Source organism: Galendromus occidentalis, unplaced genomic scaffold (assembly GCF_000255335.2).
Source record: "Galendromus occidentalis unplaced genomic scaffold, Mocc_1.1 scf7180000076381, whole genome shotgun sequence".
NCBI lineage: Eukaryota > Metazoa > Arthropoda > Arachnida > Mesostigmata > Phytoseiidae > Galendromus > Galendromus occidentalis.
This window is the reverse complement of record NW_003804370.1, coordinates 964,460-1,098,301: the sequence shown is the minus strand read 5'-3', so window position 1 is coordinate 1,098,301 and position 133,842 is coordinate 964,460. Positions and strand designations below refer to the sequence as shown.

At 51.8% G+C, this 133,842-nt stretch overlaps 7 protein-coding genes across 7 annotated transcripts; 4 read left to right on the top strand and 3 right to left on the bottom strand.

Moving 5' to 3' along the window:
• Nucleotides 1–13,178: 13,178 nt before the first annotated feature.
• On the top strand, nt 13,179–27,787 carry LOC100907835 (glutamate receptor ionotropic, kainate 2-like). The gene is made up of 18 exons (XM_029113181.1): nt 13,179–13,305; nt 13,583–13,741; nt 14,249–14,500; nt 15,237–15,416; nt 16,393–16,442; nt 16,660–16,746; nt 16,878–16,997; nt 20,869–21,054; nt 21,861–22,085; nt 22,328–22,531; nt 22,631–22,992; nt 23,252–23,450; nt 24,048–24,273; nt 25,531–25,619; nt 25,750–25,926; nt 26,700–26,779; nt 26,974–27,225; nt 27,691–27,787. Exons 1-18 carry the CDS (start codon nt 13,179–13,181, stop codon nt 27,785–27,787), a joined length of 3,072 nt encoding a protein of 1,023 aa, XP_028969014.1.
• Nucleotides 27,788–46,878: 19,091 nt separating this feature from the next.
• Nucleotides 46,879–49,123, top strand: LOC114828571 (cuticle protein 14-like). Its single transcript, XM_029113180.1, has 2 exons — nt 46,879–46,986; nt 48,695–49,123. The coding sequence occupies exons 1-2, from the start codon at nt 46,879–46,881 to the stop codon at nt 49,121–49,123; spliced, it is 537 nt and encodes a 178-aa protein (XP_028969013.1).
• A 3,820-nt stretch (nt 49,124–52,943) lies between these two features.
• On the bottom strand, nt 52,944–65,467 carry LOC100907696 (uncharacterized). The gene is made up of 6 exons (XM_003739035.1): nt 65,222–65,467; nt 55,176–55,305; nt 54,588–54,706; nt 53,641–53,818; nt 53,203–53,329; nt 52,944–53,066 (listed from the first exon to the last, which is right to left on the bottom strand). The coding sequence occupies exons 1-6, from the start codon at nt 65,274–65,276 to the stop codon at nt 52,944–52,946; spliced, it is 732 nt and encodes a 243-aa protein (XP_003739083.1). The 5' UTR covers nt 65,277–65,467.
• Nucleotides 65,468–68,049: 2,582 nt separating this feature from the next.
• On the bottom strand, nt 68,050–68,840 carry LOC100907550 (glycine-rich cell wall structural protein 1.8-like). The gene is made up of 2 exons (XM_003739034.1): nt 68,829–68,840; nt 68,050–68,736 (listed from the first exon to the last, which is right to left on the bottom strand). Exons 1-2 carry the CDS (start codon nt 68,838–68,840, stop codon nt 68,050–68,052), a joined length of 699 nt encoding a protein of 232 aa, XP_003739082.1.
• A 7,309-nt stretch (nt 68,841–76,149) lies between these two features.
• LOC100907407 (uncharacterized) lies at nt 76,150–85,236 on the top strand. The gene is made up of 3 exons (XM_003739033.2): nt 76,150–76,155; nt 76,499–76,792; nt 84,841–85,236. Exons 1-3 carry the CDS (start codon nt 76,150–76,152, stop codon nt 85,234–85,236), a joined length of 696 nt encoding a protein of 231 aa, XP_003739081.2.
• A 5,937-nt stretch (nt 85,237–91,173) lies between these two features.
• Nucleotides 91,174–91,918, top strand: LOC100907121 (cuticle protein 16.8-like). Its single transcript, XM_003739031.1, has 2 exons — nt 91,174–91,185; nt 91,529–91,918. The coding sequence occupies exons 1-2, from the start codon at nt 91,174–91,176 to the stop codon at nt 91,916–91,918; spliced, it is 402 nt and encodes a 133-aa protein (XP_003739079.1).
• Nucleotides 91,919–101,218: 9,300 nt separating this feature from the next.
• LOC100906975 (adenylate cyclase type 5) lies at nt 101,219–123,570 on the bottom strand. Its single transcript, XM_029113179.1, has 23 exons — nt 123,560–123,570; nt 121,529–121,706; nt 119,547–119,665; nt 119,082–119,247; nt 118,035–118,184; nt 117,367–117,488; nt 116,959–117,101; nt 116,372–116,468; nt 116,117–116,275; nt 114,441–114,649; nt 113,508–113,668; nt 113,272–113,408; nt 112,899–112,980; nt 112,616–112,753; nt 112,335–112,499; nt 110,195–110,332; nt 109,950–110,071; nt 109,547–109,688; nt 107,807–107,953; nt 106,880–107,088; nt 106,359–106,488; nt 105,872–105,997; nt 101,219–101,263 (listed from the first exon to the last, which is right to left on the bottom strand). The coding sequence occupies exons 2-23, from the start codon at nt 121,658–121,660 to the stop codon at nt 101,219–101,221; spliced, it is 3,039 nt and encodes a 1,012-aa protein (XP_028969012.1). The 5' UTR covers nt 121,661–121,706; nt 123,560–123,570.
• Nucleotides 123,571–133,842: the final 10,272 nt, after the last annotated feature.

Sequence of the window (133,842 nt, the reverse complement as noted above, 5' to 3'; positions counted from 1 at the left end):
AGTTTTTCAGTTATGAATCGTCAGATGGGCTCCGAGGGTCCCTTTGGAAGCGTGTGGATGATTAGATGGGTATACAGTCCCATTCCGATGAAATTATTTTACATAATATAGCGCCGACTGACCTGATTAGATCGATCAGCTGGTGTCGTCTCGATGCCCAAACAGAACTGTCAATACCCGAGGTAGACGCTCGATTGCCAGTAGCGGGTGAGCCGGGGGAATGCCTTCCAAAGGCATGAAAAAGTCTTCCCGGAGGGATCATCACGCCGGCGTCGTCGGGTGCCTCGCGCAGCCGGAAATCGAGAGATTTCCATATTTTTCTCTGCTTGAATCGATGATCACGCGGATTCGCGCCCGGTCCCTCTCGTAGACCGAGCAGTACCTCCACGAATTCCGCAGGAGCTGAAAGCATGGAACCCGTTCCGGAACCGGATACAGCTGCTATAGAATTCGATCTCACAATCGGCTGTCTTTGCTCCTTTATTGGGCCCAATAACAGCGGGGCTCTGTGGGGCTCTCGCTGGGCATTCATCAAGGGCGGTTCTAGGGCCGAGGGTTCCGGATTCGGGGATATGATGTCTCTCCATGCCGAGTAAGTGGCTGCGTGTCTACCTATAATGATTATATTCTCGGGCTCAACCTCACAGCCGGGAGTTGAGGTCCCGGGTATCTACGATGACTGTGTTTAGCCTGTTATCAGGGCACACTTCTTCCTTCATCGGGCAGCGCCACGGCGGCCTTTCACGGAGCGGGAAGCAGGTTCAAACCAGCAGTGCCTGGAACGCTAATCACTCGACTCCCTGTCGGCGGAAGAGCTCCTCCGAATAGAGAGAAGCGGATGAGGGCCCGACATTTTCCCAGGCCTGATGTTACCGTAAAGAGACCCGGCAGACCCAAGCTACCTCACTCGACAAGTCTCTTTCGCGCGGGCATTCAGGGCACTAACAAAATTATGAGAAAGTAGCCACCCCCCTGTGTCGCATAAAGAGTCTCGGGTATCACCGATCACTGCATTTCCTCGCTCTTGGAAGGTCCTCGGGATATTTCCACCGCGTCGCAGGCTCCGAGCTGTCCTCGGCACTCGATCGAGATGGCCGAACTTCTAGAGCGGGAGCAAAGCCTTAAGAAGCGCCTGAGACTCCAATTTCGTGGAGCGCCGGCCGCGGCATCCCGGAAGGTTTCTGGAGGAATTTTCATCCTATGACGAAGAGATCCCGCGTCAGATCCGTGACCAGAGTCGACTCCCGGTGACGGGCTGTGACCCAGCTTGATCAAGCTCGAAGAACATCGGTGTCATCAAGGAACGGATGGAGCACCGTGACGGAATACGAGTCGGACCCTCCGAATAGCTATCGAATTTAATAATCTGACAGAATTCGGGAGGCGCGGAATTGCGGGTGTACCCCGGGAATCAGGCGGAAGGATCGGAGGGAAGGCCAATAATTCAGAGATTTCTTGGTTGTCTCTTCGACGATTCAGATCAATTGTTATTTATGCGAGTGGAATATTGAGGCACAGCTGGAGCGCCCTCTGACTTTTCGGACTGATGGAGATGTTAGGGGGAACGAAAACCATCAAGAGGTAGTTGGAGGGTGTGTTATCGGAGCGTTGTATCCCGTCAGCAGCACCATGTGTCCTGATCGACCTCAATGCTCTTTCCTTCGCAGTCCTGGAGCACCCTCTCTCCGGACGTCTCTCCACGCACGTGGTACAGGCATGCCTCGTCGAAGTCAGAGGCCGGAAAGGAGCAGTTGAGCCACGAGTGCCTTCCTCGTCAGGACGTTCTCGGCCTTCGGTTTTGATTTGTCTGCTGCGCCTGAGTTTGCCCTTCTACGGAGCCCTGAAATTCGATGGTTGCCTCTTCAGTACCGGAATTCGAATCAGAGCCACTTCCTTCAGAAAAGTAGGCGCACCATAAATCGTCGCTTGTTTCGATGTGGAAGCTTCCAACTTCATCGGAAGCGGCCCCACGTTCTCTCGCAAACTCTACGGCTCTTACTTCGTACTGTTCATTTGTGATCTGAGCTTCCGACTTTGATCTGTAGCTTCATGTTTGAGCTCAACATCTTCTCAACTAGTCCCTGCAGAGCTCAGTGACCTTTGGGACCTTCCAGAAAGCCTAAGTCATCCGCAGTATAAAGTTTCGAAATAGTGATGCACGACATGACCGAGTCTTCAGATATAAGCTCAATGATGATGACACCAGTGTGAACCCACCCGTCTCCAAGTATCTACAACTCTCCTCTTAATTCCTCCGACACGTGCTCGATAAATTCGCCGAGGGAAAAACTAGGTGAGCAGAGAGCCTTCATCACATACGTAGCTCATCTTTAGTATGATTTCTCGATTCTCAGAGATGACAGGGTGCAGTGAAGTCTCGAACGAGGTCCATCCGCGGACCGCCGCCCCTATCTAACGGGGTTTCTGCGATCCTCGCAGTGGAGTGAATCTTTTTGGTCACAACTTTCGCAAGGCTGCACAAGATTCCTCCATTATTTTGTGCGAGCTATAGACCGATAGAGAGACGGGGAGCGGGCTTCTTCGGTGGAGCTCTCCTCCGGTTTTACGTGCAGGAGGAATCGTTACCCTGTTGAAAATCATTCTGCACGCTCCGACGGCATGGAGTCTTTTACGACAAACCTGTTCCTGAATTGAAGACGGGTCGTCGTAGAAACGGCATCCAACCCTCTCGCGAGTCGGTTTAGTGTTAAACGAATTTTATACATTTTCCTTTTTGCTTTCTTACTTAGTGATCCAACATTTATTGCAAAAGGAAATTGCTGTCTCTCGGCAAGCGCCAGCGAACTAGATACAGACGGCTGAGAGGGGCAGACGAGGAGAAACGAGAGAGTCTGTCACGAAACTACAAGAGGAGCCAACGCACTGAATAAGTGTCTCTCCGTTTTTCCTTTCTCGGTTCCGTGCCAAGGATCTCAGCTCTGGCCCTCCCCTTTTCCCCCGTAGTCTTGCCCCGTCCCTATCGAACGTCCCCGGCTTTGATTTTTTGATTCCGGTATTTTACGATTATTTCGTCGTCCTGTTCGGAGCAGACGGGAAAAAATCATGTTTTTACGATGAGCGAAAGACACGAAAAATCAAGTTATACAGCTCTGAGCTAAAAACTCGTAGATGACTCCACATAAGACGAGTGCCAGACGAGACAGCCAGTGGTAAGATGCCACGAAATTCCCCGCAAGCGGGCGGAGGGCCGGGAGCACTTTATGTTCTTCGGAAAGATTCTGAGCGAAACGTTTTTAAGAATCTTCCATTAATGAGAACAACAGTGTCAGCAGCGACGGCGGGATCGAGTGCTGCAGCGGTTTTCGGTGTAGAAGCCTCTGCGGATTTTACAGTCGAAGCTCCAGAGAACGCTGAATTCGTAGCCGTTGGCGCATTCTCGGAAATACTATCGGCCGCCACGTTCCGTCAGATGCCACGATTTTTCACGTTCCTCCCGCCGCGATCTCATTTTTTTCACGTTTGAGCGCTCCCGGTCGGATGTCTTTTACGTATTCTACGCTCCGATCGCTCCATGGTTGTCTTTTCCACCGCGGTTCTCGCGAACCGCTCGCGGACTTTCAAAATTTCGGGTTACGCACCGAGGATTTTCCCGTAGTTTTGAAGCACGCCCGGGCTCCCCATTCCGAGACGCGGTTTTGGAATCAAAACTTCCGAGAGATGAATGCGCTTCGAGCTCGATTGCGAAAGCATGCAATCCTCGGGTCAGCGGTGCTCCGAGCCCGGAGCTCGGATAGCAGATGTCTGTATCATGATGATGAAGCTTCAGATCCGCTGATAAGTCAATCTTATGGGAGTGCCGAAGAAAAAACATGAGACGTTTTTCCCAAACAGCGAAGTATTATGCCCCCCCGAGTCGGATGGCAACGGCTGGCAGGGCAGCGGGCCCCATAAGAACAACAACTGCGTCACCCCGCGACTCAAGCATTCCCCAATATCAACCGCACAGCCTATTTTTTCCCAGCGTTCTCTGACATCGCTCCCGTTCTGTTCCCTCTTCGTTTTCTTCCTACATCCCCGTGGGTGATCCGCACTGAGACAGGAACGGGCGGATTGAACCAGAGAGCATGCGGCTACTCGGCAATAGAACATTATGCGCTAAGGAGACGCGGGGGGCAGGAACGGGGAACGAGGAGTATACAAGGCAGAAGAGGTGAAAAATGTCCTTGGTCGACAGAAGAGAATATTCTCGAATATGTCGCGTGGACTTCGAACGCGACAACTCAGACGATGTCGTTTTCCGACGTAAATCACACGAGCAGCTCTGCCGTTCCACCCAGCAGCTGTCCTCAGTGATGGCGGAACCTGCCAAGAATTGTTGATAGTGGATTTGCAGTCCTTGGCGGCTCGGGTACGGTCGCTCCTGCTGAGGCAGCTCGCGCGGCTAGGATTACAGGCGCTGATCCGCGGGCTTTGCCGAACCTTTACTCCACGTCCCCGTTCTCCCGACCCACACGCAGGCGGGCAGTCAAGTCGAAATTGTTGACTACGCTAGTTGTCGCCTAAGACCGGGTCTCCTGGCGTGGCGCTTAAGTGAGGGGAAAATTCAGCGAGATCCCGCCGGCGGTCCCTCAACTTCGCTCTGAGAGTTCCCAAGAACCATTCGATATCTGCCGGGCCACTTGGCGACGATTCTGATGATGAGACTCGAGCATTGCTTGTTCAACGCGACCACATCGCTTCCTCATTGGCTGTTGGGGAACCCACCGGAATTCCGTGAATCGTGAACGCTCCCCCTCGTCCAGGTCAGACTTTCTACGGAAACATCAGACTCTGCCTTCGAATTGAATGCCTCCGCCGAAGCTTCAGAGTGGAATTCGCAAATCGCTCAATGAGGGACAATATCATCGAACTGGGACTTTCGGAAGCCCTCTATCCGAAACCGATGCATTCCAGCGCACAGCATACGAAGTCTCCCCGCCCCTAGATCTTTTCTGTTAGGCGAAGTAGCCAATGCGGCGAGTTGGGAGTGGGTCACGCTAATCGATCGTATGGGGAGCATAGGCGTCTTGAGTCCAGGAGCTCATGTGGACTAAGCGAGAGCGGGTTCGGTCTCCGCGATGGACTCGACCATCGCTCTAGGCCAGAAAATTCCCTTCGTCAATTATTCAAGTTTCTGCTCGGGAACGATGGAGCGGGCTCGGCGGTCCTCCATGTTCATGGAGGAGCTCTTTCAGCGAGTCAGCGAGAGAGCTGGGGACCGCTTCTCACTTCGGTCGGCTCACTGAAGATTTTCCGAAAATCTCTGATATCGCGTCGTTGAATTTTGATTGAATTCCTGATCGAAGCGGAAAAAACCTGCGACTTCACTTCTCATTCCTCATTCCATCTGCCCGCGAAGCCTCAATCGAGATTTCGAGGGAGGTGTGCGCTCTTTCTGAAGTTCTCACGAATATATATCATGTTCTTATTTGGTGGCATACACTCCAATCGATTGCATTCCGGGGTCGCTGCTTCGAGCGGCGCGTCGCTCAGATGCGAACCTCGATAGGAGCTCGATATCAACGGACCGGAATCTGCTTTACGATTGGATTCGTGTCTACATCTTCGTCATCGGAACGAGGAGCAGAAGAGGATTCGGGAATCTCAGGAGGGAGCGAGCTGTGTGGGGGCTGGAGAGGAGCGCCGTCCTGCCGGACGAGAGAGGGACGGCGTGAGAAGTCGAATGGAAATCGAGTCAGGTAAAACCGAACTAAGACTCACTCACTCAGAGGGCATCCCGCCACAGCGCGGACCGAGCGGGTACCGCGGGCCTGCCGGAGGGGATTGCGAGGAAGGACCAGGAGAGACCCGGAGGAGCTCTCGGAGAGCAGAGCCTCGAAGCGAAGTCGGAAAGATTCGGCCACGAGGGTCAAAGGAAAACCGAGTGGTGTTGATCGAGACAGGAGAGCGAGGCGCGGATGGAAACGAATTCGACAAAGGAATTGAAATCAAAAACGATCGAGCGAGAGGGATCGAATCGCAACCGCCGTCGTCAGGAAACCACGTGGCATTCCGCAAGGGCAGCCTACGATAATTGCAAGAGTCCGAAATTTCGCGTGAGTCTAGAGTCTAGACGGGAAGGCGGAGCAGACAATGCTGCTTAGCGACGGCTACCGTGTCTCACTGCCCCACTGGGCACAGCTAATTCACGCTGTATATTTTCCACGGCTCCTCTACACTTCTGCTGCACTGATGGGCTCTCAAGGGTCTCTTAGCGAGCGAGGAAAGCCTCGCGACCCATTCCGCTTGTCTCCGCCGTCTTTCCTCTCTATTGCTCTCAGTTTCACGTTGCCCTCACGGTCCTCTGCGGTCTCTCTGGGACGATAATCAGAACTCGCGACTTCGGTTTCTGGGAAAATCAGTATTCGTAGGGGAGGGCATCGCCTTCTCGCTTTATGATTTCTCTGTCCGCGCTCGAGCCGATCTGACCTCCCGAGGTATAATTTGTACGCATCGAAATGAAAGAGGTAGGCGTGCGCTGGAATTTCTCCACGGAGGAATTCTGCTGATCACACTCCGCTTGAGGATCTCAATTCGCGTTTGAAATCACATCCGGTAACAACGACAGTCCGAATAGGACGTGAAACGTTCGATGAGCGGAGTTCGCTACGCAGCTCAAGCTCATCGGTTGCAATGACGTTGCGAGTGAGGCGCAAACTACGAGCCATCTGAGTGAGTGAAGCAGGAAAGATAGCGGGAAAGTTGACGGACATGCCCAGGACTTGTGTTCAGGAGCTGAACTGAGTTCTGTCAGAGCCAGTCGAAGACTTCAAATCGTGGTCTCCTGTTCCGGCTTCCCTTGATTAGCTTTCGACTCGACGGAGCCAAGTCGCGTCGTCAACAGACGCGATGCAACTCACGAGACATTCTTACGATCCCGGCATAGCGGTCAAGTCTTGTCGACGGAACAGCTGTACACCACTGTACGTGAACCTTCGGCTCCGGAATGCATCTCTCGAACTACGACAAGAAACTTCCTCAATGTCGCTGCCGTGATGTTCGTTGATCGTGGGAGCTGAGGTTGACTGATCGAGGAGTTGTGAAGACTCGCCGGACTGGTCGCCATCACCGATGGAGCAAGCGAACTGAAACTCTCGAAATTATGCGGAGGCACTCAGAAGGTCGGAAAGTTCCGAAGCTATTGACGAGTTCCTAGGCGAGCGTTCCAACTGACCGCGCAGCCGGCTGAAGTCGTATGTTTTCTTCCCGAATTTCAAGGCGTTCCGGAGTGAAAGAGCTTTTGTCTTATTGTTAGACGAACAATCAGTGGTCCCTGGGCGAGCGTTTGTAAACGCGGGGACTGCGTACATTTGCATCCCATCCGGTTTTCGAACGAGTCCGACTCCCCTGGCGAGGGAGGAAACCCGTCGAATAAGCGTCGCAGGTCTGATACACAGGTCCGATACCTTGTGTTATTGACATTTCACGATCGACGCAGCGCCAAGCGTTTCGGATGCACAGTCCCACCAAGCGGCCGAATTCTCGGGAAACCCAATCCGATATCTGCCCGAGACATTGATGGGGATTACGGTGGACGAATTGAGGACCAGGTGACAGCCGTTGAGCTCAGAGAAACTCTATCTTGTCATCGGGGATCCACATGTTGACCCATGGATCTGCGTGACGAGAGCCATGGGTCGCTCGGCACCCTTCACCTTCCTCCCGTGAATCGTAGCTTTCCTCTGTGGCTGAAAACCGATCGGGACCTGGAAGTCTGAGTCAGACCCTCAAAGAAGCTAGCAAATGACTTCCCGGACGACTCGTCTCTCAGTGGGATGTCTGGGTTCCATTTAATTTAAGGATATATACATATGTGAATCTCTGGGGAGTAGATATCCACTTTCAGACGTTTTACGAAGTCGCGAGAAAACTCCAGGCTTTGACGAGGGCTGTCCTCATCGGACTGTCGCGGAGTGATCAAGGCCACATGAGGAATTCCCGCGTTGATTCAGAGTTTCGAACTCATTCGACACGGTTTGTGACATGTTGTTCTGACGCTATTGAGCTGCTACTCTTCCGGCTTCTTGTCAGCTTCATGGGTCCCTCCTCCGAGAGAGAGGGAACGAGAGGGAATGCACGCCGCGCCGTCGACTTAATGCGGAGAGCTGGTGGGAACAATGAGGGGGAGGAAGAGGAGCAGCAGCAGCCTGAGAGAATGACCTTCATGCTGAGAGCGTCCTCGCGTGTGGAAAGCCACGCGAACGTGCCTCCCGGCCACGCGTTCCTTGTTGGACGATATCTATCTCGGGACCTCAGATCGTTGCAACAAGCTTCGCTGAAATGCTTCGGAGCAGATGCTCGATGGACGGGCGAGAGCGTAGTTCCGCTAAGCGAGCAATGCCCAAATTGGAGTCTTGATCGAAAATATCATTTTTGCCTCTGCCGATTCGGAGCGGAAGGCACTCGGTCGCTCTCGCGGACACCTGGGATAATTTCCGTTGGAGATTGGTTTTTTTATGGTCTTCGGCGTTTTTTGGAGCGCTAACCCTTCGACCTTGGCATTAGGATACTCTATCCGGCCGAGTCGTCCATCCATTGACGTGGTGTCAGGCGATGTCTCCGACTGGTAATGCAATGTGCAGGCCGAGCCAATGATGCGGCGCTGCTCCCGAGGGGGGAGTCAGGAGGAGCTAGTACTCCCAGGGGGAGACCGGCAAAAGGATCGGGGCTTTTCCTCCGTGGGGCCCGAACGCTTCGAGCCCTCCCGAACGAGGTCCGACTCCGTCTCGCGTTGAAACGTGTCTTCGTCCAGAAACGGAGCGAGAACTCGATTGGATCCGTCCCAGTCAGATATATTATTGATGGGGGATCTGACTTCTTCCCGGGAATAATTGAAGGAAATTTTCCTCGCTTCAACGAAAGCCGGATGAGCTTTCTTGGTATTTGATTGCTGAGCGGCGAACGATGGTCAAGGGAAGCTCTCGTTTTCTCCGCTCTGGTTTCGTTGGACATCAAGAGTAAATGTAATAAGAATAAAGCCTGTGCAGTAGACGTCAACGTCAGTGTCCCGAGGTGGAGCTTACCCGCGTGATTCGGCCCGGCTATTGGATGCTATAAGCGTTGAGAGGTGGCAAGCAGCAGCACAGGGACGTAAGCGAGGCCGGACTGACACAAGAACGGACAGGAAGACCTATGCGTGTGGGTCTTGTCCGCCGGTCGCTCGCTCAGATGGTTTGTCCCGTGCTATCTCCGGGCAACAGTCACCGTTCCTCCCTCTTGCTCTTGGGCACGCGCGTCAAGAATAGTTGGTCACTGACCAATGAAAAATGCAATAATCATTTGGACAGCCGGAGAACAGCGTCGGAGAATGGAAGGTCCATTGCTCGCAGGGGATTCCCCAATGAGCAAATCGGAACAGAGATAAAGTATCGGCTGTCCCTCCACCACATCGGCAATCAAGTCGGGTCGGTCGCTCGCGGGAACCTTGCGGCGACCCCTCCCAATGGATTAGATCCACGGGAGAAGAGACGAATTCTATTCGAGGCTCCGGCATGTTCGATACTCGAATGTCGGCGCTGTGGTGGTCAGAGTACGGCAACTTCGAGGCCTTCCGACAACTTTGCGACAATGAGTTCCGAGGCAGCGAGAGGATCCGAAATCGATTGTCGAAGTATACCTGCGAAATCGGTTTCCGGAGTATATACGGAATCGACTTCCGGAGTGTACGCGAAATCAGTTTACGAAGTACGCTACATCTCAGTGTCTCGGATGCCGGAACGTCCACCTCTATAGTTTCGCTCGAAGCTCAATCTTCCGGATGCGAATCGGAATGATCGCGCTAGTGATTCGACTTTCAGCGAAATCCCCGAATTGGCGGAAAAATCTCGACAGCGTGAGTTCCGCCTACAGTTTCTAGCGGACGACGCTGCGCTGTCGGAAGAGGAACGGAAGCGCTTACTTTTCCCAGGAGCATGGACACGATACAATACAACGCAGAGCCTCGCTCACAGGAACTGAGGCAACGGACAGGAAAGAGAGAATCAGGAGAGGGGGAAAAAGTCACTTGAAAAAACATTTAAAGCTACTGTCCTAGCGACCATTGTGGCAGCTTCACAGAGGCAGCTGGCCAACACTGTGAGCTCGAAGAACGCTCCCTCGGAGGGAATCGAGTTGAACTCCCACCGAGTGTGGATTCCACAGCCGGAATCTTTCACGGCCCCAATCCCCGCCCTCGAAAAATGCTCGCGGGCCCGCCGAACATTTTTTTTTCTGAGGATGAAATGATTCTACCCTCCGACCTCAAGTCGTTCCTATTTGATTGGAGGTATGTCATCCCTGGATCATTGCATTCGCCATATACGGGGAATCCCGATGCCCCTCGGCATTTCACACTCTGCGTGAAACAGCTGCCCGGGCGCCCGGCGTGAGAGTCCCCTTGGCGATAAATTGTTCCGGCGGCGCGACGGGCCGACCAATTGAAGACGACGGTCACACCGGGCACTCCATAATGATAGCAGCAGTAAATATTTTCTCTGTACGTTGCTCACCGTCGCTCAAAGACGATATTGGATGTAATCTTCGCTATCTGCCGACTCCTTCCACTTCCGCAAGCGGCACTAGATGGAGTTCGGGTATCGCCGTTCGCCGATACTCGATGCCGACTTCCCCCGACCTGCCGGCTGTGGTCGACTCCAGTATTCCGTCGAAAGTAGACGTATCTCCGCTAGTGGGGTTTTGAGAAAAAAAAGTCATAGTGATTTCGCTCGAGTCTTTCCGGGAGCAATCTTGCGTGGACGCGGACAGAACGGCTCCGGGGTCCTGGCCGAGAGACTCACAAGGTCGCGCCCGCTTTCGCATACAAGACAGAGAATTACGGAGTACGAAGTTGGATCGCGACCCTCGCTGACAGGAGGGCGTGCTCCTCGCAAAGCGCAGCGACACAAACAGAAGAAACAGATCCTGTGTTCGCGGGGCCATCATCAAATATGTTCTCCCGTTCCTCCATTGCTCCAGGGCAGATGGACTTCGGCCGCTGGATGAGACAGCATGATCTTGTTAGCGAATCGCGCCAAAAGTCAATCGCCGCGCCGCGTGTATCGCTATGTTTCGCTCTCGTTTTCAGATATCCTGAGGGTACCATCAAGGACGACAGGATTCCAAGCGAAATTAATTTTTATTCGCCGAAATTTTCATCTGATCGTCCGATAGAACATCGCGCATGATTTCAGGCTCCCGATGTCGAGGGACTAGATCTGCTCGAGTCCCGGCGCCATATCTAGCGGACCCAATCGCGGGATATGTTCCGGCATTCGAAAATGAAGGACGACGGACACTGCGGCCACGTAACGAATCCGCCCTCGCGTGCCCAGCAGATGCCGCGAATAGTTTCCGGATGTGCTTCACATGCCATGAATGCGAGATTCGGAATCGACATCGGGAGGTGAACAGAATGCGGACGATCCGCTGATCGAATATTAGGAGCTCCCCCGACAGATGCGGGAATCAGAATTGGACGGCGTGTCTCGCCGAACAACTCGAGAACGGAATCCGCGAGTTTGGGCTACAGAACTCGACCGTGGCTCGATTCCAGAACGGGCGCCGGGAGATAGGGATGAGACCGGCGTTCGGAGTCGTGAGAGCCAAGTGGCACAGAGGGTGGGGACACGAGCAGACGAGACGGAGCGGTTCAGCGGTGCGGTCACGCAGACCACCTCAGGAGAAGGAGGAGCAGTGCTCCGGAGCGGAATGCGCCCGCGACCGAGCGCTCGTGTTTGCTGACATTGTACAGTTTAACATGTACTCCTCGAAGATTGGTTCCTGCATTCGTGGTCGTGTTTTGTCGCGGGCTCCAGAGTTGGCGGCGCTATCGTTCGATTATTATCAGAGTTGCTTGTTGCTTCAGCACTTATGCATGATGATGGAGCGAACGCGGAGATAATTGGAACGGGATATGGCATTCGTGTTCTCCTCAGCCAAAAAAATATAGACGCGTGACTAAACTAATGAAGGCAGTCACTTCTTTTTGTGTCTGTGACGAAATAATCACATTCCGGAAATTGCAATTCACGAGGAAACGAGCTCGAAAATTCATAGTCTCCGATCGGCTCGAGGAACAGCAGCAGCGATACAAGGGACCGAATCCAGCTCGGTATCAGCCTCAACGAGCCGGCAATCCGGCAGGCGAGGGTGGTCTTGTCGGCGGCGACTTTTCCCTGCAGTCGCAATTAATAACTGTATCAAGGATGTCTTCGGCCAGAGCGTTTTTAAGCGAGCTTTATCGTCGCAATTAGCGGGGATTTGGATGGCGCGCCGGGGCGACGTGACGGGGAGTATTTTCGAGTTCAGTGCAAACTCGGGAGGGGAATAGCACAATCGCCGCTGCCGTCGATTCGACGGGCTAACAGCAGCCAGTTTTTTTGCTCTCTGAAAATTCCTTATATATCTCCTCTGGATGACTGATGTCTTCAGAGAGTTCTTCTCCTGTTCTTGCAAGAGGGGCAGAGGGGAGAGGCCGGGGCGAAGTGAGCGGAGGTAGTTTTGGTGTGCCGGGCCGCCCCTCCGTTTCCTCAACTGCAGCAACGGCGCTTTGGCAGCGGCGGAAAGTGGGAGTTATTCGTCTCAAATGACTCGAGAAGCCGAGACGTCAGCTGGGAATCGAGTACAAGTCGAGACTCCGGCTGACGGCGCCATCGTATGAAATAAACCAAACAGAACGAACCTCAAATTGAGCCCCCAGGAATCACCGACGCTGCCGCCCTACTTCTTACTGACTCAACCTCTTGGCTCAAATATTTGCCCACAGAGCCGATCGAGCACGAATTCCGTGCTAGATAAGACGTTTGGAACTAGGTATTTTATATACTTACAGAGCTTTGCGTTTGTTCAAAACGGAAACGCTCCCTCAATTCCCACAACGTTCCTTCGAATATATCTTGGGCTGGTGGACTTGTACATCTCGGGAGCCTTCCGTTCCTCGAGAAGTCAAGTTAATGAAGTCCGATACTCGACGCGGGCAAGGCGGCAGCTGCGAGACGGAAACATATATATTATTTCCTCTGCTGTCGCTTCTGATTGATTCTCATTCCGACTGCTTCATTTGCGCCTCACATTCATCGAATCTTTCCAGATAATGACGAAACTTCGGGATACGATCTCCCGTCAAGAATCTGAACAACAAACTATGAATAATTGAGGAGACTCGTGGCAAAGATTGAGGAGAAGACGGCGAGTTTCGCGTCATGGCGGAATCTTGCGGAGCAGCCTCCGTAGCATCGACGACATTTCTTGTTCTGCTCGTTTCCGCCCTTCTGTTGAGCATCGCCGCAGCATACGCCGACGCGAAATCAGCTGACACAGTTACCATCGGTAAGTTAGGGGTATCGATTCCCCCCCTCCGGCTCTGGTGTTGATTGGCGCTGCTTCGGTTTCCCCGTCAGGCGCGAACGATGAGCAGAGACTTCATATATAATGAGCAGACGTATAAAGGAGAAACCTCTTCGGAACAGGTCTCGTTTCGTAAAATTAATCGCCGAGCTGCCGACGAAATGAACATGAGGAGAGAAAGATGTTTCGTCGTCGACCATTGAAGGATCGGAGACTCGAGATGGGAATATTGCCTAATGATGGAAAATTCCTTACCCAGGTGGAGTTTTCGACCAAGGCGAAGACAGCGGTCTGGACGTTCATTTGACGCAAGCCGTAGAACGGATAAATCAAGACGCGTCTATCTTACGTGGCCATCAGCTGAAAGCCCTTAGTTTCAAGACAAATCCTGGCGACAGTTTCGTTGCATCGAAATGCGGTGAGCCTCTCTGCGCAATACGTCGCCGCCGGAAGCAGAGCTCTGCTGCGGCGTTTGCTCGCTTGCTGGCGGCGGCGAATAACCGCGCTATTAATTTTTCGGAATTCCTAGCCCTTCTGAACGCCTGGCAGCCTCCAACCGATGCGTTCCTGGCACGCTGCGTGTGCCATCGACTTGAGGGATTCCTATCGAATTCGGATATTCGATTCGGAGGATTGTGGATTACTTTAGGGGAGACCGGACCTTTATCCCACGCCCGCTTATCTGCCCGGGGGAATTCAGAGCCACTCGAAATTCGAAGCTTCGGTCTCCGGCAAACCGCAACCGAATCGGATACCTCGGACAGTCGGACGCACGCGTCTCTCTCGACGCATGCGCAAGCTGTCACTGTCACGCCGGCGCCGGTTGGACCCATCCCAAGCAAGCGCTGCGACGACGATCGTATGCCAGCGCTGCGTTCCTGATTGCCTCCCCGGCGATGAATTAGGTTTTTCCTTTTTCCCACAGTGTGTGAGCTTGTCCGGCAGGCCATTGCGGCCCTCATAGGACCCACTTCTTGGCAAGTGCAATCCTACGTTCAATCGGCTTCATACCGGATGCAAATCCCGTATCTTCAAACATCGCCTGAATTCCGGGAGCGCCTTAGCCCGTTCACGTTATATCTGCATCCTTCAGTACAGCAGCTGAATCGCGCTTACCACGACCTCATTCAGAGCCGCAAGTGGAAGTCGTTCGCTGTTTTCTACGACAACGATAATGGTGAGGATCCCCGCTTTTGTCTTCGCGCACTCACTCGGAAGTCGAGCAGCTCCAGAGTTTCGAGTCCTTGTACAGCGGAACAGAAGGATGATCTCGAATGAATGCGATGCCATTAGCCTCGTCAGAATCGACCCCGCCATGGAGTGAGTAGCAAAGGCACTCCCCGCTCTTGGTTCCCGATGAGGGACATCATGGGATCAGACGCAGACCTTGATATGGTGTCAGGATCCCTAGCTCCGTGCTAATGGCCCCCGCCCCCTTCCCGCAAATGAACAACGATCGAAGTGAGACAAGGAGCTCCGAATGAGAACCTATTCGACGGAAGTCGCTTGCCGGTTGTTCTCAAGGATTGTCGCCGAGCTCGCTTCTTATCCTTGAGCAACCACCGATTTCCAGCTGCAGGATCGGCCGTAGCTGTTTCATTAGCTTGGAATGTTTCTGGTATCCGAGGCCCGTCGCGCTGCCGCTGCAACAACAGGGCAATCAATTCAGGGATAATGATTCGAACTGATGTAATTAGTGAGGTATTCAGGAAAAGGAACAACTCACGGAGAAGACTCACCGTAGCCAGTCAGTCAGTCAGGCTCTCACTCTTGACACTTATACCTCAGAGAGTCGTTGAGGGTCGGCTCTTCCGTGTTCCGTCGTTTCCTGCGCAACGCAGCCCCGGCGGAAGCGAAATAGTCAGCTTGGGAAATGCTTCAAGAAACCATTCGCTAATGTGTCTCACTTGCAGTATTCGTTGCGTTGAAAGACGTACTCAACGCATCCCTCAATCCTCCCAACGTCCTGATGTATCCTTACAACCCCGCGTTGTCCTTCAAAAAAATGCTCAAGGACATCGGCAGCAAGAATATCTACAACATTATCCTCCACCTCGAGCTAGCCAAACTCCCTCAACTGTTTCGAGAGGCAAGTAGTCGGCATTGCTGCTGAGTCTCCGCTGATTCCGCCACCGACGGCGGCGGCAGTGGCTCCTGCTCTCAACGCGTAGACGTAGACCTCGGGAGGAACGAATATTGTAGGCTCCAATCGAGAGCGTGCGCGAGAATCCACGTGAGACCGCGCTGAATAAACACATCATCGAGCGTCTGCATGATGGAAAAGATGGAACGTAGACAGCAGGGGATTACAGCGCGTACGAAGAAGAACGAGCTTGCTCACCAGGCAAACAAAGCTTCAAGAATGAGGAAAACGGTGAGACCTCCTCGGTCGACGAGATGCGACATTCACGGCCAAAACCCGAGACGCTTTTTCCGGGAGCCTCATCCGAGACGTTCACAAGTACGCCGCGCAGCTGGGCAAACACCTTCCGGTCGTTGTCGTTACGCGCCCGCCGAGCATGCTGAGGTGCTGGGAGAGCAAGGAAAATATTTGGGCTCTTCCGACAGCCAATGGCTGACGACTCACTCGGTCAGTTAGCTAGACGGGGAAATCGTTGATGAAAAGGTAGTCGCCCACGTTACTCCTCCCGCCCTTAGATGGCCGCCGCGGCGGTCTGTCGGCTACTTACTTCACCACATGTACTAATACAACGCTCACCGGTCGCTAGGTAGGAACGATCAATCATCGGCCGTCTCCGATAATCACCTCAGTGAGCATTACTCACCATTTCTCCAGATAGAGTCCATCAATTGTTATTTTCGATACTCGATATCGTCGTCCCTTTGCCGGCACCCTTCTCCGCCGACATATGTTCGCATTCTACGGTTTCGGGCCCCGGTTCCTGTCCTTATCGTTGATAGCGCGTTTGATGAAGTTACGTGGAGCCGGAGAAAAGAAGGGAACCAAACCAAAGAAATAGGGGACTTGTCGATTAGGGCGCGAGCGAATGGGTTGCCCAGAAGGTCTCCAAGGAAGCCTGAATTGACGCGCTTGTTCCTTACAGGCAGAGGAAGTTAATCAGACAACTTTATATCACGATTACATCGTGACAGGACTTGTAAGTGCCTCGTAGTTTTTTTCTTATAACATGGATGAGTGAGCCTGTCCTCACATATGCAATTCGGCTTTCCGTCGGGTTTGTCCCGATCGATTCCTCTTTCGAAAGTCCCGTCGTTCCAATGCATGTACGAGTTCGGGAGAATTGCGGGCGGATGTGCGTGGCGCCAGAGAACAGACGTCTGAGTGAGCTATTCTCCTTCTTTCGAACCCGATAGGATTTTCACACTTTGGACCTGCGTGAATTCTACTCACTGAAGGCCAACGTCTCCGCCTTCCGCATCATCGATCCGGACCGAAAAGAGGTAGGAGAGAAAAAAATGGGGAAAATTGATTGGACTGCAAACAAGAAAGGAAATCGAGACGGTGTAGAGTGGTCTCGGAAAGCACTGTCCGCAAACATTCAGCCGTTGCAGCAAACGCTTCCACTTTTCAGGTGCAAGTGGTGCGACGTGATTGGGCGCTTGCAACCGGTCTCGCCTCTCAGAATTACCAGTCTCCAACAGCTTCGGGAGCTCTGCGAAAAGACAAGTCGCCGAACCTCGATAGAATATCGGTGAGCTCGAACGGACTTTTTGCCTGTCACAATGAATAGGTTTCCCTCTTTCCGGGATAGCAGGGGTGGGGAGGGAGAATATTCCGCGGATTTCTAGCGGGTCAGAGATGTTTTCGAACTTCCGAGACGCATATGCGATTCCCGGATATGACCTTCAGTTATCTCGTCGTTCGAGTGCTCGTCATGTGCACCAATCCGACCGAGCCTCGATTTGGAAAGTCGGGTCCTAAGCCCGATGCCTCGGAATACGATCAGGATGACCACCTCTCACCTTTACCGATCGAGGACAATTCGACCGGGTGTAGAAGGGCAGGGAAGCCCCAACGGTACAAAGGCGAGAAAGCGTTCAACGCTTCCGTCTCAGATCCTCTCCTTCACTTGCGAGCTGATACCCGACTCCGCCGACTCTAGGCAAATTTGCGGTGTGCTTTCCGCATATTCCGTGCGTCGCCATCTCTCAGCCTGTCGGTCCTTCCAGCGTCAACGCGAGCTCAACGAACGGGGACTTGATGGTGATGCAAATGCATCACTGGGCCGCTCTACGCCTACCCCTGCGCTCTCTCTCGCTGGTTTCCCGGTCCGGGACCCTCTCGCCTTCTCCTGCCGTAGTTTCGGATTCTTCATTTTTTTTCCGGCTGTGTCTCGTCCCAATATGGTTTTTCCCCGACGCGGCGAAATTTCCTTCAGCTGCCCTGTCTATTCCCTCCCCCTTCTCTCGTGTGTCAGCGATGCGGACACCAGGACGGAACGCCGATGACAGCGGAAGCTTCTGGAGGACCTCAGCGGATCCCAACATGCCGAGGAGCTCAGAAAATTGCCGCTGTTATGCAAATCAGAGGAGCGACAAAACCAACTTGGCGAACGAATCACATACAGATAGTTCGCTGCAAGACCCGCAGAATCTCGAACCAACAACATGGCACGAATTTCGCGCCGGATACGCGAGGCTTTCCTCCCGACGACTCATGACGATATTCGAAAAATCAATGAATGCGTTCCGTTCGTGCGAAACGCCAGCGCACGGTCGAGCCAAACGAAGAGGTATCTGTATGGACGTGTGAGATCACGCTGACTTCCTGGTCGTGGACGTATGATTTCGGAGCTCGTCGCGCTGGGGCCTGTCTTGAACCGTTTGAGACCGGGGCAGATGGAGTTCTCCGAAGGTTCAAGTCAGAACTCTCGACGTGAAGAATGATGGGGGAATCATTCGACCTCCTTTCGGGGGTCTTGGTCGAGCAATGGCAGATGGACGTAGAATCTGAATGCGGACGTCAGGCTCGCCGACGGTCCAACCCGTACTCAGTGCCGACGTCCCTCCTTGATTTGCTGCTGTCCGAGCCGGCTTTCTCCGCGGGCTCGGTGGCCAGGCGGAGACCTAGTCCGGACTAATCGGTTGGAAGGAAACCGACGGGGAATCAATTACGAAATCTCTCTCCTCGGTCTCCCTCGATTCTTTCCATAGCAGTCGCATCGGGAAAGTCAGGTCGCTTCGATGGATATTCGCGAATGGACGCAGCGGCTGGTTGACCAGTACGTCCTGCTCCGTTGGGTTTTGGTTGCTTCAAAGCGGTCGCTCAATCATCGAGTTTCCGGCGGGCTTTGACGCCGAGCGAGTTGTGGCGAGCAGTCGTAGGCTCGACGGCTCAGAAAAAGCTTTCCATCCATACATTCGTTCGTTCGGCCGTTTGATCATCGGAGCGAGCTGCCACTGGATCGCGTGAATGATGTTGCCTCGAAAGGGCCGACGGTGTGAAGGGGGCAGGTCCAGCATTGACGGACGGACGACCGAGCAAGCCAACGAAATCCCCGTAGCACCGTAGAGAAAAGAGAAGCATTCTCGTAGAATAGACGCGAGAATTCCCTCGCTCCACTCCTCCCCGAGCCCGCGATTTGTTTCAAACATGAGCATCGTCGTCGGGTGCTTGACGCAGGGGCGAAGGAACACGCTCCGAGAGCATTTCACATGCTCTCGATGAGAGAGCGAGCGCCGGGGCCAGCTCTCTCGACATTCGGATCTCGATCCTGGGTCAGACGGCCTTACGTCATTTCGGTCGAGCAAAAATAAGTTTTTGAGCAGCTCTCCGAGGCTTTCGGCCACTCAGCAAAAAGTGTGGTCTCCTAAACACTTGGAATTCTTGAGCATACTCCCTCTCGCTTGATTGATTTCGAAATTCCCCGACAGGACCAACTCGGCGCTTTCGAGGAGTTTTTGAAAAGCCGTCCGAGAACTATGACGGAGAGCAGATTGCTCGAATACGCCGTAGTTCCCTGCGCCAGTTTTCCATTCTGCCTCTCATGGAAAGAAATATTTTCCGTGGAGACACCTCATTTTCTGAGGAGTGGAATCGAAGATGGAACAGAGAAGGATGGACGTGTTGACAATCGAGAAAGCGCCGGGAAGACTCGAGGAGCAGACGAGGCGAGACGGGACGAGAATGAAAATGGGCCGGTGGGAACAAATTCCTCGGTCGGATGTCCCCGTTCGGTCTGATTGATTGTCGCAAGGTATCACCCTGTGACTTCTCGCGAAGTCCTGATCAGAAGCCGACATGTTTCGACGTTGTGCTCTGTGATACTGCCCGTGTAGCACTCGAGCGACTATCTCCCTGCCGTCAAACTTTTTCCTGGGCCAGTCCGTAATTGCCTATTCCGGCAGAGCTCTCTCTCGTGTCCCGTAACTTATTTTCCGCTCGTTCCAGCTTTGAACTGCCGCAGGATTTCGCTGAATGATTCATACGGAATCGACCCATCAACCACTCGCGTACAGGGCTGTCACAGAGCGTGCTTATTGTCAGCTTAGGATTTTTTTCTGAACGCTACGCAATCGCTCACTCTTTCCGACATCCACTGACATCCGACAACCATGAAACGTCGGGTTGACGCTATTTTTTTCTCTATCTCATTGCCTTTCATTTGAACTCAGGAGGGCGTTGCGAGCGAGCAATGAGCGGGCGGAACAATCGAAAAAAAGAAGACTTCTCTCGTTTCGACTACAAAGAGCCGACGCTGAAGAAAAAACGCTTTTCTTCGCTTGACCCTGGGGAGAGAGAACAGGAGGTGCTCTTGGAAATTACTTCACTCGACTCCAGACGCGGCAGCGGAGGCTCTTTCCCTGTCCGTCCTTATGTTCGTCGCATGCTGGTTGGTGGATCTGTCCGTGTTCCTCTTTCCGCACGACCGTTCAAAACCCATCCCAGTAGGCGCATACTCACGCTTTTCGCGGCCGAGAGCGGAACGAAGCCGGTGCCGAAGTCGAGTCGAAGGGGGGCGGCTGCCGCGTGGACAGCGCTCGGTCTCTGAGTACAAAACTGTTTCCCACCCATTTGCTTCACTAATTGGGTTTGCTCTCTTCCCCGCATTCCACCGAATTCACTCGTTGGTTTCGGTCTGGAGTGCCACTTGTTTTTTGCGCCACATATACAGACACCGAGCCTTCGCGAAGTTTTTCCTCGCGTCAGTGCTCGGCATGGCCTCAGGATTCGCTTCATGAAACTTTTCCGAAACTGAGCCGGAAGCGGGACGAGTTCCTGGTTCGGACTCTTTCCGCGAGTTTTGCGTCAATGACAGCATACATCTAGGCCCAGGAAGGATGCAGAACGTTTGAACCTCATCGTACTGGATTCCTTAGATCCCACAATCGCTGGCGGAAAATTTTCAGAGCGCTCCCTGCCGCAGAGCGTTGAGAGGGCCCAAGAAGTTCGAGAGAGAAAAAAAGGATTGCAAGCGACCTTGTCTTGAATGTCGATGTTTTCTATCCTCATTCCCCGGTGGAATACCGACTCATATCCCAGGTCGTCTCCTGCATCGGGTCGACTGAGAATCGCAGTCGAGAATTTTTTCCTTCGTATAAAACTCCTCTTTCTTCTTTCAGACGACTGAAGCTCTTCTGTACGATGCGGTAGCTCTCGTGGCGGCTGGCATTGAGTCTCTGAAAGAAAAGGAATGGAAAGACAACAACAACTACAACAAGAACCCTCCGCCATTGTTCTCGCAGCTGGACTGTAACCGCAGCGTGCACTGGGAACAAGGCAAGGCGCTGCTTGAAGCAATCAAGGGGGTAAGTGACCGTCGGATCATCGATTGGCGATGGCTCGCGTTGAGCTGCGGTCACTAGACCTTCGAAATCTATTCGCCCAGTCTCTCCTCGAATCCTTCCCGGGGAGATCCTGACTTCGGTTCGCGATTCTGCGAGTAGTTTTGTGCGGGTAGTTTCCGACCGGCAGGTCAGTCGGGCCGTATCTTTGGAAGAAATGCTTTCATTCTCGGACAGAATGTCTCCATTATTGCCAATCTTTCTCACGAGACCCTGTCGCCGGGAGTTTCCGTCCTACACATTTCTCATTTCCTTCACAAGAGTCAACGACGTCGATGAAACTCCGCGGCAGAACATTAGAGTCCTCCAATGTCTTCGACGTCGTTTGCCGTGGCAGCACCCGTCTCCGGAACGACTTTCGGAGGCCACGTTTCGACAACGTTCACGTTAGTCACACACAGAACAGAAGTAAAGCTATTCGGAAACGTGTTCGAGGGCGCGCGATACGCACAATGTCAATCGTAGATGAATCATACCGCTATACATATGAATGTATCGCTGCATTCGTTTTCTGCGAACACACCCGTACGTTCTCTCCGTCTTCGTTACAACTTTCGGCCGTTCTGATGTGCTTTCCTGCCGGTTCTCGGACGGAATCGACTTCTTGCGAATTTGCCCCCCTTAAAGAAGGAATCCGCCGGCTTCTCGTCTCCAACCCGAGGAATCTGCTCAGGATGCTCCGAATGCTGTTATAGCTCGGAACGGGGACACCGCCTCCGGCGAAAATAGCATGTCCCACCACAACTATAGAAATTCATGATTCGTTCTAGGCAAGAGTCCGGGGGCTCAGCGGAGACTTACGTTTGAACCGTCGCTCTGGGACACGAGACGAATTCGCCTTAGATATTGTTGAACTCAAACACAGCGGTCTTCGAAAAACAGCCACCTGGACCACTCGAGAAGGCCTCAAATTCAGTGCTGCGAACCGAACAGAGCAGGACGCCGAATTGTCCAAGACCCTCGAGGGAATGACACTCCGAGTGGTCAGCGTTTTGGTAAGATTGACTCCAGGATTTACCACGGACGAATCGCGGATTCGGAGAAGTAGGGGAGAGAGACGCCGCGTGAAGTTTTCCTATACCCACCGCGATTGTTCACCGCTTCGAAGTCGTTTCGCTTCCCCTGATCGATATTTCTCTTATTTTTTTGTCTATCTCCTCTCATTTCCGAACGCCCGAGATTCCGGGTGAAGTCCTATTTCGATAGCTGTTCGCTCACATCGTCGCTGTCGTTTCAGAACGAACCATACACAATGCTCTATCCAGCCTCTGAGAACCGAACAGGGAACAATCGTTATTACGGCTACGCGATAGACCTAATTAAAGAACTAGCCGCGGTGTGCAAGTTCAATTATACTTTCTACATTTCACCAGACAGTAAATACGGAAGCAGACAACCCGACGGAAAGTGGAATGGCATGGTGGGAGAACTTATTCAGAGGGTGAGCGCTGGGCTCCTCCGCCTGTTTCCTCACGTTCAGCCACGATAATCCCCTTGTCTCAGCTCGCAATCGCTTGACGCGCTCCCACGTTCTCCACAGAAAGCCGACATCGCCGTGGTTGACCTCACCATCACTTACGATCGCGAGCAAGTTGTCGACTTCACGATACCCTTCATGAACACCGGAATCAGTATCCTCTTCAAGAAGCCCGAAAAATCAGAACCGGCCATATTCTCCTTCTTGTATCCATTTTCAATCGTAGTCTGGTTCTATACGCTTACGGTGTACACCTTTGTTTCAATTTTGGTGTACGTACTGGGGCGCTTCACTCCCTACGAGTGGGTTCCTTCGCATCCTTGCGATCCTCAATCCGAACCCGAGAACCAGTTCAGCTCTCTACAGAACGCGTTTTGGTTCACAATGGGAAGCATTATGCAACAAGGCTCTGATCTTGTTCCTAGGTGAGTGAATGCGGCGCGCCGTGCTGCCCAAGTCGGGCTGGAAGAAGCAGCAGCGTCCCGCTGTGCTGTAAGAGCCCGAGCCGCGTTCTCGTACGCCTCGGATTTTTTGTTGCACTCTTTTTTTCCCTTCCGTACCCGTCGACTCTTCTATCTTCCGAACGAACGGCTCTGAAGCAGAAGCCGGGAAAGACGAATTAGATGTAGACGTAGGAGACGAGTCGCGAGCAACGAATATTTTCTTGACATTTTCTTATTATAGGGCTATCTCAACTCGTGTCCTGGCATCGATTTGGTACTTCTTCACGTTGATCCTGATTTCTTCGTATACAGCGAATCTCGCGGCTTTCCTGACGGCCGCTCGGATGGGCGCCCCCATCGAAAACGCTAACGATCTTGCCAAGCAGACAAAGATCGCCTACGGATGCCTCGGAGGCGGTTCGACCTATGGATTTTTCAAGGTATGCCATACATTCATTCAATTGAGAGCAGACGAATATGTCGATACGTGGAGCTGCGTATGGGCTCCAATTCATCGATCCCGCGACGTTCGCCGGTATCCACGGCGGCGACGTGCGGGTCGATTGCGGGGCGGCATTCCGCTTGGCGAGGTTTGACGCCGCGAATAGTTGACAACACCTTGTCCGCCGTCTGCCGCAGGCGACACGACGTGAGCCTCGGAGGGAAAGTTCGCAATGTTTCATTGCCTCGATCCTCGCTCGAGAGCAAAGTTCGTCCTTTGATGCTTGTTCTCACTCGGTGTCCGTGTTCTCCAACGCGCAGACGTGTAGACATTCGGGGGAGAGATCAAACGAGGGATCGGAATAAAGCTGTCTGAGGCTCTGAGTTTGTGTTTTGAAATCCTGTGACTCGAGGAGGCCTTTTTTCATCGCTCGAATTGTCGAATCGAGCCACCGTGGAGGAGCTTCTGCTTCTTATTTCCTGGAGAGAGCCATCGAGGATTTAGGAGTTTTCTCCCCGTCGTCGGGAAGGAACTCGGAAGGAATCCGTCCTCTCCCGATGACGCAGAGATTCCCAACAGCGCTCTTTGATTTCAGAAACACAATGACCCGGTGATGAAGCGGATGTGGACCTACATGGAGGCGGAGAGGCCAACAGTGTTCACCACGTCCAACAAGGAGGGCATCGAAAGGGTCCTTCGAGGCGACTACGCCTACCTCATGGAGGCGCTCAGTATTGAGTACCTCGTAGAAAGGAACTGCAACCTTACCCAAATAGGAACATTACTAGACAGCAAAGGATACGGCATTGCCACACCTCTTAGTGAGTAAGCCGACGCAGGACGAGTGAAGTCAGCAGTCGACAGACGGAAGCAGGCCGGCCAGCGTCGAATTATGCTCTTCAACGGGCTCTCTCCTTTCCCCCACTGTGCAAACGGCCGACATTTCCGCCGAGGTGTAAACGCCATGAGACTTGTGCTCACAGACAGCCCAAATACCGTCGCTCTGAGGGGCTGCGAGAAGTACATAGCTCTCATCTACCAAGATGAATGCTGCGTTTTCAGCTCGAAAATTCAGGCGTGCGCCGGCCTTGCGTCCGCAGTCGACGGACGGACTCACTTAGTTAGTCAGTCCGATTCCTCTATAAATAAACTGTTCCGTGCGAAAGAAACAAGACCAATTGTGGAGGAAGAATTGCTGGAATCCCCACTCTGAAATGAGCGACGTTGAAATGGAGCGTGAAATTATTCAACTCTCAGAGCGCTCATCCCTCATTTCGTCTACCCGTGCGTCTCACGGCTAGAAATCCCTTTACCGGTCAGAACAGGATTTCATGCCCCCGATGAATTACCCAACGAGGCTCGCACTTACCCCCGGCGTAATTGTATCAAATGACGGAGGTCGCTGAGTACGGCCGACAGGGCAAACCAAGAACGACGGCGTGCAGTAGTCATTCGAAGGACAAACTTGCCATCTCTGCTCCCTACTCCCTCACCCCGTCGAGGACGAGGCAGCTCCGTCTAGCGGTCCCCCGGTGGCGAGCGGTCAGTTATCCGGCCAGCTAGGTCTCGTTTCCCCTCAATGGCACGCCATATTTCTCTCGCAGTCTGGCTCGTTTGCCTCGGGCTCGTAATTTGCGTCATGAAGCGTCATCATTCGCTGTGGACACGGCGGTTATGCGCGCAAGCGCTCAATGATTCCTCAGAGCACCTAATCTAACAAAATGGCGAGAAGCCAAACTCGGAATCGCGATCACAGTTATTTTTGCCGTTCCCATGCCCAATACGACCCCTGACGACCGGCGAGACACTGCAGGGGCGGGAGAACGATTCGATCAAGGAGAATCGCCAGCGCGAACAACTAACGGAGGTCAATGTGCGTGGGTCGAGCTGGGCTTGTCGCAGGTCGCCATGCTGCTACACACTGAGATCGAGCAGCAGAGTGTCTCGAATGAAGGCGGAACGGACTCGGAACGAACGATCTACCGCGAGAGAAGTGGAGCGTTCCGGGCTCAGACCTGAGCTACGGAGTTCATTATGGACCTCTGCCGGCATCTGAGTGAATAGGATTTATGTTGCAGAGTCTCCGCTCCGGAGCGCGCTCACATCTGCAATATTGATCCTCCAAGAGAAAGGGGTACTACACGCGCTGAAAATGAAATGGTGGAAGGTATTTCATTTTTTTGTCCATTCGTTCTGATTAACATTTTTCTCAGGCGCCTCCTGATTTTTTTCGCGGGAGATCAGTACGGAATCCCTCAACTTGTTGGCCTATTCAACGAATACGATCTCGATTACAGCAACAAGGCGGCCTGCTGAAGTGCGATGAAGACAAGGGATCTTCATCGACGAGTGAGATGGACATGGATTCCGTGGGCGGAGTATTTTTAACCCTGATTGTCGGATGTGCTGTCGGCGTTATAATAGTCATCTGCGAGTTCTGCTGGAAGAGAGCCAAGGTGCCTTACGGTGAACGGGTGAGTGAGTGACTGCCGGCGGCCTGCCTGGTAGGCTCGCAGGCTGACTGACTGCCGTAGGTACCTGTACACCGTCCGTCGTACACCGCACATAGACGCTCCAAATCGACTGATGATGTGGCGGTGGCGCCAATGCGCTTTCGATTCAGAAAAGCGGAGCTCGTCTAAAAAGCGTTGTGACATGGTCTCAAGCGCCGACGTGATTCTCTCAAGCGCCAAGTCGACGCTGGCCTCGTGTCTTGAAACAGCTACAACAGAAAGGCCGTCGTTGAAGATCTTGAACTATTAAAACGCCGTCGTCGTCTGGCCTCTGCTTCCAACTATCAATCAACTTAATAGAGTTATGAACAACGGGCTAGAAAAAGGAGACATGCCGCGATACGGCGAGCCATGCAATGATGTGGATACAGCGTAAAAATTTATGTACACAGAAGGATGTCCCCGACGAAAGTCGACGACTACGCTTCTGCTCTTTTTCGTCGCTCGTTCCGTAGCCGGGCAACGCTCGGCCGGCTACGCCTACTTTCAGCGGGCGTCGGTCGTCCGTTAGCGTACTCGAAATACCACTCAAGAAAGCTTACCCTCGCGAGAGAAGTGGCTCGGACGTCCCACCCTGCTTCTCGTTGTCCACTTGTTGTCGCATCCAGGGCAAACCCTCGGCGGGGTCACTGCAAACACGACCTGCGCGGAAAACCGTCCCGGTCACGATTCGAGACGTGGTCGGATGTTTATACCAACTTCACTCGATGACCCTTATTCTCTCTCTTCGTTAGGGACATTTGTTCTGCGAGTTTTTCAAAGAGATGAGACATGTGCTCGCTTGTCAGGGCTCTCGACCGAACCCTGATTCAAGGTAAGACCAAAGAAGTCGATCGAGACGACATCGCCGTCAAACACCGCATGCACTGCACGCAGCCACTCGACGGTCTCGGACTCACGATCTCAATGCACTTTGCTCTCTCTGCTCGTTCGTCTCCCTCGGAGCGCGAGTCCGGACCGACGCGACGCCGCGCCGTAATGCTCCCGATGACATCGCTCCATTTCCAGAGAGGACTTGGATGACGAGGATGCTGCTGGAGGCACCGCGGAACTTTCCGAAGATATCGACGTTGCTGGAATGGCGTTACACCTAAACAGCCTGAAGCTCGCTCGTACAGCCACGCTACAAGATATGCGTCTGCAAAATATGCAAGGCCAGCTTCAGAACTGCAAAACAAATCAATCTCACATAGGATCTGACACGTTCTCCCGACAAACCTCCGCCAGTCACCTCAGCAGGACCGCCACTCTACAGTCAAGGTAGGCTGGGCGAAAACAATTCGATTCATTAGCAGGGCCTGGAAGCTCCTGGTCGCAGCAACTCCCGGGAATAAGTTCACCGGGAGCGACGGCGCGGTCTACTCCTCCGTTCCATCCCCAAACCCCCGCTATGTTGGGACTGAGCGTGGTCCACGTGCCCCCATGGGTGCGAATGTGTTCCCCCCACAAAAGTTCCAGACTGACTCCGGTCGCTCAACGCTTGTAACAATCGACTCTCGTTCGGCCTGAAAATCAATCTGTCGTCCGAGACGGGAAAGAACGCTGAGTGAGCGCCAACTGTGAGCTGCTGCTGCCGCCACCACCGCCGCCGAGATCCTTTCAGATACTCCTGCCAAGCTGCCTTTTCCCGGAGTCAGCCAAAGTTTCCTTCGAAAGCCTCCTCGTGTGCTTCTGAATAGAGTCAAGCTAGAGAGCTGCTCATATCTTTGCACCATCTGTTTGCAGGCATTCAAACCATTCGGTGCGTACCTCGCACACCATGAACTCGGTTCATTCCATGCCATCGGTTCACTCAAACAATTGGGGCGTCTACGAAAACTGAGCATGGAACACTTCCGGAAACACGGCGCTCATACGTGCCACCGCTCAGCGACAACGACCATCTGCGATCCGGAGGTTCCGTCATCCACATCGAAGCCCCGGAAGAGTGTGCGTCGGAAAAATCCCCAAATATGAGCCAGTCTTCTGCTGCGAAACCATGGAGCCCTCCTCTCCAGCCAAGAACGATGTGGGCGACTAGTTCACCGACCGACTTGGCGAGATAGCGGACGGAGGAGCTCGCACCGATATTGCAGGAAAGAAAAGACGATTCACCAATTTCTCACCGATCATCGAGGAATGTGAGCGAAGCGGCCGGAACAAGCCGGCCACAAGCGAGCCAGTCTTCTTCGGCGTTCCGATCTCTCTCAATCTTTTGCGTAGTCCGTGACGTCCGCGATGTTCTGCTAGGCTGACGCAAATCTGTCCAATCCATGGAGCGGTTGAGCGAGCCTCCTGCTCGAGGAGATGCCACCGCTATCGTCAAGTAGCCGCTACTCTGTTTCTGGTTATATGGATCCGCATCTGCCGTGGTCCTACTATGCCGCTCTGATCCATCACTCCATGCCAAAAGATGATAGACTGGCAGAGTTTCCGAATTAGAGGAAGGAGGTGGAGGAGTAGTAGGAGACTCTACAGGCGAGCGGACAGCGGCCAGGAGTTGCGCGCGTTGCATGGCCTCGCATCGAAGTTCGAGACTTCACGTCGATAGCGTAGACTCCGAGTCGTCTGATCAATAGGAAGCGACAATCTGGGAGACTCTCTCAACGACTCGGAGTCAGGATCAAAATGATCGTGATGGGCATCAGAGGCCTTCTTACGTTCTGCGTGTGTGGCGGGACTGATTTCATTGTAGCCATTTATGAGAGGAAATTCTGTTTTCCTACCTGCTCCAAGCACAGTGAGAAGAATGTATAAGAATCGGTACGAAATGTTTCATAGGGAGCATTGGTTTCAACAACGAGTCCTGGTTAAGTACAGAGAAAAACGTAATCTCTAGATGCCGTTCAGAGTTTATAAGCGTCGGAAGTTATACGTCGTTAGGGGATTAAGGCAGCAACGACTGCAATTCCAATGGGTTTCGGCCTATTAGCTCCTTTCTATACTATTCCATTATATTTTACCGAAGACTTTTAGATAGATATTCGTGTATAGCTATGCTTCGAGTGAATGACAGAAACCGAAAGGAGGAAGGAGTTCCGAAAAAACGAGGCATACGATTCGGTCGGTTGGAAAGCCGACCAGGATGAAAAAATCTATAGACACAAAAACAACTCATGGAAAACCTAAGGGTGGAGACATGAAAAAATGGGTAAACCACCTCCAGTGCCAAAGCGACTTCTGTTGATATTATCTCAGCGTGGAGTCGTCACTTTTTCTTGAGTACGTCAACTTTCATTTGCGGGTCTACTGATACATGCTAGAGAGTACGTTCCGACTACCGAATTGTCCACAGTACTGCGAAGTCGCCTGGTTTCGCTTTCGAGCATCGTCATCATATCTCTTATCCGAGCTTCATTTTCTCGATCGCCGCCGATTTCTGTTATGGTATACTTTGAGCTTTGAGCTACTCCCCACTGTGTCATTCTCGGTGAAGTCCTCATGTAGTTTACGAAGCCAGCGCGGACAGATTGAAGAGCACGCTATCTATCGGCATCGACAGATCCCAAAACTTCGAAGAAACTATCTTGATCGGTCTCGCCTGCAAATCTAGGATGCAATTGTCTATATTTTTATTGCACGGAATAAAACGGAGTAACAATCATTTTCGCACAGATCCGTGCTATCGTTTTGTTTCAGATTATTGCCGTCGGTAGTCTGGCGCAATCGGCGCATGAATGAGGGACCGACAGGATGCTGCTGATTGATAAATGTTCCATGTGGGGGCGTATGAGGGTTTTTCCCGGGGTGTGGGGGGGGCATAATGATGATGATGATGATCCCCATTGATTCTATAATTCTCAAAAGGCTCATGTACATGATACCCACCAAAAAAACCTAAGGCTCTTTACCTGAAGGCAGAGAGCATAGTGTTGGATTTGAAGAAATTCGGATCATACGTTGGAGGGAAGACATGAGGGGAGAGGGCATTCCATAGACGGTATGCGCGGGGAAAAAATAGAGGCGAATCGAGCAGTACAACTTCTCTCCCCCGGGAAAAGTTGGACAGAGTAGGGATGCTGCTCAGTACACTTTCTGCTTACACGGGCGGGGACCAAAATAGGGGGAACGAGGGAAGAGATTTCATCTGAGCATTCTCTGGAAGTATCGATAGAATAGGCAGAGGTCGGTCACGTTACGACTTGAGGATAAAGATTCAAGAAAGGAAATGGTTGGAGGGGGCCATGGCCCCCTCGGCCCCCTCATAGACGATACTGGTTCCATGTTGTGTTTCTGTCTTCCATCGGACCCGGATTCGTGGAAAGCGAGCGAAAATGCCTAGCCGGAATGCCTGACAGTGATTCGCGCCGCAGCCGTCGACTGTCTTCTGTTGTCCTATGTACGTCCGAGGGCTGCTCGGGAGCAGGAGGCGGGCCCTCAATACTCGCCGAGGGTTTATCGTGTCAAGTTGTTTGCTTCCATTCGATCCATACGGGACGAGGGAATGTGCGCACTAGTCCATACGCAACTGTTGCAAACAGCCTTCTCGAGTGGACCCTCGACCACGTGCGGAGAACGGATCTGTCGACGGGACGACTATTCTCCCTCTCGTGTATGCGCGTTTGCTCGATAAGCGTTCGCCGCGCATATCCGAAAGAACGCCGATGGATCACATTTTTACGCTGCGAGTCGGTAATGTCGATTCCGATTAGACCTTTCATAATGTTTGTTATGCCTCGCGTGGCATTGATTCCTCTCTGGGAATCTGCTCTATTCGGAAAGCTTTCGCTTTGATGCTCGAAAGCCGCAAAACAAGCGCTTACAAAAATGTCCCCAGGATCCTAGGTCTCGAATTCGGAGAATATCATGCTTGAGATGGGGAACGAACCATGATATCTTCCTCGACGAGTTCACCGGAAACGGAAGGAAGCGTCCGTGACCTCTTCGATGCTGGATGATGGCAGTCGGTTCGCAAACTAGTAAAGATACCGTGGGCTTTATAGCCCGTGAGCCGTAGCCTTCGGAAAGATTTCCAGACCGAGATTGAGTTCCTGCGAGAGTTCGTGCAGGGGCTGCTTGGGAATTCTTCCGGCAGACTCAAAGTGGTCCACAAGCGCTGATGACAATCGGACAACCGACGAATCCGCTCCCCGTGGAGCTGGGCGTCATGGCTTCGAGCCCCGTGAGAGCATTACCAAATATCAGGTATTGAGAATAATACCGCTCGATCTCTCTCAGCTCAGATCCTCGGGAGGAGCTATTCCGGGAAAAATTATAATTCATCCCTTTCGGAATACGTCACACGACAATCAGCGAAAAGTGGCACACTCGACTCTGTTCCGATCGGATGCTTTCTCTCGGAACCCCGCTACAGACAGAAGACTCCGGCAGTGACTCCATTTCCGAAGTCCTCTCGACTTGCACCACGCATTGAATCATCGTCATCAGGCGGCTAGGCGTTGTAAGACATTATTGAAGAGCCCCCGGAGGACCTGAGAATGATAAGGACCTAAATAATAATAATATCCGCACTCGATTCACGGTGATCGAAACCTCTCACACATAGGACAGCTGAGGAAGTGCTGCTACTTGCTCGAGCAACTTCTGGTTCGCAGGGAATTGTTTTCTCCTGGATCTCCTGTACATACTTCAGACTTCACGAGGTGAAAAGCCCGCCTCCTCGAGACGTCGAATTCTATTGAGACTCCAGACGTCTTTACTTTTGTTTTGATTCGATTCGACGAGTGTGTGTTCCATTTATCGATCAACCGATAATTGAGAAGAAAAATCGATTCTCGAAGCCATGCTGACAAGGTCCGTAAGGTCCCGTGGGAACTTGACTCGCTGCCGCCGCAGCGAAGGCATTGAGGTCCGTTCGGGTGGAAAATGCTGTGGCTCCGCTTCCACTCGAATAAATCACAGCGTAAATGACGTCGACGACCGACCGACCGTCCATGCGACTACTCCGTTCGCCGATTCGCGAGTCGCGCAGACGTCGTGCACGACAGCCTGCTCCGTTACCATTCGTAGCTGGCGACCCATCCGTCGCGTTCTTGTGGCCGCCGCCACCGCTCAATTCCTTTCTCGATCCGAAGCAGACATCTCTGTGTTTTTCTGTCGCGCGACAAAGTCTTTCGCTGTCCACTTTGTCACAGACGACGGGGGCAGCATGGCCCATCCCGAAGTCCACGCGTCGGGCCACTTCAATTGATATAGGGAGCAATCCGCCCTACTCAAGCCAAGTCCGATGGGCCTGTACTGTCCTGGAACTGGAACCGTTCACACGTGTCCCATTATGATTGATCTCGCGGGACCTTTGGACTTTCAGTCAACCAATTCTTGGCAAGTGCCTGACTAATGGAAATCCCTTGGTAGCCCAGGGTAACTACCTCTGTCGACGGAGGCTGCGATCCCTTTAGAGGTCGACTTTCGCACTTCCACAAGCGAAGATTTCCCGGAAGTCCGCTGTAAATACCTCTGGAACGCCGAGGGAACGGGCGACCTGAACTTGCTAATGGAATGACGTGTTATCATCCCTTAGTCCTGATTCCTTCTTCTCCTTCTCCGGCCCCCTTCCGCAGTGAAAATGCGCGGCGGCTCCCTTTGTCCGACAATATGACCGACGCGAGCCACGCATCCGACGACACTAGGTGTCGTGGGAATAAACTCGAGCCTCGGCGCTCTTATCTCATGGAAGTTTCTTCTTTTTCGGTCGTCTTCCCCTCGCTCCTTCCTCCTCATCGACCTCTCAGAATTGAAGAAGGCGCCTCGAACGATGTCGAAGAGAGTGTCCTAGGTCCTAGAGGACAAGCTCGCAGCCCGACCTGGGATCACGTCTTGGTGGGGGAAATTAGAACATCTCCGGAATTCGCTTTGATCACTCGTGCCTCCCGAACGTCCAGAGCCGTCCAGCGCTCCTCGCTCCGGCAGTTGCTCTGGAGCTCTCTCTCGCCTCTCTGGAGACTCTCTAGACCTCATTCCCTTCTCAGTGCCGCTGACGAATTTTTCCAAACTCTCTCGGCGGCTCAATCAAAGTGTTGAGCACGGAAATTGGAAACAGGTACAGAATCCATGAAAGAGAATAATTCTACCCGCGATTGTTCATGATCCTCAGAAATACTCTGATAGTTCCGCAAGCCGAGCTCGTGTCCCGTCTGCATTGCCGGTCACGTCTCGCTGCGGGAGAGAGACGAAAAGCGACCATGTGCGCGAGGCTCGGGGGTGCTAGGCAAGCGACCGCTCCTCTGTTCGAGACTTCGTCCCAGTCGGTCGGTCGGTCGAGACTGATCCGACACATCAGATTGATTAGTCAAATTTCACGCGCGCCTTTCTTCTCCGGATCGGCTTCAGTTCCGTTCATAGTGATTCCTCAGATGAGCGAACGCGACGCCGACGCTCCGTATGTGATCTGCTCCTGAACTCACGGTCCGGGACGGGAGGAGTTTAGGAGCTCTCCCCCCGGACGCTCCGCCGATTAAAGCCATGATCCGCTCGAGGATCTGCAACGCGATCACGGAGCTCATATGTATCCTCACTGCGTTGTTTGCGATACAAACGAGCCTTCTCCGCCGTGCTCTCGGACTCGCTCGGCTTCACATACAGACGAGGAAATTTGATGATGATGATTATGTCGGCGGCAGCGAAAGCGGCGTCGGCTATGTTCGGCATCCCTTCGCCTGTTGTGGCACCGGTCATTCAAAAGCCATGAATGGGAGTCAAGCTGCAGCGACTGCTGGCGTCGTCTCCGCTTTCTCTTGGCCAGCAGCAGCAGCTGCTCTGAAACGTCGACGACAAGCTGAAGCGACGAGTGACATCGTCGTCGATGTCGTCGATGCGTTCTCTTCGAGAGACAACGATCCCGTCCCGCAGCGAGGGACAAAGCTGAGCCGTCATCTATCTCTGCAATGCCTCTTGCCGGCTTCCCCGTTTCCCCGGCAAGCCCCCCCCCGTCCGTCCGTCGCGCGTCGTCTGCATATCGCATCTATCTTCGACCGCGTCTCTGCTAGCGTCACGAATAGATTACCCGGATGTATTTATTGATTGGAACGTTCCTCAGACGTCTCACAGCCGCGCGAGCGCATCTCTTTTCTCCTCGTCGTCCAACGAATGCATCAATCCATCAATGTAAGTGATTAGACGGACGGACTTTTCTCCCGGTTCCATGCTCACTGCACTGGTTATATTCTTCTTCCCCTCCGGCTCTGGTATTATGACGGCAATGCTCCTCATGATATTCGTTCGACCTCAGTATTCCAAATTATTGTCCAATCGGAAACCGTGGTTCGAGTAGGACCGCTTGTGGAGTATACTCTAGCGACCGATCGCCTCCGGGTCGGCCCAGAGTGGGAGTCTCTCTCCGAGAACTTATATTCCAGCTGTATTCTTCTATGAACATCTATGTCGAGGCGAACTCTGCCTCTCGGACGTACTGTCGGGGGAGCTCTCAGAGAACAGGTCATGCGGTGTAAGTGCGACCCTGCACATGTATCCTTGCAAGATCATGCTTAATTCAGGGCTGTAGCGATCGCCGGCAGAGTTCTCTTACCGAACTCCTAGGAAGACTTTGTCTAAAGTGCCGTTATACATTGAGGAGTCGGCGAATCGAATCACAATTCGAGGCCTCATTGCCTACCCTAATTCCATGATGAACTTCCTTGGTCCCGAGTCGGGTCGGTTCGTTCACTCGAAATTGCTCTGCTTTCTGAGCGGATTCAGCGAGTTTCTCCTCCCGAAATTCGTTCTCCTTGAGCACGGTTCTGACTGCGAACGCTGCTGCGGGATTGATCGGAATCCGCTCATTGCGCTCGCGAGAGCTCAACATCGGAGGATTTTTCTTTGGCTTTGGTCCTCGCGGTTATCCTCACCAAACTGTTCTGGATTTCCTGCCAGCGGCCGCGCCAGTGAAAACGCGGGTGGAAACTCACGTCATAATCATGTATCTCGATTAGGGTGGTGATCACGACTTCTGTACCCTATCCGATTGCTCCGCAATCCTTTGCATTTGTGATGATTGGCAAGCTCGCGAAAAGCAACGCGTAGTCCGACGGCATATGCGTCCTCGACCAGCAATTACACGAGCTAGCGGTGAACCACTCGAGGGTGATCCTATTGGCTCGGATCAAGTTTGAGCTCCACGGCGTCTCGGCGGTGAATAACAGAATTTCGGAGCCGAGAGCGGACGGTTCCGAAAAGGGAGGTGATTCGAATACGCTTTTTCTGAGCTTTGAGAGGAATCGCCCCGGATCATATGAATCCCCGCAGCTCTCGTTTCTATCCGGAACGTAAGTGCAACATGTCGAAGCCGGGTGCAAGTCGCCGAGCGAGGACTGCGTTTAATTGAGTGCGTTCGCGTCGGGCTATGCTTGGCAGGCGGTCGTTTGTTTGTGTCGTGCACACGTGTCGCGGAACTTCATTCTCTTCCTTTTCACTCTCGGAGTTACATTGGGTTACGTCCCGCTTTCAGTTCACGACTCAGTAAACGCTCCCGTGAACAGTCAGCTGCGAAAAACGTGTCAACGTGACACTGCCTTAGACGGCGGAAGGGGAAAGGTGTTGAGAATTATTGAAATTACAGTCTTGAGCCTCCGTCGGAATATGTATGATTGCGTGCAGAAGCGATATATCCCGAAGGAGAATGGTGTATGAGGAATTAAGATGGCTGCAAACAAAGCATCGACAGACCCGTCGCGGATGATGTTCCATGCATACCTTGTGCTGTTTTAGCAGCAATCCCCTTAGATGGGTCGTGAAGTCCCGCGTAAAATTAGCCCTCTAGGCGACTAACTACCAAGGGTGAAAGAGAGAGTAGAAAACCCTCCTTGAGCTGAACATCAACGTTGTAGAGCTCAATCTAGGAGAGCTCGGAAATTGCAGAGACAACCTTGAAAGAAGCCGAGGGCTGAGCACAGGTCTGGATGATCGAACAAATGAGCTCAAGAATGGGCCATGAGAAAGCCAAGAGAAAATTCAACGGGCTACCGAAATCACGTCTGCTGGAACTCTGTCGAGAAGCCTACGCGAAGAGTAGGGCTTTAATTTTTCCGCGGAACGCGATTTTTCCGCGGTCTACCGCGGGTCGATCTTTTACGGAAAAACGATGTAGGTCGAGCCAGCTCGTGATCTCTGCGGCAAATTACCACGAGCAGTTCAAAGCCGTAGCGTTGAATGAGCCGGATCAAATCTGAGAATGTGGGGTAGATCATTGCTTGTTTATTGTATATCGGAGTCGATGAGAATAGAGTGCGATGCATCGTATCTGATCCCAACTCGATCAATATCTCGGTGAGGACTGGAGACAGGATTCGAGAAGCAAGTACTAGATTTGGGCGCACGATTCGGAGCACTTAGGAGAGGGCAAAATTTTTGAGGCACAGCCCTTCTTGGATATGTTACCTCGAGCTCGAATTGTGGAGAAGTAGGAAGGACTATCTCCATCGATAAGGAGTATGCACGGGAAGGACGAGTACAAGGAAATCGCCCTCCGAGACAAAATCAGGCAAAATCTCGTCAGGGAATGACCTCTAGCTAGGAATGCCGTGGCAGACTATGCTGTTATTCCTCGAATTGAGAAAGTCTCAAAAAGAGCCAACTGGTAACTCAACTCGGAAATCGCTATTGAGGACGACGAATATATGATTACTTCGCTCGATGGTTGAAGAATCTCTGAGCTAAAAGTTCCTGGACTCCTCTCAGGGGAGAGGGCTCGAGGAATCGAGCTTGAATGCGGATCGGGGAACCCATGATCAGGGATGTAAATTTTTGGCGGCGAAATATCGCTGGAACTGCGGCGTGTCGCGGTATGAAAACTCGAAATCGTGGATAATTACAAAACTCGCTCCGCGCTCGCGGCGTGAGCTGCTCCCGAAAACAGATAAGCTTCGCAAGTTCGATCTCGTGGCGAGTTTTGATGCGGCCGTGTCTCCGAGCTCGTGGCCAAGCTCAAGCAATAGCTGGGTCTCACCAAGCCTCTTTAGGATGGGAAATGAGTCTCGAAATTACTTTCGCGGGAATCGCTCAAAGCTGCCGGAAGGTGCGGTCGCCGCGGAAAACTTGCATCTCTACCGATGATCACTCGATAGCTTCAATACGGATTATTCCTACAGATCGCTCGCATTCTCTCATCAGAGAAAAATGACTTGTAGTGAGTCCGCACTGAATTTCAAGAGACGTGTCGGAGGTGCAAAGTCTTCTACGTGGCTCTCTGATGACTCATCAGTGATGAACAAGCAAAATATTTCGATACGGGGAGATGACTCTCGCTTCGGGAAAGGACAGCCGACACGGACCTCCCAGGAGTTCCAGAGGTGCGTCCGGGGCCCCCGGCCTCGGGGAAACAAGCTCGCCGGCTTCAGAAGGAAGTTCTGCGAAACTTTTTGATCTCGCTCCTGCGAAAGCATCGCTCTGTCTTAACTTCCCGCTCAGACACCCGAACTGGACTGCAAACTCTGCAATTGGAACAGCACATGTGCCACGGAATCCGAGATACAAATCTTTCCCCTTAGGTCTGTCGACAGGACCAGCATTGATAGTTCACTTTCTTCGTTAGTTCGTCAGATTCCTATTCCATCGGCGTCCGAGCGAGAGTCATCTTCTCCCGAAATGTGGGTCGCATAGCTTTTTTACATGACTTTGGTGAAATATAAATCTCTCGCCCTTCTCTGGACGGTGGCGAGAATCCCAGCTGCTCCCGACCTCGCGGGCTCGACCGGTCGGTGGCGCAACGTGACTGCCATACCACCGAGGGTATTTCTCTACCTCTCGAGAACATTTCGAGGAAAACACTTTTTTTTGTTCGGCCAGGGCGCTCCGAGCCGAAGAGTTCACATGCTTGACCCATGCCATCGCGCCTCCATTCTCACCAAGTGAAAGTCTAGGAGGAATCGGCGAGACGGCAGGCATTTGGAGCATCGTTCACACTTGATCCTCACACAGGATGCGCGGTCGGCATTCCTTCCGCCGCGAACAGGCACGCCACTCAGCGCTGAGATATGGCGGCACGTTCGGTATCAAAGCCGCGGAACGTGACACCATTCGCTGGTCGATTCCGGATCGCTTCAGTGCCGAATGACCGTTGACTAGCTCGCGAATCGCGCCGCAAAAGACGAGAGCTGCGGGCGAGCGACAAGGATCCGGCAGAGGGCCTCGATCTCGAATCGAGGACAAGATGATGTAGCTATTATATTCTGGAGAACAATGATGATGATTGTTGATGATGAGTAGTTTTCCGAGAGCAGGAGAAGTCGCCGATTTGGAAGTCGACGATCGAGGATTGCATCAGGGTGGAATCGAACTCACGGCGTCGTGAACATCTGCCTGAGCGACCCACGGATGACCCTCGGACGCTGTTCAGCCGCGGCGCTCCGAGTCTCGGGAAGGCTATGGCTGGCGAAGAGGAACTGTCGGGAGAACAATTCGACCCGGGACACACAATTAACCTTTGAATTTGAAAAGATTTTTGTCCTCCCCGGAGATTTCCGTGACACTCTGGTCCGGTGTCTACCGCGAGTACTCGCAGAACGGATGGCGCAGACGTCACACGGCACCAAACCGTACGGCCGCGCTTCTATCTGTGGCGAACCATATCGGGGCTCGGTCCGAAGGTTCAAAGAGGAAAAAGCGAAGTGGAATGACTTTGCGGTGAACGCTTCCGACGAAAGCAAAGTTTCTCGTCGAATGGCTGCGAAAATGAGTTGAAGGAGCGAAGCGATTTCAGATCCGGAAGAATTCCCCAAGTTGATCGAGCGGGCAAGGAGTCATCCCGACGGCTGTTCGCGGCTCAATCGCTTTCTCGGTTCTTTTTCTATCTTTCTGCGGCTTTCCCTGCCATCCGAGAAAGTTCCTGAGATTGGCTCGGTGTCTCTCTTGACGCATCCTCTATTTCGCTCGCACCGGGAAAGAGTTGCTCAGGAAGCCAATACTCGAGCTGCGCATCCTGTCTCCACACTGAGTGAGAGCGGGAGCTTAGATCTCCATCAGGGGGAGGAGGAGGGGGGGTAAATAAGGAGATGGGCACGAATGGGAACCGATCTCGGTTCATTTATACAGTGTTTGACCAATTCAAATTCAGTGTTTGACCGAAACGAATGCAGTGTTCGACCACTTCATGTTGGCAGTGAGTGCTGGATTGCAAGAATCTCGATGTTGAGGTCGAGCGCGCAGTTTTTGAACGTCATGAGAACGCCGTCCCGGCTCTAGTCATCTTCGTACCCAAGTTGACCTACCAGTTTCGGCCCGTCGGACCACTTCGAGAATAGTCTCGGTGCAAAGCTCTCGATGACGCTTTCGAGCATCGGGTTCCCCCGAATATTCTGCGAGGAAATTCTCATGGGGGATTGCAACCGGCCCGCTCGAAATTCATTCCCTAAAATACAAATACGCCAACGTTCACCAACCTCCTCGACCAGACATGGATCAGATCACTCTGAAAGCCCATGGGGGCTGTCTTGATACTTGCCCCGATAATACTCGATGTACCTACGTATGGAAGAGTTGGAGCTCGCGATGATGAGGAACACCGTTGGCGGGCCGTAGGAAAAATCTTTCCTCGACCAAAGCCGCTCCGTCATGTACCAACCATTGACGTGAGTCGAGGTCCAAACGTATGTTTTCATCACTGTGAAATACAAGAGCAAGAAGGGACTTCCTTGACAAAATCCGTACCTGATCGCCTTTCTTCTCGGGCGAGGGCAGTTTTCGGACATTACGCACGATGTACTTCCGCCTCTGTCGTCGACGCGGGGAATAGGAAGTCGATGGCGAGAATCAGGGGCTCGGTGCGGTGCAAAAACGTGAGGAGGCTTTGACCGAACAAGTGTGAACGAGACAAGTGATGGCCACGGTTCATTCATGGCGAGGTCTGGCTTAACAACGATATGATTTTATCTGCGAGGCTCGTATTGAGCGCAGCCCTCGGGCACGGATATCTCCGGTCCTGCAATCGTATCGCAAGCCAGAGTGAGCCGCGCAGTTATGGCATATGAAGGACATGATACAGCCCGTGCAAGGATCGCCTGCGGCAAGTCAAGATAGGTTTCGAGAGCCGCTTACTACCTGCAGATCGTCGACGGTCGGAACCGCGTCGAACAACCGGGCGATCTCGATAATGATGTTGATGGAAAAAGTGGAGGAGGGTGGGAGAAGCGCGATTGATAAGCAATTATGGTAAGCGTGTTATCTTTGGCATCCGGAGCTAACTTTCCAGACCCGGAAGACACCGAGCATTCGAGTGGAGTCATTCGGGATACCATCGAATACGGGGATCCTCCTCTGTCCTCTACGTCGCGCACGGAACTTACGGAAAGGCCATATCATGCTTTTCGGGCTCCGCGCTCCAGCAAGCGATTCCGCCCGAGGAAACGTCGAAACCTACGTGGGACGTGCCTCTCTCCCGAGAAGGGTGGAGACATCCCCGTATGCTTGATGCGGTTATTTTTGATCCAGGACCTTCATGGATATCGCCCGGAATGATGATCACCCATTAAGCATTACATTCTCGTTTGCGCTTGATGCCATTCGGTGCATCTGAATCTACCAATGAACTTCTCCGACGAGTAATCGGATTACGCGCTCCTGTATTCGAAGCAGACAATAAGTCCACTCGAATCATCTTTGGGATTCCGGACTTCGCATTAATCTTATTCAATAATAAGACCTCTTTTTTTTGTTGAGTATTTTGACCAGAACTCATTCGAATCTGGAAATTTCATTCTCCGAAAGCAAATCGAATTTTACTTTGTGATGCTAATAAATTGAGTACCATCGAGCACTCAGGACGAATTCTGCCCTCCCATCCTCCAAATGAGATCATCTAAAAAACAAAATGCCGCAGTCGGAGCGCATCCTTCTTGAGGCTCACCTCTATCCAGATTATCAATTATTGAGCGATTCTCTCGAGAGATAATGATCTCGTCGGCAGGGACTTGACAACACATCATGTACCTACATGCATTCCAGTGAAGCTCGCTTGTCGCCCCGCCGACCAGGCCAAGCATTGTTCTGTGGTCCGTCCGAGGCAACATTCTTTTTTCGACGAGAACGAGCGATGTTCTCGGAAGCGATTTATAAGCATAGATCGGGAGAGCCGTAAGACAGTTTATGAACCGTGATGGGGTCTGCATAGGAGGTATCTCTGGAAAATCGAGAGCTGACCCCTGGAAACATATTTTCGAGCGGTCGCTCCGAAGTTCATACCCATACATAGATATTTTCTGGCGGGTCAAAAATTAGTCCCGGCTTGTTCTAGGCGCGCCAACGAAATTCCCGCCTCGCAGCTGAGATTGCCTGAGATCCTCAACTCCTGGTGAGAAAAAAACGCCTTTGGACTCCAGGCTCGGGAATTCAACGACCAATATAGTGGATCGTGGCGATGTCTTCCACGAAGAAGCCGCTGACGCTGCGGAGGGGACTGCTGACAGCAGGGTTCGCGATCTTTTACGGGTCACATCAAATTTGTGCGCCTCCGCAGTCACCTCGCAACTTTTGAGGAACGTAGTCTCGAAATTCAAACGCAGTGTCGAGTGGAACCCAGAGAGGATGAGCAACCTCGGATGTTCTGAATCAGCGCGCGTAGGAGAAATATCCTACTCTGGAACAGAGCAGCAGTCATCGTGCATCGATTACAAGGGAGAAATTGGAAAAAAAAATACGGAGGCCGCCATGATCAGGAATACCGACTCGACCAGGCGCAAAGCCTCAACTCAGAGTTCTCGGACTGAAGTCTCCCTCGGAAGATATTACGCTCCGAGCTTGCGGGATTGAGATTATCCGAAAGAACAGACGAGCCTAGACTGCATCATTCGTGGACTCCTGCAACACATAAGTCATCACATGCCATGGACTGTACGGGAATACTGATCGAACGCGTCCCCTCTATTCTCGGTGCCGTCTCTCGACAACAACAGAGACTTGCCCGGTCAGCAAAGCGTGCGTGGGCTTCAGTTCGAGCCTCTCTCCTTGGCGACCGCATCTACGTTCTGCGAGCGGCAATCGATGATTAAGCGAATCGTTCGACTTGATTCGCAATCTACTCCGTTCGTAAGTCTCTCATAGCTTCGTGTCTTCTGCAGCTGGTGGTATGAGCATCCAGCTTCTTCGATCATACGCATAGAGAAGGAACCGCTGATCGAGAGACCTCCTGCTGAGGCTTTCACTTAGCTCTTGTATCCTCGATTCCGAGCTAATAAACACCCGTGCAAAGCGGAGCCGCAATCCAAGGACGCGGGTTTCGGAGATCGGACGCCTCCACATTGAGTCGGTTAGCCTATCGCGGGTCAGAGCAGCCGGTCTGCCGTCAGTCTGCTCATCGTCTGATCCTCGTCAGTCGCTTTCCGGATCATTAGCTCTCTCGGAACAGAGACAGAAAGCCCGTAGACACACATGTCCCAGTGGCCATGTCTCCGATTGATGGTCCGCCGCTCAGCTCCAGAGCCCTTAAAAAGTTTATCCGCTCTGAAGATTTCTGATCTAATCCTCCTAATGGTCAAAGAGAGAGAACACAGATCAGGAATTGGCCAATGCGATTCGCCTGCTGGATTCGATCAGTCAAAAGAGACCCCATCCCTCAGACTACGTGTGGACTCCTCCGATAGTCCTGACTTATTGCGTCGAGACCGCGAGACCGTCAAATCTCAGAAATCTCGGAGGATGTAGTTCAGCCTAAATGTACTTCGCGACATCGAGTCGTTGATCTTCCCTGTAGTCAAAGGCTCTCGATTTGGCGGATAGAAGCCCGTCTCTGACCCAAGATTCCTATCCCATGTCTCTCGATGATTGATTGACACCGAGCGGGGATATTGCAGCTTCCTCAAAAGCGGGGGCTTGCTTTCGGAAAAGGAACCTGCTGCGACCCACGGCCTGAAGGTTTTGAAGGCCCTCGCCTGGCACATATACTCCCGAACCCGAAAAGGCATGAACTGTTTTCGTCATCTCTTCAAAAGAGAATGATTCCATACAACTCAGCATGGCGTCAACAGCCTTGTTTATGCATCGATAATAATCACTTCGTTTGACCGACTCGATCGTGAATTTGCGCCAATCAAGCCGAATCGCGAAGATAGCGCGCGGAAAAAAGCGAACTACCCATCGTCGACTTCCAAGAAGGAATGGACACACGAACTTGGAATAAGCATCGATTCACTCGACAGAGCTCGAAAACTGATCTGAACTGTGGAAACGCAAATGCAATCGAATGAAAACACACGATGAACCTTCGAGAAAGGAAGCGTCTTGAATTTCACTCTGGATGTAAAATCGACGTCCTTCGGACAACGTAATTTGACGCGCTTTCTGGCACAATAGCTCGCTCTGTCCGGGACGGACCGGGAACTGAACACACCCGGTGGGAAGCCGATTCTATGGAACCAAAATAGAGGGAATCAGCGAAGAGCCGATTCCTAAGCCCTGCGAACAACTCGCGGCATGAGAGCGCCGCTCCGCTCACGCATTGCTCGATTCCGAACGGCTTTGCTTCGGGAGCATCTGAGTCACCAACCGTGGGAGACTCAACAGGGCAGGCACCATCTCACGTCCATATGATTGGAATATCAGTTGTCTCAAAGGCTGCCGCGTTTCCGGGCCTCATGTCCTCCTCCATAAAGGCAACGGGCAAAGGGATTGCGCGGCGGAAGTGACAAATTCTTCGGGCTTTTTAACAACTCACCGCCGACAGCGTTCGCGCCGCAAATTGATAAATTGAATAATTTCCTCGCTGTCTCAAGCAGCTGATCACCGTGAAACAGATACTACCTATCGCTCGAGACACCTTCTGTGCCTGTGACGTTGCTCTAAGTAAGCACAGTTTGGTTCTCCTTTCCATACAGCTCGGGGCGAGTGGAAACTCTCAGACTCTACAACGGACCGAATCCTCCGTGGAGGGACTTCTGTCGCCCATCGCTCCCGCATTTACTTGTGACCTCGAAATACATTTCGTGAGAAATTCTCTCCGGCAGGTGGGACTTGCGAAGCACGAGCAGAGCTAGACCCTCGGAGTTTTTTAGGAATTTCCGCGCGAATGTTTCCGATCCTCGACGGCAGCGTGCAGCTGTCCATCGATTGGCTCGGATCTCTCTCATTTCTGCTCTTCCCGATTCGACATTCTCTAAATTCCGAACATTCGCTCCCTCCGAAACGACCCCAGGTCCTGCGAGTGGCGAGACGACGCCGACGGCAGAACCGACCGGGACTCACAATGTTATTCTTTATTGCTGCTGGAGTTCATCCGGAGGCTGAATGGGATCATTCGATCGTGTACGGTTCACGTGCCAGAAGCCGACGTGTCAACTGTGACCCTGGATTGAGCTCGAAGCGAGTCGAAGTCCTCGATGGCGGCGGGAGTCGGATGCGCAGAAATGAGCTGATTCCGCTTCGAACTTATCGGCAAATTAGTTGAAATTCGTCGGGATGCTAGCCGAAGGGTGAGCATGACCATCCGTCGCTCGATCTCCGGAAAGCATTGCTTCCCGGCATCGGGCGTACATTATCATTTGTTCGGGGGCGGTCAATATCTTTCGCTAAGTCTGAGCGAGCAGAATTTGAGTTTCGAGCTCCGAAAGAGCAAGGTCATCAAGTCAGGAGCGGAGCACTGCCGCTGATCATTGTTCTTGCCTCTCCGGTGAATTTGTCCCTCCAACTTATTATTGGAGGGACATTATATTATTCTCTATATTCATCCATTCAAGAAAAATACCCCGGGAATCGTAAGTCGAGTCACTAATTAAGGCTTTATCCGTGCGAGGGGATCACAAGAGAAGCCAATTCTTACGCTTCCCAGCCACAGAATCTACGGAGAGTTTGTTTATGGTGTGGAATCCACAAGATCGACATTTACGCTACTCATCGAAACAATTATTTTCCATAAATGGCCCTGAACAGTACGGGGCAGTGTGAGCTATGGGTTATTCCCAGAGATGAAATGAATCCTTGATAAGCATGATATATTGCTCATGAATCCATTATATTATTTGTCGGATGAGTCTCGCCCCCACTCAACCTTGCCTCCGGAAATCGGGGATCATCTCACATCTCGTAGTTCCTTCAGCTTGATTCCCTGAGTCGACGAGCTGAGGATGTATAATCACCTGGATGCACACAGGCTTTCGGAAAACGAATTCACGGCGTCGGAGCGAGACAGATGGCCCGATCTTGTAGAAAGGAATCAGCTCCCGGATCGCCAGGAGGGTGAAGATGGTATACGTCTGGCCGCTTCATGACTATAGTCAAAGCCTGGTAGTGCCTTAAGGGTAATGCTGCTGTTCAGCTGAGGGATGCACAATGACTTCGTCACCTAGTCAAGTGGAAGACGATAGTCCTCAAGCGAGGAGCGACACCCACCTCGAAGTACTCTCCGTCGCGACACGCCTCACGGTGAGAAGTGTTTAATGAAGCAAGTCTGCGCAACGAACCCCATGATTTTTTCGAAGTCGGTTGATGACGTTCATTCTCAGCGGAGCTCATGGATTTCCTTGAACTCGAGGGGGAAAACGGAAAACCGGGGTCCGGCCGCTGGCACGATCGTTTGTCTTTTTTGAAGCGCGCGCATGTCGGTACGTCACCTCATCACTAGATGTTCCGCGGATCTTTCGAAACTCCCATCAAATTTTTAAGATACAACAGTATGTATCCGAAAAGAGTCCTCGGTCGTGGGAATAGGGCGGATCATATTGATATAAATCGATGTATCACAGGGAGAGCCGTCAAGACCATGGGTGAGGAACCGCGAATAGTCGAGAGCTTACTGTATTCCAGATTTCGGTTGCGCAATAGCATACGGTCATTGGAGTTATGCAGGAGAGATCTAGTATCGAAAATAGCAATCCCGCAGCGAGGCAGATTAAATCGCCATCAGATCCTGCGAATGAAGCGTTTAAGCAGGCTGAGAAGATGTGATTTCGACGGGTGGCACGCTGGGGCGAACGAGAATCCTGGAGGTCAAGAGAGTCGAACATGAATATGATCGGGGACGAAGCTCGGGGCGCATTGATATTGAGCATCTGAAGTTGGGATTCATGAGGATGATGAGCAGACTAGTCAATATCAGCGAAGTGGATCTCTGGCACTCATGGGGCAGGCCCTATCAACAAGGTCGAGCACGATTGCTGTTACTGGATCGCTACCCGCCGCTTGCAGACTATAACGATCCGTCTTCGCGAGTCGCTCCTCTAATTGATGAATTTTCAAGACTCGAAGTCAGGCTCCATTATGAAAGGTCGTACTACGAATCTTGCTTCGATGATTTCGTGAGCTCAGTGTCACATAGCCCATGGTATTTCCCGCGTGGAAACTTGGGCCCTAGAACTGCACACCCCCCGTACCATAAGGACTGTCAGGAGCCGAGACGGTGCCAGATAGCGAGCCGTTACGACGATGAACCGAGCATCATGATTTGGAATTCAGATTGAGCAGCGAATAATCAGCTGGGAGCTGCATTCCTCGCGGAAGGAGGGAAATTTCCATGAGCGACCCGCTGGGGCCTCGAGAAACGTCTCCGAAGCGGAAAAGGGTCAGAGATTGAACTGGCGTCGCATCCTGAGCTCAAGAGCTTCGACTGATGGTGGAGCTTTTGGGAAAAAGACTCGAAGTAAAAAGTGATTTTGTACCTCTGCGCCGCCGATTCCTAAGTGAATCGCATCCCAAGGACCCCAATCATCGATTATTATTAGTATCGAATGCTCCATGACCTTTGCCGTCCAATCCTGCGTCGAGAGATTCCAAATATTCTCAGAGATGAAGCGGACTCTCCGAGACTTTAAGTGCTTAACGAGTATAGTTTTCTCTCGAGACAGGAATATTTGACTGCGTCACCGTTCTATGGACTCTTGCCAATCAACCCACACCTAATCGGGAACTCCGAAGAACAGATCCTGTTTTTTTGCAGGGCGAAAACTCTATGATATGACCGGTGACCGCACAGTGATACAGTTGGCCGCGGGCCCAGTTGGTGGATTGAATGTTAACTTCGGTCATCCACGCTCAGTCGTCCTTTGTCTTCTAATCAAAGGGATGGATGTTCACACGGCAGCCGAGGCCTTGGTGGCTATCGGCGGGAAAGATACGAATTGTTATGAAATGAAGAGCAATAATACGTTACACCCCGACGAGCAGCAGTCGGTAGGAAGAAAATCATCGACAAAGGTCGTTCGGGTCAGCGCGAAGATCTGCTCGTTAATGGCAGGAGGAATGCGAACGGACGATTTTTGACGTTTTGATCATTTTTACTGAAACATTGCGTCAACATTCTTCACCTCACGAACAAGATAGCTTCCGAAGCGGAATCGCGGTCAGAAAAAGGCCGTCTGCCAATTTATCTGCAGGACATTATAACTAATTGCGAGAGAAATAGACAGGTAACTCGACCACCTGTGAGTGTATCCTATACATCATATGAACGATAGCGTGGTCGACCGAATGGTGTTACGTACCGCAGGTGACTATCAGATCCCTTGGAGCGAAACGGTGGAGGGCCGGAGCAAATTTTCGGAAAAAAATGATCGTTGATATGGTCGGGTAGGAATACGGTTGAATCGATCTCTTTGCCCGCGTCAGGAGAATCCGGAACCGAAGACGAGAGGGTGCTCTCTCCCCGACCGGAGTCCTCATGAGTCATGAGTAGGGATGTAAATTTTTCGCGGAAAATTCCCGCCAAATTCGCGGGAATTTGCGGCCTTCATTGAAACTCTATGGGGAGTAGCCGGAAATTTCCGCGAAAATTCGCGGAAAAATCGTGGTCCGCGAAAAATTTACACGCCTAGTCATGAGGAGGGCTCGACTTTCGTCGCGGTCGACCGCGATTTTTCGTTGCATTGCGGGGCGTTCCCCCATAGAAAGTGTATGGGAGCCTGAAACTGCCGCGAATTTCCGGCTAAAAAGCTTCGACGAAAGTCGAGCCCTACTCATGAGCGACGACCGTCTTGCTCACTTTATCGCCACATCCTTCTGGAAGGAGGACGGGGGCGAGGGCGACGGCCCGGCACTGAGAGCGACCAATCTTGTTCACCATATACCAGTGTGACGTATCGTGCCTCTTCCGGGAACACTCCACTCACCTACCGCACGATGAGCTCGTGGTTGATGGAATCAGAAATCGTCGACTACGCCTTCCCCCTCCCCCATCGAAGTCGGCGTTCAATACAATCTCATCACTGTCATTTTCTACAGCTCATGAGACTCCGCCCCGCGCATAAGGGACCCTCGGCTTCTCATGGACTGCATGTCAGAAGGAAACTGCTTTCCCATAGACTCCGATGGAAAGGCTCCTTATTTGATACGTCTCCGATATGGCTTTCTCCATCGACTCTGTAAGGCATGCACACTCGATGAGCCTCCGGAGGTATTCTCGCTGATTTTCAGAGCTCATCTGGCTTCCGTCAAAAATGCTAATATGGATAGAATCTGAGGGGAAATTCTGCGGCATGATTTCGCATGTCTGGCACTTCTTGAAGCGGCAGAGATTTGAAGGTGAAGTTCACACCAACGACTGATCGAAATCTTCAGAATCGATCACGACCCTCCGAATTCGGTGACGCAATCGCAATTTAGTTTCCGACAGGAAGGTTGTACAACAAACCGCGATCGGATTGGAAGTGAAAGTACTTTCACTTTCCGCCTCTCATCCCCACCGACCAGATTTATTTAAAGCGCCCTCCTGTTCTGCCGGCTATTAGTTAGAAGCCCGGGAAGCTATTGACTCTCTTGGAAATGGTTTGTACGCACGGAGCGTAATGGCTCCAACGACGGCTTTACCACAATCATGGTCGAAGGCTACAGAGTCTCTAAATAGAACAACTTTCCAGCTAAGTCTCCGATTCCCGAATTCCAGAGAAGCTTCGCGTTCGTCTGCTTGGTCTCCGCGGCTTGCACAGCCGTGCTGGCCAGTCCTCCCGGAGGCTACGGGGGACACGGTGGGGGCTACGGTGCCTCTGAAGAAAATTACGGTCCGCCGCAGCCTTATGAGTTCAGTTACTCAGCTGAGGACCACGATGGCTCGCATGGCCACAGTCAAACATCCGATGGACGAACTGTTCGAGGACATTATATGATCCAGATGGCCGACGGCACCAAGCGGAGAGTCGAATATCACGCCGACGAAAGCGGATTCCACGCCAAGATTGTCACAAACGAACTCGGAACCGAGTCCAAGAATCCCGCCGATGTGGTGTTCGAATCCTCGGCGGTCACTGGCGAACAGGCCGCTGCCCAGTACGGATCTCAGCACCGCAGCCGAGCTTCAAGTCATGGATGGAATTAGGATTACTCGTCAGTGAGCTAGAGGAAAATATTTTTTAGTTATTCCGGCCCACATTCGTATGCGTGCGTGCGAATATGTACATATATGTGTGTGCTTGTGAGGGAACTTCGCCCAAGTCCACCATCGTCTTCGATCTCTTCCTAGTCCCTGTTCTTCGTGCACTTCATAATGTTTGTCGTGGGTCGCTTGCTGCTGTTGTGTGTGGTTTTCTCCATGTGACTTTCCAGTAGCGTCATTGTGTGATCGACGCACCGTGTGTGTCTCCTGGTTCTTTTTGAAGAGAAATAAAGACCACGGGAGATAGAGAATTTACTCCGTTCCTCCTGGCTGTCACGCTCATATAGTTTGAATCTCCATTTTGCTCGCATGAATCAGATGCTAGAGAGACGGAAACATTCAGGGTTGTCACCGAAGACGGATTCTCTTCTGGATCTGGTCTTGCATAAGGCTGACGGACAATCGGAGAATGACACTTGCCCGCCTTCTCCCGGCAAGATCGACCGACAGAAAATCAAGGAGGAGTTTGCCCGAGAAGGCGACGCGTCGCCTCTCCCCTAGCCAGGATGATGCAACCAAAGGGATGAACTGATTGTTTGGTTGAAGATGCGAATTAACGCCCATGTGCAAGGTTTCTGCTGCTGATTCAGGGCTGTCGATTCGGTGAAGTCGCTCTGATGTTTTTCCCGGGGTTATCCTTAATTACCCAATGATTGATATTACTCCGGATCTCGCATAATTACGGATTCCATTAGTTGATGAGAATGAGGCTTTCAGTTAGACCATCATTTCGTACTGCGCATTCGTAACGAGCGCTCCGCAGCAAAGGGATTAATTCTGAGTTGGTGGTCGTGAGTCGCGCATCATGAATTCTCGGGCTCCGCTGATACCACTTCCGTCGTCTACTGCAGCATACGCCGTGAAGTCATTTCCAATGTGGAGCTACAGTGACACTGTGCTGATGCGATGATTCAGCGGGCAACGCTTCGCTCCCTCTATTCCAGTGCTCGCCAAGAGCGGGCAAGTGCCCCACCGGTGGGCACGGCGATTTTCCAGGGGGTCAAGGAACTTCCGCAGTACTCCGTACTACCGATTCAGGGCTCATAGCGAGATTCATCAAGTGCTGAATTTGTTCAGTGGAATCACCCTAGCCAATCATTTGCGGATAGACTGATGCTTTCAGACCTTATTTCTCGTCAGCGTCATCTTTCTTTCCCTGAGATGCCCGCTCTCTCCGGTATTCTGTTAGTGCTTGTGGGCCCTGGATAGCTTCCGTACTCCGAATGTGGACCACCGGAGGAAAACTCTTGGGAAACACTGCTCTACTGTCGTATGACAGGATAAGATGTGGTTTCCACTTTGGCTCCTGATCCCGATGACCTGCTTGGAGCGCGTTCTGGATAGAGCCTCAATGGTCAGCTGGCTCTCTGCCGTTCCCCGAGAGTTCCGGAACTAAAAATCGCCTAGTCTGCTTGACGACCGTCTCTGTGAGGCATCCGTCAGTGAAGACTTCAAGGGACGAATCGTCATCTCTGACCACACACACATGGGGAGACCGCGTGTGAGCGCTGACCCTTGCGATGGTTCGAATCGCGATGATTACCGTTCGGTATCAGCGGGAGCCGTGAGAACTCTTGGGGAGACGAGGTTCCCCAGCGAGTATTCTGAGACGGGCGATGAGAAGAGCCGCCAAATGGTCAAGCGATGTAGCAGGTGAAGATTGAATATGATGTACAACGCTCGGGTCCCCGACAGCCCCGCGATGATCTCCCAGACTTTCCAAGGCCTTCCTGAGACCGAGTACGATTCGTCCGGAATCTCCAAGTGGAATATGGTTTCCTAGGTTTATCGCTCGGATATATGTATTTCCTACTGGGCTCATCGTGCGCTCATTCGATCCTCCACATATCTGCCGTCTTGAATCGCATTGTCGAGGAGAACTCTGACGATGCGAGGCGCACTCAATTACTAATCACATGAGATCAATTGCATCAGCGACTCGACTAGAGGTCACCGGAGGAATGATCTTATTTCGACCATAAGAGTCGATTCGCTGAGATGGGCGAGCTCCAAAACATGACAAGGTATCGTTCCAGCACAGCTTAGCGCGAAGAAGCTCGAACATTTTCTCGAGCCCTCCTCATCATTGATTCCTTCCTCCGCTAATTCACCATCGAAGAATATCTCCGGATCTTCTCTAGAGTATAGCTTGGCCTACGCCACAGCGTTATTTTCCGAGTGGTATCCCCGATCGGGAGACGCGCGGTTTCTGTGGCTAAAGTGGCCCGGCGAGTTCCTACAAAATCCCCTTTCATTATTACAATCTTTCTCCATTTCTGGAATTATCGTCGGAGATGTGAAACCTCGCAAGGAAATCTCTCCGGTGCATGGGGATTCAGGAGAAGGCTCACCTCCTGGAGAAGCTGAGACGGGTCTCCCAATCAGCTATTAGAGAATCTTGGCTGTACTATGTACTACAAAGCTTGACTCTGATCTTAACGGCACAAAGGAAATTCGCAAAAGCTTATCATCATCATCATCATTTATATCTCAGAAAACTCCCTCAGAAGTTGGGTGGATTACATATAAAGAATCCCGATGAAATCATCGAACCGTGTATTATCCAGTCTCGGAATTTCTCGTCAATATTCTTGGGGCTCTGTGAAAGCGTACTCGGGAAAATTCAAGCATAATCATCGGGTTGAGCATGGTTCGCTGCATGCGAGGATGAGCGAGCGTTTGAAGATCAACATTTATCTTCCAGACACAGATTCTCGTCGCTCTATTTCGTCACAATTTATTAAGACTGATCCAATAATCATAATCTGCGGAGAGGGGTTCGATATTAATGAGTGAAGTTCCTTCTTTTGATCAACAATGTCATATATACAGATCTTTCTTAATGGACTTTCCGATCAACTCGATAAAAACAGACCCTATAAATGACTGCACTATAACACGTATGAAGAATAGGGTAAGTGATCAAAGTAAAATATTCCGACTCTTGTTCGAAACTTGTCCTCCTATAATCATGGTCCACAAGTCGAACATCAATGATCAACGGCTTGTTTTGTGCTTCGTCAGAGGCTAACATTCCTTGTTCCTATTCTTACATTATAGATTTTCTATTATTCGAGAAACACGTGGAACTCAATCTGAGTCTCGCAACAAATTGCATTCGATTCAAGACATCGATTCCGGGGAGCCGCGGCCTATCTATTCATCATCGGATTCGGAATCGGAGTTGGGGGCGAGCAGCGCAAATAATTTGCTTCGGATTGAGCAAAACCAGACCCCTTGCTATAGCTCTGCTCTGAATACTGACTGGGTCTCTCCGATATTTGTCGTCTTGGGATGCGAGTGGGAATATGTTGGGTTGAAATCTCCAAAGTTTGGATTCCGAGTCGATTGGGGTCATAGCTCGAAGATCCCCATGAGAATATTCACTCGAGATCGAGAGGTACACATACATACATATCTATCTGTCCGACTCCGATTGCGAGTCAGCCAGCCGGATATATTGAAATCTATTCAGAGTTCGAATTCGTTGGCCGATAGAGTCAACGCTAGTCCGCTGAGTGAAACCTGTTGAGAATCGTTGGCTTCCTCTCTCTCAAATCGACGATAGGTTTCCCTGTTCAACGAGTGTCTGTCTAGGTCTATTCTAATTCCTTTCCCGAAGACGGATGTCACAATCAGTTCGTCTCATTAGACGGGAGCACTGGAGATTCTCCCACAATTGCGTCCTTCCCGTGTAGATTGTGGAGGGGGGTGAATGCTCGCGAGATTTGTCCGTGGGGTGATGGCCTCCGAACCGAAAGGATTATATTCTGAGGATGAGGGTTCCCACACCTTGCACAGCCTTGACTATAGCGCGGAGTATGCTCTCTCCGCCGAGCGGTGAGGCGGCCGAAGTCACAACGTATCCCGCACACGATGGCTTCACCTTCAAGAGAATCGAGGAAAATAAGCTCTAAGTATTCAGATGATGCTCGACGGGAGGATGTCCAATGCTACCCGAGCGGGGCACTTAGAGATGCATACAGATCCTCCCAGATCCTAGATCATGGGTTTGAGCTCACCGTTGAACAGCTTTGCTCCATTCCTCCATTGAGTTTGTCTAGGGATCTAAGCGAGGTCTGGAGAGCTTCAGCGCCACAATCTCTCGCCGTATTTGCCATGTAGCACGCGTGGAGTGCGTGGTAAGCGCTGAGACAGCGTTTTGGTTAGTACACATCCGGATTAATACTCGGCATGAGCGGGAGAAACGTAAGGCGAATTTTCCGCCTGAGCCGTCCTGGTACAGAATCCCGAATAGCCCGAACCAGTAGAATTACCAGAATGAGGAGCTTCTCATTCGACTGTGTTATACGTTCATGACGTCGAATAATTATGATAATACCGTAGCGAGACATTACGCCCCTTTGGAATTCGGAGCACGTGACAGCAATCCGCGGCACGCAGTGATAGTCCATTCGATGACATTTGTACCGCGGTATGCGCGGAATTAAGGCACTTACCAACAAACATTCGCTATGACATGACGATGGAGAACTTGGTTGAGCTCGGGGTTGACATCGCCGCTTGGTTGTGATGGATTCAAGGCCACGGTCACATCCATTAGGTGAGAGTAAGCCACGTGACAGGATCCCCCTTCCATCAGCATCGCCCGGAAACAAGGTGCGTATTTCAAGTATTCTGCGAACAGGAAGACCCGATGATAGCAGTAAATTCGAGAAAGGAGTATAGGAGGAACTAACTGATGAGTTCTCATGGGGCGGATGCATGAGAGTGATCTCTATTTATCGAGTCTTAATCTCGTCGCGTGCACGTTCGATACCCTATGGGAAGTATTGGCCTCGTCACGCGGCTGGATAAAGGGTTATTCAATCGAGTGGCGTCGTTGCGGAGACAGCGGGGACCGACATTATTATCTGACGTCGACGTGAACTGGTCTCACTTTCTGGTATTGGCGGTGGAGCAGCTGGGAACTCAATAAATATCCTCCGCTCTAACAATACAAATATCTGTTGATCGTCGCCGGTAGCGAGAGCGAAGAGGCCGATTTACGATTCATATAAGGCAGCTAGTCTCGGATGCCCCCTCAGCCGTGCCAGTAGTTATCTGCCGCCAGGGCGACGGAGCCTATTCATGTTCTTCGCTCGCTCGCTTGCTCTAATCCTGTGCTCGAGCTGAGATTCATTCATAGCTGAACACGAGTCGAATTAATTATCAGCCTGCTGAGCTCGTGCGATGAGGTTCTATGCAAAGGCAGAAAAAGCCTGGGATTGTTTACGACTATGACTTTCACGACGACCTTCAGCGTAAACCCCGATGGAGTTTACACTCATCGGCCAACAATGGGAAGCGGGTTCCTCTCCGGGTGAACGGTCCAGAGCAGATCGTGGAATTGATTTCTCGCTGTGGCTACTCGTCGAGCTTGTTACCACGGAACGGCTGGGATTACCTTTCTGAGCATCGCCTGATTTGCAAACGTCCTCCATGACGAATTTTTCCGCGTTCATCGCACGTCTATAGGAATCTTTGAGTTGGCGCGGGCAGACATCGATCTCGATTTCGATGCATCTGAAAGGAAAGTGCTTTCTGTGATCCCCCGTCGCCGATGGAGCTCTCGGGACGCTCGCTCCGGCCAGACGATGGTGGCGGCGTATCAAAGAGAACGTCGACGGTCGACGCCGGATGAGAATGCAAATGTTCTGCGCTTTGCCGCATGCATGTATGCAATGACATATGCGTCGGGTTGTCTCCCACGACGACTGCGCGTCGCTGCTACTCTCATCGAGCGGAGACAGCAGCGTCCCTCCATATTATTCATCAGGTTATTTAATTCATAAGTGAGCTTAGTTTCTAGTCGACAGCACCGCCGCGTATGCATTGAGCGAGTAATTGAGTACAATCCACTCTGAGGTGTTTCTCGCGTAATGTCCGGCCCGTCGTGCGAAGACGCACACGCTTAAGCCTCAACCTTCCGAGAAGTCTCGCTCGAAGGAATGGCAGAACGCCATTAGATTGAAGCACCTTCGCCCCTCGCTACCTGTGAGCTCGTTCCATACGGTCGCAGTAGAGTTTGAGATCCTCGAGATTGGCCGCGAGACTCAGTCGCTCGTCTGACAATTCGTGCCGCACGGGCTGTGTGCATTTCGCAATGCGGTCATACTTGCAACCTGGAAATCGGAAAGGAGTTCGTCTCTCGTTAGTCAATGCTTAGTCGAATGGGACCGCTTGTCTCGTTGTGCGAAGAGCCTGTCGAGGGAATAGAGGAAACGGAGACCATATTTCCTCGCCCTCCCCCACCCGCCTTCCCTCGAAGTATACCCCCCAAGTACACCCCACAAGTAAACCCCCAAGTATACCCGAGTGAAACCTGGGACGGCCGCGGACATGTTATTTATGGGGACAGGACTCGGGGATATGTCCCGGCACATGTTCTTCGAGACGGAAGGAGATCGAGCTGCGAATAGAAACGCTTGAAGGGAGGAATATCGCTCGGGATGGACGGGATGTTGGGGAAAAAAGCCGTTCGGAAGGCTCCATCCCTCAACGCAGAGAAACAAGATTCGTTCTCGAGTCTACTATACGGAAATTCTCTCTCAACCAACTCATCGAAAAAGCCCACGGAGCAAACTGAGAAGTTGGCCGAAATCATTGGCTTCCCGGCCGTCGGCGATCCGCCTCCTTTGGTCTCGGGTCCGTGTTCTCCGGGAGCGGCACACGAGAAAGTATGAGCTTTCCTCTCTCTAGGAACAGACCCGAAGTCGGAATAAATCGGCCGGAAGTAGAACGCCAGAAGGATCTGTTTCGCTCCCTAGGCCGCCGATTTGCTTTCAGACGCGGAAACCTTGAATTTGTATCGAACGGTCCCCAACCGACCCGACTTGACGGGGAACTTCCCCGAAATCCTACAACGACACCGGTATCAGCAGTGTAGATTGACATTCGCCGATAAATTCTTCTCGATGAGGCCAGCCAGACGGACCGTTGAACTGGTCGGAAGTTATTAATATCGATGTCCCGAAAGGAATACACTGACCCGCGACTAGAGAAGCGGTTCCCTGAGGCGCTTGCAGCGGAGGAGCGAATGCAGCAGAAACAAGGAGAAGAGGTGGGCTCTCCGATGAGCACGAGATGACAGGACCAGTCGTCTTCCTTCTTAGGAGCAGAAGAATGATGAAGGCCATCTCGAGGCTTTCAAGAATTCCGCTGAAGGAATAGGTGCTGCTCGAGAGACGGATGGATTCGTATTCAGAGACGTCTCCGGGGGAGCGGAGCACTCGTTCTGGCCGGAGGCGCTTCGCCGAGTCGAGAGATATTTTATCAAAAAAAAATTCGGGCCGAAGATCACACCGGAGCATCCCTCCAGAGAGGGTTTAAATCATGAGCCAATCGGCTGCGGAGATCTCGCGAGAGCTCCCCCGGAAGAACTTGGGGGGGGTGGGAGCCGCGCCGAAGAGGAAACTTGATTCGATCGTTTCGCCGGGAAAAGTCGGTGATCACAGGGGGAAAATCGCCCTCTCGCACAGCGATGTTTCCCTATGTGTTGTGCGGCTGACAGGCTTGGTAGATTCCAGGAGCGGATGGTGACCCTCCTCGACTTGAATCAAGGCAGGACTCATCATCGGAGAGATGAAAAAAATGCAGCGGCGATATTGCTGCTTCAGCTGAGCGAATTGTCCGTCTCCCGAACATCAGGATCGAATGGGCTGATGAGACCCTCCTGCAGACCACCGGGTTCTTCCCTCACTCAGTGAGCGTCAATGGCCGTAATGATCGAAAGAAGAAGAGCTCCTGCTGCTGAGGTCCACGCCTCGCTCGCGCTCTGTCCGCAGACCTCCGGATGACGGATGCCCGGGGAGGAAGATGAGCTTTCGTTGTTCTCCTGAATAGCACATAAACTGCAGTGACCGAATAGCCGACCCGGGCTCTCCGGCTGAAAACGAGGAGACGCGTTATGCCATACCTCGGCAGGCAAGTGGCCCGATGGACAGCTCTGACCGACCGGTCAGGCTCGTGCTCGCTCACCCACTACACCGAGTTTGCATAGACAAGGCTTGCAAGCCGCAGGACTCCGACCCGGCAACTGTCGGCTTGTATAGAACAGGAGATGGTTTTGTTTACGCGTGGGATGCGACAAGTTCGTTTGCTCATCCTCCGCGTCCGCCGTTTGCTCGCCGCAGTTTCTTCGCTCCCACGGCTTCCCGTCGCTGATTGTCAAACAAGGAAAAGAAAATAACGCCAATTTCCGGCCTCGCCTCGATTCCCGGGCAAACTCCGATCGTCAAAGAGAGAAATCCCGCACCTCCAGCGCTGCCCATGTTGTTCCCGGCTCTGCGCTCCTCGAGACTTTCGCTCGCTGATTTCTCGCGAACAATCGCTTGAGGAGAAATTCTTGTCGAGCGCGAACTTTTCGCAAGCGGATCCCGAGGAGCAATCGATCCGTCATCGTCTCGATCCGTCAACGAGAAAGGGGTTCTCGAAGCGGCTTATTGTGCTGACCAAGAGTCCCCATCACAGAGGGCGTTGTTAAGTAAGCCGCTTCCCCCAAATTCACGGGTTATGCCGGGACTTTCTTCGCTGGAATCTCCGCGACAGAAAAGTCTCCTGCAGTTCATAGACCGATGGTAAGGAAAATACTGGGCTCGGAGGAGGGAGTCACGTTCGTTGGTCAAAAGTTTCTTCCGTCGCGCGCCTTTGTGCTTGCGGTTTCTGTTCATGCACGAAAATCTCGGCTCGGGCAGCCTCCTGCTCATGTCGTATGCAGCGAATATCGGCTGCGTTTTATGAAAAGCACGCGAGCCGTCACAGCTGCCACCGACGACGTTACATGGCGTCGGCGTCTCTCAAATCCACAGAGCTCCTTCACACTACGTCGCCGCCAATTTCGACACAGCCATAATAGGCAGGATGCCGAAGGCTCGGCGGTGGAACTGACGAAAGGGTTTTCCCATCTGATCTGACGAGAGGTGTGCTGCTGGTGTGAGAGCTGTGTGGTCTGAGGGCTTTGAGAGCTGTGCGGTCTGAGGGCTGTGAGAGCTGTACTGATCAGGAGTTCCACGGAGGCGCGAACCGAAGATTGTATTTCCGTGCCGAACATTCCTCAATCCATTACCACTTCTCGATCCTCAAAGCCTTCTAAAGGTCCACGGTGCTAAATTCTGTCGCGAGACCCACACCGAACATTTTCTTCCAAAGGGGAAGTTCAAGCTGGCGACAGCAGCAAGATCCGAAAGGGGACTGTGTGCGGTCTCCGAACACGCATGCGGCTTCGCCTAACGTGATAAGTTCAGCCACTTTCGTCGATCACTTCGAGTGTACGATATCGAACGCGTCACGCTACAGGCGGATTGTTCCCGTGTTTGGGAACGATGCAATCACCGAAACTCGCTTCGGCGCAGAGGGAGCTTTGCAATCATGATGCGAATAATCGCCGCCGTGCGACCACGCCACGGCCGCGCTGATTCTCCTCCGGGCTTCCTTGCCCTCGAGGACCTTGGAACCGTCCCCCTATCAACGCACTCGTAGATGCCACCCTGCCACTTGACTTTCACGACTTCCACGTTCTAGGTATTCTCGTACCGCACAAAACAGGATCGATTCTCTTAGGATGATGAGAAATGGTCGAATTTCCTTCGAGAAACCCTCAACGCCCTCCGGTCGAAGAAAGCCCTGGAACTCGACGGTTTCTCTTCGGGACGTTCTGCGCTACCGCGTCGTCCCTGACTTGCCTCCGCTATTCTAGACTATCTGAGAATTCAGGTCATGATTCATGGCTTTCAGGGAATTCACGAGAATACACTCCTTATAGTGTACCGGTGCCTCGACCGTGAGTAGTGATGTGGCTCGGAGAATGCGTGGAAGGCGCACAACGTCTCATCTAATTTCGGCAAACGACGACGGTCGCGTCTGTTTTACAGCCTCATATGCCTTGGGATACAATTCTGGCGGATCTATTTCCTCGGGAAAGAGTCCCTAAATCCCAGAAGTGCTCCGATGATCAATGTGACTTCTGCGACCGGAATTCCAGGAGGGAAACAGTCCTCTCGAGGTTTCATCTTGCTCGGAAGTGCTTGGTGATCGCTCTCGACGCATTAGCAGACAAGGACACAACCTTTCTCTACAGCTCGTTTCGGTTTCCATACGAAGGCGCGTATAATGTAATCCGTTCGTAGGATTTGTAACCTTCCGAATCCTCTGAGCTGAAGGAGATTAAGTCCTCGCCTCGGGACTAACAATCCAAAGCTCGGCGACAAGGAATTCCTCCAAGGCTTGGCATTCCACGAAAATACGCTCATTAAAAGACTCGTACCGGGCGTCGCGGCGTCGGGGGAACCGACCTTGCCGATAAAAGCAAGAGGAGCCAGAGGTGAGTGAAGAAATATTTTACGAAAGTAGCGACAGACCATAACAAAGGTCTCCATGGAGCAGGTAATGGAGGCTCTCCACGGAGGAGGATATACGATTTTCCCTTTTCGTCGGGAGAGAGGCCCGCTCGCCACTTCGGGGAATTGGAGGCTGAAGGAAAGCCAGAAGCCCACTTCGTCTTTGCTCGTAGAGGTTCTGTTTTCCTCCGAGCCATAAGTGTTTTCGCAACCCATGGAGTTTGGTCTTCTCCGATGGAATTTCCGTCCGATCGTACTGACGCACCCTGCTCCCGGGGAGCTCGCGAGAACTTACATAATGATCGGGTGGGTCCTGACTGGTGGAATTGAGGATCCACGACCATTGCTCCTTCAAGAGGAAATTTTCCCTCGGTAGCTCATCATAAAGTTCAAGGCGGGCTTTCTGCTGCAGCAAGCATGGGTTGTTGCGTCACGAGAAGACGAACTCCTCGATCGTGCCTCAGCTTGACAGAAATATCATCTGCGAGGACCTATCGAATCAATCGTCGGATCCACGGGTCGCGACAGATATATCCATGACGTGATGAGATTGATGCGATTTTGATAGACGAGGGAGACAACGAGGGCCGTGGCGGAAAAATCTCGACGCAAAAGTTTTATAAGGCATCTCCCCTGCGAGCACTGAGCTCTTGGGACGCTCGGGGAGCGGCATTGATAGTATCGAGGACTGGGCAAGCCTTCCAATGTGGAGAATCGGATACCTCTGAAGCCCAGAAAGCCTCCTTCAGTTTAGGTTTGGCATCAAACGTGGGGATCCACAAGTGAGGAATGGTGCTCCAAGAATCTCCCTCGCTCCATCCTCGGCGAGAACGGAAGCACCGACGCTCCTGCATAAATGGAGGAGGAGACGTTGCTGACGGGCTATTCGGACAGAGGAAGGCACTCGGGTTATCGAAGAGCGACCATTCCGCACCATGAGATATGCTAAGAAACTCCCTACGTCGGAACCCACTCTGTCCTCTAAGTGAGCGCACCGGAGAGAACGACGAGCTAGCTCCTCTTCTGTGGAAATATTCTCCGTCAGGATGCTCTAAGGACTGGACCGAGTTCCCGATCGATGAGACGTGCGGGACCATGTCAGGACCGTTCGACCCCGTTGAAAACACCGGAACCGGGGCTCTCGATGAGGAAATAGCGGCGAGAACTTCCATGCTTCGCACTTTTGCTTGACTCCTCCCCAGCATCTCAGGAAAATGTTTTGCTTTTTCGTTTTCCTCATCACAAGATTCCGGGAAATGAACGAGAAAGCAAAGTTAACGCTGGGGGAAAATCATCACGGGAGAAGTTTTCCAGCGACATTTATTTGGACGGACAATGACGTGGGCAGAGTTTTTCGCTAAGGGGGTTCCATGAGGGCTCTTATACATCGTCGCATCGTTCAAAGGATTCTGCAAGAACTCTCGGGACCATTTTTTCTTCTAATTCGTGGCAGCAACCGAGAGATGGAAGCGTGTTAAGGTCGCCGCAGCGCTTCTATCTGAAGTCCGGAGGTTCCCTCGCTCATCCGATTTTTTTTCTGAGAGAACTAATCCTATCGACCTCACAGCAGTTCCAGGAGATAGGCCGCATATTGATGCGTGGAGGGGGGGGGGGGGTGGCGAGGTCTTCCGACTCGAGCTTGGGAACTCTCAGGGCCGAGTGAGCGGGATCTGCAGGGAAATGCTTTTAGGAAACTTTCCTCTGAGTTTTCTCGAACGGGGCCGAGACGGAAATTGAGTCGTAGCTCTTTCTGGAAGCGCCACGTCGACCTCATCGCGAACTCCGCGCTCAAGCCCCACGTGCCCTCCGTACATCACGTACTTCCGAGTCGAGCCGCGTTTGCCGAATTGGTTCCTCAACTACCGGGGCGGAGTCAGAACTCTATCATCTCCATTTGATTCCGTTTCTGGCTTGGGTGAAAGAATGAATCCTACCGGTCTCGCGAAAATGCCGATGAATTCCCGCGCGAAATCTTGCCACCACGCTGAAGCCACGTCGAATCACCCTCTACGTACTACCTTCCCTACAAAGGATTCCATTCTCCATGGCTTGTCATCGAAGAAGATTCCGATGCTTGATACGATCAAAAAACTCCGTGTCGCTCACGGAGCCCGAATCGGTGCCACAAGCGCAATGGAGAGAATCTTCGAGGGCGAGGTTCGCCGGGAGAGCTGGACTGACCTCACGCTGAGCGCAGCGCATTGGGCCAAGTTCACCAGGCTTACACACTGACTGAGTCGATTTGTGGGTGTCTCTGTGGAAAACTCATACTGTCTTCCCCCTCACATGCTTCCGTCGGGCGGCCCCCACTACCTAGATGCTCCTGAACCTCCTCAAGAGCTGGCTCGCGATCTCCTCTGAGAATCGAGTGACTGCGAAATCGACTTCCACCCAGATATTCGACAAACCATATCCGAAACATCACAAATCGCAACCCTCGTTATCAGCAGGAATTCTATTGCCTCTGCACGTTCAGCACGTACTTTCATCGCGGACAGAACAGAGAACATCTGTCTGACTGAATCAAGCGGCTGTCTTTGAAGCGATCTCCGTGTCGACATAAAAAAGCCGATGGGGAATGATTCGATTCCGCTGAACGGATGCCGAACTCCTATTATTCGCTGGAACCCAACAAGGAGTATGTATGTACATCGAGCTCGAACGAGCGAGCAGACCAGCAGTCGATCGGAAAATCGCTCTCTAAATCGTTTCCTCGCTGACTACATGCCCCACCGAAGAGTGGCGACAATGTTTAGTGTTTTACAAGGTCAGTGCGCGGACGCTGTGTTCCCGAAGCCGGTCAATGGCATCAACGCCGAGTGCGAAGCCAACGAATCGTCGGACTCGACTCCATCGTATAAACAAACACCGTGAGCAGGTAAACAAAGCCGAAGAGGAACGCAACTCCCGAGATGGCATGTCGGACGGAGACAGGGGGGCTCAAAAAATTCGAATCTGCGAGAAGCTATTTTCAACCCCGGAATTCTGAGCATCCTGTCTGAAATTATTCCGAGGCCGCTATTGAATGCCGGAAGTCTCGACTCGTGGTTTTTCAAAGGTTTCAGGGGACGCCCCAGACTTTCCTATCAGCCGCTCCCCCAGAATCTGGCGTTGTCATCGCAAACAGCAGGTCATTGCGAACATTTGAAAGCGCTGATGATTGGGGTGTTTGCTGGAGCCTATTTTGGAGTTCAAGTTTCTAAAGGCTCCCAGCGTTTGTTTGTGGAGTTCAAGACGGGAGCAAACATTCGACAAAGACGTCAACCTTGAGGGAACGAGAATTAGCGCCTAAGCTGCGAGTTCGAGATCCACGAGAGCCAAACAGGGACAGTTTCCGCGATTTCGTAGGAATTCCTCTTCAACCACCATATCACGGCTGCAAAGCATTCCAGTATGTAGTTGTCATAGTCAATAGTTGCGCCAGCGATGATCGAACCCAATTTCGAGCGTCCGCAAGGCGACGATACACGGGACGGATTTCATACGCGCAAGCGCATTCATTCCAAAGTTCCGCTTGTTTTTCATCTCAGCCGGGACCCCCTCCTCTGAGAAAACATGGAATAGCGTTCGGCATAATTGTCTCGATAGTTTTCCAGAGTGTTCTCTGCATAATTGCTGAGAGCTCTCACTTAGCTGGATGACTGTCTCCCTCGCCTCCTGAATCTCGTTACAGAAATTAAAATTCAAGAAGCCGAGTTACGCCAACGCAGACCATCCCAAGAGAATACTTCGGAGCCATGAGCTCCCCTCCACTCCAAGAACTTTTGTTCGGAAGATTCTCGAGAGTCCGAATCGGAGTTTCCCAGCTGAGAGCCCCTGAAACTCACCAAGGTAGTAGACTCTACGCTCGCGTAACCTAGCAGTTCCGAGCCACGCAGACACATTAGACGGAGAGGGTTCTCGAAAGGATCTTCCGTGAGATCCTCGAGCCCGGGAGCGACCTCGGAGGATTTTTTCATCGTAAACAAGCCTCGGATGCCGATCGAAATCGTGTCTCGATGGGCCAGAGAGCTGCGGTGGATCAGCTCGAAATTAGTGTGAAGCAAGGCTTCTAATTTAATGACGTGATTCTGTCGTAAGTTGCTAGACGGGCAGAGAAGATTCAGCGTGTGACGGGGAGAGCCGGGTTCAAAGGAACCGTGCGGTCGAAGGCAACTCTCTAAAATGAAACTGTTTGCTTGATGAACTCTTTTTCCAGCCTGGAGGTCTCACGATGACCCCGTTTCGAAGTTTTTGTCCGACCATTACCAGCCTGTCAGCCACCACGTCATCTCGACAAACGTGGTTGCAGAACGATATCTCGGAAGGGATACTCCCAAGAAAACATTCCCGAGCAACTGGTACCTCCTGAAGTCACAAGACGAGTTCTTCAATACGATTGTCCGGGAAGGCCTCGCGGTGACCGATTCCAATTCCTGCACTCGATGCCGTCTGGCGCGCGACTTATGACAGTCGGAAGAGCGGCTCGAAAAACTCGTACACGAGCGAAGATCATGAAACATTCTCACTTTACCGGAAGTTTTAGAACAGCACCTATAAATAATACATTCCGGAAAATGTGCCAGCCTCTTGAGAAGCGGCATTCGAAACATCGATATGCGGACCGATCTTCTCTTCCATGGCTAGATTCCTCTGGGTCGTGAATCGCTGCGCGGTCAACCGCTTGGAATCTCCGAGCGGACTTGTTTTCCTCAGCAGATCTCGCCGCAGTGCCGCTGTGCGATCTTCGATATTGAATCACTCGAGTAGCGAAAGCGAAATGTAGGACCCTGTGTTCACCGCAGAAAGACACGAAGGTCCTGGGGGAGTGCGAAACTGAATTATCTGAGACATCGACGTACGAGTATGGATATCCGATACGGCACAGATCGATGAGCATCGAGACAAGGGCTTCGGGAAACAATTAATCTCCGACTGTAATAGAGAGACCTTTCTCGGAATTGATTTCCGACTCGTCCATTTCTCCCGTCGATGCACCTACTTCCAGGAGCCTCGAAGGACGGAGTGTCAATCGCGGTGGTCGGCGAAATCGCTCAAGATCTCCCGGAGAAGGATATGTTCAGCCCTCACGAGGTTCATTCGCCAGGATCGCGAGCTCCTTTCAGGACCGAATTCTGTTTGGACAAAAGGCTCCCCGAGAATCTCGTTCCAGCGGTGGACCACTAAGCTCCCTTCGCTTCCTCTGAAATTGTTCACGGGGAACGCATCCAATTCCGCTTCGACCGGATCAGGGTACGACTCTGCTGCAAACCGTCGCATCGTGAGGAGATTGCATCCTCGATTGCATCACGGACGAGCAGGACAAGGACCGCGAGAAGAGCACGAAACCGTTCCGCCTGGTACGCCTCTCCATCTGGACGCGATTACTTTCGGTTGTCGAGGATACCTTGGGGGAAATGGGCTAGAATCGTTTCGAATGTCTATATCGGCCCGACAAGAACGGGTGTTCCGATGCTGTGAGATCATCCTAGTCGAAGCGTTATTATCAACAGCTCATGTACATGTATCGGTAGAAGGTAATTCTCATGTTCGTGCTTCGTTTCCGTCCAGGTGTCACCCCGCAGCGAAAATTATCCGCTTTGTTTGAATAGTGACCAGAGAACTCGAACAGACCGAAGACCGCTAGACTCTGGACTAGACTCTCAAACAGATCGGGATATCTTCCTTCTTGGAACACACTCAAATCGAAATTAGAGTCCCTTACCGAACACTGTGAAGACGTTTGCTGCAGCCGTTAGAAGTACCGCAAAACGAGCCATTACGGGGAAGATTCCTCCGCAGCCGTCGCGCTCACGCCGCAATCATAAACGCGCTCTCCGATCCCCCGCGGGGCGGCAATTCCAGAGCTGTACACACGAAGTGGTTCTCGAAGCACAAATTGATGTAGCAGGCAGTGCGAGCTCCTAAGTTCACGAAGTTCCGAGCCACAGCCAAACCGCCGAGATCGCTCTCGGTCTGAAATCCGGGCTTGGGAGCCGCTTTTCAATGTTCCGAATCCTCCGGTCAATTCTTGGGATAGGATCACTTTTCCGACCGGCGTTCGATAGTGACAGTCGAACGCGCTCTGCGCTTGGTGCTCGAGTCGGAGGTTCGAAAGCGCTCCGTCGAGAGCACTCATTAGATTGTCAGGCTGAGACTTGGTTTTTCGGAGAGACCTCGCTCCGAGAGATTCGTCCGGGTGGAAAGTGCACACGGAGAAAGGGCGCCCGAGAGGAAGGGACACCCAAACATAACAAACGCGTGCTCTCTTCTCTGCTCAAACCCAGTTACGGAGTACCGATGAGAAAATTGCTCTCGGCTCTATGCGGTTGGCATGTTTCCTTATGTGTGAAGCCAACCACAGAATATACAATCCTGTCGGGAAAGCAGTCGACAACTCTGCGACATCTCATCCGCGATTCATGGACGAATCGGAAAAATTCAGGTCTATATCGCATGGATGGGGAGTGAAGCAGGGCGAGGTCCAGGGGGGCGTTCAACGCGATCCACGAGCCGCGGAATCGAAAACGCACTCCAACGGCTGGTCGTCGACCGTCATGTACCGGCGAACCGACCCGGTCCCAATGTGCGGGCATTTTTCAAAGGGCAAATGAAATGGACGGTCAGTCTCCAATGAACGGGCTCTTTCGAGAGTACGACTTCAGACACCAGTGTCGTGAAGATTGCGGAGGTTCGTCTGTCGTCTGACCTGGTACTCGTTCTATTGGTTCAATATACCATACCAGTGCGAGTGACCGGGCTCGCTCTTGTGAGTGGACGGAAAAAATCGACGGGCAGTCCGCAATTGACGGCAAGTCTCCGATGAGCGGGCGGGTCTTTGGTGTTCGAAAAATAGACGGGCGTGGCCTTCAATGAGAATATTTACGGCGATACTTTGGGCCCCCGAGGTATAAGACGTCCATATCAGCGGTTCGTCCAACGCATTCCGGAGCTCTCCTAGGTGACTTGGTCCGGGGCTCTTACTTCCCTTGCACAGACCTTTCCGAGTGACACGGAATTCTTCTGACATTCGGAGATGCGGAACTGGGGGACGGAAACTGCCCGGTGCAGCGAGTCTCACCGTGCCGAGCCCGCCGAGTAAGAGAAGGCGAGAAAACCATGAGCATGCGCCGTATCGTGAGGTACCAACTACACTACCTCACGGGCCCAGGGAGTTTCACCCTTGGGATTTATTCTTGTTTGAGGACTCTCTCCGAGCGAGAAACAGCATTCTCCGCGAGGAAAGAGTTCCGGCACTTATCCGACGGAGCTTGCAGGTCCCACCCGGATCCTCCTGGCTGTATCTGCCTACTGGGTTCTTCTTCAGGAGCTATACCTGATCATTGACGCCCGGAGCATTCGGAGGGGTGAAGTGGTACATCTTCGGGGGGCACCTTGGCACAGTCTTGGAAAGGATCGACGGATACCGTCCGTCGACGCGATCACCGCGATCTTCCAGCTGATATCCTATCAACGTTCCCCGAATTCGCCTTATTCAGGACTTAATGAGGCTGGAGAGTATGGCAACGTCAGTCTCGAAAGCCACGCTCGCTGCCCGTCGTGACTGTGGAGCTACCCTTTCACCTTCAAGGACCGGGGACAACTCCGATCCGGAAAACTCTCGGAGGGCTTCCTAAAGTATACCATCCTCACACTTGTCTTGATACATCTGTTTCACACTCTCACCACAGATTACACCGGTGGATCAACTGGGGAGATAAGGAAGGAAGATCTCGTCTGAGGAGGGAATTCTCACACAACTTCGCCGCTCCACGTGAGTGCCACGGAAAAGCTGCGGAACGCCAAGAACAGGAAATATTGGGGTCGAAGAACACCAGAGCCGTCACTGAAGACTGCGCAGCGGACTTACTTAACTCGAACAATCAAGGTTGATCCCATGATTCTCTGCTAGCATCTTGCGTGGTATATCGAAACGTCGTCCGATTTCGTCAAACTACCCTGGCGCGGGCAGACCGGACGGTGCATGGACACATACCCTAACAGCACTACTGAACTGCTCACAACTGTGCTCTACCATCTCCCGATCTCTCCGAGAATTTCTCTGATTTGACCGCTCCTGGCTCTGACCTGTCGTCGGGAGAGGAGCGTGGATGTGAACAGTCACCCCTCTCAACGTGTCCAGAGACTAAGCTTCGGGAGCGAGTTGAGAATGAAGGAATTTCAACCCGATTTTTCGGGAAACATCGAAATGTATTTTCTCTCTGAGAAAAACTGACTCGGGGAAAACGCTATCATTCCAGAGAAGGGGCGATCAGTCTCGAAAAAATATCTTCCGTCACTTTTATTCAGCTTCAAAACAGAAGGTGATACTCCCATGCCCATAGGGTGTCTGATGCTCACAAAACCTTGAATGTCGCTCAAGCCCCACGCCGTTCAGATCGGTTGGGATGGAGTCGAGCGTTAAATTCTTTAGCTACGTCTTCTGCACGCTGACGTCCCTCCGCACAATGGAATCGCTCAGGAGATTCATTGTCGAGCAGCATGCAATAAATTACAATTTTCAAATGTATCTACAGTTGATGTAAATCGGAACTACCATCTACCGCCAGGTCCGAAACCTCTACCACCGTGAGGACCCCCGAAAGAACCACCTCGGAATCCATGATGCGGTCCGCCTCCATAAGGTCCTCTTGGACCGGGTCCCCCTCCATAAGGTCCTCTTGGACCAGGTCCCCCTCCATAAGGTCCTCTCGGGCCGGGTCCCCCTTGGATCGCCGCCTGATCCCCAGGAATCGCGGAGGACTCGTAGATAGCATCTGCCGCGTCCTTAGATTCGGTTCCGAGCTCGTTCGTCATCACCTTGGCATGGAAGCCGGTCTCGTCAGCTGTGTAGTCGACTCTTCTCTGACGACCATCGGCCAGTTGGATCACGTAATGACCCTGTACTCGACGTCCGTCCGAAGTCTGGCTGTGAGCGTGAGTTCCATCCGGGTCTTGGGAACTGTAACCAAACTGATACGGCATTGGGGGACCATAGTCTTGCCCATAGCCGCCCCCGTATCCACCTCCGTAGTCACCTCCGTGGCCACCTCCGAATCTTCCGGGACCGCCGCCGAACCGCCCGTGGCCCCCACCGAATCCTCCGGCACCGAATCTCCCGGGCCCACCATTGAATCCTCGATGGCCGAACCCTCCTCCATGACCGCCGCCCGGGATGTTACCGGCGTCCGAGATTCCGACGAGGGCGGCGACCAAAACGACGAGGGTGGTGCATCTACGCTGGAAAGAGACGATGGAGAGAAATTGAAATGAGGCAAGGTAGGGGACGGGCTCACCTAGAGAATTCAGCATCTGCTGGACTCGGGAATAACACTCGTCGCCATCACACGCGACCCGGCTCCTCGGGAGACCTCTTCCAAGAAGGTTCGAGGAGTCTCGAGTCCGAATTCACTTCGACCTCGATAAGAGCGAACCCGCGCGGAACTCACAGACAGAGCAACAGCGGACCCGACGGGCGGGCCGGAGGCATGCACTAGCTAGTTCGCCCGTGAATCTGCCCGCCCTCAGATGCCGCCAACAATAGGTTTTCTTCTCACCATGTTGCTAGAGCCAGAGGAACTATCCGAATGCGATGTCTCTGACCGTCGACCGCAACTTATATGTTTCTCCCCCACCGACCTTGCCTCCGTTGACGCTTCGGCAGAAGAGAGTCACCTAAACAGACATTCCCTGGAACAATGCGCGATATCCGCCCCACACGCCGACAAAGTGTTATGAGCCGATGGAAGGCTGCGAAGAGGCGAGCGGTCGAGTCGATTCACTTACACCTCAGTCCGACTTTCTGTATTCTGCCAGCTGTGAGAAAAGCAATGCTCGCTCGATCTGGCGATATCCTAAGACTTACAGAAGAATATGGAGCCGACGAATCAGTGACTGTTCGTCGCATCGCACAACAGGTCGTTCATCAGGACGTGAAAGCTATTCGCGCATCGGTCTGTCGGTCGGCATTAACCGGCACTCGACCAGTAAATTCATCCCTCTCGGCTCGGATCGGTTGCGACCGTAATTCCATCAGTCGCATCATCGACATCAACGGCTTCCGGTATCAAGATACTCGTGATTTTTATTTCAACATTTCTCTAAGGGCTATGCTCGGGAGCATTCTTCCAGCAGGTGACGTTTTTAGCCAGCTGAGCGAAGATGAAATATTCTGCTGACGAATCTGTGGTACAGAAAACCAGCGACCGCATCGAGGAATTTCAGCTCTCGATGTGGGCTTCCATGCTCTTAAGGGTATCGTTCACGTGAATAATCATTGCTGAACTGGGCGAGAAGACCGCCGTCGCTCTTAAATATCACACTCTCCACTTTTTCGAGTTTTTCCACCTTTTCGACTCGTTACCGTCTCGGCGTGCTTCCGGAGTCGGTACTCCTCCAGGCTCAACTCTCCAGAGAGAGTTCGAGGCGAAATCCTTGACTGAACGACTCATACGGAGCAATGAGGTGTTCAATAATTGAATCAGCAATCCCCGTTCCAAACCACCGTGACGATTTTTGCGCGCTCGAATCGCCGATCAGTGTTCCATGAGCATCGGTGTTCAGAAATCTGGCCCCCGCTCCCCGGAATAGCATGATCATTGCTCTTCGACCCGATGTCCTCAGCGAGAGAGAGCTACGATTCTGACTCAGTGGACTCTGAAGCTTATACCCAGCGAAGCGACATCATCCAATCTCACGCTCCCGCCGCAAGGCCGTAATGCGCATACTGTCGGAAGCTGCTGGAGAATGAATGTCTCGAGCGAGTCGCTCGCTGTCGGCAGCTTATTTACGTTGCATCTAATAGCGTGCATCCTCCGCGCTGGAGTATCACAACTAAAGGACTAACAAACGGATTGCATGACCAAGCGTCTGAGGAGCCATCTGAGCTCTTCCCCCACTGAATTAGTCTAAAAGGAAGGCTTCTCTTCAAGAGGTGTGCATGGTCGTCTGATCATGAGAAGGCGGGACGCCAGGTCGTGGGCTCCACGCTCAACCCGCTGACTCTTCACGACAATGTGAGCTAATTGGCGAGATCCGCTGATTATCTGTTGAGAGTACGATTCGAGATTCAGATTTCGGTTTTGCACTCCCTGGAAGCGGAGCAATGGTGTCGGGACATCATTCACGGGAAGATTATTATTGCTGCTCCCAGAAACGACAGAAGAAATTCGGGATATTCGTGCTTATGGAGCAGGGATGCGATCGGCGGAAAGTGGAATCCCTGAGCAATTACGAGGCTCATTTCTCGCCGCTTTCTGATTGCCCGGTATGCCGGAAAGAAGAGAAATGACCTTTCATGAGCCGTTTTCTGTTTGCGTCGGCGCCCCAATGATGGCGTCTAAATGACAGCATCAAACTACGAACAGGTGCTGCGATCAACGGGGAACAGTATCCCATATCAACTGATTGTGCGTAAAATGGTAACGCTCTTCCCCCACTCTGACGGAAAACCTCCCTCTCTCCTCCACGGAACAGAACCTCGAAGAATGTCAACGGATAAGCCCATCATCAGAATTTCCGAGCTGGAATTCCGGCGTGATAAATCAAGACATCCGAAAATGACAAAGGATTCTTCGTCAGTCTGAATCGCTCGACCCGGACGTGCAGAATATAGTTTCATCTTCAAATCGTCGACGAGTTCTTCCGCGAACACAAAAATGTCACGCAGTCATTGATACCAGCAAGCACGGCATTCTTCTCCACAGTGGAGAGTTCGAAATTTGAAACGCTCATTTCACACGGTTCCTTCTTCCTTGAGCAAAAATACAAGTAAGGATCGGAAGCCTGAGCCAAGGCACGTTCGAGAATTATGTTTCTTGCGCAGAGCAGACTTGATGAAGTCGTCAGAAAAGAGACATTCCCGCGGTATGTTCATGATATCATCAATGAAAAAGCGACCCAGAAGCGAGATGCTGGTCAGCAGACGACTTATTGATTTGAAAAATACGCTATTGAAAAAAGGTAAATGTTGAAGTTCCCTTTGTTCGGCTCCATCGCTCGCTCTCACGGTAATATTAGTGTCGCTTTCGTGTCAATAAGCAAAGTATCTCGAAGTATCTCTCTCACTGCCTTTAATCGAGTTCATGAGCGAACTCTCCAGTCGTTGGAGGGAGTTGAACCTCCGCGCAAATTTGCAGTCGCTGTGTCGATAATCCGGGATGCTTCGTTTCGAAAAAGGGAGGATTCCGTCTTCGCATTTCCTTCCTTCAGATTCGAATTCACCGTTTTATGCCGTCAACAACGAGTACTTCGAATAAAAATAACTCTCAGGAAACAGTTCCTCCGCACCCTTAATGAGAGCATACCCCTGGAGCGGAATTTGAAGAGCTTGAAGATTCGAACGCTCTAGACTCATTTGTTCGTCTTTCGCACGATGTGTTAGTCTATCCTGGAATTCATCAGGGAGGACACGGGAGGAATGAGAAAGCGGGGAGATCGGCTCCGTCGTTACCCTCCGACTCGAACTCGATCAGGACGAATGGTCTGTTCGAGCGCACAGTGAAAATGGATGTCAAATTCCATACAGAGAATACACAACCGATCAGCTATAGGTTCCCTATGAGACAGCGGAAAGTGGGATCTCCGAGCTCCGCGCTTGAAAAGGATGACCTCAGAAGACCGGGTTCTCCGTAACTAGGAAAGGATCAACGGTCTGCTCGCCGTTTGCCATGGGGGCTGCCGCATCGGCTCAGCCGTGGGGGCAGGCCAAGGGAAGGAAATGAAGTCACGCCGACGCGAGTATCCATCACCTGTACTCGGAGAAACCGGATCTATTCAATGTCAATAAGCCATCGGCCGGGAGCGTCTTTTTCTCAGCACTCTATGGGTTTCCGGGGAGCATGTCATTCTCGGTTGAGGATGCTTCGATACATACGAACTAAATGAATCATGATGGGCAGTTCTCCACGCGTCCGACTCGAGCTCCGCGCACAAATCTCTCGAGAAGCGAGGGTAGGATCCCCCGAGTGGCTCCATATTCCGCTTGTCAAGTCATGCGGATTCCGATGATGAGAAAGTCGACCCGGAGGCTGTGCTTACGACCTCATTAGTACATCCTTCTGTATGTGCCACTCAAAGCTCGGGCTCCTGCAAATTGATCTGAAACACACGATTCCAAGCTTGTCGGGATTATCGTTATAGTAGTTTAAATGTCCAGTTGCGCTATCGCAGAAGAGTGGCAAAGAAGAAGTTTGATCCGAAAGCTGGCGGGATTCAGTCGTATGGGCTGTTTGTTACTATCTACATACATATATTGAATTCGAATCCAATTCATTCCTACATCTTCAAGAATGAATGGCGGTTTTCCCCTCTTCAGAATTGATCTGGCAGCCGGCAATATCGACTGAAGCCCTGACATGGGAGGTCGATGTGGCTTCGTGAATTTTGAAATACTTCTGTGGCGCGTAATGGTTTTGCGTAACTGGTCGTCGTTACGGGTTGACATTCTGTGTCTGCTCGCATTTCTCCTCTCAATCGTCCAGCCTTTTCTCCTTTCGCCCGGACAGTTGCATCCCGATGTGACCGCAGTCCGAAGGGTTACGCATCAAATAGATATTCATCGAAGGCGAGACGCGTGCGTGTGATATCGCCTCTTGGATTTTCTGGCGATAGCGGGGCGATAAAGGAGAGATAGCGAGTGAGCTGCTACCGTATTTCCCTCCCAGAAACCCATTTTCGTTCATCGGAGATCTTTCCCGACCGACGCGGATGACGCGCAATGGTGCTGGACATGGTGCGCAAGGCGAAAATTCACGGAGCCTCCGGGCTCTCGCTCCGCCTTGCCTCCGGAGCCGCTGTCCTGCGTAACAGCTTACTTTCGATTCTGACAACAACTTCGAAAAACACTCGAGATATCACCCTTTGTTCGAGCCGACACTCAGTCAGATGTATCGCCTCATGCTATCGGTCCATGACCATCGTCCAACACGCCGACTCGTCGGGGCGTAGAGTATTACGGCCGGTCGGAGCGAGCGTGCGAGTGTTCTTGATCGTGATCCCATTTGAGACCTTGCTGTCCATCGCCTTGTTGTTAACAGATCCCTCAATGGATAATCGGTGGGTGAGAATTCTCCTCGAGACGAGCTGCCAGGCGGACATTCGTAGGCTTCTGCAGCGTGATGCCTTGCCGCCGCGCAGCGATGCTACCGCGAAAGGTCAAGGTCGACCGAAACTGACCAAAGGAGGCGTTGACCGGACCAATGAGGTGAGCAGAATTATTACGTGCGGGGTTCGCTCAAATCGAATAGAATGTAACATGATTGACAGAAATTCAGTTTGTTACAATTCGTGTCTGACAGACATCGATTGGCTATTGCAACACAGGGTCTGAGGCTTCTGGAAGGGATTGAAGAATGCGTTCCAGAATATTCGGATTCGTGGAAGAAAGCCACAATGCTCGAGCTTTCTATGCAGAGAATGAATAATAGCGGTGCTTTCTCCTCTGTCGGCCGGAGAAAACATTCAAAGTCCGCGATGCATGGGATCAGTCGCTTGCTTTCGCCACGATGGTTCGAGCGGCGGCCTTTTCCGGATGAGGGATGTAGTTTGAAGAGAACATTTGAGCCAAGAGATCCCTTCGTAGGCGAGAATCGACATGCTCGATGATGAAGAATAATCTCTTCTCGATAAGGTAGTAGAATTGGGAGGTGGCGATTCGAAAAAATAGCTCTTTCCAGGTCTTCCAAATGTTCTCTTCACCGATAGATGGGTCAGCTCGTATCCAGCACGGGAAGTGAGTTCAGCGCTCTAAATGTTAGCCCCAAGAATCTGGCGTTTTCTCCCCTCCTTCCCGTTCCCAATCTCTGGATGCATCAGAAAATATGGCCCTAACATCGCGAAAATATAGGATCACAAAAAATGATCCGCATTGCTCGCGACAGATGACCTTAGGGTCCAACCCCACGAAGTCAAAGCAAGTTGATTTCGCGGATGAAGATCCGCATTTGCTTCCCGCTTTGACAGCTCTCTTCTTCAGGAACAGGCCGGCATATTCCTTCGGGGACCGCTGATTTTCTGTGAGTAATTGCTTCGTTTCAATTTCTTGAACAAACATCGTGAATTTCACCTTTCGTGTCTTCGCACGCTTCCCTCTCACTGGAATTGGGTCTCCAAAGCATCATTCATTATCAGTTCACGACCCTGTTTTTTTCTTTATTTCGTTCCAAGGACGTGGCGTGTGATATATGGGGTGAGTTTCCCTTCCAGAAGAGGACGATGTCCGTAATTTGCCGGAAAGTAACAAGGTCTGTAATGGTCAGTAGATCACGCAGCAGCGCGAGAGATAGATGCCGTGCCGAAACAATTTTCGAAAATGAAGACAGCACCGTGAGGGCTTCTGATTCAAGTGAGCAAGAACTTCATCTAGCGGACTTCCCTGCGGGAGAGCACTCGCGCGCTGCAGCGATTGATGGACGCTCGCATAGCGTGTCCCTAAATGCCGAATCCACGACCGAGCTCGGACCGGTCATCGGGAACGCGGCCTGTTTGAGACCGTAGAGACTTGAATCCATTTTTTCGAGAATGCGGCTGGAAAATCTTTCTACAGAAAATGCGAAGTCCTAGGAGTGGTAACTTGGAATGAAGCGAACGCCGAAGAAAGTTGGCTGCTATAGTCCGCCATGAACGACCCATTATGTGACGACCGAGTGCGGAAGACCAGTAATAAGCCCTTTGAATGGCACATTTTCCAAGTGTGGGAAGTATCTTTTCCTATATTTCTGTAAGAATTTTTAGACTGGGAACTGTGCCTAAGAAAGAGCTCACCTGCGACCCCGTCCGTACCTATGTCCGTCCGTCTGTTGCTGCTGCTGGCATCACTATTGGCATCGAGACCGCCGCGCCGTCGCCGCAGAGACGCTTCTGTCTGATGCTCTTGTCTTTGCTCGGAGCGTGGAGCCGTTATGATGAATCATCTCCGTCGACGCAAGATGGTGGTATCATCCCGAATTGCAGTCCATGGATCGATCTCTAGAGCCCAAAAGATGGATTCTCGTCTAGATGAATCATCCGAGATCGCTCCGAGTCTCTCAGCGGGCAGCGGGCCAATGCAAGACTCTAAGACCAGAACTCACGAAAAAGGTATAATCAAAAACTCATGTGAGTGAAGGTGTGGAACGGCGAATCTTCCTAGAGATGCAAACGGAGAATCCTCGGCGATCGCATTCGAGCGGAGAATCTGGAGGAGGATCGGCTCAGTCTCTTCTCGCCATCATTGGTCGACCCACAAGGGGGATGGTCGATACTACTCGGACGATCTAACGACCGTGACAACGCCAAGGAATAATTCATCTCCTATGCCGAAACATTCTTCTGTGTAGAAAGCATGAGACGCAATCGAAGCGGACGGATGGAAATCCACGTTCATTCATGGAGGAATGGTTACAGCTAAACAGGGAGTAAAAATGGTTTGTGTTCACCGTAGTGAGAGATGACTGAGTTACGAGAAGATGTTACATGGACATTTCTACAATGAATGTTGTGGGTTGAGTCGAAACGGCATCGCCCAAGAAAGTGAATACTTTTGGGACTATAAAGGACTCTTCTGCAGTGCAACTACGACAGTCCGGAGTCGTCAACGGAACGACTAGTTCCAGTTCCACGGCACTCGACCAAATCGTCTGAGGCTCGGTTCGATCGACTCATATTCGGATCCCGATGTTGGTGAGTACGTGAGATAGGACGTCAATTTATAGCATTAGTAAGATCAGGTTCCTAGACTGCAATACGTCGTGGAGTTCCCTGGCTCGCTATAGGTGTCGCCGGGTTGGACTCGGCAGGATTGTGCTCTGACTCCGTCTCTGCACGGATTTCTAGTGAATTAAAAATCACATCTGTCCCCGTTGAAGTCCCCGCACACGTGCTCATCCTGATAATCGAGAGGATGAGCCACCTCACCAATGTATCAAACTGGGAAGGAGCGCCACAACGCTTCCAGAGGGAACGTGGGAGCCCATCTAACTTTCAGTGAACAAAGGCTTTACTCAGGCGAGGTGCTATTTTCCAGCGTTACGCCTTGATAGCTCTTCTTCCTCTGGTGATTTGTCAGCCGGTGCGTCAACACTCAGAGGAGAATTATGGTCCTCCGCAGCCATACGAGTTCAGCTACACATCTCAAGACCTGGAGGGCTCGCACGGACACTCGCAGCAAGCCGACGCCAGCGGCCGAGTGCAAGGTCACTATTCAATTCAGTTGGCCGACGGCCGCACGAGGACCGTTCACTATACGGCAGACGAGAACGGATACCGTGCAGAAATTCAAACGAACGAGATCGGAACCGAATCGAAAAGTCCAGCGAACGTGAAACTCGCTTCCTCTGCTCTAACTGGAGAACAAGCCGCGCATCAGACGCCTTTAGCACGAAGTGGTCATCACCAAAAGCCTTGAAATACAGAAATTTTATAGGGTCAATTCAAGTTTTCCCTCGTGCTCCTTCTCAGCTGTCATTTGACAGTGTTTCTGATTGCTAGTCATTTCCAATTGTGCCTGTAAGTGAAAGGCAGCTTTCAGCAAACCATCAAATTCGGACAAGAGGTACCAGAGTACGTTAAAGCTGTCTGAAGATCTCTGTGATTGCTAAGAATTTCCTTGGTTCTATGGATACGCTGCAACGAGTGCTCCTACCGAGTGCCGTCACAAGGATTCGTATCAGCACCCCGTGCGTACAATCGACGAATTCAATCGACGATTTTTTTTTCGGAAAGAATACCGCAGCTATACGATAATGTCTCCTTTGTTGTGACCGCTCAAAGAAAGCCTTCCAGGGAATTCCTGAATCAAAGCGGTCATCCAGTACGGGGCGGGATATAATAACTCCGGAGAATTCGGTTCTGTCTGGCGGATTTCTCGATCGCCAATTCCGAAGGCAGCCGTGTGCTCGCGAGTCGCGACTCCCCACCGTACGCGCCGAGTATCACATCGTGGGAGCACCTCAACAGAAACCGAACGCAATCAAAACAAGCGGAATCCTGGCGAATGATCGTCCTGTGATGAGAGAGTCATCATGGGTGATCATATACGCCTCATGAAACTTTCGGCAGAGCCACGGAATCCACATCATTTATGGAACGTTTGTGGAGGGTAGCGGTCTTCGGAGCGGACCGCTTCTTTGCTGTGCGTTCGGTGATCAGCGAGGGAAGTCCTGCATGAGTCGGAAAACGAAGTGGGGAGGGGTTCTTTGCACGCAGCCTGAGACGCTCCCATTCCAATGAGGTACCCTCCAACTTAATGAAGAGGGATTGACAGAGGATTTTCCCCTGGATTCCGCGAGTTGCTGCGTGCATCGATGCGATTCGACGGAATGTAAGCGATTCCTCTGACTGTATTGCTTGAAAGCACGCAGCTTGGCGAGGAGATTAGCGGGAGCAGTATCGCGCTGGTGGAGTCTTCAAGAGGACCTCGTATGCAACCGACCGAGCGGAACATTATTCAACCAACCTTGATGTGTGAGACGCGTCTATAGAGTGTATTGGAGACACTCATGGTTTTGCTTGATCGGGATCCCGAGACGATTCTTGGCGGCGGCTGTTGCTCAAATAAAATAGGTTTTTCATGAGCATTACCCCGATGAATCGCGGATCTAGATAATCAGAACACGGATCGATTGATTTAGCGTCCAACTACGTCGCTTCAAGTGAGGTTCGGAGGCCCATACAGAGCCCTGCTCCTGCCCTTGAATCCAAGGTGGGGAGGGGGCAGGATATTGACTTCGGTCGGAGTTTTTGCCGGCCGTCGAGAAAAGGTGCCCAGTAGAGAGCTCCGGGGATGATGTTGAGATGAGTTGACGAGGGCATGCGGGAGTCGCAACTTCGTATTACAAGACAAGAGACTCGGCCGCGAGTATGGATCGATGAGGTACTGCGCTGGAGACATGGATGATCACGTATTCGGGTATCCTTCCCCCCCGTCCTTTCGGCTGACCAATCGAGCTTCCGGGGAATCCAAAAGCTCTAGCAGATCTTGAGACACTTCTAGAATCTGGACCTCTCTCCGTGAGGAAATGAGCATCGCAATGCGGACCCAGTTCAGTGGGCTGTCCATCATCCGTGAGGTATACCAGTAGGTGTATAATCACCGACGAGCGACACGTATGAAAAGTTTATTGGACGGTATGACGATTCCGAGGCAAGTCAGCTCTTCGAAGTGATATGATCTTTGGCTTTGATACGGTGTATTTTTCAGCTGGCAGCTGACCTTCTCCCTGCCCGAATGACTGTGCCCGTACATGCCCGTAGGAATGATAGGTATCCGCTCGGACAGAGCATTGCAATGCTCGGAGCCTTATTTTTTCCGTCTCCCCTTTTTCTTCTAAGCTATCTCTTTGAATTCTTTTCTGCCGATCTAGCGGGGGGTTTCATCTCATTGTCACTTCTGGAGAGACAAATCACATGCCACGAGCGAAGCTTTCAGACATGAACCCGCTGCTGTCACAGGGCCGGCCTTTGGCATTGCTTGGGCATTCTGTTATGTCGACGACGTCATTGTCATGGTTTTCGTTCACTCCGGTGGCGAATCCCCAAGATCCTATATTTTATGTGCGGTTATCTTCTGTTGCTCCTTTCGAATGCCATCACGGAGAATTCGCTCAACTCGAACGGTTCCTGCGAAGAATGGGACAGAGAATACCAGTTGACAAAACGAGATCTGAGAGGGGTACGCTCCTATAATGTTTTGCTCTCGCCACCCTGTTGTTTTGTCGTCACACGAACGCGTTGAAGATTCGCGGGGATGCCATCGAGAGCTTGTAAAATAAATTGTGAGCATCCGTACAATGGAAAGTCCATCGTTTTCTGGCGAAATGCGTGCACTGTGATCTGAGCTAATTGTCCCAGGACTGCGGTGCGACGGATGGGTCGATCCGCTTGTACGCTGGAAAAGATCGTCGAGATTCATGGTCACGACAAGATTAACTCGATAGAAAGGAGCGGAATCAGAGGAAAACTCCAGTACTTCGAAGCGAAATTATCGTCAATAATTTTAGTAGCGCCTCTTCCTGGAGGGAATGATGATGATGAAGACAACGTCCTTAATGGTCGAAGCGAATCAGTTCATAAATCGTTTTTATGACTCGCCAAAACCGAATTTGAATTTGTTTACCTAGTCGATTCATTGGCTCCCAGCGTTGGGTGGTTCGCCGCATCGATCAATGGTCGGTCGGTCGACGCAGACGGTGTTGTGGGCCGCCGTATCCAGAACAATTATTATATCTCCAACGCTTCGGTCAGCCTCGAAGCTACGCGGCTGTTCACTAAGGTTGCCATTGGTGGAAACGCGTGCACGATTAAGTCCTAATTATCTTCGGCTAGAAAAACTCTTCCCACAATCATCTCAGACACCTTCTTCTGCTCGCTGCCTTCGCTTCGAAATGGCAGCCTAGTCCTTTGACATCGACACCAACAATGACGGCATCCGAACAATCCCACAGAATTTCCCTTCGCAACGGGCGAGTATTTCGGACGGGACAATTTGTATTATTCCACGGATGCGTTGCGAAGTTGGTGGACGTTCCGATATTGATAACAATCAAATTGATTGAGTCTCAATCGCGCCCAAGGAGTCATTATTGTCAATGTGATCTTCGCCTGACATAACATGAGCACGCTGATCTTGCTAGAAGCCCTGAGAAAGCGCGAGGTTTTGCACAGGGCAACTTTTCCCGCTTGTTCGTCGTGGAGCCCGTAGAAAGAGAGTGAAATCGTGATTTTTCGTTTTTTCTTTTATCCTCTTGTCTGCCTGCGTATGCCAAGAGCTTTCCTGATCCAACCTCCCAGTGTTTTCTGACAGCTCGACTTCATATGGCGGGGATATAAAGGGCGAGCTCTCTTTTGAAATATCGCAGTAGCACTGACTCTCTGCGGAAAGATGACACAATCGATCTCATTCATCCCCAGTCGGATACGCTTCTTTATCATATTCCTTCAGGGGAATTCTCGAAAGTCAAATGAGCGGAGCAAAAAATGTTGCGAAGACGACTTTACAGAGCTTCATTACCGCTCGCGGTAATTAGCAGTTCGCTCGTGGGGGCGAGCCTTGAGCTGGCGAGGGACACACGGAGGAGAAAGACTCTCCACGAAAGAAATAATGGTTTCCGAGACGAAAATTCTTTTGCTGCCTCGCAAGACGGCCGGCGTGGGTGATCCACGCTCGAGTCTCTCGAGTGAAAAATTGAAAGCGGTACAGACAAGCAAAAGACAGAGAGAGTAATTCAAATGCTCGCAGGCTTTCGATTTCGGAGTGTGGTCTCAGAAAGTCCCCTCAGGAATTACTATTGAGCTCCTGCTACGGACCTCCAGAGGATTGGATTCGTATGAACGCGTCGTCGCTTCTCGGAGTCGGAAACCGAGGACGCCACTTCTAGAAAGAAGCTCCCCGGAGCACGCTGCCACTTAGAGCAGCAGAGGAACTCCTGGAGCTTGTCGAAGGCTTAAGATCCTTGTCTCGTGTACATACACATATCGTGTGTAACTTCCGCGGTAGTCTTTTAAAGTGCCGAAACGTCTCGGAGATCATCCTCTGGAGTGTCTAGCTTGCTTTCTCCGAGAAGCCCAGAGGGTATGAATGCGCCGCAGAGAAACTATTCGCAGCTTTAACCAGCTCTACTGAATAAATCAGCTTGAAGTGCTGCTTTTGTTTCTCTAGTCGCGAATTTCGAACAAGCTATCTATCTATTCTATCTATAAATAATAAACTCTGAGTCGTTCAGATCCTGGGCACCGCACCACGGGTATTACCATCAATTATCGACAAAATTACGTGTTCATGAGCTAAGGGAGTGAGACCTGATTTGAAATTCGTTGTTGTTGAATAGCCGCCGTCCTGCTAAATAATTCAAGCTTTTTGAGAATAAGATCAGACAGTGAACGTGAAGACGCGCTGCATTGCATGTGCTCACCGCCGAGAGCGAGACATTCAATCGTGTGCAAGTTCTCCTTCGTTCCAAAGCTGGAATACATTTGCATCTCATATGGGTCCGGCACTGTGTTCGAGTCATTTACATACATCCACCGTCTGCGGAAGTTCCTGCTGGAGCTCCAGCGACAGGCGTAAATTTAGACATTGATCGATTGGGGAGAGCTCTGCTGATCGGGCGAGTGTCCCATCGAACTCTGAGGGAGAACGAAAACTCAGAGGAACTGTTAGGAAAAGATCAGGTTGCAACAATTACTCTTCTCCGCGGAACGAGTCGGATTACAAACCATTCCATTCGGGATCTTCAGCGCCATCGCCACCCGACCGGTAGCATCCGCATCCTGGACGAGAGTATCGGGGGACTACCTTCGCGGATGATGTCTCTCGCTCGCAGAGAGTTTCGATGAGATTCCCCACGCTTCTCTCGTCGACGAAGGCCCGTGACCGCTAGGGAGCTTCGGAACGGCCAGCATGATTATCTTGCGTCTGGAATTTTTCCATCTCAGAGAAAATTCCGATGCGCTAGTTCGGCGTATCTACTTTCGCTCCTTCGCTGACCGCCACTCCAATGATGAAATAATTTACCAAAAAGTCGTTCAACTTCCCGGACAAACACTTGATGAGAGTCGAGTGTTTACTTTTCCGAGCCAGTTCGTTCCTCGACCTAGGGAGTAATTCTGCTAGGATGGGTCCCTAGTCGCACATCGATCACACTTGAGTTCTGCTCTTCTTTGATGATCATCCGATGAGACAGTACACTGCTCCTTCATGATCGTTCTGATGCGGACGAGATTCTCCAGGGGCACGAGAGATTCTAGGGGTCCTGCGAAATTACTCATGTCCTGGAGCTCCGAATCGGAGAGACCATCGGTTACCAAGTAGGGTATTTCGAGAAACTCCCGAATCTCGCCTCGCAATTTCCTTCTAAGATCCAGATCGAACCACAGTTCTCGTAGACCACGAACGGCTAGACTGTGGAGAATCATGGGACTATATAATCGGTCGAATCTCTCCTCTAAGAGGAACTCGGCGAAAAGCAGAGCTGGGAAAAGCAATCGATTCGGGTGTGAGTCCAAAAGATCGATGCAGACAGAAATTCGGATCGTCGTGCGATCGAAACCGGGTAGCGCCGCTCCAGCAAAAATGAATTTCACTGCGAAAAGGCATCGATCTTGTTGTCGATTGATCAATGACGCGATGAGCGTGTCGTATGATGAAAAGCACCGGATTCGGATAGGTTCCCGAGCTGTCGTCCCGTCGATCACTCTCATATCCGACGCGTCATCAGCGCAGGTCTCCTCTGAGCCCACCCAAAATGAATCATCTAGTTCGGGGCAAGATTGGAGTGAAGCCTTCTGTTTGCGAGAATCAGCCACTTGAACGTGATTTTAATTTACTTCATTCGACGAAGGTTCCATACGTAAGTGTGTTTTCTTTTGGAACCGATTAACATTGCGAAAAAGGCTCGCCGCGGCGCTCGTAACTGTTTTCCAAAACATTCCCCAAACTAGCCTCGGTCGCAATTCGCAATCAACGATTATGTCTTCGGGGCAGCTTTACAGAAAGTCGCGATGCAAATAGAAGTAGGACGAAAACATGTGAGGATCCGTATCGCGGTCAGGGGGACTGTCGTTCTCTTTTCATTCGAATCGCCGGTTTTTTCCCAGTCGGAACGACCATAATTCCCCCGGAAACAATGACTCTCCTTCGTTTCCGACACAGGATGTCCTCCGACGTATGTGCGGGAGATTCCGGGGAATTCCTCTGTTTTTCTTCCGTGAAACGGGAGCGCCAGTTCGAGCTGTTCGAGAACACTCTGAGCGGATCTTGCTACCGCACTAATGACCCGCGGTACGGAACCCAATATTGACTGAAAAAATATGCACTCGAGAGAGCCGCTGTTGTCGTCACCGGGGCTTGTATCTTGTTTCAGAGTATCGGCATCGAATATCTCCCGATGTCGGGCAAACAGCGATAGGCTAATGCGTGTTGTGAGGCAACGCATGAAAACTCGGCATTTCCCAAGGAACGCAGCTTGCAGATTAATCGCGTTGTGACCTCTAGAGTCGGTGGACAGATTTCCTAAAGACTATCCCCCAAGAATTAATGAGCAGCATTCTTCAGAATTCAGCTGGAGGGGATTAGGTCGACTTTGGCGAGTCCTTACTAGAGCTAGAGCTCGGCAACACCAACGGCCGTGTATCGGACGCGCTTCTAAGGGGAAATAAATTGTCCTTCGAAACTTTTGATGTTTACCGTTTTGCTAGAGAGCAGCGACTCTCGCGAAATGGAAGAGGACATTGTATTCATTAAAATTAGCTGATAGGAGAATTAATCATCCCTCTCAGATCTCCCAGCTTAGAAGCATGTTAGCGGACAGTCTTCCCACCATATTGTGCATTTGGACAAGATTGCGGTCGTCGAGCCCACGCGGTGGAATCAGAATCCATTTACCTACCGATGAGCCTAAACATACGCATCCTCGGTAATTATAGTTCGTAAGAGTCTTTATATAGATAGAGAGATTGTTGTTCCGAACAGGAGGCTCGAAGCTCGCGGCCGAAGTTTTCTGAAGTTGCTAGCGCAAGGGTTTCGTTTCCCAGTGAATGACACTTGAGGTCGGATGGCTCGCTCGTCGCTCGGACGACTGACTATCCATACCGTGGATCCAAGCCGGGGCTATTTCAAGACTTGGATCCACCCGAAACGGAACAGCCCTACATAATGCACCGGGTTGATGCTCGGGGTTTTTATTTTTCTGCCGGCAAACTCACAGAATGGAATCTTCGTCACCTTGCACGGCGCTCTGCCATTCATTGCCAGCGAGTGCAAGTCGCCAACGACTACTTGATTTTCCATCAAACAACGGTGGCCCGAACCCCAGCGATCACGAACAAAAAAAAGTCACCAGACAGCTTCAATGAGCGGAGGAGCGATTGCTGACATTCGCCGCTGAGATAATTTTCCATTTGACGGGCGAAGTTCACTTGACGATGACCGCATCTCCCCGACCACACCACAATTCTTCTCTTTTCGATATATAAGACCTCATCGCGACTGAAGTTTCATCATTCCGTCGCAGTGTGCCATCAGGAACTCCACTATGGTAAGAGCGTTTGCCCCGGCCGGCGGACTCGGTGAGACGACAGAGTTCTGTGTTCAGAATTCAGGAACTTTCTATACGTGCCGTATCTTGCGAAGAAACTCGAGTGGGTCCGAGTGAGCGTCCAAATGTGATCAATTGTTCGTGTCTCGAGGATGTCCCGTGCGTGTCTGTGTCCGTGCGCGCTCCTCCTTCGGTCGTTGCGTGTGCGAGAGCAAGCAAGAAGAGCAAGCGCTCTGAAGGTTGCGAGGGCTATTCGGGTCCTCAAAACGTCAGATAACGCACTCTATTCCTGAGGTCACCGCAGCGTCTAACCTCGGTCAATACACTTCCACAGAGAATCTACGTGTTCGCCGTACTCATCGGTGTTGCTCTGGCGGGTCATCATTTCCGAGCTCAGCAGAGTTACGGAGTGCCTATGCCCTACCAATTTAGTTACAACTCACAGGACCGCGAAGGTAGTCACGGTCACAGTCAAACGTCCGACGGGAAACGTGTCCAGGGTCACTATTACATCCAGCTAGCCGATGGACGCCAGAGGAGAGTGGAGTACCATGCCGATGAAACTGGCTTCCACGCGAAGATTGTCACAAACGAGCAAGGTACGGAATCGAAGGACTCCGCCGACGCCATGTACCAATCGACAGCGATCGGTGGGGATCACGCCTCCCAGCAGTACGCTTCCGGTTATAAATCCCACAGAGCCACACGGAACTACCAGAAATGGCAGTGAGGATCTCATCCAACGTACCTACATATATACGAGGAAACTCATCATAGATAGTTGGAAGTGAGAAAGAGCGCAAATATTCATTCTCGGAAAATTAAGGAGAATAATAATTTATTCAACTACCTACTTGCACGGCTCCGTCTCATCGTCTATTCATTCCAAGCTCGCTTACAGCCGCCAGGAAACCTTTCGATAGCGAGAGGCACACTGTGTCCTAGGGGGCGTGGGCCTCCGCTCCTTCGGATTCGAATCAGAGCAGCAGCACGTGCCTCTTATGTGCACCTGATCCGCTCACTCAGATAAATAGATAATGAGCGGACAGAGGCATTGAGAGCAGACAGGCGAAGCGAGGGCTTGCAAGCTTGAACGGACACCCTTGCGAAGCCAAAAAGGACTCGGAAGACATATGCGTCACGCATTTTGAAGCCCTGGAGGCATGAGAACTCCGAGATCAAAAGTAGCTACTACGGAGAAAGCACTCCCTACGAGCTCCGTCGGAAGATCTGTGAACGTCTTTTAGGAGTCCACCAGCCCGAAGCTCACAGTCAGGGAATCAGGGAAACAACAAGATGGGGATGCACAGCTCGTCTCAAACATTTTCGAAGGAGCTTTGCGAAACTTTCAGCCGAATCGTCAAAATAGATTGTTTCCCTCCGAGGAGCTCGCAACATTCCTTCGCGAGACTTGGAATTCCAAACTTTGGAGTCGGTTGGTTGTTACGGCAGGAAGGGCGATTTTTTCTTCCGGGACAAAACTTTCTCTCCGGAAGACGGAATCCCATGCCGTTTTTCTTCATCCGGGAACGTCCACGCAGACTCCGACCGTATTCCCGCACGGTGATCGACATCGTAGGACCAGCGAGGCAGACGGTCAGGAACATCATCCTTTCAATTGGGAGGCATGCCTACTTTGGAAAGAACTATATGTTCCGTTGATTCTCTGCACTCCGCTCGCAGCAACTGGCATGGTCAACAAGGAACTCTTCTGTTTCGACGCGGCAGCTTCGTGTCGGCCATCCAAATCCCAGAGACCTAACCTACGTCTGGAGCAGGTTTCCCTCAATATGAGACCATCCTGAGCTCCCATATACAAACTTGTCCGCGATTTCAATGAAACGCTATTGGCGAAGAAACCGGGCCGGTTCTTGAATCAATTCGGTAGGTCAGCTGGGCATCGCATTGTGACCAATTAGCGGCTGCATGCTCTGGTTGCGGCACATTAATCCATCATTGATTAACTCGCTGACGGTTCCTTAATGTAAGGAACTATCGATCTTGTCACAGAGACAGAATCGTGTACGAGAGGAAGCTGATGGAGGCTGCTATCTTGCGATATAGCATCTGCAGCCATACGGAACCGATACGACGACTGTGTATAGCCGTCGTTCCTTCCTGTCAATAGCCAACATTACGATGTTCTGACGGTATTGCCGGCAGACATTTTTCCTGGTAACACCGAGATCAGCCAGGCGATCACAAGGGGCTCCTTCCGACCTGGAAATATCGAGGCTTCAGATCGACAGGGATCATCACAATTCTTTCGTGACGAAGCCCCGATATCCCGAATCGACAGAAGGTCTGAGGAGTCCGGGATACGCCTGAGCCTCCGGACAGATCGCTCTCTGAATCTCACCTGCAGCGTCGCGTGTAAGCAAACTGTCGCTTGCCTGGATCCGAGGATACAGTGAAGAGATTGTGCCGAGTACCATCTCGTGATATAACTCCGGATGGGAACCATGGTATGGCGGGACTTGTTTTACACGCCTGGCAAGAAGAGCGCGATTGAGCTCCAATTAGCAAGGGACCCAGGATAGCACGGCCGCCTGCTTGGACGTGCGCGTGTCTAAAGGCGCGCATTGTGCGAAGGGAGTCCACGCCCAATGAGATTCAGTGCCACAGCTCACCGAGCAGAATTCGGTTCCATCCCGGACAATCGTGAAGGTTTCAAGCACACTCGGTTCTCCAAATGTTTCGAAGAACTCCTCAGCGAAGCCCGGATTCTCCCTCGCGATTGCCAACTGCTCCTCACTGTGAAGGTAGCATCTGGATGTTGAGAAAACACTTTTCGACTTCCTAATGAGTTTGGCGCATTCTACAGATACCGGAATAGTTCTCCCCGTCCGCAAGCAATCGAACATATCACAGGTGCATTCTGAGTTAAGATTTATCAATCACCCAATGATAGATGTTCGAACCTCAGGGCGAGCAAGTCCGCTCGCTCCCTCGCTTGCCAATTCGCGAAAACGTTTCTGGATATGTGAGCCCGCGTCGTACGTACTCAGACAGAGGGTGAGGATCGCAGCAAAGGTTATCGTGGCACCCTTCGCACTCGCGCCCTGCTCGGTAGATTGCCTCGTATTCAAGGGGATTCGTCCTCACCATGGTGAACGTCGAGAGAATCACAGCTGAGATCAGAACATTTGGCACCTGAAATCAAGGCATCTGTCACCATCGTGTGCGATATACGTCGGGTTCTTTCTCTCCCCAAGCATGGAGAGCTTTCTCAACCATCCCACAGAACACCGAGGTATCCGAGATTGTCCGACGAAGCCTCGCACTCCGCCAGCTCATGGTCAGAATTCGCTCACCATCACTCCGGGTCGACCGCACCGATGGAATGAGAACACTGCTTGAACTAGGATGGAACTTCCTTTGTTTTAAAAGCTACGATTGGCGGAATTCCTCGCGGAAATAAGATTTGAGGGATTAAATTGGCCCGTCTCACGAGCGATGTAAACTCCGGAGCGGAGTTTTCTTTTTGTCAATGATATCATTCAAACCCGGAAACACGATGAGTCGCAGCACGCGCCGCGTCCTGTCCGCTCATCTCCTATTTTAGTAATCCTCATCCTCTCGAATTCTCTCTCACCAAAACGATTTGGGGATGTCCTGGAAATGACGTCCGCTCGATCAAGGCTCGACGGCTCCCCCGGATCGGCACGCACGTGGCTCGTGACCAGGGTTGGGGAAAATCATAATCAAACCTATGACTATGATTAAAATCATAGTCAAAATCACAGATATCTGAAAATCACAAGTATGACTATGATTAGAGTCATAATCATAATCATAATCACAGCAATCCTGTGATTTTGCCGTAGTCATACCCGTAATCATAGGATTTCCGTCAAGACACGGGTTATGAGGATGATAGGTATGTATCTGGGGGGTTTCGGCATACTGGATCTCGATTCTTGCATGGGTTCGCCCTGATCCCCCTCCTTCTCCTCCTGCGGCTCAGGCGAAGGCTCTCCTCGTCGATGTCGCCGTGTCGCGATCACTCGCCTGGAAGTTGACCTTCCGCTCGCTCAGCGCGAAGCCTGGGAAATTTTTTCGTCTGCGCGGAATCTTGCGATGCTGGAAGCTGTGACTGCGGGTATGGTCACGCCTGTGATTATGATTATGAATTATGATTTCAATCTCAATCATCATTATGTTTAATCATTGAATAATCCTGTACCCTGTGGTGCTAGAAACTGTGATTACGGGTATGATTACGCCTGTGATTATGATTATGGTTATGATTACAATCATAATCATAGTCACAAAAATCCGATCTGTGATTATAATCATAGTCATAGGTTTGATTATGATTGTCCCCAACCCTGCTCGTGACCTGCAAAGGACTGTCATTGAACTCGCTGTTTGAATCATTCCCGGTGTATGGCAGAGTCACCTACATATGTATGTACCTACTGTATCTTTCCTGGGACCCACAGGAGCCGACGATGAGTCACGAGGAAAGCATTGGATGAATCCCTCTAATCCACACCGGAAGGGACCGAGGGAGCTGTTCTCAGCCACGTGACTTCCATCCCGTGTTCGCCGTTAGCCGCTGAGGAAATTCCGGGTTTCTAGGCCAGAAACGCGCAACTCTTCCAAACGGTCACGGCCGGACGTCCTTCCGCTCCTATGGGTCACTAGCTCCATTGCGTGACTCCCTCTCGTCTTCTTCGCCGGACTCGAAAAATTATCGAGCCTCGTAGCTCTCGACCTCTTGCCTGATTCAAACTCCGACCTCCGCTTCTTACCCTTGACTTCCTTACTCTGACACTGAGGTATTCCAACTCCGAAAAACTCTTGAAAGGCGGCGGAGTGATACTCAGGTGACCCATGATACTGGGCGGTCTCGAAGAATATGGACGCTGACATCGTCGCATTTAGACTTGCCTGACGATTCGTCGCCCCGGAGCCTCTTTCAAGAGGAGTGCGATGCCGACGCCCTCGCGGAGGATCGGAAGCTTGTATCGGCCACAGTACCTAATTCCGGCCTGTCGAATTGCTTCTGGCTCGGAGTCGCTATCGATCTCAAGGGCGCCCTTGTCCTCCGATGAAGTTCGCTGACGTCGTGAACGAAGGACCAATTCCCGAGAAGTCTGCGGAGAATCAATGGTTTGTGATCCAAGGGTCACTCATATGCGATCGGATCATCCTCATTTTCGTCTCGTTAGCAGAGGACTGCGTTCCGGTCATAAGCAGAACGACCATCCGAAGAGGAATGCGGTCTCAGGCCATGACTTGCCTCCGTAAGACATGGTAATACCTAATTCGAAGACAGACACTAGACCGCTTAATCCAGGAGCTGTGGAATTAGCCACGTCAGGGACTTTACCACAGGCGCTGTCAAGTGTGAACACTGTGATTAGACCGCGCTTTCGATGACCATACGGGGATCAATCAGAAGTGAATTCCACCGATCATTTCTGCGGGATGTTTCGACGGCCTGTTCTTTCTTGACGGCTCAGAAGACTCATCACTGATGACGTCGCTCTGGGCCGCGCGCAGATTTCCCGACGCGATCGCCCCCAGAATGAGTTCTCCGGTGGATTAATATCACGATCTGCTTTCTTTTATTTTCACGAGCCGCGCCGCTTTGAAGTTGATCGATGGGTGTGCGTAACACCTATCTGCTCATTGTTCTTCAATATCTCGCCAGCATAATACATTACGATGGCTAATCTTCCGAGCCTGGTAGGACGTAATGCGCGATGATGGATCATCAGCCGTGGTCCCGTCTAATCAAGATATCCGCCAAGGAAGCTTGTAATTTGTGATTTCGATCCAAATCATAAATTTCACAGCATCCTCGAGGTCAGTACCTTTGAGGCGCGATTCCGCGGGACGTCGGGAGAAAAAAGATTCCATGGGGGCAGGAAAAAGCGAAATGTCGATGTTGGAACAGCGAACTGTCTGTATGTGATATGTGAAAGGAAGCGGGTACCGGGTCGCGTAAGTGTTCCAGCCCGCTAAACACGTGAAGAAGAGCGGAAAAGGCCGATTTGAATTTCTGTCAGGAATGTGTCGAAACCAGGTCATGCCAGAGAATCTATGCGACAGAAATCTTAAGGAAGGTTTCAACTTCGACAATGTTTATGCGTGCGAGGGAAGGTTGCTCTCCTCCCACATGCAGAGTTGTGAATGAAACAAAGCTGGTCGCACTAGACGACGAAAGGCGCATCGAACCTTGTACCGTGTCCAATGCGGTCATAACCGCAGCAGCAGCCGCCGTCGCCGCGAGAACGACAGCGACAACAGCGGTGGCGCCCGCCGTCGCCGCGTGCACATAAAGCACACAAAAGGGCAGACCCGTCGCGAGATTATTATCAAGGCTTGAATGATTTGGTATCAAACAAAAGAATTCTCTTCATCTCTGACGCATCCTGTCCACAGTGTGGGCGAGACGAAGCTCCAGTCTGAGTCCGGGCCGACCCCGCTGACCCTTGTCTCAATCGAACACGTCCACAGACGACGACAGGGCGCTCACTACATAACTTACATGATAATTCGTGCAAGATGGCTCAAATCCATTGTTTTCGGTTTTTCTGCCACAGAAAAGCTAGGAGCTATATTCTCGCTCACCTGTTCCCTTCGCCCTGAGCTGTCTCTTATAAAATAGTTCGGACACCATACCCAGGCGTAGTTTTTCCTTTGTTTCCCAAATATGGCGATATCGGTGAGCATCTCCGAGTGGCTTTCTGGAGTGCGGTTTTGAGATAGTGCGAGTGTTCTATAAACCGGGTATCCCCTAACTGTAATGAACTTTTCCCTGGTCCACTTAAATGCTGGGAGGATCTAGCCCGCGTGTTCCTTTTCCGGCGATGTGACCACATCTGAGCCAAATCCAGAATATTCTTTGCTGACTCGACTCTCGACTGATTGTCTTGAGGCGGACACTCCGGGTGCTTTTCTGCGGCTGATTTCGCGACCTCGAGTTTCATCATCGTAACAATCCGCGAAGAACTCAAGCATAGGCTCGACATCCGATCTTGACTTGATTTTCTCAATATAAATTTCAGCACGTTCTCGTGGCCTCGGCCTGCTTGATGGGTCTAGCTGGGGCCGGAGTCGTTCGTGGAGGGCACGGCGGATACGGCGACGAGAATTACGGACCCCCGGCTCCGTATGATTTTGGATATTCATCAGAAGACCGAGATGGATCCCACGGACATAGTCAATCTTCAGATGGACGAACAGTGAGAGGACATTACATGATTCAGCTCGCCGACGGCCATATGCGACGCGTTGAGTATTACGCAGACGAGACTGGATTCCACGCGAATATCCTGACAAATGAGCTGGGCACCGAATCCAAAGATGCCGCAGACGCCTTCTATCAATCATCCGCCATCACCGGTGAGCAAGCAGCTCTGCAGTATGGCAATGGCCCCGCTAATTCCAACTGGTAGTTCATTGTACAGATTCCAGAGAACTTTCTCGAAAGTATTCTGTGTGTACATCAACCATTTATTTATCGATGTGATTGTCAGGCTATTTCCCAAAGACATCCCAACAGGAAGTCCTTGAGACACTTTAGAATAAATTCATTTCGTGTCTCCTCCCTCCGTGAAGCCTCGTTCCCTTGATGAACCCATAAATATGGAAGTAATGGATTCTGCTCGCAATTAAGAGGTCAGGAGATTCCCGATCCCGAGACGGAAGATCGAATTCCCTGTCTTGGGTTTCGGGAAGTCGGCATGAGACGACTGAATCCTAAATCCCCTCAAGTGCTTGTATAGGACCGGAAGACGTACTCGAAGTCCCCCGGAGTCTACATTAGCGGAATCAGTCTGATGCCCTACCAGAAAAGAGGAAAACAGTGCTTACTTAGCTTGAATAGCCTTAACAAGTGATCGCTCGGTTCTCCCTTTGATCACACCAATCGAATAAGCTCTGACCGCAGGTGCTCGCGCGCGAGCACGGCCTCAAGTGTTGTAGTTACAGACCAGCCCTGGAGGAAGCAATGAAATTGCCAGTCTCCCGCTACGACCTACTCAGCTCTGACGGAATGAGTTAGCAGTCCCTCACGACCGAGCACGACGATCACTTGGGACGCGAATAGTCTATGTACGTTCTCGAGCATATTCCCAGGTCGTTCCTCGGTGACAGCTCGGGACAGCCGAGGCTCTCGTGAGGTGTCCCTGAATAAACGCTTGCTCCTCAGAATTTTCTACGAGAGCGAGTTAATGGAGTCGGGCGAGCCTCCGTATCCTTCCTGAGAGGTCTCATGGGAGTCGCTGATCGGACCAGAGATAGTTCTCCCATACAGCATACAGCGGATATCCCACGTCTCGCATCCCGAACAGCTCAGCGTTTGCGAGATACTGTGGAAAAGTGGGTGCGAACCCGACGATCCAGCCTGATCGCAGTCGAATATGAATCAGATTTGTGTAACACATCTAACCGCAGAGTCACCCACCGACGTTACGAATTTTAGCAATTTCCCGCCTGAATACACTTTCGCTCGACCAACGCATGAATCTTATCGGTATCAGTAGAATTTCGAGCGAGACGACGGCGAACGCTGTCAAGCTCGAATTTCTCATTTCCTCTGTTTGCGAATCCAACGAGATCCGTACACGTACACATAAAGTGTTCATTTACATATTCTCTCCTCATGAGATCTAGCAGCGAAACGAGTGGATCCACGGACCGAAGCGAGGACTCGCGAGATTATTATGAGGTTTATCGAGAGACCAAAATTTCCATTTGGTTTTTCGAGAGCCGAGAATGGGAAACTTCGGCGTATAAGTCAACATCGAAGGTGTCCCGCTGTGGAGAAGAAGATCCAAAATAACATGAGCCTATCGTATAGGAGTGCTCTGCCCCGTTTCCATCTCCGGGAACTTAAATCCTCCCGCTCGATGCGGGGGTCGATGTTTATTTACGTAAGCCACTCATGAAGAGTCATCTCTCATGTCGGGTCTTACAATCCACAGATGTATCGAGCAAGGACCTCCTTTCGGGGAATCTTCCCGTTCGCTATTTCCACATTCGAGGATGAGAGCCTGCGGAAATAGGGTCTGCTGTTTCCTAATATGTCGGCTAGACGCAACTCATTTTTTGTGGGGCTTCACGGAGCCTCCCATCTAATGCCTCCCGAAGCAGACCGGACTTATCTCGGAAATCACCAGGTAAGGTCCTATACGATAAGATCGAAAACCCTAGGGATTCTCATGATTGGTGAAACTTCGGAGAATGTTACGAATCAATGATTGAAATACATTAGAATTTCATCGAGACAGAGGCCATCCGTTATACCGGAAAAGTGCGTGATATAAAACTCCGTCGACGTCTCGGGAGCCAAAGGTCCTGCACGGATGCTGAGTTTGTGATTCAGCATCGAAATCGAGAGGCTAAATTCTGAGCCTCCGAGGTCGGAAAACTCACTCAGACAATTCGGGGCCGAGGCGCAGAGAGGATCTGTAGCCCTGCTGTCTCCGCAAGGATGGAGCGGACTAAGGACTTTTTCCGAAACTTATATGGAATATTTCCATGTTCAAAGAAGATTTAAGGGAACGAATGGAATGTGGCAAGAAAACTGATTCAGAGGGCCACGGAGGGGAAAGTTCATCACAGTCTCAAGACTCCGCGTGTGAGGGCCGACGAATGTCGCGCTTCAGCGTGAGGAGCTTCTGACTCGCTGGTCAGCGAAGTTCTGGTGGGATCGCGGGGGCGGTCCCTATTGGCGCTGTCATCAGCAAACGCATGGAAGACGGTTATCGAATGCGAATCATCAGAAGCTCACTGCTCATTATTATCCAACGGGGCGTCGCGCGAGACGCTATCATTTACGATCATTGAAGCTAGGATCGTCGGGGGGACATTCATCACCTTGATTTCTGTTTCTCGATCACAATCATCAGTGTAAAAATTCATCGAACGGAGTGAGAACTGCGGCGCGAAATCCGCCTTTTCCTCGTGATTGCTCCCATCTCACAGCCTTATTGATTGTTGATCAAGCAATAATCACCGGTTCGATCGATGAAGTATGTGCTGGATTGCTGACAGCGACCGCCACCGTCAGGTGTTCTCAGATTCGTCGACGGGGTCCTGACACTTTCTTGGGGATCTGTTCCGCGAGCGACAGAAGCGGACTCTCAAGAACTACGGAAGCACCGAATTACATTTCATTCCCGCAGCGATACCCGACGCTGGGAGGTCTGTGAAACATACTGCTGGAAAGTAGACACGATCTGCCTCGATTTCTCGTTCTCGCCGCCGGGAGCATCTGGTTCATAACAAGCAAGCCTGTGAGGATCCACCCTAATGACGGAAGTCGATGAACGGAGAAACTCGAGACATGGAATACCAAGAAATCCGACACGCAGAGCCCGCCAATGTGAAATTCCAGAGTTCCCGACGGAGCATCTCCCCAGTCGCCCTGTCACACGGTGATTCTCATTATCGGACTCCGGAATGACGATATCGCCAGCCATTCAACGCCGCCTGGTCCTCATTAGAGGGAAAAGTAGAGGGACGTCGCGCAGCCGCCCTTCGCCATCAGGGATTCACCAATCGACCCGTTTCATCCAAGGGGAGGCCTTCTATATAAATTGTAAAGCCAGAGAGGTCACCAATCCGAATAACTGTTGTTTACTATTCATTAAATATTCCTATTCACAATTTGTTATACTCGGTCTCTGATCGAATTCTTAATATGCGTTGGTACGCTCTACTCCGAGGAATTTCGCCGTTGCGCCGATGACTCTCAAGCGCCGATTTTCCCGCGTTAGAGCGATTCGCGGATCCGAGGGAAATCAGGCGGCGAGAGCCCAAGCAGGAACGACTCCTCTGTTAGCCGCTCATGAACAGAGAGACTTTGTCTCCCTATCAAGAACGCCGTTGATCCGCTTGCGATCGCGCTGTGCGAACGTTCTCGGTAAGAAGAAGAAATCAGCTGTCCTCGGTCCTTCTGTCAACTTGTATGATCGGCTCCTCTGATGTCATGGCCAATCTTCGCAAATTGTTCCACAATTTTTCCCTCGAGATGCATTGTGACATACCTATTGGGCTATAAATGGGTCCGGAGCCCGATCCGTCACTCTTGGAAGAACCATCCTGTGCGCCAGCGAGGCTCACCACCATCGGAAGCTCAAATTCTAGCCATTGATTGATGCATGGAAACTGGAAACTCATGACTTCATTTCCTCCGGGTCACTCCGCTATAGAGGACGGCTGATCTGCTGCGTATACATTTCCGCTGCAATCTTCCGCTAAAGATAGAGATATTGAGATCACCGGTTCTAGAGCGGATTACAAGAAAAGAACTGCCGTACTCATTTCATCACCCGGTTGAAGTTCACGATAGCGGCGGCTCACTGACCCTGTCGACTGAGAGGCAGTGGTATCGAATGCAGAGACTGAAGAGGCCTGAATGATCAGTGATCAGGATTCAAATCTTTTCACCCGCATCTGATACGTAGCACTCGGAGGCCCGTCATTAAGAAGATTCATCCTTTCAGAATCTGGGCTGATTTTCTTGCGAAAAACGTCGGACAAGAGATCATTCCTTCTGTCTCCGTGGAACTTGCGGTCTGATGGGCCCCGTCCGAAGCGATGATCTGCGGATAACGGAATGGTCGCCGTCCCGCAGTCAAAATACACCAAGACCGCTCACATGAGCATTGCTGAGCCCTGGTGGTCGGATTCAGGTCAAAGGGAGTCTCATACATCAGACCGAGGAGAAGCTAGAAAATGAATCAACATGTCAAGAGTCATCGCAGAATTTGAGTCTCACTGATTGTGTGCCTTAGCACCTCCGCAGAGCCATCGGGAAGGAACTTTCGCTTTTCAGGCTCGCAAACAACCCGGATATTTCGCATAATTGTATTGCCGCTGGCCGCTCTCAGTCAAGAATTTCATCAGCGGCCGGCCGATGCAAATTTTCTTCGCGCAATTTAGATCAAAAGATGCCCCCAGAAATTATCTGGAACCTTGCGCGCCGCGCCGGTCGGCTGTGGCGAGCCACTCGCCCCCTTCAAAACCCAATAAAAAGGAGCTTCGACCGGCGACTTTCATTGTGCAAGCGTTCGACCAAGGCAAAGACTTCACAGATATGGTACGGTGTTAGTTGTGCTCTATTACTTCTGGATCCGATGGAGTGCCGTGTCTGGGTGTCGAATATAGAGCCTCAGAGTTCTCAACCCGAATGATTGAAAACCTTTTCCATGCTCATTATTAATTCCAGCGTGGCTTCATCCTTGTTGCCCTCGTGGCTTCGGTCGGGGTCGCCTCGGCCGGCTACTCAAACGCACACGGGAGCCGAAGCGGAAACCAGGGAAGCTCCTTCAGGGGCGCTCAGTCGTATGGTGGTGCCCAATCGTATGGCGGAGCCCAAGCCCAGTCATATGGCGGAGCCCAAACCCAATCCTACGGCGGTTCCCAATCGTATGGCGGCGCCCAAGCCCAGTCCCAATCTTTTGGTGGTTCCCAATCGTATGGTGGCGCCCAAGCCCAATCGTATGGTGGTGCCGGATCGCATGGTGGTCAAAGGAGCCCGGAAAACTACGGGCCACCCACCCCATACGAGTTCAGCTACAGCTCTCAAGATCAAGAAGGTTCACACGGACACAGCCAGAGCTCTGACGGAAGAACGGTTAGAGGCCACTACATGATTCAGATGGCCGATGGCACCATGCGTAGAGTTGAGTATCACGCTGACGAGAGCGGTTTCCACGCCAAAATTGTAACAAACGAACCGGGTACTGAGTCTAAAAACCCGGCTGATGCTGTCTTCGAGTCTTCGGCTCTCACCGGAGAACAAGCCGCTCTACAATACGGCAGCGGCGTCAAGGCTAATACCTATGGAGGTAGCCGGAAATCGGCGTACGGTGCTTCATCGCAGTGGTAGACTGCTGCTTCGAGCTGAGCCTTTAATTTATTAGCAAAGTCACGCCTGTTTTCCGCAAAAATCTCCTGTGAAGAGCTTATGATCAATCCAGATTCTCGGTCAACCCCTAGTCTCTAACTCCCTTTTCAAGCATCGATATAACAATAAACGACGTCGACGGTCGATGCGACATCGAATAGCCTCTTTTTCCCTGTTCTAGAGGATGATGAGCTGGCAGTCACTGATGGATTCGATCTTCGAAGTCCGGAAGAATAATTCGCTGAGGTTTCATTAGTTTCTCACTCAGCTCGAGCTGGCTTCTACGGAGAATGGAGATGGATCCATCATCGCTAGCGAGGGGATGGAAATCTCGAAGCGTTCCTTGAAATATTTTTTCTAATGCCGCTCAGCTGATCGATTGGGACTATTCGCGGCGTTCTGCAAAACGATTCCGAGAAACTCGAAGCAGATCTCAGCTCAACCCGAAACTCACGGCCGATGACGGAAGCCCCCAAAGTACCTCTCGGCGCCTTCTCGAGCTCCGGCGATCGATACAGACGGTTTCCGGGGTGCAGGGAAGAAACCTATTTTCCATATGTCTCCTTCTGCATTCGAGTCGGTGTTTCACTCAGCGTCTCCGCCGCAAGCTCGAATACTGCGGCTCAGCCATCGCTTGACATTCTTCCATGGGGACGACCATTCAACAATTCGAAGTGTCTCCTCGTCATGGCGGAATCACGGGGCCCCAGTCCTGAATTCACCACAAGTGTGGAATGGAACGGCGGGGGTCGATCCGGAAACCGAGCAGATTTTTCGCCGGCGAGTTCAGAGTCGACGGTCCCCGAGAAGAATTCGCGAATGGGAAATTCAAAAAAGCGACCGAGTAGGCTAGCAGAATCCGATGACTTCAAAGAAGAATCGTTCGCGGGAGTCAGACCTGCGGATAAGCCCTTCGATTGATTGACGGGTCCGCTGCTCCTCCACTAAACTAGACGTTTGCATCTCAATTCGCGATATTGGGAATTCTTCTCCAGGAGCAGCCTCAGACAGCATGGGTAGTGGTCTAGCGCGGAGGCGAAGCCTTCCGAAGTCGCACGAGAGGAACTCGAGCTCTTTCCTCTCCGGAAATATTGCCGCGCCGTGCATTTGTTGAACCTCTGGAATCCTATGAGACGCTGTCTCCTCACATCTCGAGTGAGCTCGACGCGCGCTTGGATACACAGCGGTGTCTGCACTGGACTATCGCTCCGGGCGCAAGTCGGAAAAGGTGTAGCGTGGAGGAGACGCAACGACCGCTATGAGCTGCAAACGCTCCATCTTCAACCGAGTCTCTCGCCTCCATGCTGAACTTCCGCGGTTCGGAGCGACGAGAATTTCTTCCACACCTGTCGCGGGGCTATTGTCGTCGAAAGGATACGGAATCTGCTCGTCTCAATCAAAGCCCGCGATGACGTCGGAGCGGCCGGAAAGTCATTGATTCCGAATCTGCGGTAGGGCACGTAACAAATCCGGCAGAGACAACGGGAAATTAGGAGGGCAGGTCGGCGCACTGGTTCCGCAGCTACGTTCTCCGTCTCCGTAATCGATCACATCTCGAGATACATTGAAAACTTTGTCCACCATGTCTTCAGGAGCACAATTATCATTCCCTCTCGGAAGGGGGTTGGACTTCTGCATTAAGTTCGGGAACTTGACGCTCGCAGAGCTTCCGCTGGCTCGCGTGCGAAGCCTCTTTGAAGTTTTCTCACCATCAGCCTGAGCTTGTCCGCCCCATCGGCGGACGCTGTTATCAAGTCATTAATCGTCAAACAGACTTTGCGGGTTTCGATGGTCACGAAATCGTTCGAATTTGAATCGCTCATCAGTAGAGTTCCCATTTACCCGGACATTTATCCGGGAAAAACCGGACACTTTCCGGACGGACATCGAGGCCTGAACCGGACAAAAAACCGGACGCTTGAAGTTTGATGACCAGAAGGGAATCAGGAGCGTTAGATAATGGAAGAAACCCAACTCGTCACTTTATTCATCGAAGAGGATATCGCAGTTGAATTGGATGGAAAGATGCCTTCTCAGATTTATGGGCGTTAATCTATGGCGACGATCCGAGAGAAGATTCTTGTACATGGGGAAAGATCGCTCAACATCGGCATTCGAAACAACAGCATATTTGAAAACATCTGCATCTTTTCCTGACAATCTGGATAGATACTCGAAATTCGGATCTCTTCCGAAAATTCCGTCGCATTGGTGGGCGAATTTTCTTGCCGGAGTCACGGACAGCATTGAGCGCTTCGACCTCTCCGGTATTCTCGAAGCCAGAGCGAGGTTGAACCATTCAACCTCGTTGACGAGCTGGCGGACGACGACACCTGATACTTACAACACGGAAGAAGATTCGTGCGTGTCGGAAGCGACACGCGTCCAGAGCTGACATCTGTTCTTCGAGTATACGTGCAGGGTTGGAGAAAAGTTGAGAAAGAGATTATAGAGCATAATCGATACATAGAGCCGCTTAAACGGATATCGATTGCAAGACCAGTAAACTGGCCCTAGAAGTGGGAATCGTTCCAATGGGGCCTGCGCTCGCCCCCGAGCGAATCCGCAAATCTCAGTGAGACTTCGACTCCGTGACTTCGTGAGAAGGAGCAAACGCTCAGGAAAAGCCTTGACCTAGGGGAATCAGGGAGCGTCCAGCACGGATCAATTGAGACCGGGATTCCAAGATTAGCCCCTCCGGAATCGGCGATTACCAAAAACCGGACAAAAATGCGGAAAACCGGACAAGAAGACGGACAAGGACATGTCCGGGTAAATGGGAACTCTACTCATCAGATCACAGGGCCGAATGGTATTTGGAGGTACGATGTTTGAATGCTTGAGTTTTCTGGCGAGTGCATTCTCATCGACCGGGACGCATCCCTCCCATCCGAGCAGGGGCGCCTCTGAGAGACACTTACGCAACTTCTACCCTGAGCTCCGTCTCTAATTTTGGATAGAAATGATACGACGGCAGCTGTGTCCGTCACAGTCTTCATTAGGTTGCGCTTAGCTCTCGGTCGAGGGCGGGCGGGCTTTTTTCGGATTCGGAACACTCTTCGATAGGGTGCTGCTCCGTACGGTATTCTACGAGTCAGCTCGTTATTTCGACGTACGAGCGGGCCAGACAAGCCATCCCTGTACTCATGGCATGTATGCTGTCCGCCGGGGAGCTGCGATAGCCGTTTCGGCTCGATCTCTAGCTCGTAGCCGACTCATTCAGCGTGCAATGAGCGCACGGGAAGCCCGAACGTCTACCACGAATCAGAATTCAGTCAATGTGATCTCGTACCCTCGATAGAAATCCGTCTCAAATCAGTCTTCATGTTTCATTATCTGATTGTGAGTACCTTTTGTCTGGAATTCATCCCACGGGATTCGCCCAAAAACTTTCGAGGGGATTCCAGGTACGGGGAATGTGATGCGGAGGCGGAGAGTTGAGGGAAAAATATCACCTCGGAAGGCAGAAAGCACAAGCCTGGGGAGCCTTCGCGCCCTTCGGAGCAGCGTTTGATCCTTCGTCGCCCTCTACCCCGGCCATTTTCAGGAGCTGTGATGTAACCGTCGCGTCGTCCGATCGCAGCCAGAGGCAGCATTCGAGTTTCGCCGCCCCTTGTTCTGACCGGGGAGTCGGATCATGATATGCGCCCACTAGAAGTATCAACATCTCTGCGCATTTCTCTCTCATGATTATTGTTCCACCGTTTTCACTTGATCGACACCTTCTCATGTCGACTCCATCAGCGATCTGAGGGAGTTTGAACCTCGGGAGTGCTGCTCCTCGGGAGAAACGCCTGAGGCAGAGCCCACCACCACCCCCTCCCCAGCCGTCTGTAGGCTAAGACGTCCTGAATGTCGGAAAAATGCGATTCGATGCCGACCCCTGGACCCCCTGGGAAGGCTATTGCCCGAGACAGTGCGCGATTCGGAAGATATTTGTACACTGTCATGCCCATGTTTGTATGTATGCTCCAAAAATTCATACCTTCCTGCTCAGGAATCTAATCCCCGATGGAATCTCCATCTTGAGCGGAAACCAACTTTCCGCTAAAAGAGAGTGATAGAGCAGAGGAATCTCGCCCACAGTTCGCAGCCCGAGCAATCGGCGGTCGATGAGCTACCCCTTACTTCTCCCCCTGGCTACGAGACTTGTCGTTGATCCTCGTAACGTGGAATGGCGAGACGAGCGTGCGGGCGAGCTATCATGATTCCGGGCTTCTCAAGGAGCGATGAGAAAGAGCTTTATCTATGCTCAGAGTCGACCGGGGAACATCAATTCCTGCAGTCCCCTTCCTGTGAGTTTGGAAAAACTTCTTCAAGAAGCTGAGATGATCTTCAGATCTCTCTCCAAAGCCAGGGAACGCGCCTGATAGAGCTCTTCCCTTGATTTCTCCACTATTCAGAGGAGTCCCGTTCCTCGGTCGTATCAAAGACTCGCAAACTGTTTGAGCATGCGGCAGAATTCATCTTCTACAATTCCAGCCGCCTCGGAAGAACAGCTTAGCATCCCAGGATCAGTTTCGCCCAGAAAGAAAAATGATCCCTAGAATTCCCCGAGGGCCATATGATCGTGATCAATTCCTGCAATTTATGGGTCGGTACGGGACGAGGGGGAAAGCTCCCGTACATTTCTGACATATGGAGCCGTCGAAAAACTCGGAGAAATGGGCATCGGCCCACCCTCTGGATGTCGGCGTGTACGGGATGGATTTCGTCTCCTCTGTGAGAAAAGCTCTGATTCAGTAGGGCCCGCAGATTGTCCTCGATGTGTCAGTCGGGGAAGAAGAGGTCATTTCGTCGAACGGAAAGAATTCTACTTGATGCGATTTTTTTCTTTAAAGGATCGAGAGGAGGGAAAATCCGAATGCAGCGTCGGAAACAGCTGTCTGGCGCAGTCTGTGATTTCCGGGAGAGTCGGAGTGACGGAAAGCCTCTTAGAATCACTCGCTCCGAGATCTGCTTGCGTCGGGAGCGGTTCTCTGAGGCTGATCTGAGCGGAGACTTCATTACTTCCATTTCGTTGCAAAATTGAGTCTTGTCAGTCCATGATCACATTCGCCGCATCTGTGAGAGCCCCCTCCGAGGTGGAGCTTCTCGTATCTTTGCTTCAGCCATCAAGACGGAATGTGGGCAGAGATCCTATACCCTATGCGAGCGAGCAAATGCTCTCTAATACTCTCTTAATATCGATCAGAGTCAGAGAGACTGGCGGAGATGAGACCGGTGCACTCGAGCGATGGTCGGCCTAACATGCATTCACTTTCCGCCAAAGAAAATCGGGGAACACTCGGCAGTAATTAGGTTTGCGGTCCGGTCTTGTATCTGGATGCGGAATGCACGGAGCCAAAGGCGTTGTTGCTGCCGAGGAATCGCCAAGTGCACTCATCAGCCCGAGCGGACGGTTTCGTGTAAGTGTGCGGCGAGTGGATAGCCAGTTTACAAACCGGATCCGAGCAGATATCCGCGGAAAACGTGCCTTCTTCCAGAGCCCGATCCACTCGACTGACGGCGGCGCAGTCGCTTATCAGTGCAGACTTTTGCTGCTGACCTCATCTCGAACGAAGTGTCTCCCGAGTCGGCCTTCGACAGCCCCTCTATCTCGCTCTTGTTCGGGATATTTCTGTGGAACTTCGCGGAGCTTTCATTTGGAGCGGACTTGAACCGCGACTGATGCGTCTCGTATTCTTCCTGGTGTCTAGCGCGTCTTGTGCGCTCAATTATTTTGCTTGAAAGTCGGGGCATCGGATGATACAGAAGAGACGTCCAACAACAAGGTAGGTACAATGGGAAACGAGGTTTTGTTCCTGTAGGAGCAGTAATATTCTTAGTCGGAACTGAGCAGAAGCTAGGTTCGATGGGCCCCTCGGTCTCTGTGTATGAAGTGCCAGCGGCCACTGCGTAGAAGTCACCGAGATCAACGTTCGACCACCGTTGTCGACCACCGTAATAGATCCTTTGAGACTCAAAGCAAATATCAACAAAAGACAGGACCTCTCTGCTATTACGTTTACTCGGTCGCAAAGTCGAACGACGAGGACGGAAAGCAAAGGACGACACCGAAGGAGAGCCTAGGCTTTCCGTAATGGCTTCCATCGAGGCCTATTAGGCCCAGAGGTTCTTCAGAAACTATTTAGACGACCCACTTTTCGGCTGAAGGTCGAACCCACAAAACAAAAGGTCTAACTGGGAGGAATCCTGGTTTGAGGAGCCGCGGTCGAGAGCGAAACAGAATGATCCGATATTTCAGGCAGGAACTCTTGGACGCCGAGAGTCTCAAATTTGGTGAGAATGTGGAATGTTCTGACAACGAGTCTCTAGGTGCTCTCTTCTCGAAACATTTATTCATCACGCCATGACGGCTCGCAGACATCGGCAAACCTTGTTGTCGGTCCTTGTTGTTGACTAGCTAACAATCGCAGCATCTTCTGATAGAGGTTATGAGGGTTCGCAAGTGCCTTCCAAAGTCGACTTGCACGTGGCCCGGCCGGTTTCCCATTCGAAAAAATTCACACATTCAGATTCCGGGCTCTTGGTCGACGACGGTATTTCTTACGATCACACATCTGCCGTGGGAAGCTCGTTTTACACAATAATTACATTCACATTCCGCGATTCTCTGACGAATGCGACGCACGGCATCTATATAGCCGGAGTTCGACCGCCCCAAAGGTGGACCGAAGCAACGGACCCCAAGTGAGAGTGTCTAATAATTCCTTTATCTCAAGCGTCATGATCCCAGTTTTAAACCATTCCAACCGTCGATCAAAACATTTTAAGCTGTCGCAAGTTCTCGGAACATAGGTAGGGGCAGTTTTCATCATCGTTCTCGCGCCCGAGAATCCATCCAAAAAACGAAAAGGCTTCGTGAGGCTACACCCACGAAGGTCGTTTAAAAGATGTAGGAAATACGTGAATATCATGCGTAAATATATCCCTCGAGATGCCGATTGCAGTAATGCGATTTTTGAGGAGAAGTTGGGGTGGATAACTAATCCGCAGGAGAATTAATAGAACGTCGACTCAACGAAATATCGAGTCGACATGCACCATAGCGGTCGAGGGTGCTGATAATAATACTTCCAGAAGTCGAATCGATGATGTCGAATTCCTCCGAAAGGTCGACCAGTCGCATTAACACATTGAGGCTCCATATTTCGGAACATGGGCTACGCTCGTTTCGAGAACGACATATCTTCTAAATAATTCATCGGCTGGGGCGAGAGTCGCGCATGAACACGAGATGCTCGAATGTCGGAGGTGATTAGCATCCGTGGCCGCTTCGTCATCTCTTCGTCAGGTAAAGCTAGTTCACATGTAATTGGCATCACATTTTGGTTGTTGTCTCTCAACGTGGATGTTTTGGCCGTGTGCCCCGGGGGAAGTTCGCTCAACTCCCTACTAGACCTCGTAAGTTTTCGAGGTTACTCGAACTTACTCCTTCCATTCGATCAACAATACAACCATTTCGTTTCCATAAACTCTCATACTGATCTCATGAATTCCATCAACATACATCTTATGAATTGTCTCTACAATCCCTTCATCCTCGTCAACTCCCCACTGGCTCTATCGATCTGTTTGGGAATAGCTGCTCCTTGACTTGGCCAGAGGGGATAATATAACATACTCACTCAGATGCGATCTGCGTTGCGCAGAACATCGTATCCTCCGAGAGTCGGGTCCTATAGCTAATAGACGTTGTTACCGGAGGAAATTTCTTTTTGGCTGGAGAAAGTCCGGAAACTCATCACCGCGAGGTGACCGGCGATAGACCCAATAGAACCACGTGAACGACGTCCCTGCCCTCTAGCTAGGAACTAGCCCCCGATGGGGGAAGTTTCGTTTTTCGAAAATTCCGAATATTTATCGGGAGGGGTTCCCCCTCCAGTGTGGGAAACTCGAGCTGCCGACCGGAGTTCGAAGACATTACCGATCTCAGAGCTGTCTGAAGGGAACGCGGGAATGCAACGGAGGGCGGTTTCGATAATACACCGATTCCTCCGCGAGGCGTCTAGACATCTCTCGCATTGTGAGACAAACGTCGCAGTGCATGTTCACAACGAACGGAAAGTGCCTCCAATGTGTCTGCCCGTAGAAAAAACTCCTATCTATGTTATGTAGATGTATAGATTACATGCTAATGAGACTGCACACAGAAAGTGCTTCGCACGCGCTCATCACGGTGCTGCTCCATCTCGATTGGACTCGTGGATCTTCGTGGATGATGACGCCGACCAAGTGCTCGTTCGGCCCGAGGCTGCGGTCGCTGGGTTCGGGACGACAAATTCGCAGCTGTTGCTGTCGTCGTAACCGTCGCGTCCCTCCCTCCTGATAGGTAACGGGAGCGAATGCAATTCGACGACATCGAGCTGTGGTCGTTTCTCTAACGCTGAAAGCTCGCTCACTGGCTCAAGGTTCACGGCTGACTTTTCGGGAGTTCGTAAGAATTGGTGGATTTCTTCGAGTGATTGTACTGTCTTTTCCTTCTCGCGCTGTCGTTCTTCCCTCCGAGCAGGAAATAGGTCACCATTTCGCCTTTGCCCTTCACTTTGATCGGTCCTCTGCATTCGAGCGGATAGCCCAGAGGTTCCAGCTGCCGGAAGACATCCTGAGTTACCTGCAATACGACACTCGCGATGTTTGGTTGTGGCAGCACGATGTTTCGCTCGCTTTCCCCGTGGAGTACGACGAGTAGTCCTCATTGGAACGGTGAACGCAGCCCGGACACGGTGGTCTCAGGGCGAGAAAATATACGACGCGAAGTCGAGTGTACGGCGGGAATTCCGCTCGCCCGCCCACTAAGACGAGTTCTCGATAAAGTGAGAGGCTTCGGTGTGAAAACCCAGCGTTCCCCGATTCCACGTCGAATGCGACTTGCGCCGCGGCGGGAAAAGCGTTCGAGCAATTCGATTTGCGAGCGGAACGGGGAAAAGCAGTTGGAGAGAGCCCGCTGCAGCGTATTATGCATAAATCCGTACCTGAATCTTGTCCGGCTCGCCGGTGGAATCCATGCGAGATGCCACGTTCACGGCGTTACCCCAGATGTCGTAATGAGGTTTTTTCGCTCCGATGACGCCGGCCACAACAGGTCCCACGTTAATGCCGATTCTGGAACGAGCGGGAAATGTCATAGGAGTTTCCGGCGGAGCTGTCGAACGCCCCAGAACCTTCACTGAGCGGATATATTCGTTTGTTTGCATAAAGGAGGTTCCGAGGCTCTGGGAAGAGGAAAATCGCGGGAATTGTGAGCGTTTCCGGAGTCCGGGTCATGAGTTTCCACAGGCGCTGTCGACATCCTGGAATTCCGCACCCCGGATCCTACGGCTATCAGCGAAATTCGCGCAAGATAATGGAAACTCAGGTCGAGCTTGCTTGTCTGGAACAGATCTATTGTTCCTCCTGGAATTTCCACGCTTTCCGCCGGGAACGCCCTTAGAGGACCGTTGGGGGACGGCTCCACGACTCCGTCGGTCGCTTCGGATCGTATTGATTCACTCACCGAATTTTGAAGTTGTTGAACGAATGTTCGTTGACATACTGGAGTTGTTTCCGCAGGGCGAGCGCGTATTCGGCAAGGGCGACGACGAACTCTTCTGGAGCTCGATCCTTCAGAGCTTTTTTTGACGGCAACAGACCAGCAGCTGCCATGTACGTATAACCAGTCGTTTTAATTTTCTCAATGCCTGAGAATCTTTCTTCGGATAACAGCTGGAGCGAGAGAATGGAGAGAGTCATCAAAAATGGGGTCCGCTACCACAAATCAAATTCCCCGAATCGTGGACTGTTCAAGCGAGGTTCCCCAGGACCATTGCTGCTCATCTCGAGAGACCGATGGATGTTTCGACTCCAGATGCTCGGGATCCCTGCTTGGGCATGCCGATTTCCGTCGAACGATGTTCGTAATGAATTGGGGAAATCAGACGTAATGAATTAAAATTAATCTATTTGATCGATTCCACACGGAACGAACCGATATCGCCGCGGCGAGAGAGACAACACTTTGAACCGGCCTTATCCGAGCTTAAATAAATATTCAACGGGGAACGCCACGAATTTCCACTTCATGGGACAGACGGTCGGCAGCTCGACCGTTTGTCCGCCGGATCGGTCATCGCAGCGGACGGCCAAACCCCGGTTAGCCCGCTCAACTCAGAGAAGATACTTAGTTAGCATATTCGACATTCTGGAATCCGTCCGGGCGTTTGTCTCTCCTGATTGTGGTCGCGAGGACTTGTTCTCTCAGCGGGGTGTTCGGAGCGAGACGGAATCGAATGATTGAATCGGGGCTTAGGATTCTATCGAGTGGCTGCTTGAGCGCGAGCCTTGTTCGAGCGGCTCGAGTGCGAGGCATTCCGCCAGGTAGAGACCCACCGACTGCTGCGACTATTCGATGGAAGCGCAAGATCTCTCAAAGTTCTGAACCTACCTCGTCGAAGTCGGCGATGATTTCATTGAGCAGCCTGAGACACTCGACTCCTTCGTTGTTACCTTCGAGCTCCACGTAAAACTCGCTGAAGTTTGGAATGGAGGCGAACATAATCGCGACGTTATCCAGTTGTTCATGATAGAGATCCTGTAGAGATAGAAACGAGTTCATGAGTCATTCGATGGTCCCGACACTCAATCCGTTTCATCTCTGCCTAAAATGAATGTTCTGAAGACCCGATACGATTTCGGATGTATATCTTATATATAGAACTCTGTGGCCCATTTATGAGGTCGATACAAAAGCCTCGCTCACAGGGAGACTTCCTCAAATAGGAGAACGCTGACCCCATTGTTGGGAAGGTCATTCCTGTTGTCCAGAGAGGCTCTGGGATGAAAACAAGACGACCCGATCGAAAAAAGCAAGGATAAATGAAACGAATGCAGTAGGCCCGACTGTTCTTCACGTCCCCTCCTTTTTTCTGTTCTACAACCCCCAAAAAACCCTCTCAAATTGTGTACAAGTAGCTCAATTAGATTTCGCTCCGTCAGACAGCCTGGACGGATGTATTGCGCCGTCAAATGTGAAGAAAAAGACGGAAATCAGCATCGAGAGCAGAAAATGACCCGTTCTCGACATTGTTTCTTTGTCCTACTTCTTCGTTCCCGGAATCCGAGCTTTTCCATTCTTTCACCCGTTGATCTTGTGTCTTCGGCAACATGGGCTGATGAGAAACTGACGAAGACCTGACCGATGTACTGCTTAGGAGAAAAGGGAGAAACCTCTTCGACCGGGCGACGTTTTCCGGGCGGGACCACAGCCGCTCGAGCCTGCCCGACGACCCTAGGTCTATTGAATACTCGCTACGAATGTGTGAGCAGACGTCGCTCCGCTGTCCTCGACCATCTGTACGTCGCTTGGCGGACAGTGCGAGTTCGCCAGCGTGAGGAACACGTAACATGCATTTACATAAACATCATCGGAGTCGCCTCTGCTTGGCACAACCTGTTCCCGAGCGACTTACGAAATGAAGAGCTGATCAGTCAAGGTGGACAGCAAGTGGGAGCGCTTTGTCATGATACAGGGACAGGCAACAACACGCCTATGAATAAGCTCGAGGCCTCTCAGAGGCAAAGACTGCCAAACCAAAATTCGAGAATGAATGGCTACAATTTCGCGAACTCGAAGGACTGGCATCTCCAAGGAGGTCTCGATCACGCCCGCGTCTGTCGCTGATACGTTCAAGGTCACCGCAGTCTGCGGAGCCATTGAGCGAGGAGTCGACGCCTACGCCTACTTCCAGCAGTGGCGGGAAGAAGGTTGTTTCCGAAGGCGCAGTGTGGCGAGTAAAAAAGGGCACGAATTCTTCGCTCTCGTGCCTTCTCCTCGGAATCTTCCTACGAGAACCTTAATCATTCTCGCGTGCAACGTACGCCAGCTTCATAATTAGTACCCTGTTTGGAAAGTGTACGCGTTCTCAGCGATGCCGGGCTTTTGACATGTTTGCTTTCAATGACACGTCTCAATTACGGGACGCGTCTCGTCAGAGAGTTTGCCGACGTCTTATTACTCAGGATCCGCCACTTTATCGGCGAGGATTGTGCCATGATGACTTTCGTTCTTCGCCAGTCTCCCATCAGGCAAGTCGGGCTACCTATTCGACTCGCCGACTGACTCGGAGGTTTTTTTATGGCCGACTCGCGATGCCAACTGGAAGTGTACCTACATGCGGGTACTCGCCTCATTCGAGTGTTCGCTGGACAGAAAGTATTCCGCTATGTGAACGGGCAGGATGTTGGACAGCAACTTTCGGTTGTAGGCTTGGAGATCGGCCATTTCGTTTTTTTCCTGGATCGCTTGGAGTTTCCATAGGAAATCTAGGCTGGAACGGTAGTACAAAAACTTCTGAGCGAGCCTTGGCGTCAATGGTTGAAACTGCGTAGCCGGTCCCCGCAGCGGATACATATTCAAACTTTTCACATTCTCATGGGCGGCACGAGTCGTCGGTTGACGATTTGGATTCAGTGCTAGAGCAAAGCGTAAAATGTGAGAGGAAGAATGTGACGGTGAGCTACCGAGAGACTTTCGGGGAGGGAACGGCGCTCGAGCAGAGCAGAGAAGAGAGGGTAATCAATCCACCTACCGAGAAGAGGCCTCGTTCTGGAATCCGTGCACAACGAGCACAATACCGTAGACGAGAAGGATGAGGACGACACAAAATTTGGCTAAGATAGGCGCGTAGTCGTTCGAACTGAGGAGCCAATACTGTGAACAAGGAACAGTGTTTCGGATTGTCCGGGGAGCGAATGATTCAACTTGTCACGCTCCCTGGAGTCCTCCCACGCCCGTCTCTGACGTCTCTACGCTCCAGGGAAATTTTTTCCTTACCTGGGGCTCCCATAACGAGAACGACAGGCCGACGAACATGGCCACAATCGAAATGAAAAAAATACTTTTTTGCACCGTCGAAAACACCAATGTGGACGCACAGGCCAACATCAGCAGGAGTACACAGAGGAGCTGTCTCTGGAAGGGAAATAAAAAAAAATCGAATATATTCTCGAAATTCCCATCTCGTGCCGGCGGAATCCAGGAATCCGATCGGTTATTTCCGATAGGGGGCCGTTTTAAGGAGTAATTAGGAAAAATGACCATCTGCCAAACTACAGAGGGTCAAAGCAGCGCGGACAGAGTCTCATCGGCGTCATTGGCGAGAGCGCGAAACTCCGAGTATTCGGGGTGTTATTCGCGCTTCGGGGGTGTTATTTGGGGTGTTCCGGGTCACGTTGGTCGAAGTCGTCGCTGACAGAGATGGCAACAGTCACCTATGTGCGTCACGCTAGGAGTTCCGCTTTTGGAGAGAGGTCGAATTCGCAAGAACGAGTCCTTGGCAAGATTTCGGCAGGTGTTCGTGAGGGTCAAAAGGAGAGCGCCGAGTTTGAACTTTTCGGACCATTAAGTCTACGAGATGTGTCGGCCAGGTAGGGCTTAACTTAAGCTCCGCGACGCCGAAGAGCAGGACAAAGACAGCCTGATGCTTGTTTCCACAGAATTCCCTACCCGTTCAGTCTGGAGAAGGTGTATGCATCGCATGCCAGAGCGTGTCTGAGGGAAAATCTGGAAAAGCTCCCTGAATCGAATCCAACTCATTGGGGACGTCCCGTCATCACTCTGGGTTGGACAATTACGACTTAAGTGCTCCCAGAAGGGTCTGGGGCAGGGAACGACCGCAGCCGTCTCGGGCGATGTGGGAGGAGGGAAAAACAAATCGGAGAATAAAGAGACACGGCTCTCAGCCTGTTTCTGCTGTTCATCTTAAGACTCAGTAGCTCAGGAAAAAGTTCCGATTTGCATCTAGAGGAGGCTCGAGAATAGTCGAACAGCTGGTGCTGCCGCGGCGGTGCTCGCAACCCGAGCCGCCCGTACCTCCCTGTCCCGACCCCCGGGCATCCCCGTTCTCCATTCGCACTTGAGTTCGGAGTGTCGCTCTTCGGATGTCGTTGGCGGAACCGGAGGTGGTTTTGGCGGCGGCGGCGGGGAGCGGAAAATCGAACATGCATCCCGTTGCTGCGGAAACTTGCTTGTCTGATGGCAAGCAGTTTTTCCCCCTGACGGAACAACTGTCCCTGTAGCATGAGTTCTTTTTACGTGGTGCCCACGGATAGCCGCATTCTCTCCCGAAGGTGTCTCTGAGCGTCGGTGACGACAACCGCTATTGGCTTACAACTCTCGCTGAGGGAATAACGATACGACAGTTGAAAGCAACGCACGACGGCAACGGCCCGACTCGCTCGTCATTTCAGTCGGCAATTACGGAGGCGTAACTGCGAATCGTACACGAAGATGTCGACGCCGACAACGACCACCGCAGGCTGGATGCAGGGCGACAAAAGGCGGCAAGGCCGGGCAGCCCCAATAGCGAGAGACGGGCCGCCGAGAGGAAATATGAGGTCAGACACGCGACAAGGACAACCATAACCCTGTAAGCCGAGCCGTGACCGTCCGACTTAGAATGAGATTTTTCCGCGTGCACGAAACTACAGACGAGGATTTGCCTCGGCTCGGACGACGACAGCACCACGACGCCGGGACGCTGAATGTCGGCGGGAAGAAAAGAAACTCGCTCGGATTAACAGCGGACGCTTGCAGCCGGGCTCTTTTTTTTTTCTTTGTACGAATCTCGAGTTTCTCCAGAGAGTTTATCATTTCGCGAGTCGAGTGTCCTGCGATCCGCGTACATCTGCCGAGTAACGAGCCGAATCGCGATGCGGACAGAACGAATTTCTTGGTCGGTTTTGCGGTCCGCCCACGCTTATGTCCGGCGCCCGCTCTCCGCGAAACGTGATCTCTTAATTTGATTGCCGCACAGAAAATGAATCCGAGCAGAACAGGCGACCTGGGTTCTCGTTTCGCATCGGGTTACGATCCGGCTCGTCGACATGAACCGAGGAGGTTCTAGCTCACAGCGACGACCCCGACGACTGACCGTTTCCCCGTCGCGTCGTGGGAGTTCAGCAGTGAAACCTACCTCCGGGATGTTGATGCTGAAGATTGGAACGCAGAGCTCGGAATCCTGCTCTTGGAATTCTTCTAAGGACACGCTCCCCGTGGTTTCCGACAGAAGCGAGCTGTTGTCGGCCATTATCACTTCCAAGGGGCAGTATACGAATTCTTGATTGATCTGGGGGCTCGCCTGGAATCGTACAGCGCAGTCGATAACATATTGACCCTAATGCCCATTCTTCTGTCGATCTTCTGTCGTATACCCATCCTTTGAGCGAAGGTGAGCCACATCGAGCTCTCACTCACCACCATCGTGATGTTACAAATATAGAGTATGACAAACGCGGTGGCGCAAACGATTTGTCCGTTTCTCCGCGTCGCTTTCAGTAGTTTATTGAGGAACTGACTCGGTTGCCCCACGGTGTTGCTCGGCGATTGAGTCTTCTGCGGAGAGGAGAAAGCTCTCATTCGATGCGTCGTGGCTCGCCTCGCAACTCCGATCATATTCCATGAACTACCTAGACACCACTTCCGCGAGGGAAGCTGCCAAATGAGAGAGAATCATCCATGAAAGTGAGTTTTCTCTCACCATCAACTGTAACGATGCGGCTGTGATCATGACCATCAACAAGGCAATGCAAGTAAAGACTGTGGCCGATTTCCATGTCGGGCTGTTGAAGAACGTTCGAATTGAATAACAAAATAAGTGCGAAATTCATGAGATTCTGGGGAAAGCGAAAGATTGGGAGCCATCCGCGAGAGCGAGACGGCCGTTTTCAATAATGCAGGGTTTGTTTTGAGTCCGAGAAGAAGAATCGAGTTAATGGCGCGGAAGAGGGATCTTGAGGGAGCAGCGGACGAGCGATTCCGCCTTCGGGAGGGACAAAGAGCTCTGGGACCGACGGGCATGATTTCTCATTCCGAATTCGTTTTCTCCGTCAGTCGTCGCGTGCACAACTCACATATCGAAGAGCAGGGCTTGTGCAACGAAATTAACCACGAGACAGATCTGCGCCGACATCAGGTAAACGGCTAGCATGGGCTCGACCTGTTTCAGGAAGCGCTTCTCTAGGGTTCTGTCGAGGAATTCCAGAGTGACCTGCAGAGTGTAACACAATCAAAGTTCGTTAAGCTTCTCTCGATCGAGAAGAAGCAGGAAGGCTCCCTCAATGCTCCGCAAGATCCATGGTTTGTTCACCTTGTTGCAGTGTACGGTGCGCAGTTGTTCGATGCTATGCGCCTCGATGGCTCGACTCAAGTAGTCGTTCACCTCATCGTGTGAGTTCTTCTTCATTTCGAAGCCGCTTTTCTTCCACGATCGATTGTGGAATTTGTCTCCTCTATGTTGATTCGCCATACCTAGAGGGAACAACGTGGAGTTCTCAAAACCGGGCGCATTCGAAATCGGGTGCTCTACGGTACGCTTATTCTACGGTGAGGATTTTCGGGACCGGAGCAGAAGCCTTGTTCTCGTCAATAGTCCGTCGTCCTTCGAGAGAATTCACAAAGATCACGAAACCAGTCGATACTGATGACGTCATGGGACCCTTTGAGTCACTCGCGTGTCGGGAAGGACGACGCTGAATACCATCTCTGCTTCCCCCTGGGATCTCCTCCGCCATCCACGGCGAGGATTCCCCTCGAATAGCTCGGATGATTACAGTTTCAATTCAATTGAATTGAGATTACGCGCGGGAATCCACGTGATTCGAGGGTCTATTCTCAGCTGTTTGTTTCGACATTCCACAATGCGAAATTTTGCGGCTTCCCTGGCTGCAGCCAATAATTCGATCCGATCAGGCGAGTCCATTAGTCTAAATCCTGCATTGACTCGAAGACATGCTCCATCATAGATAATTTTCCCGCAACAAAAATTCGATTCCACTGTGTTCGGAGGCGAGCCGAAATGAAGCGGAGCTATTCGAATTTCGGGAGAGATTCCGCCTTTTTTCTTTGTTTTTCCGCTCGGGTTCAAATGATATTGCTGAATGATTTCGATCGTGCGTCGTTGAAGCTTTTGGGAATGAGAACGTCTGCAGACGAGACTTGAATTCGACTCGGGACAGCGTTCGGCTGATGCCGCCAAGAGGCTCTCCTGCCGCTGCGGCTGCTCCATGCCGGGAACACTTACCCATCATCCGGATCTCCTTCGACACAGAATGGAGTCCGCTCTGATGAGAGTCACTGGTTTGGGCGAGTCGTTTGGCATCGTTCGCCACAATCAGGAACGTTTGGATGTTGTTGTCCCGGAGATAATTGTGTCTTGAACCGCCGTCGCCGTCCTCCACTTCGTAGTCATCACCGAGACAATCCAGAGTCTCCTTAGTGATATGCACTCGCCTGCGTAGTGAAGGAATCCGTGAGCGTTTATTTGCCATGTGCTACAAAACTCGGCAGAAACACGTAGCCGGGATTAAAGATCGGCGAAATCCTTCAGTAAGAAGACACGTCGATTCCTCATTTGCCATGGTTGTCGTCGTCACTGGCTCCTGTTCCTCCCTATAAATAGACAATGGCAGAGCCATTGTCAAGTAATTAAGTCGGGCTCAAGCCCTCAGGACACGGCTTCACAACACTCTACTACTAAGCCGCCGGCCAGCCGACTGGAACCGCCTGATAGGCGTAGGGTACCGAGGGTGCTGAGTAGGGTAGAATTGAGCGCGGTAAGGGGCTGCATTGAGATCAAAATGAGAGGTCTACCCTGCACGACCATGTCGATCTTCGATTCGAGGCTCAAACTAACGAACCTGGCGGCAGATCAGACTTTCGGCGCGAGAGTAAACAGGACGGTTCGGGCCACGAGGACGTCTATGCACGGCGAGTTATCGCTGTCAAGCCGTGGGGTCTCGCTTGAACCGGAGAGCCTTCAACAAGTGGCCAGATGAGTTCCCGCGCGCAGGATGAAAATGTCAGCAACGTATGTTAATGAAGCTGTCACTTTCGAATCAGAAGCGCGCACCCGCAGCTCGGTCTTTCCAACGCCCACACCAAGCCAACCCCCTTGCTCGCTCTGCCGGTCAGGGCCGACTCGAACACCCTGGCAATTGGATCTACTCAACGACAGTTCAATCCACTGCGGGCCCGTTTAATTATAGAGCCAGTGGAAGAAAAAAAAACGACTGTGTCCCCCTGGACCGCAGCTGGTCTGCCGTCACCTCACGACTTTGGCTCCGGATGCCTACACGCGCGCGTACCCGCAGGACTCGCGGTGCAAAAATCCACCAACTGTCCGAACGCGGCTCGATTTGGGGCACTGTACGTTTTTAGGAACGTTCCCTCGGGAGCGAATATCGCATTTAGAGCTTAGAAGGCCCGGAGCAATGCGAATCGTGTTGTGAGAACGCGACGTTTCTCACAGAGGATTATTATTGCTAGCACGCAGAATTCGCGTGGAACGAGGAGAACTCCACAGCCGATCGCGGCACGGAGGGAAACCCTAACGAGGAGGCACTCCGTGGCGTTCACCCGCAAACACTGGCGTACTGTGCAAGAGGGTAGTAAAAAAAAACGGTAAGAACCCGTTCAGCTTCACAAACACAAGAGGCTCTCCACTTACCGAATTCATTGCCGCGCTAGCCGCCAAACTAAAGGTAATGCACTCGCAGGAAATTGAGACTACACCGCAGTGCGCTCATTCTCTTCTGTATGGTTCCCCTCGTGCCGAAGCAGAAGAGAGCCTTAAGCGTCGGTTTATGCCGGCGCCGGACCCGACACGCGAAAGAGAGTTCGGAAACCAGGACGCTTGTTACAACCAGACCCCACTGCCTCGATGTTACCGAATAGATGGATATTGCTCTATTAGCTTACCCTGGTATGCCGCCTGCTTCCATGTAGTTAGCTAGAGTGACATCGTTCGACCACACGTCAAACTGCCACTTCCTAAGGCCCAGCACTCCGCAATGAACTCTGCCCGTATGAATCCCTACCCGCATGTTCACATCAACTCCTGTCACATCCCGAACAAGCCTGAAAGGTTTGGCAACGAACGTGAATGGATTGAGTTCGGGCAATTTCAGCGAGCTGTCCCTCAGAATAAGTCAGACGAAGCGCTAATCTACTTACCCTATCGCTTCAATCATATCGAGTCCCATCTCGACGCAGCAGTGCGCGTGATCAGGTCTAGGGTCTGGAAGTCCGCATACGCAATAGTAACAGTCGCCTGCGGGTCGGAATAAAGAAAAGGGTTTGAACCTTTTGATCCGGTTTATCGATTCATAAGTCGTCGCTCTCGCATCGCCGAATGTAGTGCGTGAGCAGAGATCGTTGGAGAGCATCGCCCGTACTGATACTATCACAGACTTGTCAACGAGAATGACGTCTTCTTCCTCTTGCTCGTTGCTGCAACATGCTTTTTATACTTTACGGTCTCGCAAAGTTTATTGAGAGTGGTTGTGAGTTTCATGACCTTCATGAGCTTTCTCAGCTCTGCGTTCCGACTGTTCTATTGCTTGTGAATAGGTGAACGGGTCGAGCTCCCGTCAGATACCAAGTGGACAATTCGTATGGGAACAAGCCGAGCGATAGTATCCAGCAACAGAACGACGAGGACTGTAGTCGATGCTTTTGCTTCCGTGGGGGGAATTCTTACGCAGCTCTCCGCGGGATTCGTGCGAATCTTGATTCCCGTGGCCCCAGAATTGAAATCTCACCTAGGATCTTGATCCTCAAACAGTGGTTTTCAGCCGCGAGTCTGTCGAATCGGGCGAAAAGCTCATTCAGCATTTTGACAACTTCCTCCGCGGTGCACTGAGATGACAAAGAAGTGAAGCCGCAGATATCCGCGAAGAGAATGCTGGAAACACAACGCAATGCGATTTTCAGTTTGCCCACTCCGACCAAAACCTCCTTCTTTCACTCGCCGCTTGACTCCTCGCATCTATCCTCTTTTCTTATCATTTTCTACGACGCCATCCTTGCCGTTCGAGTTTTTACAGCCAGGCTCCCACTTCCTGCTGGTCTCGGGGCATCGGAGCAACAAATAGATGAGAGTCTGATTCGATCGGGGGTTTTTGTATCCGAATAGCAGAAAAGGGATATATCCCCAGGAGCATGCGCACCTGACATTGTTGTGTCTTTGAATGTAGATTTTGTGGAACATTGTGTCCTGTGGCTTATTGACAAAGTCGGCCTTCATCTCGAGCGCGACATGTCGGGGCAACACCGATAAAAGTAGTTGTTCCTGAAAGGGGAAGAAACGATCAGAGCACGCTACGGTTTCAGAGACGAAGTCACATTCCTCTCCTAGCAGAACCCCTCTCCGATCCGGTTGCTTTGCTGCGCAGCCGAAATCTACTTGCAGGAATCGGCCTTCGGGTTGATGGCGCACTCTTGTTTTGGCAGGATGCAGTGTAAGGATGCAGTGAGGAGAAGATTTACTCGAAATTGCTTCTTTTCCTCTCTCCCTCTCATGTTCGAGTGTTATAGATCCGCTTGGGACACGAGATACAGTTGCCGCCATTCACTGGGTGTAGAGAGCGGCAGAATAAGCGTCGGATCAATTCGCCATAGAAGGAAACAGGTCGCCGCCCGAGGTTTGAAGATTCGATTCTGATTTTCCAAGATGCAAGGTACAACCACTTTCGGGACATCTCTGGGTACGAAAGAGCTTCTGTCGCAGCAAAGCCCCGTCTGAGCCGGATCCGGAGGCTAACGCGGCGTCAAGGTAATCTCCGGGAACAACACTCTCGAAAACGGATGGAAAAGAGATGGGAAAGCGGACACAAACCTGTTTCTGGTTCTCGCGCTGAATATTCAATCTGGCTTTTATGCAGCCTCGGGTTTCGATGAAAGCTTGCCGTTGCGACTTCTTCGACGGGTAGTGAGAGAAAGCTGCGATTCCGTTGGCTCCCAGTAGCATCAGCATATCGAAAATCATCTGCGCCGAATAATTATCGGAAACAGCCACCATTAGACATTGGAGTCTCGGAGGATATTAGGCAGAGCGGATATAAAATCGATGATCGCGGAAACCGTGGCGGCGTCAACGACAATAGCAGCAACAGAAGCTATCGGTGAGCATGCGACGCCTCGCTTGGAACAAAGTGGAGACTTCGCGAGCAGCAACAGATTCCGACCGATGAACAGAAAGACGGGAGGAACGTATGACCGAACAAGCGATCGCAAATTAAAGGATAGCAGCGACACTGAAGTAGAGCCAGCGAAGCAGAAGAAAAGAAAACTCGAAAACAATCGCAACCAGATGCGGCTGAAACCCTAATTCCTCGGCCGAAATTGTTGGTGGCGGAGAAGTTTCCAAGCTAAACCGAGCAAAAATCATTTATATGCATGTGCCAGAACCACAACGGGCTTTCGTCGAAGTTCAGCGAGGAACTTCTAATAGACGATTAGACCAGCTGACCAGCTCGAAGTTCTATGGAACAGAATTTCAAGTCTTCCTCGTATTCATGAAAGTTTGCCATGAATTCCGAGTGTCGATGTCTCGACTCAATCTTCCTTCGGAGGACTTCATTTCTGTTTCTACAGCTTTAGCGAAGAGCTCACTCCTCGATGGGGATCGGAGAATTCCCGAGAAACGCGCCACAAACAAAATGCCGCAAACGACATAAGCATCAGCACGAGTCTGCCGGGGATTTCCTGTGGAACTCATGGTCGAGGAGTTTCTAGAGAGCGCGACTCTAACATATGGGCAGAGCGCGGCACATGGACGAAAGGACCTTTGTGAATAAATGAGAGAAACCGGTGAGCTTGCCAACGCGGTCATGCTTACGACACACAGCGCGGTACGGTGGCGATTCTGCTCCCACAGGTCTACCTTCGCCTTGTCGGAGGTTGTGGCTCTCTCGAACGTGAGGTATTCACAGCCGATGTAAGACAAGAGTATAGCTGCTCCAGTCAATGAACAGGTTAACAATCGTACTGGCACGAGAGTGTACGCTTTGTAAATAAGAAGCATACAAAGCCACAGCCCAGAGTACAATCTGCAACAGAAACGTGAGATAGTTGAGACAAGCCGTAAAACTATGAAGACTAGCTCCGAGATCACCCACGATCCTGATGTGGGAAGATCAAAAAAAGGGAGAACCTAAGCCCGGCCCAGTGCTGGGAGTAAAACTCCCAGATGTGACCTGACCTTTGATTAGTGCGTCTCTCTGATCCATCTCCTAAGGTTTGTGATGTTGATGATGAGGATGAAAAAGGCGATGAGGGTGACGACGTCGCTGCTGATGATGATGAAGTTGGCAATGGTGACGACGACGTCGACGCCGAGGATGATGACGCCGACGACAATAACGGCGACGAAGACCCCAAATCCGCAGCAAGTACAGCGGCCAGGCCTATGAAACTGACCAGAATCACGTAGTTGCTGATCACGAGCTGCGTTTGTCGGAAAAATGACTGCAATAAATCCAAAGGCATCGAATTACGCTCCGAATGGGTCCGAATAGGCTCGTTGTCCTGGAAAACTCTCTAGCGGGGAAACTCTCTTCAAGGGTGGCGAGTGCATCCGCTCGAACGCAAACCCGGCTCATGCGGCGAATGTGACAGCCGTTTTTATCGAAGCGGAAAGATTCCCGAGCCCTGGTGCGGTTCAAGCTTCTTTCCCGCGCTCGCCGTCGGCGTCGACGACAATGGGACCTAATCTGGCGTATCGGATGATCGTGCTCCGATGAGGGACTTGAACCTTGCGAGGAGTTCCGGACTGGGACATGAGTCCCCCTCGATTCGTTGATTTATATGTACGTCTATTCTAATAGAGACTCTGGTTTAATCGAGCGGAAAGATATCTCGGACGCGGAATGTATAGGTAAATGCGCGGTCCGGAACACGGTCTCGCAGGTATCACTTGAAGTCGCTCGAGTGGTGAAGTAGGTTGAGCGTGAAGCACGCGAGACAATCAGGTTAATGAGGAAACGATCGAGTTAGTGGTGAAGGCTCCGGATCGGTCGAGCACGCCTCCGACCACTTCGGAAAACGGATTGTAGACGCTGCTCCAATCAGCATCAGCCGGTGGTGAATGATTAAACAAAGACTACTGTTGCCGCTAGGTCTCCTTGAAACAGCATGAGCTGGCGCTCGGACTGCTGAGCTGGAGAGGTCGCTCGCTCAGCGTCGGGGGCGCCAAAACCAGACGATGAAGGTCCTGCTCGGGCGGCCTCGAGGGGTAGGGGAGCTTAAGGAGATTCTCCAAATGAGGTTTTCTCGACAATCTTATTTGGTTTCGAAAAATTCGGAACTGGTTCACGATACGAGGTCCAGCGAACAGCTGTTTGTTTATTTCGGCAGAGAGTGCACTCTGAGCCTCCGCACAAACAACGGCAGCGGCCGACCAACGGAACGCTCGTATAAATCTGATTTTCGCGAGAAAAGGTCTCCAACGAGGCGATCGGAGACAACGAGAATTGCATCGAGCACGTTCAGTTGCGAGTCATCAAGGCCGAGAGTTGAAATGTTGTTCAGAGGCGATCAGGCCGGAAAGGAACGCTCTTACAGACGGGGGAGGACGGCAGGGGAGCGAAGCGTGGGAATCGGGTTGTTGTCGATTCGGGAACAGAAATCGAGCCGGCGGCCAGAGGGGAGACCTGTGGAACGGGGAAGGGGAGGGAAGCGTCTCCAGCCGAGCTATTCGTGGAGGGAGGTTAATTCTGGGAGAGGCTGAGACACTTCTCGGGGGATTGTGTGGAGGGATCGGGGCAAACCCGTGAGCGACCTGCAGAGCAGGTGGCTCGTAGTCAGCGTTCAACCGTTAGTCGTCGCTGCTACCGTCGGTGACTGTTTTAGTACGTACGAAGTTGGCAGATGCTCCCCGCACCGGCTTGTTAGCGGGAGTTTTGCAACATGGAGTTTTGCTTCTCGTTTAAATAAAGAACACGGGGTCGTTTTTTTCCGAAGGTAAACAATAATCACGCCCATAAAAAATTCGACACACCCACGGATACGCCGAGGAGACAATCACGTCGGCGAGCAGCCACATGTCCGCTTTGCGCTCGAGTGGCTCGCAGGTGAGTGGGGGAAGGGCCGGAAGGGGTGAGCCGACAGATAGACAGACTGACCGACCGTCGAGGTGTTGCTGTTTCGTTATCAGCGCGGAGCACCGCATAAAGCCCCGCTCACATACTCGCCGGAGCCGAAAGCCGCGGAACAAGGAGCATACATACGTACATAGATGCAAGCAAGCAAGCATACGTGCATGTTTAGGTATTCACACAAACACGGGTCAGCAGAAATGGCGGACGTGGCGAAAGTCATGAGCTGACTTACCTGTAGGCTGAGAAAGCAAATGACAAGGTAGATGGCACTCAGGCAGCTGAGAATGACTATGAACAAGATGGAAAAACGTTGGTAGACCGCGAGCTCGATGGCTAGAACGAGCAAGCAGATCACCGCCATCATCGCGGTGAGCGCCGAGGTACTCCGTTTGTTCAAGTGTAGGAAATATCTGCAATAGGAGAGCGTTCCTTCTCACAATATCTGCTCCGGTGGTAGAAGCGCGAAGGAGGGTTCCGCGCGTAAGTCTGTGCAAAAGAATCACTTCTGCCACGAATAGGCGTATGAACTCCGTCGAAGTATTTAGGGAAAAATTGGCGAGGGAATAACTTTCGAGAATAAATCACTTTATTTCCGCGGGAGGAACGAGTTCCACACTCCGGTGGAAGCTCGCAGCGTAGCTCCAATCATCAGGCAATGGACTCAAGGGCGAAAAACTGGGAAAATGAATCCAAGAAGATGCCGACAGAACAAGCGACTCTCACTCCCTCTTGCTGAGAGAACATGTTGGAAGCTTCCCCCGACAATAGCGCCGAGCTCATTAAGATACTTCCGGGAAAGTTATGTCTAGTGGCGTCGTGGGGATTTTGAATGGTGGTGGCCATTACGAAATCACTCAGAGCAATTCAAACTTTCTCCCTAAGCTCTCTGTCCAGAACTCTCCGAGGAAGGGAACAATTTTCTCCGCAGCGGAACACGCGGAACGCGACACAAGGTTTTCGCGATCGAGGAATCAACGACGACGTGCGACGTAAACGTCCCGCGCCCCGTATCCGGGAATCACACGGGGTGAAGTTCCGTCTCTGCGGTGGGACCTTCGCGAGAGGAAACGACGGCAGTCCGAGAGGGAAAATGTCCCGATCTGAACGTCTATGCCCAGATCGACTTGCGGGAAGAGTTATCATATCATCGAGTGGATCCATTCGAGTCAAGAAGACTCCATTCGAGAAGATTGACCTTACCCGTTCACCGGAAGGGATCATCAGAAGCAAGAAGGATCCATTCCGTCGAGAGCGGGAAAAACAATGGCTCGTTTCAGAACGTCCGCAAACGCCTCATTGCGGCCATCAACACCCGGCCAATGTCAAGTGGCCTCCTCAGACGACCCGGCCAGGCGGTGACCGAAATTCAGACACCGCGTCGATCAAACCGTGTCTACTACGTATCCGTATCGCAGGATCAATTACTCCGTAGCCGGGCGAGGTCGCTCTCCGGAATCGCAATTGAGCTGAACGACGGGAGGAACTGGCAAGGTCGCGCAACAGTTCAGTCAAAGAGCTGAGGTGAATGATACTCGGTTTCAAAGCAAATACTCTCACTCAGTCGAAGAGTAAACTTCCTGGCCCGCAGTCTGCGGGTTGGAATCTCTTGAGATTTCGAGTGGAGACGCTTCTCTGAGGGTCACGCTCCCGGTTCCGCTGTTTGTTTGCTGCTGTAACTCCCAGAGCCTCCGCGTCTTCGAATTCAAATCCGGGACGATCTCGATGCTTTCGGAGACGGGACTCGACTTCTCCGGATCTCGACGAGATAATCTAATTCTGATATCAGGATCCAACGCTGTAGCCTCGTGACTCGGTGATCAGCTACTCTCACAAGCGTTGGGCCCGCTCCTGACTCGCGGCTAATTATCGTGGTTGCGATCGGATCCAAGGAGCATGCGAGGGGCTGCCGGAACCTCCCAGGAGGGTCTCCGCGTCCCTCGTCCCTTCCGGAACGCGTGAGAACCGCAAAATTCCTGAATCCAGGCTCCACTTAGTCGAGCTCAAGTCCCCTCAACCTCCCCGGACTCCAGAATGAACCCGTGGCGCGCCAATATCAGGATCGGAGAAGTCGGGGGAATATTTTAATTTAATAAAACTGCTGATTCGAGCCCAGATCAGATTCCCTGATGGTCCATCGATGGAAGAGCTCACTACATTATCGGGATACAGCGTCCCGATGATGTTGTCGGAGGACCCCGTTTGAGAGAGCGAGGAAAGTCGCTCTCGTAAGCTCGATCCGTAGGGCCGGATCTACATCACTCACCGTTGGTACAGTGCGTCGCTCCTTCTCCGCATCCGTTGTCGAGCGTAGCAAGTGAGAAGCCCGCATGTGAAGTAGTCACACACTGAGCTCGGGTCGCATCCGCAGCGACGCCGGGTGGACGGATCCACGATGAACGTATGCTCCTCCATGATCCGAGCCCAGGGCTGCAATATGATGACGGGCGATTTTTTCTCACTCTCCCCACTCCCCTCCACGAGCCGAGACGGCCGGCTCGTGAATCAATTCATCTGAAAATTATAAGAACGATTGATTCACTGACTTCGCCGCGCATCGAGAAGGTGTGAGACCCGCCACGAGCTAGGTCTCCTCGGGGCAACACCTCAGTGTGTGTGTCTCTTGACACCACACCGAGCAAAATGGAGAATATCGATCTGTTCGCAAATTAAGGGTATTCTGATCCCTTGAACGAATGCGATACACGAGACATAGAGCAAATAACGACGATTTACTCGAACTAGAATCCTCTGACGATTTGAGCTCAGAGCCCCACGAACCCGGAGCGAAAACAGGCTAGACTACGATTCCATTGCCCTGGCGAGGTTAGGCCGATTCCATTGAATAATTCATGAAATATCTGAGCGATTTGGTGTATTACGAATCGAGCCCCCATGGGAGCCAATTTTTCCGAGGGAGAGTGGACTCCAATCGCCTGAAAGTGCTTGAAAAAAGCAACTTCGTTTCACAGAGCTCGGAGCGGATCAGGAGTCGGCTCTGAAGCCTCATAGAACCGAAGCTTGAGTTCCGCTCCGCTTACGAGAGTCCCAGTCCTTGCTTCAGAACAAGAGATTCGTTCTCCTGACGCCCTCGAACCGCTGTGAGTACTTATCGCCAGGTAAGTACCTTCGTGGATGGAGACGAGGCGGTGGGTGATACCGTCCCGAGGGAAAAATGAGAGAATCATGATTGGGCATGGCTCAAGGAGCCTGACAGCGTGAGGGGGAATGCTGAGAGAGACTGACTGAAGGTGCTCGAAACGTGTCATCGGATTTCCCGGGTGATTCTCGAGTTTTGAACATACTGGCAAGAGCGAGAAGGAACCATCATTGGCGACAACGCGGGGTTCAACACAAATCACAGAAGACTCAAACAAGTTCCGGGGACGAGTGGAACGCAGAGCGAAGCGAGTTTCAGGAAATAGGAAATCCGGGAGGGATTCGCGGCATGATTCAGTACGCCGCGGCGTAACCTCGGGCGGATAACGGTGTAACCTGACCATCATCCGCCTTCCGCACGTATGTGTCCTAGAACCATAACTGCTAGAACTCGGGCTTTTTGGGAAATCCTTAGGTGATTCTCGGCGCGACTGATCATTTGACCTAATGTTCTAGCAGACGCTTCACGAGCACGTTTCCCCCATCTGATAAGAGGCTCCGAGACGAGTTGGAGGTACGAAGTGTCGAGACTTGGCAGCTCAGAATAAATGTCTCCTTTTTTTCCCTGAGTTTCTCTCTCCGGAGTGGGGTCGCGGCTGCCATCGCTGGAGGCGACATACAAACACGAGACTGCTCGCAACCTTGTGCTCTGGGATTGAGAATCTGAAACCTCACGTCGGATCGAGTTGAGTTCTCAAAGTTGATGATCTTGTGAAGGTAAGCCGCTCCTCAGCAGCCCACGCATATGCCCGATCCAACTCCTAAAAAATTCTCGACGTCTCTTTGAGCTCTTTTCGGGAAATACTCAATCGGTTGGCTATAAATAACGCTCGTGAGATCATTACCGGAGCACCAAACGAAAAGGCCGTCGTCGAGGTCATCATCACCATCAGCATCATCGACGTGCTGAGTATCAACAAGAGCAGCCGTCGGCGACCGACGTTATTGTCCGTCGCTCAATCTCCAATCATACAGTCCAATCGTCGAATGGAAACACCGGTCCACCCGTTGACCATCGACTTTTCGAGTGCTGCCAATACCTGACAGCCGAAGAGGGTATAGGAGACGCCAGTCTCGGAGGAGAAAAGCAAATATTGACTCAGGGTCCGCAATACATCAAAAACGACGATTATTTCAACAATTTGCAGTGGAGCTCCGCGAAGGATCGGCAAAGGATTCCTCCGTCGTCGTCATTTCCGCCTTTTTTGTTGACATGTACTCCTGACGGAACGTGGAATCGAGGCGTCGCGTCGACGATCCGGAAAAATGGTCGTCCCACCTTGATGGATCGATCCAGGTGGTCAGCCGAGTGTGCACTAGGCGAGTGACCGAAGGTGTGGCGAACTCCGAACTCTGCTGCATTGCGGATTATGACTAATTCATGATAATCGAATGCGTACCAAGATGGTATCTGGCTGTTACCGCAGGCAGGCCCGTGACCCTTTTCATTGGCTCGATCTCGCGAAATGGCATCGAAATCCGCCTTCTTCGGGGATTCTCCTCGCTGAGCTCGATTTGATTCGTCCCGTCGCGGAAGGAACGGGTTATCATTGGTAATCCATTCCGTGGTACCTCTCAGAATCGCGCATCGGGACCCTCAGGATCTCAGGATCGGGCCGAGGGACCCTGATTCGGAGCTCGGGTACGCGTCTTTCGAGCGCTCGAGAAGTCCCGGTTATAAGGAGCTATAAGATCTTCGCAGTGTGGCTATCGCGGCGGTATCGCCGAGCTCCAAGGAATGGTCTTCCATCTTCATTCCAAACTAGGGAGCCATCTGGGAATACTGAGGCTCTTTCCGATGCTTGTGTCGCCGAAGAGGATGAGTTCTTGGTGGTATCGATCCAGCCGGAAATTGAGTTCTGAATGCTTGACCACAGACCATGTTCGACATGAATCCTTGTCCCCCAACGACTCGTTCACCCGGATCTGCTTGTTCGTGGGCGCGGATCCTTCGGGGATAGGATCATGAGATGCGAAGTCTGAGCCTCAAAGGAGTCCAGCGTCTGCCCTCTATCAAAAGGTTAAAAAATGTCGGGATCCACCACCTCTGAAGCACACCTCCTGAGAAACGAATGATGTGCAATCATCGCCCGAGGTAATCGGTCGGATGATGGCTGAGCGTTTCCCGCGAAACGAGGCAAAAACGACATCCCACTCGAATGTCGAAAGTCTCCAAACCTTGGGGCGGTACGCTTCCTCCTCTCCCTCACAATAAGGCTGGTCCCGTTCTCCGGAGACGATCTGGCCGAAATCAGGCAAGGTTCTGAAGATAGAGAGTTCCCCATTGTCGTCGTCTAGTGCTAGCCTGCTCCTCCGGATACCGATTATTCGAACCGAGATCAAGTTCTGCCGACTGCAAGCCGAGCTGCAGGCTTTGTGAAACTTTGTTCGACTTCCACCGCCTGCTCGAAATAGTCGGCTCCGAGAGGAGGCTTAAAGTCGAGCTGTAATAATGTCCCCGGACCTTACAAGCGATGGCATCTTCGCAAATCAATGCACCGTTTCCGAGAGACGCCAACCGGGCCTGGAGAACCAGACTGGTCGGAGCTCTGACCTCGAGCAGACAGCCGGCGTATTCCTCAATCGTTGGTCTGCGCGGGTCCCTTATCCGTTGGCTCATGGAGTTCTGTGTCGGCGAACGAAGCTGCTCGGATATCTGGCAGATTCTCCGCTCATCTGCTCCGCGAGCTGACGAATTGGGTACGCAAACGAAACAAACGGAGCGACCGGAGAGCGACCAGGCAGACGCGTTTGTCGAGAGAGGTGTCATTAGCCTCGATTCTGCTTCGTGACGGACCGCTCGGATCTCAACTCGGCTCGTGCCATCGTAATAAAAGGCTTTGTACCCGAACATTTCTGTAAATTGTTCTCTTGCTCCATCCCTCGTGGAGCTCTCCCGTGATGTGCTGTCGCCGCTGTCCTTGCGTTGCCTGCCACCCGCTTCACTCGTCCGACACGACGAAGAGATGTGTGGCTCTCAAGAAATGTCTCCTCCCAGTGCTTGCCGTTGAGAACAGTCCGTGGTAGACCATAGCGGACGTCGACGTGGACTCGTTTAGGACATATGTTTGTAGGTTCGATCTTATTACCAGAGGAGCTCCCGAGGAGATGTTCCGCGCTCCAATCAGCCCGAATTGAGAATGTACTCAACGCTTCAGGGACCGGGGGCGCAAGAGTTCGATTGTCCGGACGATTCTGCGTGGTGTACAATCGAGGTCACCGCAACATTCGTGCGGAATTCTCTCCGCTGTCGATTCATGGTCGGATCCCGGGAGTGGCGATATGTTCGTCATCGAGAAACCGGAGAGAAGCGTCTTGATCCTGAGGCTGTCGCGCTGTCGTCAACGTTTTTTTTCAGATACTCCTCTCGATCTCGACTGTGCAAAAAACTGTTTTCTACAGAACCCTCCAGCAAGTTTTATCAAACGCGGGAACGGGCCGGAAACCATTCGTTGTCAAGAGCTTCATTGGGCAGAACGTTGCCAAGCAACTCATCCTAGAATTCAGCGGCTTCTCCGCCGGAGTGGGGCATGAACCGACCAACTGAGAGACAGTTGGCCCGCTTGACATCCTCCCGGCGACTAGTGAGATGGCTTTTTCCACATTGCATTAGCTGGCGATCCACAGCTTCCTATTAAGCAGCCTCGCATCGTGAAGCCGGGATGCTATGGATCGACGCGGTGATTGAAGCGCTCGATAGATTACTTCATTGATCGACTGATCAGTAGAGTGATCAGTCTCCGTATTGATTCCCCTCAGAAGCCTCTTATCCAGCCACGGCTGCGGTTCCTCACTTCCTATCTCTTCCAGACGCTCCGATCTTAAGCTCCGCCACCGCTCCCGGCGATGCTCTTGTGATAAGTGCGGCTGTGCTTCCACTTTGATGACCACGCTATTTGAGCTGGAGCAGTCAATCAGACGAAATTCCATTACCCATCGGCACACGCCTAAAGGTTCACACTCACAGCAATGTTCGCTGTGACAAGTGGTAATTTTATGCGACTTCCGCAATTTGGTGGGGATCCTCGCGGAGCAGACCCGGCCGCTTGCTTGCGAGCTTGTTCTTTGTCTGCGTGCGGACGGACAAACGACCGAGCTGACGTTCAGTCCCATGTGGGCTCTGGTGGCTGTGTTCGCGGTGATGTTAGGAAGCGCGGTGGCAGGGACGACGACAACAGTAGCGGCGAGTGAAGGTGAAACAGGAGCGCTTTCGCCCGGGAGTCAACTGGCTCAAGAAATTAAACTAAGAATGGGTCGCTTCGTTTGTATCGGGGCGGATTCCGAGCTTTAGAAAGCTACATGGCGCAGCAGAGAAAAATCGATTCTTCCCCGTACGGGAGCTCCGTGAGTACTTACAAAAAGGCTCGAGTGGATTTTTCCCCGCGGATTTCCCATTGGGATTCCCCGAAAATATTTCCCCACCTGTTCGCTCGGCAATTGTTCTCTCCCTCCCGATGACACGCCATATCCCCAAGTAGAGACCATGCGACATCTCTAGAGACCAGCTACGGAGCTCATTCAAGATACACCGACGAACTACTGTGGTTGGGACTTCCGTATCCTTTGCAGGCGATACACAACGGCACCTACTGGCGCGCATCGAGCAATCATTGTGGGTAGGTACCACATCTTGGTTGCCAGCAGGGTTCCACTTAATAATCACTTGAATTGTCTAATGCAAGGAGCATCAAGCATTCATTGAATCGCTCTCTTCAACGCCGCCTCGACGACGTGGCCTACCACCGTCATCTATGGAATTGTGGTTTGCCATACTTCACAGATCTGCATGACTTGAATTCTATGGGCTGAAGACCGGATCCGACGATTTGCGTTCGATGCCCCAGACAACAAGGATGGGATCATAAAGAAACACGCTACGGATGCAACGTTTACTGATCGACATTGATAGAATCACGACTAATCCGCTCCAAGTTCGAAACTTGCTCAAATGTCAGCTGTGGATCTATTTGTAGACCCTATATGGAGCAGGTCGGAAATGCAAGCAGCTGAATCCATGGAAACCATTCTCGTTGAGAACATTGAATCCTTATTTGAGCGCAGCTAAATATCGAGTGGGCGAGGCTGGTTTGCTGATTTACAATTTTTTCTTTCTTCTCGATCAGGAATTATGTCTGCTCAACTATTCCATTCCCGGGAACGGATCTTTATATCGCCCTTTTGTATGGATGTGTCCTAGTCGGCTCGCGAATAATGTCAGATTCCCGCTCCTTTCGACGGGGCAATTTTCCATAGGATCCACGTTTCCCTTCCCCCCTCTCGGATGGAATGACCTGCTGCAGGAAGCTCCCGGGACTAGCCCGCTAGAGGTTTCCGAAACGGAGCGAGCTTTGTTTCGGAGCCTTCCTCGAGCTGTGCGAGTACCTGCCTGCTCGGCAGTTCTCCTCTGAGGTTTGAGACAAGAAAAAACTACGGAGAAACACAGCGAGTATTTGTCAAGGTAATCGGTGATCGCAGGCCTAATTTATTCTAGCCACGGAACGAGACCCGAGAGGTCTCCTTTAGCCCTTAAAATCTCCGATCGATCGGAATCGAGCGGTTTCGACCCCTCCCCCTCCCTCGGCAGCCCGGGCAGCTCACGGTTCCAAGCTCGATCATTTTAATAAGCCGAGTCGGACAAACGGGACGAAGAGGTTCGGGGGCCAAGAAAGATTTCAGTCGTCGCCCCCGCTTATCTCGCCTATCTGTGCTCCCTCCTTTTCCTCTCGGTTTCTGTCGGAGCAATAAGCCCTATCGGCCGTCGAGGAACAAGAATTCATTCGGCGGTGGTGCATATTGGTCGAATACCAGGGCGATAGTATTCATATGAGAGACCGTTCGTGGTCAAGGGGAATGGGGAGAGGCTGGTGTTTTTTCTGTCGATGTACGAGACTTCGCTCATGGAGGATCGCCATAGCCCGGACGCCCTCCCGGAGGTCGGGGAGGAGTCCGAGGAGAAGAGACGAGCAGCGAAGGAGAAGAAACCGACAGAAAACCTCAGCAATAGAGAAGGCACAAGCCTTATTCTCTGATTCCCTTTCATGTGTTGCTGATAAGTGAAGGGCAGACGGAAGCGACCTCGCGCAGACTCCGAAATAGAATTCTCCGCTTACTCCAGTCGAAGTCAGTCGAAGCCGCTAGAAGAGGTGTGGCCCGCTTCGGCGGTTCCAAATTTGAAACTCGATTGAAATTCAAGCTTCGACCTCAGTCACTCGCGGAGAGCGATAGTGGGATGGCGGAAGGCTGACAGAGGAGACGCAGACGACGGGAAAGTTTGGCGGGAGGAATTCATAAATAGGAATAGGGATCGGCGGACGAGAACAGTGAGAGAATCAATCAATCCGAGACTTCAATTATTCAGTGAGTAGAAGAGTTCGGTACCGTTGCCGGAAGGTACAAAGTTAGTCGGATTTGTGATCGACCGTCGTCCGACAATTTTTTCCCTATTCTTGAAGAAGCTGATCACTCCTTTTTTCGCGAACGATTGTTGACATTTCTCGCGGCCGGATGAGAAAGCCCCCTCGAGTTCTTCTCGATCAATTAGTTGACAGATCCCTTCTTCGCCTCATTCCCCTTCCTCCCTCCCATCCGACGCTATCGATCTCTTCAAGTGGGAAAACTGCTCTCGGATTTCCATAGGAGAGTACGGCAGGCACACTCCGATGACGGCAAGCATGCGGCTTCGATACATCCAGCGTTGCGCCGCCGCGGAAATTCCTTCCGTCGAGTGTTCGAGACTGGAACCTTTTCGAGGTTCCCCCTCCGCCGCAGAATTCCTATTCCAGGGAAGGCAGCACAGTTGGAACAAGTCTGCAAGGAAGTTTGAGATGACATGACGATGTGTCGTCCCACTTCTTTAGAGAAATGTTTGCCTTCGGCGGCTTTTGTGGTCGCTCGAAAATTCCATAACACTGCAGCGTTCGGAATCGGAACGGGAGCCCAACTTGTTCCGCTCGTTATCTACCCGCTGGGTCGAGTTGTTGGAATCGGAGCTCTAATTTCCAGTTTCTCCAAACTAAACCGACGGGAAACGAGCGGAGCGTCGGGCACATTCAGAGAGATGAACGAGGAAGACGAGCGCCGCGACAACGACGGTGTTCAAACACGCTGCGGAGAGGGTTGGCGCGAGCGGGGTGATAGAGGCAAGGATTGTTAATTGGTGCCGACATCTCGCTCCGCTGCAGAGTTAGTCGTTCTTCTCCCGTCGATCCGGCTCCGTCTTTGGATCTGCTGCTTTCACTCAGCGGAGCTGAAGACGGAACCAGGATGTCCGCCAACGTTCCGTCAGGACAGCGTGCTGTAATGATTCGATCTATAGAAACCTCTCGAGCTCACGGGAGTGATTTCACAAGGCCGAGCTCGAAGAAAGAGGTCATGACATTGGACCTTCTTCTGAATATTATTCAAGCTCGAGCAGCGTCCCAATACTCGGAAGCCCGAGTTTAGAGAGATCTCTGATCTCGATTTATTCGAGATGAGAGAGTGCTTCAATGGTACAAAAGCAACAAAGCGGAGCAGATTGTATTCTCATATGAAGAAGTGGAGGACCATCAATCCCGGTCCGGGACAGCCACTCGACGACTTGGAGCCGCGTGTATTTGCTCTTAAAATCTGCAGATCCGCCCCTTGACTCCAGGTGACCCGGAGTGAAACTCGATCTGGAAATTCGCGGCGCCTGGGAACACGGAGTTCGTTTAGGAACCTCTGAAGCTTGACTCGGAGAATCCGATCGGACAATGGAGCACCTTCGGCTCAGTAGTAATCTCCTCCTTTCTGTATCTTGTTTTCGCAGGACTTCTCGCCCCAAGCAAGGGATGGACATTCGTTAATGGGGAAAAGAATGGAGAAACTATTTGGGCAACTTTCTCCGTCTGGGCTTCTTCAGTACAAAATACGAGAGCGATTGCCTCGAGGCTTGGATGAAGGGCAATCGCACCCGTCATCAGCTGCCTCGCAGCTCCCAGATAGTTTCGATTCATCCAGCTACCTACTTCCTCGCCTCGGAGAGGGTTTCCGAATGACGGAGAATACCCCCGAATCGCTAAGGGACGAGAATTGAGCGGCGGGTCAACGATTCGTGGCAGGCGCGAGCGGACCCGCACGGCGCGGCAGCGACGTGCTGTTCATTTAACAGTTGGGTTACTGCTGTCAATAATATAGGCCATAGATATCGGAAACCTTTAATAGCGTCTAGTGTCAAGCGGGCGAGTAGCCAAATTGCCACGCTATACGCTTTTCCGGCGGCTAGGCGGATCAACTGCCGCCCGTGATTCGAGGGGCTCTGTCAACCGACGAGAGCGCAGTATCGGAGAAAGGGTCAAAGCGGAAATACACCGAGGTGGCGGCGCGCCGTCAGCTCGTTAGTAGATTGGGCGTATAAAGTACTGTATTGCTAGATTTATATTTATTACATGGCATTCAAGTTGGATTGCACTCGAAAGAGGTCATTTGCCGGAGGTAGCTGCTGCGACTACAACCTTGCGGGGTTGAGAGCCACTGAAGCATCGGGAGGAACGAGACGGACTGCCCTTTGAAACGTGACGCGCGGGTAATAGCCCTACCCTGACATCGGCCTCGGCCACAACGTTATCGATGTCAGCAGCGAGCGCCGGAGGAGATACCGATCAAGGATGGGACTTTTCAGTGAGTCGAATCTCACGATTCTCTGATCGTCCGTTCCTGCTCGTCCGATCTCGTCTCCTCCTTGTCGTCGACCGAGATGCCTCGAGAGCTCGAGGATAGCGAGACGTGGCTTTCGGTGCGAGGTCGCGAGGTCTTCCGTCGGAACATCGACGTGTTTGCTCGCGCGTCTCCCTGTTGCCCATTAGCGATGGGGATACTGTTCGGAGAGGATGATTAATTTGAGTTCTGCCGGGGCGTACGGCTCGACGGAGTAATTACAGCAAGAACTCCGACTAAGCAGGATTCGAAAAAAAGCGAGCAGCGGAACTACTAATCGCAGAACACGATACCCTGACGGCACGTCGAAAATTCCCCGGCGACGGGGCACGTGGTCTTCGAGGCCACGATCCAACCCGACGAAAATCGCTGGAATCGCTCCGGAGCGTTTCCCTTGTTCACTTTCAATTCCAGAGGCCTCCCTGATATCTGCGAGCCAGTTGTCTGATTCGAACGGTCGTCATCCGTCAGAACGACGGGGAGGGGGGGGGCGGGGAAGGTCTATCTCCGCAGCGAAGTTGGAATCGTTTTGCGACAAACGGCGAACGACTTTGAATACGCCGCAGAGCAACCAGATGTATCGCTTTTCCTCTCGGCGCGATGCGATGGGACAGTCACTGATCATTCGGTCCTCTTATAGCAAGCAGATACATAGTAATAGCACCACTGCCGCTCGTCGCAGCGATGAAGATTGCGGTAGCTGCTGTGCTAGTG

What these genes read in the sequence shown, in the direction of transcription:
- LOC100907835 (XM_029113181.1), top strand. Translation starts at nt 13,179, where the DNA reads ATGGCGGAATCTTGCGGAGCAGCCTCCGTAGCATCGACGACATTTCTT. An exon ending in TTTCTACGACAACGATAATG is followed by an intron (nt 14,501 to 15,236) that starts GTGAGGATCCCC and finishes TCTCACTTGCAG; the next exon opens with TATTCGTTGCGTTGAAAGAC. An exon ending in TGCTTGAAGCAATCAAGGGG is followed by an intron (nt 21,055 to 21,860) that starts GTAAGTGACCGT and finishes GATTCGTTCTAG; the next exon opens with GCAAGAGTCCGGGGGCTCAG.
- LOC114828571 (XM_029113180.1), top strand. Translation starts at nt 46,879, where the DNA reads ATGGATGTTCACACGGCAGCCGAGGCCTTGGTGGCTATCGGCGGGAAA. An exon ending in ACCCCGACGAGCAGCAGTCG is followed by an intron (nt 46,987 to 48,694) that starts GTAGGAAGAAAA and finishes CCCGAATTCCAG; the next exon opens with AGAAGCTTCGCGTTCGTCTG.
- LOC100907696 (XM_003739035.1), bottom strand. Translation starts at nt 65,276, where the DNA reads ATGGCTCGTTTTGCGGTACTTCTAACGGCTGCAGCAAACGTCTTCACA. An exon ending in ATCAGGCGATGCTCAGAAAG is followed by an intron (nt 53,819 to 54,587) that starts GTAATCCCAGCC and finishes TCCTGTTCGCAG; the next exon opens with AATACTTGAAATACGCACCT. An exon ending in TGGAGCAAAGCTGTTCAACG is followed by an intron (nt 53,067 to 53,202) that starts GTGAGCTCAAAC and finishes ATTCTCTTGAAG; the next exon opens with GTGAAGCCATCGTGTGCGGG.
- LOC100907407 (XM_003739033.2), top strand. An exon ending in AATCGAAAAGTCCAGCGAAC is followed by an intron (nt 76,793 to 84,840) that starts GTGAAACTCGCT and finishes ACACTTCCACAG; the next exon opens with AGAATCTACGTGTTCGCCGT.
- LOC100906975 (XM_029113179.1), bottom strand. Translation starts at nt 121,660, where the DNA reads ATGATGGCGGTGATCTGCTTGCTCGTTCTAGCCATCGAGCTCGCGGTC. An exon ending in CAACCTCCGACAAGGCGAAG is followed by an intron (nt 118,185 to 119,081) that starts GTAGACCTGTGG and finishes TATTCGGCGCAG; the next exon opens with ATGATTTTCGATATGCTGAT. An exon ending in AGCGCGAGAACCAGAAACAG is followed by an intron (nt 117,489 to 118,034) that starts GTTTGTGTCCGC and finishes TTCCCCTTTCAG; the next exon opens with GAACAACTACTTTTATCGGT.